General features: G+C 63.8%; 13 protein-coding genes and 1 non-coding gene across 45 annotated transcripts in view; 8 read left to right on the forward strand and 6 right to left on the reverse strand.

Moving 5' to 3' along the window:
- Window positions 1–7699: 7699 nt before the first annotated feature.
- On the forward strand, window positions 7700–14672 carry TALDO1 (transaldolase 1). Of its 2 annotated transcripts, XM_043451802.1 has the most exons (8): window positions 7700–7857; window positions 10691–10814; window positions 11976–12083; window positions 12242–12373; window positions 13533–13708; window positions 13805–14002; window positions 14174–14319; window positions 14468–14672. In XM_043451802.1, the coding sequence occupies exons 1-8, from the start codon at window positions 7761–7763 to the stop codon at window positions 14498–14500; spliced, it is 1014 nt and encodes a 337-aa protein (XP_043307737.1). In that variant the 5' UTR covers window positions 7700–7760; the 3' UTR covers window positions 14501–14672. The 2 variants fall into 2 exon arrangements, with proteins under 2 accessions (XP_043307737.1, XP_043307736.1); XM_043451801.1 differs by having other exon boundaries at window positions 14174–14672.
- Window positions 14673–16108: 1436 nt separating this feature from the next.
- GATD1 (glutamine amidotransferase class 1 domain containing 1) lies at window positions 16109–21350 on the reverse strand. Of its 4 annotated transcripts, none has more exons than XR_006266399.1 (9): window positions 21194–21350; window positions 19766–19842; window positions 19372–19477; window positions 18973–19080; window positions 17934–18028; window positions 17431–17524; window positions 17191–17302; window positions 16966–17112; window positions 16109–16248 (listed from the first exon to the last, which is right to left on the reverse strand). XR_006266399.1 is itself a non-coding variant. In XM_043451803.1 (8 exons), exons 1-8 carry the CDS (start codon window positions 21255–21257, stop codon window positions 17106–17108), a joined length of 663 nt encoding a protein of 220 aa, XP_043307738.1. In that variant the 5' UTR covers window positions 21258–21350; the 3' UTR covers window positions 16109–17105. The 4 variants fall into 4 exon arrangements, 2 of the variants coding, with proteins under 2 accessions (XP_043307738.1, XP_043307739.1); XR_006266398.1 differs by having other exon boundaries at window positions 16109–16550; XM_043451803.1 differs by having other exon boundaries at window positions 16109–17112.
- A 6699-nt stretch (window positions 21351–28049) lies between these two features.
- CEND1 (cell cycle exit and neuronal differentiation 1) lies at window positions 28050–31095 on the reverse strand. Of its 2 annotated transcripts, none has more exons than XM_043452680.1 (2): window positions 30949–31095; window positions 28050–29656 (listed from the first exon to the last, which is right to left on the reverse strand). In XM_043452680.1, the coding sequence occupies exon 2, from the start codon at window positions 29557–29559 to the stop codon at window positions 29119–29121; it is 441 nt and encodes a 146-aa protein (XP_043308615.1). In that variant the 5' UTR covers window positions 29560–29656; window positions 30949–31095; the 3' UTR covers window positions 28050–29118. The 2 variants fall into 2 exon arrangements, with proteins under 2 accessions (XP_043308615.1, XP_043308616.1); XM_043452681.1 differs by having other exon boundaries at window positions 30972–31060.
- Window positions 31096–31416: 321 nt separating this feature from the next.
- On the reverse strand, window positions 31417–38513 carry SLC25A22 (solute carrier family 25 member 22). 7 transcript variants are annotated; one of them, XM_043451849.1, is made up of 10 exons: window positions 38392–38513; window positions 35377–35515; window positions 35159–35284; window positions 34994–35049; window positions 34286–34376; window positions 33668–33786; window positions 33386–33560; window positions 33143–33297; window positions 32986–33061; window positions 31417–32908 (listed from the first exon to the last, which is right to left on the reverse strand). In XM_043451849.1, the coding sequence occupies exons 2-10, from the start codon at window positions 35394–35396 to the stop codon at window positions 32758–32760; spliced, it is 969 nt and encodes a 322-aa protein (XP_043307784.1). In that variant the 5' UTR covers window positions 35397–35515; window positions 38392–38513; the 3' UTR covers window positions 31417–32757. The 7 variants fall into 7 exon arrangements, with proteins under 7 accessions (XP_043307784.1, XP_043307785.1, XP_043307788.1 ...); XM_043451850.1 differs by having other exon boundaries at window positions 35377–35510; window positions 38392–38508; XM_043451853.1 differs by lacking the exon at window positions 38392–38513 and adding an exon at window positions 36922–38071.
- A 253-nt stretch (window positions 38514–38766) lies between these two features.
- Window positions 38767–45066, reverse strand: PIDD1 (p53-induced death domain protein 1). 7 transcript variants are annotated; one of them, XM_043451846.1, is made up of 17 exons: window positions 44607–44823; window positions 44276–44525; window positions 43585–43964; window positions 42726–43139; window positions 42193–42402; window positions 42053–42107; window positions 41682–41883; window positions 41456–41581; window positions 41192–41371; window positions 40966–41113; window positions 40726–40861; window positions 40499–40649; window positions 40284–40407; window positions 40089–40207; window positions 39902–40015; window positions 39599–39798; window positions 38767–39385 (listed from the first exon to the last, which is right to left on the reverse strand). In XM_043451846.1, exons 3-17 carry the CDS (start codon window positions 43886–43888, stop codon window positions 39127–39129), a joined length of 2742 nt encoding a protein of 913 aa, XP_043307781.1. In that variant the 5' UTR covers window positions 43889–43964; window positions 44276–44525; window positions 44607–44823; the 3' UTR covers window positions 38767–39126. The 7 variants fall into 7 exon arrangements, with proteins under 7 accessions (XP_043307781.1, XP_043307780.1, XP_043307782.1 ...); XM_043451845.1 differs by lacking the exon at window positions 44607–44823 and adding an exon at window positions 44955–45066 and having other exon boundaries at window positions 41192–41581; XM_043451847.1 differs by having other exon boundaries at window positions 40966–41029; window positions 41192–41581; window positions 44607–44833.
- Window positions 45067–46827: 1761 nt separating this feature from the next.
- RPLP2 (ribosomal protein lateral stalk subunit P2) lies at window positions 46828–49391 on the forward strand. The gene is made up of 5 exons (XM_043451857.1): window positions 46828–47233; window positions 47419–47542; window positions 48417–48465; window positions 49076–49174; window positions 49278–49391. Exons 2-5 carry the CDS (start codon window positions 47420–47422, stop codon window positions 49352–49354), a joined length of 348 nt encoding a protein of 115 aa, XP_043307792.1. The 5' UTR covers window positions 46828–47233; window position 47419; the 3' UTR covers window positions 49355–49391.
- Window positions 48496–48630, forward strand: LOC122431508. The gene has a single exon (XR_006266532.1). It is a non-coding gene; the product is annotated as a small nucleolar RNA SNORA52 (small nucleolar RNA).
- A 2825-nt stretch (window positions 49392–52216) lies between the features above and the next one.
- On the forward strand, window positions 52217–57617 carry PNPLA2 (patatin like phospholipase domain containing 2). 2 transcript variants are annotated; one of them, XM_043451436.1, is made up of 10 exons: window positions 52217–52277; window positions 52840–53168; window positions 54748–54980; window positions 55063–55128; window positions 55486–55695; window positions 55917–55977; window positions 56079–56255; window positions 56357–56489; window positions 56676–56798; window positions 56889–57617. In XM_043451436.1, exons 2-10 carry the CDS (start codon window positions 52982–52984, stop codon window positions 57157–57159), a joined length of 1461 nt encoding a protein of 486 aa, XP_043307371.1. In that variant the 5' UTR covers window positions 52217–52277; window positions 52840–52981; the 3' UTR covers window positions 57160–57617. The 2 variants fall into 2 exon arrangements, with proteins under 2 accessions (XP_043307371.1, XP_043307369.1); XM_043451434.1 differs by lacking the exon at window positions 52217–52277 and having other exon boundaries at window positions 52820–53168.
- Window positions 57618–59136: 1519 nt separating this feature from the next.
- CRACR2B (calcium release activated channel regulator 2B) lies at window positions 59137–63450 on the forward strand. Its single transcript, XM_043451440.1, has 10 exons — window positions 59137–59269; window positions 60489–60688; window positions 60765–60876; window positions 61246–61405; window positions 61799–61945; window positions 62038–62128; window positions 62240–62332; window positions 62455–62621; window positions 62806–62877; window positions 63030–63450. Exons 2-10 carry the CDS (start codon window positions 60524–60526, stop codon window positions 63205–63207), a joined length of 1185 nt encoding a protein of 394 aa, XP_043307375.1. The 5' UTR covers window positions 59137–59269; window positions 60489–60523; the 3' UTR covers window positions 63208–63450.
- A 784-nt stretch (window positions 63451–64234) lies between these two features.
- On the forward strand, window positions 64235–70332 carry CD151 (CD151 molecule (Raph blood group)). Of its 4 annotated transcripts, none has more exons than XM_043451441.1 (9): window positions 64235–64394; window positions 65333–65396; window positions 66139–66272; window positions 66370–66561; window positions 66941–67015; window positions 67549–67653; window positions 67736–67894; window positions 68004–68138; window positions 68180–68209. In XM_043451441.1, the coding sequence occupies exons 3-9, from the start codon at window positions 66189–66191 to the stop codon at window positions 68192–68194; spliced, it is 765 nt and encodes a 254-aa protein (XP_043307376.1). In that variant the 5' UTR covers window positions 64235–64394; window positions 65333–65396; window positions 66139–66188; the 3' UTR covers window positions 68195–68209. The 4 variants fall into 4 exon arrangements, with proteins under 4 accessions (XP_043307376.1, XP_043307378.1, XP_043307377.1 ...); XM_043451443.1 differs by having other exon boundaries at window positions 66163–66272; XM_043451442.1 differs by lacking the exon at window positions 68180–68209 and adding an exon at window positions 69629–70332 and having other exon boundaries at window positions 64236–64394; window positions 68004–68090.
- A 1138-nt stretch (window positions 70333–71470) lies between these two features.
- Window positions 71471–73159, reverse strand: POLR2L (RNA polymerase II, I and III subunit L). Its single transcript, XM_043451451.1, has 2 exons — window positions 73001–73159; window positions 71471–71727 (listed from the first exon to the last, which is right to left on the reverse strand). Exons 1-2 carry the CDS (start codon window positions 73093–73095, stop codon window positions 71619–71621), a joined length of 204 nt encoding a protein of 67 aa, XP_043307386.1. The 5' UTR covers window positions 73096–73159; the 3' UTR covers window positions 71471–71618.
- Window positions 73160–73355: 196 nt separating this feature from the next.
- On the forward strand, window positions 73356–90205 carry TSPAN4 (tetraspanin 4). Of its 6 annotated transcripts, none has more exons than XM_043451446.1 (9): window positions 73356–73476; window positions 77895–77986; window positions 80353–80432; window positions 87187–87378; window positions 87632–87706; window positions 88511–88633; window positions 88743–88874; window positions 88966–89049; window positions 89791–90205. In XM_043451446.1, the coding sequence occupies exons 3-9, from the start codon at window positions 80370–80372 to the stop codon at window positions 89857–89859; spliced, it is 738 nt and encodes a 245-aa protein (XP_043307381.1). In that variant the 5' UTR covers window positions 73356–73476; window positions 77895–77986; window positions 80353–80369; the 3' UTR covers window positions 89860–90205. The 6 variants fall into 6 exon arrangements, 5 of the variants coding, with proteins under 5 accessions (XP_043307381.1, XP_043307382.1, XP_043307380.1 ...); XM_043451447.1 differs by lacking the exon at window positions 73356–73476 and adding an exon at window positions 73520–73609; XM_043451445.1 differs by lacking the exon at window positions 73356–73476 and adding an exon at window positions 74159–74697.
- Window positions 90206–92213: 2008 nt separating this feature from the next.
- Window positions 92214–111580, reverse strand: CHID1 (chitinase domain containing 1). 3 transcript variants are annotated; one of them, XM_043451439.1, is made up of 13 exons: window positions 111446–111580; window positions 107758–107911; window positions 107101–107250; window positions 106722–106854; window positions 105889–105933; window positions 105069–105175; window positions 104730–104791; window positions 102009–102101; window positions 98701–98802; window positions 97999–98154; window positions 92714–92794; window positions 92506–92548; window positions 92214–92397 (listed from the first exon to the last, which is right to left on the reverse strand). In XM_043451439.1, exons 2-13 carry the CDS (start codon window positions 107866–107868, stop codon window positions 92299–92301), a joined length of 1182 nt encoding a protein of 393 aa, XP_043307374.1. In that variant the 5' UTR covers window positions 107869–107911; window positions 111446–111580; the 3' UTR covers window positions 92214–92298. The 3 variants fall into 3 exon arrangements, with proteins under 3 accessions (XP_043307374.1, XP_043307372.1, XP_043307373.1); XM_043451437.1 differs by lacking the exon at window positions 111446–111580 and adding an exon at window positions 111297–111439; XM_043451438.1 differs by lacking the exons at window positions 105889–105933; window positions 111446–111580 and adding an exon at window positions 111297–111439.
- A 7672-nt stretch (window positions 111581–119252) lies between these two features.
- Window positions 119253–128660, forward strand: part of AP2A2 (adaptor related protein complex 2 subunit alpha 2) — a 73936-nt gene continuing 64528 nt past the window's right edge. For 2 of the 4 annotated variants that reach the window (XM_043451432.1, XM_043451433.1), the window contains exon 1: window positions 119255–119464. In XM_043451432.1, the coding sequence (XP_043307367.1) occupies window positions 119398–119464 (67 nt within the window). In that variant the 5' untranslated portion in view covers window positions 119255–119397. Of the gene's footprint in view, window positions 119465–128660 lie in introns of all 4 variants that reach the window. The other 2 variants (XM_043451430.1, XM_043451431.1) reach the window with 2 other exon arrangements.

A 128660-nucleotide genomic window follows, 5' to 3' on the forward strand; every position in this document is an offset into this window, starting at 1 on the left:
TCTTTACGGTCCAACTCTCACATCCATACATGACTACTAGAAAAACCATAACTTTAACTAGATGGGCCTTTGTTTATAAATAAATTCACTTCTTAACCTATCAATCACTTTGTCTCTCACTGAATTCTTTCTGCAATGACACATCAAGAACCTGAGCTTTATTGGGTCCTGAAACAAGTCTGTGATCTCAGTGGGAAGATGGAGGGTTAGTCTGTAGTAAATGGTCTCAGGACTGGCCTGGAGGTCCAGGGGCTGGGAGCTAGCCTTGCGGCGCAGGGGATGCTGGCTCAGTCCCCGGTCAGGGAACGTCCCCCGTGCCTGACGCTCTGGGAACGCTGAGCCCTGCGCACCACTGGGGGCCTGCGCTGCAGTGAGACAGCCTGCATGGCGCCCCGAGGGTCCTTTGGGCCGCGGCTGAGACGCGTTGCAGCCAGATACATTGAATGAAATAATGAAATATTTTTTAAAAAGTATCCACCTGCCAATTCAGGCATACGGGCCCAATCCCCGGTCCAGGAAGTCTCCGCATGCCACAGGATGACTAAGCCTGTGTGCCACAGCCGAGGAGGACCCAGCCAGACATAAAGAAATAAAAAGATTAAAAGGACCAGACCCTGCACACACCCCAGTCTTGTCAGCAACCCCACCCTTCGGAAACTTTGCAGAAGAAGAATGCAGGACTGTTACTGCCTTGATCCTTATTACCCACTGCTGGCGATACAGCCTCTCCCTACTCACCAGGGAGAGGGGCACAGTTCTTAAGGCGCTGGCCTAATGTGTTTGCCCGTTGCTTGGCAAACAAAGCCACCCTTCCCTTCTCCAAAACTGTCTCCATATTTCTGCTTGGCGCTGGAGCACAGAGAGCCAAGCTTTCGGCAGCACTGGCCCCTCTGGGTCAGTCAGAGCCGGCCAGCCGGCCCCCGGAGAGCCTTCTCCCAGGAGCTCTCCCACCACACCTCACTCCTTCTGCGACCCTGAGGCTTTAGCTGTACCCCAGCCCCCTAAACGTACGCTTCAAATGCTGGCTCCGCACAACACCTGTCTGGGTTTGTGTTAGAGCATCCACGTGGTGACACAGTGCCTGTGGGTTCTCTGGACTCCCCCTTTCTGAGCCACACCGGCCCCTGAGGTCAGAGAGTTGGTGGACGGGGCACCAGCCACCGCCCTGCACCATCGTCACAGCTGGGGCCAAAACCCAGCCTCTCTGCCCAGTGGGACTGAGGCAAGCCTCAGAGACAGACCTTTGGGTGAAGTTGAAAAGGAGAGCGTCATTGCTTTGCCAGGCAAGGAAGACACAGAGGGCTCATGCTCTCAAAATCTCTGTGTCTCCACCCTGGGATGATAGTGACAAAGAGGGCGTGATCAGCTCGTGGACATTCTTCTGATGGATTCATGGTGAGGTAAGCAGGGGTCCACATCGTCACCCTTCGGGTCCAACTGGCCTGGGGTCTCCGTGCTTGTGGGCAGCATGTCATCATTAATCGTTCGTTTCCCCCACCTGGAGGGGGTCTCAGCCTCTGAAGAGCTCAGAGATGCAGCTGTGTGTCCGCTGATGGGGGAACAAGACCTGCCCCCAGGCTGCCCTTGACTGCTTGCTTCTCCCTGGTCTCAGTGAAAAAAAATAATCAATAACCATTCTAAAAATGAAATAGAAAAAAAATGGTTTGAGCCAACCTGACAATTATGACCCTGGAGACAGTCTTGAAGAAGCTGAGGACTGTTCCGCCCAGTCGCGGTCAAGGCACGGTTACGAAAGCTTTTGAGACTAAGGGTTACAGGACATGTGGACCGTTTACACAACTCAGATCTGCAGCACAGAGGGCGACTCTACAAGATTAAGAAAGAATGTTGGCCCCTAAGGAGGTTAATGCAGACCCGCCCCACACCCAGAAGTGGCGGGGGGAGCTCAAACGGGTGGAGAAAAGTTTCATCATTACATTTTTCTTGTCATAAAATGTGAATTATATCTCATCACGAGGTTGGGAGAAACGTCCAGTGTTCCCTGAGTCAGCACAGTGTCAGGGGCCAGGTCCGTGGACACCTCCCTCCTGGCCCGAGTTCTGCAGCTCCTGGAAGTGACCATGGCCCCCGGAGCCCTGGCCCAGCCAGACCCCCTCCTCCTGCCCGGCCCAGCGCCTTGCCTCCGCCGCGTTGTATCAGCTGTTCTCAGCACACAGGGACCTCAACTGTGCTGAAGACCTGACTGAGGCCAGGGGGTGGGTGCCTGCCACAGCACAGCCAGGGTGGGGCCCCCCTCCCCCTCTCCCTCCCCCGGAGCTTCCCTCCTCTCTCCCCTCCTCTCTCCCCTCCCTGGGGCGGGGCCCACATGGGCAGAAGGCAGAGAGACGGACCCAGCGGACTCCACGCCCCACCTCTGTGCGACCTTCCACCCCAGGACGCTCACGTGCATGTGTGCCAAGTTGTGCAGGGTCTGACTCTTTTCAACCGTATGGACTGTACCCCACCTGGCTCCTCTGTGCCTGCTATTCTCCAGGCAAGGACACTGGAGTGGATGTCTTAGCTGCTCAGTCGTGTCCAACTCTTTGTGACCCCATAGACTGTAGCCGCCAGGCGCCTCTGTCCATGGGATTCTCCAGGTCAGAATACTGGTATTCTTCTCCAGGGGATCTTCCCGACACAGGGATCAAACCCGTGTCTCATGTTCTCTGTATCGGCAGGCGGGTTCCTTACCACCAGCACCATCTGGGAAGCCCCCTAGGACACTTATATTGGGAACCAATAGATGCCAAGCAGGTATTGTTTGTGAGGGTTTGTATTTTGTTGTGTTTTGTGAATTGTCTACACTGAATGACCACTACCCCTTAAAAATACCGAGGCAGTATTCTCAGAGCCTGCCCTGACCCACAATCAGCCAGGCTTCCTGAGCAGCCAGAAAACAGACTTCTCAGAAAGTTCCTGGAGGGAGAGACTTCCAGGTGGCCCAGGGGTTGATTCTGCACCTCCAATGCAGAGGCTTCAGGTTCCATTCCTGGTGGGGGAACTAGGGCGAGCACTGCTAGTAGAGAGCCACGCGCTCTGGAGCCCGAACAACCGCAGAGATGCCGTTGCGCCGCGAGGAAGAGCCGTGAGCCCAACCGAGACTGATGCAGCCAAAAATCAGTTAAGCAGAGAAGGCAAGCTCCCCCCGGAACCGATGCTGCTGGTCCTGCCTCACCCTGAAACCTCGGCTGTAAAACGCGCCCATCACCCAGAAAGCCTCCTCGTCCCTTCTGAAACCCAGCAGGACCTGGGGGCCGCCCGGGCACAAAAGCCCCTCTGCGTCCCTTGCTTCCCTTTTGTTGAAAAAGTTTCTAATTTCAGCCCCTTCCTGAGTCCAAAGAGCAGGGACAGGCAGTTACTAAACACAGAAGTGAGGGAGACAAGGTTAAACAAGAGAAGCAAAGACAATAGTTGAGGATAAAACAGCCCCAGCTGCTCCTGCCAGGATTCTCCGAGCTGTCCTTCAGGAACTAAGGCCTCCCCGCCCGGTGGATGGTGAGACTTACAGACACAGGATGGCAGACTCCAGACTGACTGGAGCCAGAGGTTGAGGACTGAGATTCCTGAAACGTTGAAACCTTCGCCTCAGACGGGCTCAAACCCACGTGACCAGGACTCGGACCCAGACTAAACCCATGGTCTCCCAACTAAGACTACACAGCTGGTCTCAGGACTCAATGAAGCTCAGGTTCTCTGTGCCTCAGCACAGTGGGAATGCAGTGAGAAGCAAGGTGTTAGGCAGAAATAGGTTTATTAACATAGGACGTGTGTAAAAGATACAGTTGTGGTGGGGAGGAAGTTCTGCCCAAGGATTAAGTGGGCTACAACTCTGCCCACTTCCTCTGCCCAGGGGAGGGGCAATGACTGCCCTGTGCAGGGAGACAAGAGACTTACGTCTCTAGCTCCTCCTTTGCGTCTGGCAGGAGACTGACCTTATGAGGGTGAAGTAGGGCTGTCATAGTGACGATTCAAGCCCGCAGAAGGGCGGTGACACTGTTCTTTCACCTGATGGCCTGGATCACTGTTGTTCACCCAGTCGTGTCTGACTCATTGTGACCCCATGGACTGCATGCAGCGCACCAGGCTTCCCTGTCCTTCACCATCTCCGAGTTTGCTGAAACTCATGTCCATTCAGTCGGTGATGCCATCCAACCATCTCATCCTCTGTCGCCCTCTTCTCCTGCCTTCAATCTTTCCCAGCATCAGGGTCTTTCCCAATGAGTCAGTTCTTCGCATCAGGTGGCCAAAGTATTGGAGTTTCAGCTTCAGCCTCAGTCCTTCCAATGAATATTCAGGACTGATTTCCTTTAGGACTGACTGCTTTGATCTCCTTGCAGTCCAAGGGACTCTCAAGAGTCTCCTCCAACACCACTGTTTGAAAGCATCAATTCTTTGGCACTCGGCCTTCTTTATGGCCCAACTCTCACATCCATACACGACTACTGGAAAAACCATAGCTTTGACTATATGGACTTTTTTTGGCAAAGTAATGTCTCTGCTTTTTAAGATTCTGTCTAGGTTGGTTATAGCTTTTCTTCCAAGGAGCAAACGTCTTTTAACTCCATAATTACAGTCACTGTCTGCAGTGATTTTAGAGCTCAAGAAAATAAAAGTGTCACTGTTTCCATTTTTTCCCCATCTATTTGCCATGAAGTGATGGAACCTGATGCCATGACCTTGGTTTTTTGAATGTTGAGTTTTAAGCCATCTTTTTCACTCTTCTCTTTCACCTTCACTGAGAGGCTCTTTAGTTCCTCTTTGCTTTCTGCCATTGTTGAGCTACCAACTTCCCTGGTAGCTCAACTGGTAAAGAATCTGCCTGCAGTGCAGAAGACCTGGGTTCGATCTCTGGGTTGGGAAGATCCCCTGGAGAAGAGAACAGCTACCCACTCTAGTATTCTGGCCTGGAGAAATCCATGGACTGTATAATCCATGGGTTTACAAGAAATGGACAAAACTGAATGACTCACTTTGTCCAGTGGCCACAGGACTGGAAAAGGTCAGTTTTCATTCCAATACGAAAGAAGGGCAATGCCAAAGAATGTTTAAATTACCACACAATTGCACTCATCTCACATGCTAGCAAAGTAATGCTAGTAGTAATGCTCAAAATTCTCCAAGCCAGGCTTCAATAGTACATGAACCATGAACTTCCAGATGTTCAAGCTGGATTTAGAAAAGGCAGATGAACCAGAGATCAAGTTGCCAACATCCATTGGATCATAGAAAAAGCAAAAGAATTCCAGAAAAACATCTACTTCTGCTTTATTGATTATGCCAAAGCTTTTGACTGCATAGATCACAACAAACTGGAAAATTCTTAAAGAGATGGGAATATCAGACCACGTTACCTGCCTCCTGAGAAATCTGTGTGCAGGTCAAGAAGCAACAGTTAGGACTGGACATGGAATAACAGACTGGTTCAAAATTGGGAGAGGACTACATTAAGGCTGTATGTTGTAACCCTGCTTATTTAACTTATATGCAGAGTATATCATGCGAAATGCCAGGCTGGATGAAGCACAAGTTGGAATCAAGATTGCCGGGAGAAATACCAATAACCTCAGATATACAGATGACGCCACCCTTATAGCAGAAAGTGAAGAACTAAAGAGCCTATTGATGAAAGTGAAAGAGGAGAGGGAAAAAGCTGACTCAAAACTCAACATTCAGAAAACTAAGATCATGGCATGCAGTCCCATCACTTCATGGCAAGTAGATGGGGAAACAATGGAAACAGTGACACTTTTATTTTCTTGGGCTCCAAAATCACTGCAGATGGTGACTGCAGCCATTATCCGTGTATAATGCAGACACAGGATGAACAGTGCGGGAGAGAAGAAGCCAAAGGGCAGAGAAAATTTTTTATGTTTACATTTTGTTTGTCTTCCCATAAAATGTGAATTTTATTTCATACTTCTAAACTTAGTACTACTTTCCTAGGAGGTATTCCCAGATGTGGTTCCCAGTATCAGTGGCCTATCCTGGGCTCTGGATCCACAAGAAAAAATGAAACCACAAGCCTGATTTCAGCCCCTCCCCAGCCTCCAGGCCCACCCAACCTAGGAGGGCTTGGAGCAGCTGCCAGGCCTGTGCAGGGTACTGTGGGGGTCCTGGACATGACACCTCTGTGTCTCCATTTCTTTTATTACAGGAAACAGCTTTCACTCAGCCTCCATGACCTTCCCTGAGTTTCAATGGCAGATTCAAGTAGTTGTTCTTTAGGGAAGGGAGGGGATGTGAGAACAGGTAGAAAAAACAGTCAAGGGCAGTCTTAGGGCAGGGTCCTGCTTTCCCATCAGCAGACAGACACATCTATATCTTTGAGATCTTCTGCAGGCACTGAAGTTTCTCCAAGTGGAGAAGTTAACTGTTAATGACAGCGTGCTCCCGACAAGCATGGAGACCCCAGACCAGCTGGACCTGAAGTTTGATGGCGTTGACTCCTGCTTACCTTACGAACTTATTAGAAGAATGTCGACAAGCTGATCATACCCTCTTTGGATAATTAATATAAAACTTGTCACTATCTTCCCCAGGTGGTTTTGAAGACAGGGGCCCGCTGTGTACCTCTTTGCTGGCAAAGCAATAAAGCTGTCCATTTCTTCTTGCTCTCGTTGTTTAGTCACTAAATTGTCTCCAACTCTTTGGCACCCCATGAACTGTAACCCACTAGGCTCCTCTGTCCATGGAATTTCCCAAGCAAAAATACTGGAGTAGGTTGCCATTTCCTTCTCCAGGGGAGCTTCTTGACCAAGGAATTGAACCTGTGTCTCTGGCTTGGCAGGTGGATTCTTTATCACTGAGCCCCCTGGGAAGCCCAATCCTTTTCTACTTCACCCAAAACTCTTTCACCGAGATTGGATTCCACACCAGAGTACAGAGAAGGTGAGATTTCGGCCTCAAGGAGAGGACTTGTATCCTGGGTGCCCCTGCCCTCAGGACGGCCGGGGGGCGAGGGGGGGCGAGGGGCGGCGACCCAGACCCAGGCCCGCATGCCCAGGGCCCCTTCTCATTGTCTCTTGAGGCGGCGGCTCAGACGCAGAGTCTCAGGAGTCCGGGTCTCTCTGAGACTCCGCTCGACCGTGGCCTGAAGCCTCAGTCTTAACCGCTTGATGATCGCCGACCCTCACTCCAGTTCCCGCTGCAAACGACAGAGGAGGGAAGTGAGTCGGCGCGCCGTCGGGGACCGCGCCGCCCTAGGTGTGCTTCACTCGCGGGGCGCTCCGCCGCGGGCACGGATCAGTCTGGGGAACTAGTCGCTCCCACGCCCCGGAAGCGCCCCGCTACAGGGGGTGCACGCTCCGGGAATCACGGCCCCCAGGGACCGGGCATGGAGGCGGGCGCGCCTCTCCGGGGATCACCGCTCGGGGGTTCATCGCTCCCTAGAAACCATCCAGGGGCTGCATCACCAGAAGGATGTACGTAGCTCCGGCATAACCGCGTCTGGGAGCATACCGCCCGGGGGACTCATCGCTTCGGGAAGCCGCCCCGGGGCACATCGCCCGGGGTGCGTACAGCTCCTGAGGCGCAGCTCCGGGGACCGGGGGCCGGGGGCCGGGGGCCGGGGGCCGTGTCGGGGGCGGGGCGGCCCTCCGGGGCACCGGGCAGCCCTCCGGGGGGCGGGGCGCCGTGTCGGGGGCGGGGCCCCGCCGGGGCCAGCGCGCAGGTCCTCCCTCCCGTGCCGCGTCCGGATTGGCTGCGGCCGGGGGCGGGGCCCGCGGGGCATTGTGGGCCCCCCGCTCGCTCCGCCGCTCGCCATGTCGGGCTCCCCGGTGAAGCGGCAGAGGATGGAGAACGCGCTGGACCAGCTCAAGCAGTTCACCACAGTGGTGGCCGACACGGGCGACTTCCACGGTGAGGCCGCGCTGGCCCCCGAGCTCAGGGGGCGGGCCGGACAGCAGTGAGGGACTTCGGGCGCGCGGGGCTCCGGCCGGCCTGGCGGTGTGGGGGAGCAGGGGAGGGCCCGGGAGCGCGGGCGCGCGGCTGAGGGGCGCCCTGGAGTCGCAAACCACTTGTGGTTACAGGGGCAGTTTCGTTGCGCGAATGTTGAGCAGGAATATGAGTTAGTTCTGGGCCCAGAGAGACCAGACACTGCGAATGACACCCCCTGCTTGTGAAACCCCGTGTTGCACACACTTTCCACCCCTGCCCAGGGCACAGCTGTGCACGCTGGTGACCATGGCCGGGTGCGGGCCAGTTAGACGTTCGCCGCCTGGGACCAAGGAGCCCCCGGGGGTAAAACCCCAGTCACTGCAGGGAGGCAGGCAAAGCTTGCCCCAGGTTTAGGTTTTCCTGGCTTGACTCACCTTCCTGGGAGGGAACTGGGGGGCTTGGCCTTCCCATCCTCTGCAGCGCAAACCCAGACCGGGTGAGCCTCCATTCAGATCTGCTGGGAACCATGAAGGTTGTCAGAGAAATAGTGAAATGCTCCGTGGCTGGGAGTGCTCCGGGGCACACGGTAGGGAAGGGACTTCCTCGTTTCTGCTTTCTCATGGTGACTTGAGAAACAGGCTTTATTTCCTCTTTGGTAAGAATAAGACTCTTATCTCACAGAGCTGAGGAAAATGAGTAAGCATGTTTGGCTGCTTAAATATAAACGTTGGAGACGGTGATGGGCTTGAGTCCAACCTGTACATTAAACCAGCTGACAGAAGGTTCCCTCCTGGTCAGAGCTGGGGTCCCTGGAAAATTCCAGCTCCCGCTGACCTGCGAGGTCACTGGCCTCTTTCCACCCCTCCCACCCTGGTCCAGGCCCCTGGCAATGACCTCACCAGGATAGAGGGTCTGGGAAAGTGGCTGCACATCTTTCTGCTCCTTTTTGGTTTTTGTTTTTGGCTACACTGGGTCTCTGTTGTCGCAGGGGCTTTTCTCTGGTTGCGGCATGCGGGGGCTGCACTCCAGCTGTAGTGGAGGGCCTCTCACTGTGCGTGGTCTCTCTTGTGGAGCATGGAGTTTCAGGCTCAGGGGCTTGGTACTAATGGCTTGAGGCTCAGTAGTTGAGGTGCACCAGGCTTAGTTGCCCCGGGGCATGTGGGATCTTCCGGGCCCAAGGATCGAACTCATGTCCCCTGCATTGGCAGGCAGATTCTTAACCACTGCATCACCGGGGAAGTTGTTTGCTCCTTCTTAGTGTGAAGTATTTCCCATCTTTGCTGAGTCAATGAAGCCCTGGTCTGTATTGTTTTCCTGTTGGGTTTCACTGGGCAGCAGCTGCAGGCTGGCTGGTCTTAGGGTTAACTCTAACGCTTAAGTTCTGTCAGTGTAGGCCCAGCATGTCTGGAGGAGTCTTGGGGAATGTTTGCTTTATTTTCTCCTCTTTAGAAATATTTAAACTCAAGTGCTGACATTTAAGATTGCTAAGTGAATGTTAACGACTTTGTTTAAAAACACGTTTATTGATGATGTGTACAGTACAGTAGGTGTGTGTTTGTCTCTTTGTGACCCCATGGACTGCAGCCCACCAAGCTCCTTTGTGGAACACTGGAGCAGGTAGCCATTCCCTTCTCCAGGGGATCTTCCCAACCCAGAGATCTAACCTGTGTCTCCTGCATTGTAGACAGATTACTTACCAACTGAGCTACCAGGGAAGCCCATATATATCTAAATCTTACATAGTTGTAAATTCAGTTTTACGGTCGCTTTATGGACTGAAGGGTCTTGCCTTTGGGGTATCACAAGGCTCTTTGAAAATAAGTCAAAGCTGTAGATGCTCTTCTCAGCACCATGCCCCATGCCAGGTTTTGTATTCTGTTTAAGGGTCCCTGGAGCCTGAAGCCCATCTGTTGACCCCAGATTTTGTTTTTAGTTTTGTTAAAAGTCAGCTTTATCTAGGTACTATCTTCAGCGCATTACACTGGGTTTCAACACATCTGTGTAAGCTCCACTCCAGAGCATGCTTTCTTAACTTGTTATTTTGAAATAATTAATAGACTCCAGGAAGTTGCAGAATTAGCCCACAGGGTCCCACGAATCCTTCTGCCGTCACTCCCCCGGGTGTTCTGTGTGGCCGTGGTGTGACAGCAGAACGGGGCACTTGGTACCAGCACGGTGCTGTGAACAGGCTGCAGGCCGGCCCTGTGTTCACTGGTTTCCAGCTGCGCAGAGGAGGGGTCGTCCAGGACAGTTAGGATACAGCTGTTCTCAGCCCCTGAGAGCCATCCCCCTTCCCTGTTTTCCATCTCTGTACTTTTGTCATCAGAAGATACTTTGAAAATGCTAACTTGCCAAATCAACTTACGGAACCGGCTAATCCTGGAAGCTGAGTTTTGATGAACTTGAGCTCAGCACTGCCCTGTGACAGCCGGGGCCTCGAGACTCCTTGGAATTCCCACCTGGTTATCGAGAAGGAACACGTGTGTTAAAAGAGAATAGTTTGAAGACCCGTGTCCAGCCCCTCTGCGGCTGACCTGGGCGCCAGCACCTCCGGACGCTGCCAGTCTCCTCCTGGCCGCCTCCCTCCTTGCTCCTTGGCGCTGGCCAGCTCTCGGCTCTTGGCACAGCTGCTCGCTGGCTTAGCCTCCAGGTTTCCTCGCTGCATGCAGCTGCCTCTTGGCCAGCCTTCCTGCATGAAGTGCGGTCATGCCCTACTTGGCTCTGTTCCTGTGTTTAGGGCTTGCAGGGGTCGTCTCAGGTTTCTGGGTGGAAGCGGGCACTCCACTGACCCCTGCTTCCCACAATTACTTCCCAGCCATCGACGAGTACAAGCCCCAGGATGCCACCACCAACCCGTCCCTGATCCTGGCTGCGGCACAGATGCCCACCTACCAGGAGCTGGTGGAGGAGGCCATTGCTTACGGCAGGAAGCTGGGCGGGTGAGTGCGGGGCCGTGGCTGCCAGCCGGGTCTGCTTGCTTCCCGCCCCTGAGGCGGGTTCTCCAGTGTTTTAGGCTCCGGGAAGGAAAGCTGTCTGCTTTCTTGCGGGCATCACCCATTGTGAGTTTTGGTGGCAGGAGCATGTGGACAGCACCCCAGAAGTCCTTCCCCCGTTTGTAGTCAGTGTCCTCAGCCCTGGCAGCCGTGGAGCTGCTTTCTGGCATTTTGTTACCTTCTAATAGTTTTGTTGGAGTGAGAGTCACTGTCTCAGTGAGCAGTCCAGTTCATTCTGATGCGTTCACATATACAGTGGTGCAGCCACAGTCCAGTCCGAGAATGTTATCGCCTCCTGGAATGTTCTCTAGTGCCTCCGCCTGCGACCAGACTGGCTCGTCTCTCCATATGCTCGCCTTTGCTGGATATCATGTTAAATGTTCATCTGGGTGGTACTGCTCAGCTGAGAGTGGGCTCGCAGGGAACAGTGGCCCCTGGCAGGAGCTGTGCTGGGCTGGCCTGTCCCTCTCTGGCACCCGGCTGCTGAGGCCAGCCGTGTGCAGGGGTGGCAGTCACGCCCTGGGCCTGCCCTGCCCCCCGACCGTGCACCCCGTGCTGGCGGCTCCCCTCACTTCTCGATGCTCCTGGAACTGGTGACCGTGCCCTCAGTGGTCACCAGACTGGCCCTGCTCTCAGGCCAGAGATGCTTCCAGTCCATCCTGGAGCCACGCTGTGCACCTTACTCACCCGCCCAGGCAGCGTCAGAGCGGTTGGGGAGAGTGTTTTGTTCAAGCCCCCAAAGACGACAGGGCTCAGCTTGACGGAAGGAAACACTGGGGATGAAGGTGGGCTTGGTCGCACAGTGGGAACGCGCTCGGTGCCCTCACTGGTCGCGTCAGAGTGGGGAGGAGGGTGGCTGCGCTCAAGTTCCATCCCTGGTCGGGGAACTGAGTTGTCCTGTGAGATGTGTGGTGTTGCCAAAATTTAAAAAAAAAATGGAGAAGATGGTAAGTTTTCTGCTATGTGTGTTTTATCATCACTTTAAAAGTTTTTTAAGAAAAACAGACGGTGGGAAAATAATTTGGGGAGCAAGTAAGAAGTTTTGTAGAATCCTGTGCATTTAAACCTAACAAGCTTCTAACCTAATTTTTTCCCTTGGAATTTCAGGTCACAAGAGGAACAGATTACAAATGCTATTGATAAACTTTTTGTGTTGTTTGGGGCAGAAATACTGAAGAAAATTCCAGGCCGCGTATCCACGGAAGTGGACGCAAGGTAAGGACGCAGGGCTGACGGGTGGGGGGTCAGGAGCAGCAGCCGCTGTTGTTCGCGGCTCCCCACACGGCCACGCGCTGCTCTGGGCACCTGGTCTCCGCCCTGCGTCTGCATCGGCCCCCTCAGCCGCTGCAAGCCGGGCACCCCGTCCCCCGCAGGCTCTCCTTTGACAAGGACGCGATGGTGGCCCGCGCCCGGCGCCTCATCGAGCTGTACAAGGAGGCCGGGATCAGCAAGGAGCGGATCCTGATAAAGCTGTCTTCCACCTGGGAAGGAATTCAGGCTGGAAAGTAAGTGTCCCGTGAGTGGGGAGCTGCTGGGGCCTCTGCCCGTCCCGGGTGGGCCTCTGGGGCAGCGGGCCTGTGCGGTGCTGCCAGCAGAGGACAGAGTGGGAGTCGGCTCCCCCCAAGCACGCTGGGTGCGGAGGAGGCAGGCGGGCGTGGGCAGGACGCTGCCCTGGCGCCCAGGCTTGGCTGTCCTGGGAGCGCCCGTCCACCCCCACGGGTCCCTGTGTTATTACGGCCCCGCAGCCTTCTGCCTCAGTGCTTCCGAGGGACGGGATCGCGCCGCACGTGGCCTTCGTGTGTGGCTTCCCTTGCTTGGCTCGTGTTCCAGGTTCACGTGCGCCACGCCTGTGCTGGAGCTGCGTCCTCCTTAGGGAGGTCTCCGTGTGTGTGTACAGCGCACCTTCCAAGCACATCCTCCTGGGGCACACGCTGCCTTTGTCGGGTGGGGTTGCTGGCTCGGTGCTCGTGGCAGTGGCCACCGAGGCGGCCCTGTGCCCTCGAGGCTGTGCTTCTGGACCGCTGCCCTGCGGCCCGGCAGCAGGGCGCCTCTGAAACCGTCTGCTGGGACAGGAACTCGGCTGGCAGATGGTAGAGCGTGGCCAGGCCCCCTTCTCGTGGCTGGCCCTGACGTGTCATCTGGGGGACAGGCTTTCTGCAGGCTGACCCGGAGGGCAGGTGGGGGCCGTGGGGCCGGTGAGGCTGTGGGATTGAGGCAGGATGGTGCTGTGGTTGGAGCCGACTCCGTGATCTTCAGCCCAGAGATTCCTTTTTTTTTTTTTTGGCTGTGCTGGGTCTTCACGGCTGCCTGGCTTTTCTCCAGGTGGGAGGGTGGGGGCTTCTCATTGTGGCGGCTCCTCTTGTTGCGGAGCACAGGCTCCGGTGCTCCAGGCATGTGGGATCTTCCCGGACAAGGGACTGAACCCATGTCTCCTGCACTGGCCCAGCGCAGAGGTTCTGTGACGAGGGGAGGACTGTGTCTGCAGCTTTCAGGGGACTTCTCGCCTTGGTCCCTGTTCTGAAATGTGGGTTTGATGAGGTTTGGTCGCCACAAGCCACTGGCCTGAGCTCATGCTGGTGAACGTTCCAGAATTACTCACGAGGGTGGAGCGACCCCATCCCTGCCCCTCAGGGACTGACTCACAGGCGCGCCCCGTCCCCACAGGGAGCTGGAGGAGCAGCACGGCATCCGGTGCAACATGACGCTGCTCTTCTCCTTCGCCCAGGCTGTGGCCTGCGCCGAGGCCGGCGTGACGCTCATCTCGCCCTTCGTGGGCCGCATCCTCGACTGGCACGTGGCCAACACGGACAAGAAGTCCTACGAGCCCCAGGAGGACCCCGGTGAGTGGGGCAGGGGGTGCCTCGTCCTGCGCTCTCGGGGGGCCCCAGGACTGAGGGTTGGGCGGCACGGATGGCAGCTCCGGTGCGTGTCCCCAGGAGTGAAGAGCGTCACCAAGATCTACAACTATTACAAGAAGTTCGGCTACAAAACCATCGTCATGGGCGCCTCCTTCCGCAACACGGGAGAAATCAAGGCCCTGGCCGGCTGTGACTTCCTCACCATCTCACCCCAGCTCCTGGGGGAGCTGCTCAAGGACCACAGCAAGCTGACGCCCATGCTCTCAGCCAAAGCAGGTAAGACCGCCGCCTCCCGCCTTCCGCCAGCCTAGGGCCCCACTGGAACCGGTGCCTTGCTCTCTTGAGGCTGTGGAACCTGGAGCCTCGGGGCGGGCTGCCTCTACCCGGCACTGGGCCTTGTTGGGCGAGGGCGGCTCTGAGCCCACAGCCCGGGCATGTGCTCCGCAGCCCAGGCCAGTGACCTGGAGAAGATCCAGCTGGACGAGAAGGCCTTCCGCTGGCTGCACAACGAGGACCGCATGGCTGTGGAGAAGCTCTCTGACGGGATCCGCAGGTTTGCTGCGGACGCGGTGAAGCTGGAGCGTATGTTGAGGGTGAGCGCCGGGGCCACGGTTGGGACGGGCATGTGGGCAGGAGGGGCCTGGGGGCGGGAGGGCCCAGGGTGGCAGGCCTGGCCAAGGGCAGGGTTGGGGGCAGAGGGCAAGCCTGGTGGGCGCACCAGCTCACACCACTCATCTCCAGGAACAGATGTTCAGCACAGAGAATGGAAAATAGCGCCGCACCTGAGGCTGGACCACGGATCTGTGCGTCTCTGAATTGGGGCCTAATTGCACATGCTTTGTGATGAATCTTGGATTTTTTTTTACTAATTGGAGTGGGGACGAATCATAGATTTCTGATTTTATGTAAAATTCTGCTCAGCGCATTAAAGCCCTTTCTTTTCCTTCTTGTCTGTCTCCTTCCTGGGGCCTGATGAAGGTGGGGTTAGGTCAGCAGCCCCATGGGGACCCCCAGTCAATGGTGACAGCCCCTTGCCTGCTGCTGGGCAGTGACCAGAGGGCCTTGACTCTGAAGGCGGGGACCCCCAGCCTTCTAGGCTGTGCCTATGGAGCTGGGCAGGGCGTTGCTGCCCTGCCGGACGGCCTGCTGTGGGGACAGCCGGCGCCCCCCGCCCAACACAACTTCCTTGGGCCCAGGTTCCTTTGGGGGTGGTGGCGCCACCTTGTGGGGACAGCGTGACGTGTACGGGCCTCAGCTTCCACCCCTCAGACCCGAGCAGCGGGTGCAGACGCTTCGCTGCACCATTTGGACTTTGCAACAGGTGTGCTGCGCTGTGAGCGCTTGGCGGGGGGAGGTGATGAGGGGTCCACGAGGGAGCCCCTTCCACTCCAGCCCAAGTTCCTGGAACACTGAAGGGGGTCAGGGGAGGGAACGCAGGGTTGGGGGGATGGCCCAGGAGCAGGAGGGGGTGGTTGGGTGTCCAGGTCTGCACCAGGGGGGCCAGGTGTTGGGGCGGGCCTGCGGGACACACTTCGGGTCTGGATGTGCCCACTCCCCTCCATGGGGGCCCTGCCAGGCCAGGCCTGTTCCCCACAGCTCCCTGCAGGGAAGCGGGGCCCCTGGGAGTGTGGCTCTGGAGCTGCCTCTGGCCGCCCTCCCCAGAAGCAGGAGCAGTGCTGGGTGGGCAGGGCTCAGGGCAGGCGCCACGTGGGCTACGCTGCCTGGGCGGGGCTTCTCCCAGCCCCCCGCGACTGCCTCGCCAGTTTGGGTCAGAGGGCCGCGGCTTCCTGCAAGCCTCCAGCAACCCCAGACTCCCTGCGCTGAGCTGGTCAACAGGCTGTGTCCTAGGAGGAGGTGGAAGTCGCTCACCATGCCGCCTGGCCCGGGGCCTCAGCGCAGACAGCGGATACAGCTGACACGTGAAGGCCACCTGCTCACGGGCCTGACCCCCTGCAGCCAGCGCCGTGGGACACCCTGGTCCCCCGACCTGGCCCCGTGCCCTCCCACTAACGGCCAGTCCACTGTCACTCTCCTGGATATCTCACCTGGTTTTCTTCACTGAGCATGATATGAATACTGTCCATTAACGGAAACACTCCTTTTATGGAAGCTACGACTCATCGAAAAGAACCACCACAGACGTCCACACACCTTTTTCGTGGACTTGGAGCTCAGGGTCTGTTTTCAACACTGAGCATGTGGGAAATACTAGGGGCCTCTTTCTGGGTCCTAGGCCACCTCCCCCCCACCCCAGTGCCCTGGGCCTGGAGACCCGGCCACACGGGGCCAGCGAGGAGGGCTAGGGAGGGCTGGGGAGGGCCCTGCCCCGCAGAGCCTGCCCAGGTCAGGTACGGACACTCAGAAGATGCCCCTAAAAGGTCATCATTTTTCTCTTTTTTATTTGCGTTACCATTTTAATAAATGCTTTTGTCCAGCCAGGTCCATCACCAGCTGGTGCCGCACACGGGATGGCTGGTGAGGGGGCCCAGGCCCAGGGTGCGTAGGCCAACAGGCATCTGGAGCTGCGGGCACAGAGGGGCGCGTGGAGGGCCACGGCCTGGTCTGCGGCGCCTGGCCGCCTCCCTCCTCCTCCCTTCCGAGGGGCTGGCCAGGGCAGAGCTAGGCTAAGAGGTGACACACATGGGGCGGGGTAGCTCCGGGGCTCAGCTGTGAGCCACAGGCCGGGCGGGCACCCTGAGGACGCTGGAGAGTGCCCAGAGGCTGCACTGGAGTCTGCTGGCTGGACAGCCACCTGGCAACCCAGGACCGTCCGCCACCCCAGGATGGCCGGCCACACTCCAAGAGGAGCTCACGCCACGTCCACCTGGAAGCAGGCGTGGCCGTCAGGACCTGGACACCACTCGGCAGGCGGCCGTGTGCTGTACCCACGAGCCTTTCTCCTAACATCAGAAGGGACATGGAAACGCCGCAGCGTCCACCTGAGTCTACCCTGGCCTTACATGGGGTCACCATCGGGTCTGAGACCATGCACCAGGCCAGTGTCCGCCCCCACCAAGGCCCAAAGGGGTGGGGACACCACAGGGAGGCCTGGGAAGACCCTCAGCACAGGAGCGGAACCCCAGGGTCCTGGCCAGCAATCGCCCCAGCTTCCCGGAAGGCTCTGCGTCCCCCCAGGACTGTGCCCCGGGGCCGGCGGGCAGCCCGCTTGCCTCCCCTCCCCACCCCACCCCAGGGAGACCCACCACGGTCAGCGGCACGGCCCATCCCCCAAGGCTGACCCCGTCAGGGAGGATCCTCAGAGCCCCCCAGCAGTTACGCCAGGGGCCAGGCAGGCCGGGTGTCATGACGCAGGGTCTCGGGGGACACCCAGGACATCTGGAGGTGGCGGCATCTGCTCGGGGCCTGGTTCAGGGCCTCGTCACTTCCTGCGGGGTAGACACCAGTTCAGACAAAGAGGCTGGGCACCAGGTGGGGTCCCACCGCCGCCTGCCGCGGCCCCTCACCGGCTGCCGCAGAGGAAGAGCAGGTTCTGCACGGCCGGGACGGTGGAGCTGGCGTTCTGCCCGGTGACCAGGTGGCGGTCCAGCACCACATGCACGGCGTCAGGCTCGCTGGCTGCAGGAGACCCCGAGCGCCGGGACCTCAGGCCGCGTGCAGGGCGGCCCCCGAGACCCCGCCGCCCCCACCCCGCCATCCCAGTTGGGGCTCCCACAGCCCTCTAGACGCTCAGCCCAGCCGCTCACCACTGAAGCAGGCCCCTGCGTCCTTCACGAAGTCCTCCACGACCAGGGGCAGGTGGGCGAAACCTGGTGCCCGGACGAGCTCGTACACAGAGGGCTGTGGCGCAGGGGCAGTGCCCAGGGTCAGTGGGCCGTGCCCCCCCCAGACTGCCCGTGGGGAGGGGTCCACAGCACGGGTGAAGCTTCCCAGGTCCTCCCCGGCATCAGGACACGGGGCCACCACCAAAGTCCAAGCAGGTGAGCTCAGGGTCGAGGGTCGGGCACAGAGCCCGACAAGGGGGGGCCACAGTGCCCCCAGAGGATCCCCCCCAGGACCCGCAAGCAGTCACCCACTCATCGGGCACAGAACAAGGCCCCAAGGGGCCCCCGCTCCAAGCCCCCTGCTCTGAGCTGGGGTCTGAGCCCTGACCAGGCCAACTGCTGCTGCCCCCCAGGGGCCTCGTCCCCCCCCCCCAGGGGCCCCACCCCGCGGCTCCTGCACCGCCACCCCACCCATGCGCACTCACCCCGGTGACGCTGTAGCCTTGGAACACCCAGGACCTGTCCTCGCTGGTGGCGCAGCAGAGGGCGGCCACCCCGTGGCCCACAGCACAGATGGGCTCTGCAAGCAGGGCCAGCACCGGCTTGACGCCGAAGCCACCCTGGCCCCACCGACACCCCCACCTCCCCGGCCCTCCCAGACAAGACTGGGGTTTGTTCAGAGCTTGGATCCCCTCAAGGGGTTCAGGGGCCAAGAGCCAGGCTTGGCGGGAGGAAGGCGGCTGCTGTCCACCCCTCACATGGGCGCACCGTCGCTGCCCATCAGAGGCGCCTGACCCGGCCTCTGGGCAGCGCCTGGAGCCCCCTCCTCCGAATGCAGTGGCGGGGGGGACCCCGGCCCTCTGCTCAACCCCAGGCCCCTGGCTCCAAGCACCCCTCTGAGAGGGCAACCTGGCACAAGTGCGTTCCCACGGCCGAGTGCCCAGACAAGCACTGCCCGTGGAGGCCCCGTTTCCGCCAACAAAGGACGCTTTGTGCAGCCCTGGGTTTGCCCGCTGGTCCCGATGCCAGGCCAGGGCAGTGTGCCACGTCCTCTTGGAGCAGACACGTCTCCTCAGAGCAGTTTTCCCAGCCCCCTGCCCCACCGCCACCCACAGACCCCACCAGGAACCAAGCCAGCATCCTGCCTGCCCACCTTGCAGGGGGCGGGGTTCCCAGCCCACAGCCCCGGAGGGAACCAGGCCGAGGGAGGGGCAGTGGTGGAAGGGATGCCCCACCTTCGTGTGTGTGTGCGCGTCACACACGCGTGTATACACGCGTGTGCATCACACACGCGTGTATACACGCTGAGTAAACCTGTCCACTCACTGGTCAGGACCATGGCGCTCCACACTGACCCCAGGCGGCTCCTGAAATGACTCGGCATTCCCACCAAAAACCTGAACCCCAACGAGGCCCACGAACACCACCTCCCACACCCCCACCAGACACTCCTCCCTGTTAGCGGGGTCCCCTCTCCCATGAATCTCATACCGCCCCCCCAAGCCCGGGCCTGGGGCCACCTACTGCTCTCGGAGTGGAAGTGCTGCAGGATGCGAGCCAGGGACCCGCTGCTGGCCAGGTCCACCAGGGCCCCGGGGCAGCTGGGGATGAGGAGGGCATGGTAGCGGGCACCTGGGGGACCACAGCCCGGTCAGTCACAGATGACGAGGCCAGCAGCTGGCTCCTCTCTGCTGCTGCCGGCCAGCTGCCAGCCCCACCAGCTAAGGCTCCCGAGACCCGCCAACCACCTGCCTGCCCGCCAGCTCCCTCCGCTGCTGGGAGCTCTGGCCAGCGGATGGGACATGGCCCGGATGGTCACGGTGCTCTGTGGCAAGCCCCTGAATGCTCCAGGAACACAGGTGCCTAGTTTGCGGTCAGGACCCAGCGGGAACTGCACCCCCAAGGCCCTCCCAGGCTCCGCACCGTCAATGGACTCCAGCTTGGCGGGGCTGGCGTAGGCTTTGAGGCGGAAGTCCTGCACCCAGCGTGTATTGCTGTCGTTCACGTCGACAAAGTCCATGGTCTTCCCCTGTGGGAGCCCAGAGGCCAAGGGTCAGCACCTCACCCCCTGCTTCTTGCACATGGAGGCTCCAGAAAACTCTGACAAGGGCTGGGACTGCTGGCAGCCACTCGGGACAAAGGCACCGTCAGCCCAGCCCCTCGGCCCCTGCTGGCCGCAGTCCCCGCCTGTAAACTGGAAGCAGGTGTCCCAGGCTCCTCTGGGGGGACTCTCAGGGCAGTGTCCCCGGGGTCCCGGCCCCTTGGGTCCCCCCAGGGATGATGTCACTATCCTGGAGACAAGGGGGACTGGACTCACCCCGGGGGTGGCCACTTGCAGGTTGAAGGCAGCGCTGGCCAGCGTGAAGCAGTGGAGGAAGGACGGGGCTGACACGCCTGCAAGGAGACGCAGCCCGCTGGGTTCGGGGCTTCTCCCAGCCTCGACCACCCTGGGGAGCAGCCCTTCACCCCACCTCACCCAGGGCCCATTCCGCACATGGCTGGGGGCAGCAGTTGTAGCTTCCTGACCCCCTCATCCCCTGAAGGGGGTCTCTCTCTCCCCCAGCCTGACCACTACAGGCGTTTTCCAGAAGGCAAACCCAAGTGTGAGGTTCCCTAACACTCCATCACCAGGGACTGACACCCCCACACACCCACCGATTTCAGCCAGAGGGGGGTAGTGATAGAGGCCTGTGGCTCTGGAGCATGGGCCGTGGCCTCTGTCCGCGGGGAAGGGGGGTGCATGCAGGATGGGGCGGCGGGCCCCTTCCCTCATGGAGCTGCTGGCTCCTGTGCCCCACCCTCTTCTCTGCGACCAGGGAGAAGAAGGCTCCCGGTTGGGGCTGAGACCCCATCACAGACACCTGCTTCTGAAGTCACGGGATCTGCATCCTTCCGCCTTTACTTTAATCAGGGGACTCCACCCCTAAACCTCACCTCGGACCTCATCTCTCTATCAGTACCTGCACACTGTACATAGTCTGCACATCTGGCAAAGGCAGTCTCCCCAATTCTGCCCGGTTCCTCCAGCCCCCTCTACCCCACCGACTTTGGCCCAGGGCCCCCTGAAGGGCCTACTCATCCTGCCCACAGAGCCATGCCCCCAACCCATGTCCTCAACATCCCTCCCGGGGGTCACACCCAGGCCGGCGCGACCCCTCCTCACCATTACCCTGCTCCCAGCAGTCACCCACGACTCCAGGACTGAACCCCACTCTCAGTGGCTCAGCCTTGACCTCTCCACGGGGTCTGGGTGCCCCTCAGTGTCTCCGTTCTGGGGAAAAGCTCAGGGGCCCCGCCTGGGGCTCAGCACACTGCGACTCCGTGACCCGCTGTCCTTGCTTTCTCGCCCACTTGGGCAGCAGCTGAAGTCAGGCCGGAGGCAGGCTCCAGAGCAGGACCTTGGGACCCGCCTGAGCGCCCCGGCTCCCCGCCGAGCGATCTCCTCGCGGAGGCCGAGGCGCCGGGCGCCCCGCCCGCCGGCCCTGAGCACCCGAGGCCTCGGCCGAGAAGCGGCGCTCGTGGCGCGGGGCCCGGCCGCCCGGCTCCCCTCGTACTTTCACCCGGACACAGCCGGGGGGCGCGGCCCGCGAACCGCAGGGCTCCGGAACAGTCCCCCACCGCGTCCCCGGGCGGCGGCCGGGCGCACTGGCCAGCCCGCAGCGAGCGCCACCGCGGGCCGCTCTCCACCGAAGCCCGGCTCGGGCGGGAGCGCTCGCGGTCCCGACCCCGCCCTCGCGGGCCTCACCTTCCGCGGCGCCGCTGGCCACGAGGAGGCAGGCGGGCCGGCTCGAGAGCCGCTCGGACGCCATGGCGGGTCTGCGGGGGGCCAGCAAGACTGCGCGTGCGCGGGGCGGCGGGGCGCGTGCACGGGCGGCGGGGCGCGCGTCCGGGCGCGGTGACGCGCCGCGCGGCCTAGGGGCGGGGCTGAGCGTCTCTGGCCCCGCCTCCCACCTCGAGTCCGGGTCCGATTCCGGGTCAAGTCCGCCGCCCGCCGCGAGCCGTCGGGCGCGTTCCCGGACCGCGTCCGCGGTCGTGGCCGCCGGGGTCCGCAGAGAGGTCTGAGCTGGGCCGCTGGACCGCAGCTGCACGGAGCAGACTCCTAGCCCGACCACCGCTCGCGGTCGGGAACATGGTTCCTGCCCCTTCCGAAACCCAGGTCGGGGCCGCGGGCCAGCCTGCAAGGAATGGGTTCCGCGTGGCATTTGGCAGCTTGCAGGACGTGGCAGCGGTGGTAGCATGCGGCCTCCCCGTCCAGAAGCCTCATTCTGGGTCTGGCAGTGGTGTGCCTGTCAGTGTCGGCCCCTGAGTCCAGTGGGGAGGACACCCACAAGATGACCTGTCAGGGCGATTGAGGTGTCCCCTGGGTGGGCTGGGAGCCTCACCCCTTCCTGAGCGGGTTCTCATACCAGGGAGGGCTCCTACCCTTACGTGGGAGGGGGCAGCGGTGAGGAGGCGCCTGTTACTGAGGCCCGGCCCTGAGGCCAACACCTGGGCCGGGTGGCTCACTGCACCTGGGCATGATGGTGGGCGCTGCAGGAGGAGTGACGGGCAGGTGTCTGCTCCTCTGAGGGCAGGCGCAGGACCAGAAGGGCCAGCAGCCCAGCCCAGGCCAGGTGACTGTCTCCTGGTCCATCCCTCAGTCTAGAAGCGAGAAGAAGGGGCTCCCCCTTCAGAGCCCCCCGCCCCATCCTGTTGAGCCCCCTCCCACAGTCTTTGCCCCGGGTCACACCTGAGGTGTCAGCTCACCTGCCTCCCCCTGGGCAGCACCTACACGCTATGCAAGTTCCTGATCATCGGACAGTGAATGCCCAGTGGAGCAGGAGGCAGGGGAGGCCTGGGGGCCGGGCTCTGCTACTGGGGCGTGGCGCGGTTGAACCTGGGCTCCTGCAGTTATTTGGGCCCCTGAGGCACAGAGTACCTGGGGACCAGAGGTCATTTAAGTTTTCCTGCAGCAGCGTTTCATTCCTGTCCCCAGAACCTGCTTGCCCTGGACACCAAGAACAGGTGACTGGGAGGCCACTTCTGGGGGACTTTCTGCCCAGTGGGGCTGGCCAGTGCCTCAGGTCTCCTCTGCTGTCTCCCCTGGCAACTTCCTCTTTTCAAAGTATATCTGAGCCTTTCCCTGGGAGCCATTTCACTTCCTATTTCTATCTCCTGAATGCTGGAACCCACCTCTCTGCCCATCAAACTCCTAACCATCCCTCAAAGCCCATGGGCACCAAGGCACTGTCTACCCAGTACTCCCTTTCTGAGAACACCCCATGCAAGGACTGCCCTGAGTGCCCCTTTATCTCAGTCGGCCTGCTGGGTGGACCTCCCATCTAGGTACTTGGGATTGAGGCTCTCTCAGGGAGGGTGTGTCATGGGCAGCCCAACTTCCCAGACAGGCAGCAGAGGGGCCCAGGTCCCGGGCCAGGAAGCATCCCTCTCCCCATCAGGGCTCAAGCTTCTTAGCTCTGGGCTCTCTTTTGGCCGAGGTTGGGCTGGGAGGCATCCATAGACTTAGATCCCAAATACCTGTGTGTTGTGCTGCAACGGCCCCTAAACCTAGGCCTGCCGAGGCCATTGCTGCCGGCTGGGCACAGGGTCCCTGCACCTTGAGCAGAAGCATCGGCAGGACTGTTGAGAACGCGCAGACGCTGGTTCCACTGCTGCCCCCAGGCTGACAGTGCCTGGCCAGCAGCTGTCAGGCAGTGGCGTTTTGTGGCCTGGAGTGGGGTGATGCGACAGGGAGGCAGGCCCTGCCCCAGTCTGGCCTATCCCAGGGCCAAGGACATCAGGACAGGGAGCGACAGAGGCCTGGGGGGTCCAGAGGAGCGTCTGAAGGGGATTTCCCGCAAACACACCTCCAGATCCCACAGAGCTGGACGGGGCGCCGGCGTGGGTCCCAGGGGCGTCTCCTGAGCGCTCTCTGCATCACAGCAGGTGTGCGCTGCCCTCCAGCCAGGACAGGGGCTGCTCTCGGGGTGCAGGTGGCGGCATGGGGCTCTTGTCTGCTCAGTGGCCCTCTGATAGCCAGCACGGCTCCATGGGCTGAAGGCCCCAGACAGAAGCACAGGCAGGGCGGTGTCAGTCACTGGGATGCCAGGAGCCTCTGCCTGCCTCGCCCTGTTACCTCCCTGAGGGCAGGGAGCTGTGGCCAGGGCGGGGCTAAAGGCCCTGGAGTCCAGGCCCCACTCGGCATCCATGGGAGGGTCCAGAGCAGCGGGTCACCGGCCAGCTCTGCCCTCCCCAGGCCTCCGCCACTCTGCCCTGGTGGAGGAAAAGAGGTTCTGGAGGCCCCTACCTGGCCTGAAGCACTGGACTGCCCCTCCCCCGGGTGCACCAAGAATGAGGTCCCAGGTGGGTCCCCAGAAGGGAGCTGCACACTCTTGGGGGAGGAGAGGGTGCTAGAGAGGAAAGCAAATTGGACTCCCACACACACCTTCTGCATCCCCGTACAGTGACCCCACGTGTGACCCAGCTTACCCTGGCGGCCCTGCCACGGGGCCTCTGGCCCTAGACATGCTGCTACTGTCTGAGTTCTCCTGGCTTTCAGATGTCCTTGTAAGCCTGCATGGGGTTTACAGTGTGAACTTCTTATATACTGAGTACTTTTTATATCTGGTATTTTGTTTAGACCTCAAAAGTGGTACTGTAGTAAAGGTCATTGAAGTCAGCCAGGGCTTCCCTGGCGACTCAGCTAGTAAAGATCCACCTGCATTGCAGGAGACCTGAGTTCGATCCCTGGATTGGGAAGATCTCCTGGAGAAGGGGAAGGCTACCCGCTTCAGTATTCTGGCCTGGAGATTTCCATGGACTATATAGTCCATGGGGTTGCAAGGAGGACACAACTGAGTGACTTTCATTTTCACTGGGCGTCCCCAAGAGGTTTCATTTTTCATCATTTTGGAAGCATCCCTACCTTCCTAAAGCTTAGGCATGCTATGAACCAGAAACTGAGGGGCTTCCCTGGTGGCCCAGTGGCGAGAATCCACCTCGCGACACAGGGGATGCCGGTTTGGTTTCTGGTCTGGGAAGACCACACGTCACGCGGCAACTAAGCCCGCAAGCCACAGCTACTGAGACCCGCATGGGCTGGGAACTGTGCTCAGATACAAGAGAAGCCGCTGCAACTGGAAGCCCGCTCACCACAGCGAAGAGAGCAGCTCCCACTCACCGCAACTAGAGAAATCCCACGCACAGCAGCAAAGACCCAGCACAGCCATAAACACATAAATAATTGTTTTTAAAAAAGCTGAGCCTCAGAACCCTCATGGCACCCTGGGGACCTCAGCTGCCCCATTCTAACATTCCCTGGAAGGGGCCACCAGTAACTGAGCATGCGTGGAAATTCAGAAGAAATAAGGGAAGAAGAGAAACATAGCATCCCTGAAGCTGAGATGCTGTTTCTTTTAGTGAAAATGAAAATCACTCAGCTGTGTCCTCTTTGTGACCCGATGGACTTCCATGGGATTCTCCAGGCGAAATACTGTGTAGCCTTTCTCTTCTCCATGGGATCCTCCCCAGCCAGGGATTGAACACCAGGTCCCCCGCATTGCAGATGGAAGCCAGAGAAGATTACAAACTAGTATCACAAAAGTACAGTGTGGCCTTGAGGCAGGTGCTGGCAGTGTGCAAAGTGGCAGCAGGAGCCAGTCACCTAGGGGCTGAGGGGGACCCTGCACGGCCTGAGCCTGGCCCGCGCCCTCTCTGGGGGGAGAGGAATACCACGAGCTCCTCGGCTTAGTCCCCACGCAACCTAGGTTCAGATGGCTTAAAGGCCTCGCTGTGAGTAAATGCCAAGAGTGTTAGATTAGAAAAGATTCCAGAAGGTTAGACAGTAAAGGGATCAACGGTTATGCGTGATAACTTGAGATCTGGGAACTTCTAGACACAGGAAACAGATGCAAGCCAGCCACTGAATACAGATAAGTGCCATTTGGCAAAGGCTTGGAATATGAGACACATAAAGAAATGCACGCAGGAGCGCCCTGTGGTCCAGTGGTTAGAGCTCTGCGCTTTCACTGCCTCGGCCAGGGTTCAATCCTTGTCAACCTTTGGTCGGGGAACTAAGATCTCACAGGCCGTGCAGCCCGACCAAAAAAAAAAAAAAAAAAAATCCTCCAAATAAATGAGAAGAAGGCCTCTCATCCGCAGAAAAACAGATAAATGGCACCAACAGAAAAATCAGAAAAGGCACAGCCCAGATAGCCAAGAAGTTAGTAAACAGTAGCAGTTGGCTCTGTGCAGACGGAATGACCCAAGGTGGCCCTGATCAGACGGGCTGTCAACCTCGAGGGCTTTGCCCACTCCCGTGTCACTGGGCAAGTGGCATGCTTTTCATCCGGCCACCCCACCTCTGAGCAGGTCCCCGAGTGAACTGTCTGCTGGGCCCACAGTCGCGGCAGCCGACAAGTGGAGGCAACTCAGCGTTCATCAGCGAATGATAGATACACAAAATGTGGTCCACGCATAGGGTGGGACTTAAAAGGAAGGAAATCCTGACACAGGCTACAGCATGGATGACCCTGGAGGACATGATGCTCAGAGAAATAAGCCAGACACAGAAGGACAAATCCTGTCTGACTCCATTCACCTGAGGTCGCCAGAGGCGTCGCCCATAGAGACAGAATGAGCAGGTGTTTAACTGGGACTGAGGGTCAGTTTGGGAAGAGGAATCGTTTCTGAGGGCCGATGGGGTGACGCTCCCACAATGTGGAGGTGCTCAGTGCCCGGGACCTGTGCACCCACAGGGTCAAGATAAAACGGGGGTCACAGTGGAAACAGTGGCTGACTTTATTTTTAGGGGGCTCCAAAATCACTGCAGATGGTGACTGCAGCCATGAAATTAAAAGATGCTTACTCCTTGGAAGGAAAGTTATGACCAACCTAGAAAGCATATTAAAAAGCAGAGACATTACTTTGCCAATAAAGGCCTGTCTCATCGAGGCTATGGTTTTTCCAGGAGTAATGTATGGATGTGAGAGTTGGACTATAAAGAAAGCTGAAAAAAAAAAAAAAAAAGAAAGCTGAGTGCCTAAGAATTCATGCTTTTGAACTGTGGTGTTGGAGAAGACTCAAGAGTCCCTTGGACTGCAAGGAGATCCAACCAGTCAATCCTAAAGGAAATCAGTCCTGAATATTCATTGGAAAGACTGATGCTGAAGCTGAAACTCCAATACTTTGGCCACCTGATGTGAAGAGCTGACTTATTAGAAAAGACCCCAGATGAAAGATTGAAGCCAGAAGGAGAAGGGGACGACAAAGGAAGAGATGGTTGGATGGCATCACTGACTCAATGGACATGAGTTTGGGTAAACTCTGGGAATTGGTGATGGACAGGGAGGCCTGGTGTGCTGCAGTCCATGGGGTCTCAAAGAGTCGGACATGACTGAGTGACTGAACTGAACTGACTGAAGAATCTGCCTGCCAGCGCAGGGACACATCTTTGGTCCCTGGTGCGGTTACACCTGACTCAGCCTGTGGCCACGCCTGCTGAGCCCGCACTGAAACCAGAAGCCACCGCACCGCAGCTAGGGAGCAGCCCCACTCGCCACACCTAGGGAAGGCCGGTGTGCAGCAGTGAAGGCCAGCGCAAAAATAAAAAAGGAAAACTAATAGAAAACTGAGGCAGCGCCCCGAGAGAGTCATCGTGTCCGGAGGGCCAGACCCTTAGCTCCTGGCTATGGGGACAGAACTCACCTTCACAGCCACCCCCATCCTGCCCCGAGTCTCCACAACGGCAGGAGACTTTTCTTCTTCTTTTTTTGCATTTAAGGTGCAAGCGGAACAGAGGGAGCGGGAGAGGGGACCAGCTGGCTGGAGAGGGATGGCGTGGGCAGCTGCAGGGCCTGTGGACAGGCGGGCTGGAGGCTGCAGCCATGGGCTCCGGTGCCTCCCTCGGTGGCTGGGCCTGGGCCAGGTGGTTCAGGGCGAGGGGCGCGTGCCCCAGGGAAGCGCCCCAGGTTTGTGTGGGCCTGAGGTGTGGGTGCACAGCTGGGGGTGGGTACCCGGAGAGGAAGCCCAGCAGCTTTAGGAGGCCCGTGAGGGGAGTGACCCAGGCTGACAAAGGCAGAGAAACTTCCAGAGCCCGGGGGTGGGGAGCCTTGCTCCCAGGAAGCCCGCACTCCGAAGACCCCCAGTTGGACGTCTGGCCGGGTCGGCTCAGGGGAGGATGGCGGGAGGAGGGACCCCAAGCCATACAGCGGCCTCCTCCCCCACTGCCTGGGGATGGGAGCTTGCTGCAGAGGGGGGCACAGAGGCCCAGCGGGGGGCACGGCCCCCTCCCCCGACACAGCTCCAGGTCAGTCAGCCCCGCGCGCTGGTGCGGTGGCCCAAGGTCCGGGCCAGGGGTGGGTCCTGCAAGCTGGGCCTGGGTCCTTTAGGGCCAGGGCTGACAGGAAGGCCGGGCCGCAGCCATCTGGGTAGGGCCGGGCCTGGGCAGAGCCACAGGTGGAACCCACCCGGGTCAAGGGCACCAGGTGGTGGGAGGGGCTGGGGTGGGGCACCAGGGGGCCCTGGCCCTCCCCGGAAAGCCTGCAGTGTGGATAGGTGACCCCCCACACCCAGACAGGCTGCCCCGCCTCTCCCGACCGCGTGCAGCTGAGGACGCCAGCCCAGTCTTTAGATAACAGTTTATTTCAAACTGACCTCCACTCAGGCCCAGGGTTCCAGTGGCCAGCTGGTCAGGCAAGGGCACATCGGGCTCCCAGTGCCCACTGCCACCAAGACATGCTCCCAGCAGAGCGCGGTCTCCCTGCAGGCTCGACGGGGCTGTGGCCGAGGGTGGTGGTTGCTTGCCCAGCGCTTCTATTCAACCTGTTATTGCATTTATACGCTTCTTAGACCCCCAAGGACCCTGGGTGGGCAGGAGGGGCCGTCTGCAGGCGCTGGGCAGGCACGGCTGCCTCCCCGCCAGGCTCTCACTTGCCCCCAGGACAACCGCTGCAGAATGGGGAGGGGTTCAGGGCGGGAAGCGTAGGGCCCAGCTTCAGGGGCCGCCTGGGTTCCAGCCAGAAGGTAAACTTCAAGAGCGCCTCTGACACCAGCCTGTGAGCTTTCTGTCCACCCAGCCAGGGCTCAAGCGAGCAGGCAGGAGGCAGGGAAACTCAGCTAATGGGACCACCCACCTTGGATCAGTCCACTGAGGCTGCCCACCCAGAGGAACCCCCATCCTGGCTACACGCAAAGAGCGGAAATGGGACAAACAGCCACACCCTTTAATGTCCCCAGGCTGGCTGGACCCAGCTCAGAATCCATCCCAGGCCCCTGCCCAGCCCTGCTACCCTGGAGGTTCATCAGGAGCTGCTGCCAGGAAGATCACAGGACCACTGGGGCCCTTGGCACAGGCTGGCACACTTGGGCAGGCAGGCCACATTCAGAGCCTGCTTCTCTGTCCGTCCGCCAGTGCCCGGGTCCACACAGAGCCCCCACCCCATGTCAGGGACCCACCCGCAGAGCCTGGGCTCCTTCTGCCCTTGGGTTCGGAGGGGTAAGTGCTGGGGACCGCTTGAGGGGGCTGGGTCTCCACTGCTGTCGGGGCCTGTCCACCTCTCTCTCCCTCTGCTTGTATGTGGGGGACACAGTATAGGTATTACATATGTATAGATAGCGGAGTGTGAATTCGGCATGCACTAGACTCCCAAGGTCTGTACAGGATGTGGCTGTGCCCAAGCTGGCCACCGGCCATCATTTTTTTCGGACCAGGAAGGCGACCCCAAGAATCAGGGCTGCAGCAGCCACAGCCACGCCCCCGGCCACCAGCAGTGGGGTCAAGTTCTCGAAAGGGCAGGGCCCTCGGCTGCTGGGGCCCCCACCGGGGGCCTCACCCTCCTCAGCCCCATCCCCAGGGCCCTTGGGCTCGGGGGCCGCGTCAGGGGCGCTGGGGGCCGTGGGGGCTGGCTTCAGGTTGCTGTGGTTGTTGAGAAGGGCCGGGTCTGCCTTGGCCGGGGTCTTCTTGGCAGGTGGCGGCGTGGGGGCTGCCGGCGGCTCCTGCTTCTCCGCCTGGGCCTCCTTCTTCCCTGGCTTAGAGGACGGGGCCTTCCCGTCCATGGCGGCAGGGGCTCGGGCCTCAGCCGCGGCCTTAGTGTCGGCCTTGGGGCTGTTGGTCGGCTTCCCTCTGGACTCCATGCTGGGTGTATGGGCGGGCTGTGCAGGGTACGCGGGGGCAGGCAGGCGTCTGAACCACGGCAGCTCAGGACAGTTCACCCCTGGGCATCCTATGGACCTGGGGGGGAGACCCGATGAGACTGGTGTCCTTGCAGAGACCCGCTCAGCTCTCTGGACCCTCCTCTCCCGAGGCTCAGCCTCCAACTGGCCTCAGCCACCTCCTGATAAGCCTCTCCGAGCACACAGGCAGGTGCTGTGGGCCCCCTTTAGGCTGGGGTGTTGGGATGAGACCTGCTAGAGGCTTTAGTTCCCTCATCTGTGAAATGGTCTTGCCCACGCATGTCCTGTGTCCATCATGTCAGCCCATGGTGGGGAGGTCCTGACCGGGAAGAGAGCACCCACCCAGACCCGAGGAGGGTGTGTGGCTGGGGAGGTGGCTGGCACCCCATGGGTCTGGGCAGAACTGACCGTGTACCCTTCTCGGGGCTGTGTGGGTTCGGGGTGGGAGGGCAGCGTGGGAACCCAGAGTCTGGGCTTTCAGGCACATGGGGTCATAATGGGCCCAAGGTCACCAGGACCCTGATCGGACAAAGCCAGGGTGTCTCCCCAGAGGCTGGAGAAGCCAGTGGGAGGGCAGCGACAGGCCTGGGCTCCCAGCCGGTCATGGACCCCCTCTCAGCGCCCACCCCAGGACCGGCCTTGCCTGCTCCAGCTTCACAGCAGGGATCCCTTTCTGACCCTGAGGTCATGCCTGCCTCTGGGGGAGGAAGAAGTCCTTGGGGTGAGCCTGGGGTGGGCACCCCCAAGGCAGGGCCAGGCAGAGACTGGGCGCTCTGGGCAGTAGGGAAGGCCTGGCCCTGATCCACAGAGTCGGGCATGGGGCAGGGGGCTGGTGGCCTCACCACTCTGGACCCGTCTTCCCTCCCGGGAGCAGACCCCGCTGTCTACAGCTCCTCTGGGAGGCTGAGGAACTCCACCTGCGCCTGCCGGGGGAGGGAGCCTGTGTGGGAGGCATCGGCCCAGGACCCCACCCTGGCAATGCACACTGACACAGTGAAGGTCGCCTGAAGGTCACGCGCGGGAACGGGGGTGTCCTGGGGAGGACTGTCCCACTTCCAGGGAACCCAAGAGCCCCTCACCCCTGTCATTCTGGAGGGGCACCCCGCTGCTGGGCATCAAGTTCCCAAAGGGCAGGTGGTCCAGGCTCCCCCTCCCCCAGACCCTTGGTTATTTGGGGCTCCTATTGACGTCACCGGCTGCCCCTCCCCCTCCAGGTGGCTGCGCCCAGGAGAGCAGGGGGCCCCGGAGCGCCCCCGGTGACCTTCATAGCGGAGAACCGTCGCTCTGTCCAGGGGCCCCGCGCCCCGCTCCCGCCCCAGATCCCGGGCCGCCGAGTCCCCGCCGCCTTACGCTGCTGCTCGCGGCGCTCCCACCTCAGGGCGGCGAGCTCTCTGCGGGACCACGGCCGACCTGACGGACGGCGGCGGGCGGCGGCTGCGGATGCAAGAACTGGGAGTTTCCCACAATGCTCTGCTCCCGGCGCAGGAAGCGGGGCGGGGACCGCATCAGCGCGGGCTCCGCCCACCTGCTCGTGGTCACCACAGCGCCCCGGAGCGGCCGGGACCTCTGGGGCCCCCAAACCCAGCTCCGCTTTTGATCCGAAGGGTGGCTTAGCGTCAAGAAGGTGAGCAGCTGAGGCTGGCTTTCTTGCATCCCCATCAGACCTCGAGGGAGTCAAGAGGTCATTCTAACCAGGCTCCGCTACAGCCAGTGTGCCAAGCATGGCTGGGCAGGCGGACTCAGGACGGCAGGGGGAGGGGAGCCAGTTACCACACGAGGGGGACGCCCTTCACCCCCAAGAGTCTAGGAGAAGAGACATCTACTTAGAATATTTATTTATCTTCTTACAGGACAAGACACAAAAAGTTACAACTTCTTAAAACTCTTCAAAGGAAAAAAATATAATTCTGTAAGCAGCAGCAGCAGCTTCCAAGGTACAGATGTGACGGGAGAGAGCAGCTCCCAGGAACAACCGTGAACTGGGGGGCCCAGGCCTGAGCCCCAGGTAGTGTCACTGGGAAGGGGGCTCCGGGGAGGGGCCCAGGGGTGGGGGACACAGCACCGCCACATCAGATCAATCACCAACACGACCACGTGGCTAGGGGCGGGGCAGGTCAGGACGAGCTGCCTCAGTTCACAACATCGAGGGCCGGGGAGGGCGGAGCTTTACTAAGTGTGGTCAGGGGCCTTAAGCAGAGGCCCGGAGGGCAGGCTAGGCCCGGGGAAGACGGGAGGGGCAGCTCCTGGTGCCCCCCAGAAGAATATGCTCCCGGGCTCCATACTGGTCCTCATGCCTGCCCTCTCCTCTGGCCCACCCGGTCCTTGAGGGGGCGTGGCTTCAGAAGTAGGGGCGGGCGGAGACAGATTCCTGGACGGGGTCACTGGGGAGTCAAGGGCACACACCCACGTGCTCACATACTCCTGCACACACACACACACACTGCCTGGCCACATGGGGACGGCTGGAGCCCCCCACAGCAGAGGGCGGCTGCCACCCGCCCCCAACATTCTCTCTCTCTCTCTCTCACACACACACACACACCTCGCATGAGCTGGGTCCCACAGTGGGGGCGGGGGACCTGTCCTGGGAGTCAGCACTCAGGGCCACCCCCCGTCTAGGATTCCTGGCTCAATATGGGGGGCAGGAGAGCCCGATCCTCCTGCAAGGCTGGCCAAGGCAAGAGAACAGCAGCGGGGGAGGCTGGACGGACAGACGGAGGGGTGGACAGAGCCGCTTGTGCTCGGCAAGTTAATAAATAGGTTTGTGCGGGGTCCCCTCTGTGGACTAGGGGCCAAGCCTCGGGGACAGGAGCTGGTAGACTGGAGGGGAGGGTCCAGCTTGCCCAGCCCAGGCTGGGGGCCCCCAGTCCAGAGACCAGCTCTATCCCTGGGGGTTGTTCAGACTGGGGCAAAGGTGGGCAGGGCTGGCTCCAGGAATGTAATGGTTTCGGCCTTTTCTAAGTAAGTAAGACGTTGATCCCGGGGGTTGTGTAGGCAGGACCCCGCCAGGCACGCGTGTGCACACCTGCACTCCCCCTCTCCCCACCCCCACCCATCCGGGTGGGGAGAGACTCTCGTGCTTTCCCCGGTGGGGGGGCTGCCTGCCTCGGCCCCCTCTCTGGTTCTGCTTGACTGGAGGGCGAGGGGCGGCTGCCGGGCTCAGGGCTGGACGCGTGGCAGCCCCAGCAGGGTCTCAGCGATGCCCAGGAAGTAGACCACTTGAGCGATGCCAAACAGCGGGGCGATGACCAGGGCGCGGCAGTAAGCGCCCTTCAGGAAGGCGGAGGGGCCCTCGTTCCGCAGGATCTTCCTGCAGGGAGATGGGGGGCGGTCAGAGCCACGGCGCTGGGGCTGCCCTGCCCTCCCCGCCCCTCGGGGCTCGCCCACCTGGCACAGTCCAGGAATCCCGAGTAGGTGTCCTCGTTGATGCCACGCTGCAACGACTGGAGCCGGGTCTTCACCACTGCAAGGGGCACGCGGGTCAGCGTGGGCCCTCAGCCTGGACCCACCCCCAGCCCCGCCCTGCCCCAAGCTGGGCACCGACCGTCACAGGGGTTGACGGCCACGGCGGCTGCACTCCCAGCCACGCAGCCGGCCAGGAAGGACACGTAGAAAGGCGACTTCTCCCCGGATGCTGGCCGGCCCAGCTCATTCAGGTTGGCGAAGAGGGGGAAGTAGACGATGGAGAAGGGGACATCCCTGTGGGGGGACCGCGGGGTGACTGGCTGGGATGCGTGGGGCAGACAGGTGGATGGGTGGGCCTCCCCTCGCCCTGCCTGCCCCCCACCTGAGCAGCGTGGCCCCCAGGCCCTTGTAGAGGCCAGCGATGCCGCGGCTCCGCAGCAGGTCCCGGGTCAGCTGCGTGGCTGTGGGGCGGGGGGTGGCTGGAGCCTCCACCGAGGGCTGGCCACTCCCCTGGCCCGAGAGCTGGGCCTGGGCGGACAGGATCTTCCTCTGGGCAGCTGGGGAGAAAGGGGGCGGCCTGCTGGTCTCCCTCCAAGCACAGGGTGGGGGCGGGGATGGGGTCCAGCTGGTGTCCCGCCATGCCCCACCTCCCCCACACCCTCACCGAGGCGGCCCGCGTCCTGGAGCTGGATCTTCAGCATCTCCATGGGGGTGGTCACGATCACCTGGCAGGTGCCTGCCCCGCAGCCCGCCAGCATCTCCTTAAACAGGGTCAACTTCTGCCTGCAGTAAAGAGGGTGGGGCTGCAAGGCAGAGTCAGAGGACCCTGCAGCTGGGGGACGTGAAGGGGTGGGACCAGTGAAGACACAGGCAGCTCCCCCCACCCGCCCTCCAGTAACAGGCACCGAGCCAGAGAGACAGCCGGCTCACAGCGGGGCCAGGGACGGGCTGAGGACTGTTCTCAGCAAACAAAACTGGAGGCGGAGTGGGCGGTTCAAGTGCTCCGTGGGGACTACCGCCCTTTCAGCTGCACCCTCAGGTGATAGGGAAAACTGGCCAGTGCCCCCCAAATCTCAGCCTACAAGGGGCAGCAGGCAATGGCTAGGGGCCAAGGACCCCTGGGGCCTGAGCACCGCGGATTCAGCATCGGAGGAGGAGGTGGAGGAAGAAGCCCTGCAGGTTGGGTGAGGGGCCCCCAGGACGACCTAGCTTTTGTCCTCTGGAGGCACAGCTCCCCCTCCCTTCGTGACTGTGGCCCCCAGCAGTCAACCGAGCCCCTCACCCGTCCTTGGAGAGCTGGTATCGGAAGAAGTCATTGGCTGCCAGCTTGATGGCCTTCTCGGGGGTGACGAGGGTCAGGTTCACGGCAGCTCCTGCATGGCGTGCGGATGGGTCAGTAGCCGGGGCCGGGAGGCTCTCAGCGGGCACTCGCCTCAGTTGGCAGAGCCATCCCCCCGCCCGCTCACCCACATTTGTGCCTGGCAGGGGCGGGGGCCAGCGGGGACGGGGGGGCGGGGGGGGGGGGCGACGGGGTGTAGCGGCTCCTCCTCCAGGCGACCCTCCCGGTCCAGCGGGTGGGCCTTCGTGAGGAACACTCCCCCTGCCGTATAGAGGTGGGGGCCTGGGCGGGGGGAGGGGGGCACATCCAGCTTGGGGTGGGCCAGAGCTGAGGAGGCCCTCTCTGTGTGAGGACTCTGCTGCACAGCGTCTGGGCAAATCCAGGCTTGGTGGTGTCTCCTAAGCAGCTTTGCAGTCAGGCCCCGCCCCCCTCCCCCAGTGTCCTGGCACAGACAGGGTCCTGCCTGTCCCGGGAGGCGGCGAAGCCGCTGCGATGGACACACAGGTCCCGCCATGCTGGGTGCTGGCAGCGGTGGAGGACGGGGCTGAGTGCTGCCCTTCCCCACCCCACACCCCATGCAGGTGCAGCCAGCCCCCACGGGGCACGTCCCCACCATCACACCAGGCCCTCCCGCCCCCTGCCCAGCCTCACCGCGGTACATCCCGAAGTAGCCCTCTGAGCGGATGGTCTTGATGAGGCAGTCGGACCTGCAGCCCCGGGGGGGAGGAGTGAGCCAGGGGGCAGCCAGGGTCCAGCTGATCCAGGCAGGAGCGCCCCCAGGCCTGTCCTCCCCCCCACCCCAGCCCGCCAGCTCACATGCTGGTGTACACGCGCTGGCCATTCTGCTGGTTCTGCAGCCTCGTCTTGGCCAGGTCAATGGGGAACACGCAGGTGACCCCGATCAGGCCGGCGATGCCGCCATTGATGAGCTTGGCTGGCAGGCTGCGTGGGCAGATGGAGGTCAGGCGGCCTCCTCGGCCATAGGTCAGTAGGGAGGGAGGGCAGGGTGGGGTGAGGCTGGGCTGGGTTCTGACCTGATCTGCTTATCGGCCATTTAACTCAGGAGCACCCAGGTAGGAGCCGCGGAGCGGGATGCCAGACAGTGGGGGAGGGAGCGCAGGGCGGAGGCGGGTCCTCTGCTTTCAAGGGTGTTTCCAAACCAGCGCTTCTGTCCTAGGAGAGAGGGGACTGCAATCAGCGGGGGTGGGCAGACAGGAGAGGCACACCAGAGGAACAGGCTTCCCCATCTCCCTCCCAGGTCCCCCACAGGGGCTCCGAGCGGCTCCCCCAGGCCCCCAACCCCACTCGGGTGGGCCACATGTTGTGGGCTCGCAGCGTGCAGTGAGGCCCACCACCTGGCCCCATCCCTGGGCCACCTGGCTTCCTCTCAAGATCCCCCACCAGCGCGTCCTCCCAGCTGGCCTTGCTCACGCTCACGTGCAAGGAGCCCTTTAAAGGGCCAGGCGCCTCCTCCCCTGGGCTGGGCTGTACCAACCCCATTCTCGAGCAGCCTGTTCTGTCAGGATGGGGGTGAGAGAGCCCCAGGGCCCCCGCGGGGCTCAGCTCACAGCTGCCCAGGTAGATGCGGCCAGCGCAGGTGCAGACCCTGCTCCGTGGCAAATCCAGGCTGGAGCCCCAGACCACCGCTCCCCTGGAAGAAGCAACCACAGCCAGCCCTGTGCCCACCCTCCCAGGAACTTCACCCCCTGACTGCCCCCTCCCTCACAAACACACACGCCCAAGGAGGGCGGGGGATGGCGGGGGAGCCCCCCCTCAAGGAGGGCGGGAGATGGCTAACCCTCTGAGGCTCCCTGTGTCTGGTCCACCACCTACTCCGGGGGGGCAGGCCCAGTAGGCCCCTCTCTCTAGGGGCAGGGCTGGGGACCAACAGCCAGCCCCAGGGGCCTCCTGCGGGGGGCGCCCCCCAGCCCGCGCCGAGACCAGCTGTCCCTGCCTCGCACCCGCCGCGCCGCTCCTCGGGTCACACGGCTGGCTCACACCTGCCGTCGCTCGCGGACCGGTGACCTTCACCCCGGCTTCCCCGGGTCGGGAGGCCCCCTGCCCCCTCGGCAGCCCGCCGCCCCCGCCGTGGTCCCGCTCACCCCGGGCGCGCAGGACCGGCTCCTCCACTGCTCCTCCTGGAGACTCCAGCCCGCGGGCGGGCGGGCGGGGGAGGGCCAGCGGCCCGGGGCGGTGCCGGCGGCGGGGATTGGCTGCGGGGCGGGGCGGGGCGGGGCGGGTCTGGCGGGGGGGGGCGACTTTCTCTTTCAGTTTGGGCGGGATGAGGCGCCCTGCCGCCGCGGGAGAAAGGATGAGAAGGGGGTGTGACAGCTTCTGGGAGACTTGGGCTGGCCTCCGAGCCCCCTTCAGCCCGTGAGGCAGCGGGTCTGACGGGCTAACCCAGCCAAGCCACGCAGCCGGTTCGAGGGGCCCCAGCCCGCGGCTACCGTGCACCCAGCTGCTCCTCCGCGGCCAGCAGGCGGGCTCTGGTTAGGGCCCTGGGACCCCAGGAATGGGGCTCTCTCTGTGCCCGGGCACAGGGAATCTGCAGCTGTGGGGTGGAGATGGGCTGTGCCCACCTGTGTCTGTGAACCGTGTGTCTTCTGGGAGGTGCATTTCAGGGAAAACTCATGCAGGAGCGGAGAAGACACGCTTGTCTGCTGCAAAGGCCAGGGGGTGGCTGGATCACAGAAACCCACCGGCTGCCACCCACACTCCCAAAGCTCTCTGCCCCCCAGATGCCTCCCACCCCACTTACCCAGAGCCTCCGTGCCCCAGTCTCAGGGAAGAGCCTGACCTCTGCACTTCAACCTGACTCTCTCTCCCCACCCCCACTCCCCAGGTGCAAACGCCACAGCCGATTGTTGTCCCCGACCCTTGGGGACAAGGTCCATACTCTGCCCTCTTGGACCTGAGCAAGCCCACCAGACCCCACCCCCTGTCCAAGGTAAGGGACACCTGGATGCTGGGGTCCCGGAAGTCGGACAGACTCTCCAAGGTGGGGAGGGGAGCAGCTGTCCCGGGAGTATAGGCAGGCCTGGAGATCCGAGCCTGAAACCGTCAGCCCTGGGTCCCACTCTGCGCGCTGGGATGGGGGAGACGCTTTAGAACCGAGCAGTGTGGGGAGGGGCTCTGCCAGGGGAGAACTGGCAAGGGGTCCTCTGGACCAGGAAGCCTCCTTTTCCTGTCCTCACTCAGTGGTTACTACCACCTGCTCATGAGAGCTCGGAGGGCCCTCCCCTTGCACCCCAGGTTGCCATAGAGACCCGGCAGCCCCAGCCAGGCCTGAGGCCCCGGGCTGTCAGCCCTCCCTGTCCCCACTGGCTCCCGCAGCGTCCTCAACCGGGGTTGCAGGCGAACTCTGAGCTGAGCTGTGACAGCTCAGCTCAGAGGCCACCCGCAGGATCATGCTGCTGCCTCCAGGCCCCCCAGGAAGTAAAATCTGCCACGAAAGAAGCCCCTGGACTCCCTCACCCCCAAGAAATGAAAAGGCTGTGAGGCTCCAAGTCTGCTGCTGGCCCTTCCCTCCCCATTCATCCCCCCCGCCCCTTGCCCCGGGGAGGCACTTTCAGTCCCAACGGCTGGAGGGGCGCCAACTCGGCGACAAAGGAGGCGCGGAGTGGGGGCTCAGAGCTGCGACTGGAAGCCCGGCTCAACTCCCCGTCCAGCTGGAAGAAGTCCCCATGGGGCCCGGATCGCCATGCTGAAGCCCGCCAGGCGATGGCGACTTCAGCCACCCACGTGTCCACGTACATCCCGCAGGGCCCCACGTGAGTGTCCCCCACGGCCCGGCTCGTTCCTTGGGGACTAGCCTCCGTCTCCCGACCGAAGAGGACACGTGTGCGCGGGGAGCGCGCCTGGCACCGCCCGGGGCCCGGCCTCCCACACTCCGGCGGCAGCGGATCCGAGCATCCGCCGGCGCGGGCTCCGCAGAAACCGCCTCGTCCGGGCAGATGTCACTTCCCACAGCCGCCGTGGTGCCCCTGGCCCCCGCGGCCGGGCGGCACTCGGGTGGGCTCAGCGGAAGGAGCCGCCAGGCGGGCACTCACCGCACGCTCTGCCGCCGCCGCCGCCTCTGCCGCCGCGCTGGCCTCCCCGCCTCGCCGCGCGCCCGGCTGCACCTAAGCGCGGGGGCGCGTCCGCTCGGCGCCGCGCGCGCTCCGCCCCCGGCCGGCGGCTGGCTCGCGGACTCCGGCTCCCCCTCCTGGCCGCTACGGCCACTGCGCTCAGCAGGCCTCGGTCCGGCGCCAGCCCGCGCTCTAGGTCTCCAAGGGTTTTCACTGGGCGTTCGACCTCCCCTCGGGTGCATGGGCCAGGGACTACTCCTGTCGGGCCAGCGGATGGAGGGTGCGCTGGGACGAAGTGTCCCTAAGGGAGGAGCCGTGCGAACTCAATTGGCCAAGCAGCAGATCCCCAACCAAAAGGCAGATGTGCAATCCCGCACAGGACAGACTGTATTCATGGGGCAGCAGCTGTTAACTTTGTAGCTGGGACTCCTCTCCCTCCCCGATTGGGACCCAATGCAGGCGCTGGGCGCAGACCAGCAGGAATGAGGGCTGTGCGGAAGGAAGTCTGTACAGAGGCCTGCTTGCAGCAGAGCAGGGCCAGGCCTCAGATCACCTGGTCGCCCCTGGCCTTCCACCGGCCTCTCCACCCAAGAAAGTCAGTGCTGAGACAGCGACCAGGCCAGTGTATGTGTGTTACACGGGTGGGGGGGTCACTTTGTTCACACGCAGGGAAGATTTGAAAGCGGGAGCCTCAGGGTCCAGCCCGAAATCTGGGGTCTAGGTCTGGGCAGGCTCTAGGGAGGGTGATGGCGACCGGTCAGGAGAGGCAAGGTTCCTGGGGGCCAGGCTCGTGTGCTGGAGGCCCTCCTGGTACTTGCGGCGGCCAAGCTCCAGGACAGCCCGCACCTCTTCGGCCACATCCCGCCGGTCACTTTGCTCCAGGGCCTGCACGAGGCGCCCCACGGCCCCCGGCTGCCCAGCCTGGCGCTCCGCCCAGGAGAAGAGCATGTGGCGGATCTGCCCATCCAGGTCATCCCTGGGGGGACAGAGGTGCAGTCAGGGGGGTGCCTGCCAAGACAACCCGCCACGCCCAGGGCCTTGCTTTCCCTCCCAGCACAGGGGCCTTGCTCCGTGGGCCAGGGGTGGCCAAACCTCCCTATCCTGCCCATCTGCCCTGCCCCCCTTCCCTGGACAGAACCTCAGCCAGCCTCTGGGGGGGAGCCAGCAGGACGAGAGGCTCAGAACTCACCGGAACTCGTGCCGGATGCGCTGGAGCTCACGGTAGGGCAAGCCCAGGTGCAGGGCCACGGCCGGCCAGTCGGGGCCCAGGCGCCTGGCCACGTTCAGCAGGTTGCTCTGGGTCAGGAAGCCAGTCTCGGCGTCGCCCAGGTTCAGAGGCGCCAGGGAGAGGCCAGCCCCCCAGGCCGGGCCCTCGCATCCCCGCAATCTCTGCGGGCAAGTCGAGGTGGCAGTGAGCTCCGGCCTCACCCCAGCCCACCCCGGCGGCTCCTCCCCCATCCCCTCCACACGGGGCTCCCCAGCCAGGCCTCACGGGCAGCTTGATGGGCAGAGTGGCCATCCACAGAGCAGCTGTGCCCCTCTTCTGCCGGGCAGCCTCCGCCTCCTCAGGGACCACCTCCGGCACCTCGCCCCGGTAGAAGGACACCTGGGGGGGGAGGGGAGCTTCAGCGCTCTGGCCTTGGCCCGGGCAGCCCGGGGCGCCCACCCCACTGGCCCACCTGGCCCCTCACGGCCCGAGCCCGTCGGTCCAGGGCGGTGGTCACGTACACCTCCTTCAGGTTCTTCAGGTGGGAGTAGAAGACAAAGCACACCCTGCCCTCCACGCAGTCCGGGCGGTCTGTGGGCACAGGGGGTGGTCAGCAGGGACTCGGGGGCAGACCCAGCGTCCCTACTCCAGGTGCCAGGGGCCACACCTGCATCGATGTCAATTCCCCTCTCGAAGGCAGCAAAGAACTTCTCCCCCTCAAACATCTCCACGGTGTCCGAGGGCTCAGGGCCGCGGTATCGCTCCAGCAGCCGCCGCAGGGTGGCGTCCACCTGGGTGGGGGGGACCCACTGGCTGGGTGCCTGATGCCCTGCACCGCCCCCACAACCGCCTCCCCCAGCCCGCGGCCGCTGCTGCCCCCACCTTGTTGCGGGGCAGGCACTGCAGCAGGACCTGCTCGGGGTCCCGGCGTCTCTGCAGTGCGATGAGGTTCACGCGATGCAGCCGCAGCCGCTCCCAGGCCTTCCGTGCCAGGCCCCCCACGCAGGTCTTGGTGGTGTACCAGAGCCAGTACCTGGGAAGGCGAGGGTGAGGGGGGCCCTGCAGGCCAGGGGGTGTGGGGAGGGGGCCGAGGCAGTGGGGGCACTGACCAGGAGAAGCGTGTGACCTGGAAGCGCGCGTACAGGTGCGTGAGCTCCAGGGCCACCTGCGTGGTGATGTCGTCCCAGGTGGCCGCGGGGGCGGCCCGGTGCAGCAGGTGCAGGCAGGACCGGTCCAGACTCAGGCCTGGGTGGGGGAGGCGGGGGCGGGGGTGGCGTGCCGACTGAGGCCTCTGGCCGGGCGCCCCTTCTGAGCAGCACCCTGCCCCGTGCCCGCACGGCTGCCCTCACCTGTGATGCCAGGCGGCAGAGGCAGCTGCACGGTGACTGGCCGAAGGAAGCTGGAGGGGCCGCTCTGCGAGAGGCAGAGCAGGGGGCTGGCGGCCGCCTCGGGCTCCCCCAGCAGGGCCGGCAGCTCTCTGCGGCCCACGTGCACCACCTGGAGCAGATGGGCCGCCCAAGCGGTCACTTCTGTGCCCAGGCGTCCCCACCACCCCAGCGGGCGTCCCGGCCCTACCTGCATGCGGACGTGCCGGGGCTCCTCGGTGGCCCCAGCGGGGAAGGTGACCCTGACCCCAGCGTGTCCCGAGGAGCACAGCAGCGCCCCCTCTGGTGGCACCAGGCAGGCATCGGACACGGGGCGCGAAACCACGAGGAACCAGGAGAAGTGGGGCACCTGGCAGTGCGCCCAGAGCCGCTGGCGCGGGCGCAGAAGCACACGGTCAGGACCGGCGGGCCGGAGCAGAGCCGGCCCTTCCCAGACGGCCCAGGCCGCCCCCACCTGGGGCGCCTCCTCCTCCAGGTGGGTCTCCAGGTCGCTCCAGCCGTCGTCACTCAGTGTCCTGACAACCACCTCGCGGCAACGCCGGGCCCGCGGGGGCACAAAGAGCAGCCACAGGCCCACCTCCTGCCAGGCAAGGGGGGACGTGAGCGCCAGGGTCACGCCGGGCCCTCCTTGCTGGGGCCCTCGCCCACACCCGCCCTGCCCTGCCCTGCCCCAGCCATGCCTGCTGGAAGGCCACCCCGTGGGGCTGCAGCTCCAGGACATCGCTGAGCAGAGCATCGTGGGGACCCAGGGGCACGAGCCGCGGCTCTGGCAGCCACAGGCGGTAGCGGATGGTCACGGGGGCAGCAGTGGCCCCTGCGGGAAACTGCAGGCGGACGCCGCAGGCCAAGGTCACGGAGCAGCCTTGGGGCGTCACGGCAAAGCTGAGGGAAGACAGGTGGGCACAGGGTCAGACAGCAGGGTCCCCTAGGTCTGAATCTGGCGCCCCAGGCACCTGTGGGAGACCCCCGAGGCACGGGCAAGGTGTACAGTGAGGGCAGTGTGGTGGGTGGACAGAGGCTTTTCCAGCCCGGCCCCTCCCTCACGCCATACCTGTCCAGATCTGAGGTCAGCAACAGCCTGGGCATTTCTGGGACCATGGGTGTCCCTGGGGAAGGAAAGATGGGCTGTTAGGCCAGTTATGACACCTGCGCCCTGACTGTGGTCTGCCCCCAGCCCCACCGCGACCCTACCTGGGGGGCTGAGGGGGTCAGGAGGGGGCCTGCCCAAGGGGTTTCCTTGCAGGCGCACAAAGGGGGCATCCAGCAGCTCAGGGGGCACGTCCCGGAGCTGGTTGTCCCGCAGGTCGAGCCGGGTGAGCAGCGGGAGGCGGGCCAGGCTGGCGGGCACCGAAGCCAGGAGGTTGCTGTGCAGAATGCAGAGCCGCAGGGCCCGCAGCCCGGCTGCGGGAGGCGCCAGCTCAGGGCCTGCAGAGGACCGTCGTGGCTACCCGCCCCCAAGCGCCAGTCCAGGCGGCTCGCACCGCAGGCGTCCGGGGAGCCCTTTCAGTCTCCGCCCCTAGCTGGACTAAAGAGCTCGGGGAGGCCTGTGCAGGGGGGAGCCTCGACAGCCAGGGAAGCGGGGGGCACGCGAGGGCTGCCGGGGAGGCGGGCCGGCCCGGGTGTACAGGGCACCGTGGAGGAAAGACGGCCGTGGAGGAGGGCAGGGCAGCCGGCGGCCCACAGGCACTCTCCACTGGGCCAGGGGAACCAGGGCCGCGACTCACCGAAGGAGCCGGGGAGGCTCTGCAGCCGATTGGAGGCCAGATTGAGCTCGGCCAGGCTGCCCAGGCCTCCGATCTCAGGGGGCAGGGCCTCCAGCAAGTTCCCAGAGAGATCAAGGCGCTGCAGGCTGGACAGGGCTCCCAGGGCTGGGGGCAGCGTTCGCAGGCGGTTGTGGGTGACGGCGAGGAAGGTGAGGGATGGGAGGGCCCCCAGGGCCGCGGGCAGCTCTGAGAGGCAGTTACGAGACAGCAGGAGGGCATCCAGGCCACACATCTGGGGGACGCAGGTCGGCAGTGTCTCCAGGCTGTTGAAGCTCAGATCCAGGTGGGCCAAGTGGGCTAGGCCACTCAGGCTGGCGGGCAGCGTGGTGAGGGACCCCCGGAGGCAGGCACCCAGGGCATCCCGACGTTGCCCACCTGATGGGGGAAAGGCAGACAGACGTGGCCTTCAGAGTCAGAGACCCAGGTGAGCTCAGCTCTGCTGGCCAGGGAAACGGGTGCATGGAAACACAGAGCTCCACCCCAACCCCACCACAACAGAGAGAGACGGACAGATGCTGCAGAGCCACCGGCAGGTGAAGCAGGCAGACACAGACGGTGCGGCCTCATCTCAGCTGACAGCCATCACCGGTGACCCACCCCTGGTAAAAGATCTGCCCTGGCGTCTGCTGGAGACACCACTGTGCAGCTGCTGGGTCCGGGAGCCCGGGCCCAGCCAGCTTCCTCTCGGGGGAACACGGCTGGGTAGCGCTGTGCAGGGAACAGGGCTGGGGCTGGGGCCGGGGTCCACCTTTCAGGACCAGGAAGCAGAGGCAGGAGCTAGAAAGAGGCTGGGACAGGGCTGGGACTGGGGGGGGCTCACCTTTGAGGACCAGGGAGCGGAGGTGTGGCAGGCTCCAACGCAGCCGGGCCAGGGCAGCCTCCAGCAGCTGAGGGTCCTCGTGGCCACTCAGCTGCAGGAAGTCCACCTCCAGCAGCTGAGGGGCCTGCTGGGCACACAGGCGCAGCAGCCGGCGGCAGCCTCCAGGGTACAGGTGCAGGCTCAGCCGGTTTCCGGCTGGGAGCAGGGGCGCCTCCAGCCCTGCACCCGCAGCCTCTGGAGCATCTCTCGCAGCATCTTCTGGGGCCGACGTCGCGGGCACCGGCCCCGCCTCCACTGCAGCCATCGCCCACCAGGCGTCCTCGGGGGCCAGACATGTCCCAGCTCGCCAGGCAGGCCTGCTCAGGCAGGGCCCAAAGAGGCTGCAGAGTCGGGGGAGGAGTGGTCTGGGCGTCCTCCCAGCCAGAGCAAGGGGGACTCAGGCTGGAGGGAGCCAGGCCCACTGGTCCAGAGTCCAACGCCTAGGCTGGACAGACTGTCACTGACATGGGCTGGGGAAGAGAACTCCCTGGGGCTGGGAAGGTGGCAGGCAGGAGACCTGTGAGTGCAGAGGGGCTTGGGGACAAGCTGAGGGAGTGGGGGAGGGAGGCCTCACACCCCCAGTCTAGAAACTTGGCAAGGGACTCCTAGTCCAGACCCCCGCAACGCCGCCTGCCGGGCACCAGAGCCCCACCTCCAACCTTCACATTTCTCGGCTCCGACCGGAGGCACTGGTTCTCATCTACCACGTGGGGGCGGTGGCCCAGGCAAGGACACGAGTGATCCTGCCCGCGTCTGTCCGAGCAGCGCGAGGGGGTCCTGAGGACGGGACCTACTTCCTGGCCCCTGGAGGAGGACTCTCCCGCCACTTCCAGCTCGCACCTCAGTCCGCAGGGGAGGTCCGTGCACCGCGCAGTCGCCGCCCCCACCGCTTGGGGCGTGTCCTGGGGGAGAGACAGCACCGTAACCCCCCCCCCACCCCCAATCTCCGCGTCCCCTAGACGCACCCGCGGCCCGCGCGTCACCTGCGCTCCCGGCGGCGCGTTTCCGGGTCCGGCCGCGTGGGAATCTCGCCTCGCGCCGGCAAGGTCCGCCGGCAGGGGTCTCAGGGTCCCGCCCGCCCTGCCCGCCCTTTGCCGGACAGACCGCCCCGCCGCACTCAGCTTCCTGTCGGCCGGCGTGCGTCTGTGCGACCGGCCTTCCCGCGGGAAGGCCCGATTTTCGCGCCACAAAACCAACCTCTCCGAGGTTCTCGGGCTCTGGACCCGCTCAGCTCTGGCTATGCATTCCCGCCCCCGTGTTAAAATGAACTAGTGCGATCTCTGGCAGCAGGGGGTACTGAGGGCTGATCGCAGTTGCCGCCCCACACCCACCTCCTACCGGAGGTCAGCACCGAAGTCCCCAGCCAGCCCCCAAAGGCCTCCTCTCAGGTCCTGCAGAGCTCAGGGCCCACCTTCCATGACCCTATCTTACGGGAGCACTCTGGGCCACCTCCCCGCCCCCTCGCCCCCAGCGGGCTTCCCCATAGGCTGCCTCCTTTCTCAGCGTCTCACAAGAGAGGAAAAGGAGATGGGAGAGATCAGATGTGGCCCAAGGCCACTCGGGGAAGGCCAAAGTCAAGGACCAGATTTGCCTCTCCGGAAAGCCTTCCCAACTGGTCCTTCCACCTCACAGAATAGGTGCCTGTGAACATGCACATCCACCCCAGCCTGTTCTGCCCCAAATGACACCTCTGTACCCTCTTTCCGCCACCCTCCCCAACTACCAACATCCTTCCCACCTGGACGGGCAGTTCCTGCTAGGCCTGTGTTCTCCCCAGCTCGTATTCCCCCTTCAGTTTCCACATAGCTGCTAGAATACACACACACACACACACACACACACACACACACACACACATGCAGGAACATCATTCAGACTTAAAAAGTAATGAGTGATGGCCATCGACTCAATGGACATGAGTTTGAACAAACCCTGGTAGATAGTGAAGGACAGGGAAGTCTGGCATGCTGCAGTCCATGGGGTTGCAGATCGGACAGGACTGAGCCACTGAGCAACAAAAGGTAATGAAATCCTGACACATGTTACAATGTGAATGAACTTTAAAGGGCATTACACTAAATGAAATAAGCCAGACACAAGAGGACAAATACTGTATGATTCCACTTATGTAAGATCCCTAGAGCAGTCAACAAAGAAATAGAAAGTAAATGGGAGCCAGGGGCTGGGAGAGGGATGGGGCTTTATTGTTTAGAATTCAAGAAGAGGAAAAAAGTTCTGGAGATACACTGTGGTGATGGTTGCAGTTGAACGCAGTGTGATGGTCATTGTGAACGTATCTAGTGCCACTAAACTGTATGATTAAAGTGGTTTTACAGTATGTATTATCGTACCATTAAAAAAAACACAACAGGCCACTTTCCCGTGTGACTGCAACAGTCCCATCCTTGCCAAATGGTGTTCCTCACTTTACCCCAGCTGTGTGACCTTCAGCAAAAAAACCTTTCTGTGCCGACACTCATCGATATAATAGGGTTTCCGTGGGGCCTGCGTTATCACATCCGGGCTTGGCCCTATCACGAGCCCGCCTGGGCTGCCTGCTACCTCTGAGCCCATCTCCAGCCACCTTAGCAAGGCCTTTACTCCTGGGGCCTGATGCTAGCCCAGATCTTCGCAGAACAGGCGCTCGCTCACCCTTCAGCCCTCCTCGCTCAGGGTCTACGTCTACCTCAGTTAGGACTGCCTCGTTTAACTACTCTGTGTCCGCGCACTAGAACCTAAGTTCTGAGGAAGCAGAACCGGGCCTGCGCCCCCCAGGACTGACGCCAGCCTGCAGCAAGGTCCCCGACACGGAGTGAACGAGGAACGTGGGTTGTGTCCGCGGGGAAGCTGATGTCACTTCCGAGAGGGCACGGCCCGGGTGGGGGCGGGTCACACGGGCGTGGACGGTTCTGGCTCCGCTCCTCCGAGCAGCGGTGACAGAGCCTCCCAGCTTCACCTGGGGCCCCCGCCGTGGCACTAGGGATGGGGGGAGCAGCGGCTGGTTTCCGCGGAGTGAAAGCTCGGGGCGGCTCGCCCGCCCGTCTGGGCCCGGCCGGACAGCCGGCTCCTGTACGCGTAGCCTGCCGCACCCCCTCAGCAGCGCCGGGCCACGTGCGGCCCGCAGCGGCGCCCCCGTGCTTCCGGTAGCCGTGCGCCATGGGACTTGTAGTTCGCCGGCCGCGTCCGCCGCTCCTTCAGAGAAGCGACCAGCGCACAGAGGCCGCGCTGCATGCTGGGAGCTGTAGGCGCCGCGTGGCATCCTGGGAACCCTGAAGGGAGAAACGCTACATTCCTGGCTCGTGCCTCTCTCAGCCCCACTTCCCCCAGGGATCTCGGGCGGCAGTCGCCCCACTATATACACGAAGACAGCCCTGGAACTGCCTTCCGCCTTTGCGGTGGCGGCTGCGCGACAGACGGGATAATGGCGTCTCCTGCGTCCTCATTGGCTAGGCATCTCGTGACGTCACTAGGAGGCGCCCTCGCGGGGCGCCGAGCGCAAGTCCCGGAGGCTTCTGGGTAGCGAATTACTCCCGCCCCCAGCACCGGCGCTTTCCTTTCCGTCCCTGACGCCGCCGAGGTCGCACGCGCGAGGCTGCTCTGCCACCGCTGAGTGAGTGGGCCGGGAGGGCCGGGCCGTGGGGCCTGGCCGCGGTCGTGAGTGCCGCGGGGGGCGGGCGGGGCAGGGCGTGGGCCAGGCCTCGGCGGCGGATCCGCACCAGCCGCGCGCGGCCCGGCACTAACCTCGCAGGGACCCGAGGCCGCCCGTAATGCCGTTGTCCTTGTCTCATGCGCTAGGATGCGTTACGTTGCCTCCTACTTGTTGGCCGCCCTCGGGGGCAATTCCTCCCCCAGCGCCAAGGACATCAAAAAGATCCTGGACAGCGTGGGCATCGAGGCAGACGACGACCGACTCAACAAGGTAGCCGCCTTGCAGGGGCCCGAAGACCCCGCCGACCCTCTACTCCGCATACGGGGCTCCCTCTCCTACCCAACCCAGGGAAGCAGGTTGCCGCGGGTTTGGTGGGAGGCCTTTGCCAGCCCATGTGGTTTTGGAACTGCCCTAATGTACCGGTACAGCCCAAACGAAGAAAAAATGGAGATGAAGTCAAGTCCGCGTTAGCGTGGCTCAGTGGGAACAAGTCACGTGTAAGCTTTTTTTTTTTTTTTTAAGTGAAAACAAGTCCACCTTGACTTTATTTTTTTGAACTTAATATGGTGGTGGTTTACTTGGTAAGTCGTGTCGGACTGTTGCAATCCTGTGGGCTGTAGACCGTCAGGCTCCTCTGTCCATGGGATTTCCCAGGCGAGAATACTGGAGTGGGTTGCCATTTCCTTCTCCAAGGGATTGCAGGCGGACTCCTGCAATGCTAGCAGATTCTTTACCAACTGAGCTACAAGGGAAGTCAAAAATACGTGCCATGCTGTGCTTAGTCACTCAGTCTTGTCCGACTATGCCACCCCATGAACTGCAGCCCACCAGGTTCCTCTGTCCATGGGGAGTGTCCATCCTGACCTAGGGATGGTGCTCAGCTCTCCCGCATTGCAGGTGGAATCTTTCCTGACTGGGCCCCCAGGGAAGCTCTTGCTCAACCTAGTGAAGGTTATTTTGATATGTATTGAGTGTAAAGTGAGATATTTTGCATTTTTTTCAGCAGTAAGTTTGGGAGTTAGTTTCCACGTGTGGGGTGTCTTATCTTACCTGTCCCGAGTGGGTCATAACTGTGGTGCGGAGCAGGGGGGTGGGGTGGGGTGAGGTGGCGGCCTCTGGTGACCCTGCTTCTCATGTGCTCTAGGTCATCAGTGAGCTCAACGGAAAGAACATTGAGGACGTCATTGCCCAGGGTGAGGTCGTGTTTGAGGCTTTCGTTTTCACGGTCCATTCTAATCCCTGCTGGTCAGCCTGTGACCTGCCAGGCTTCGCTTGTGGACCAGAGCACCCTAGAAGCCTTACCCAGAGGAGTGAGCAGGGTTGCTATGGGCTCTTGCCATGGGCGCTTCTAGACAACCTTCCCGGGCAGGGCAGCAGGGTGCCTGTGCTCTCGGTGGGATTCTGTAAACAAGCCTCACCACTCTTGTGGGGGGCTAGGACTGACCACAGGCCCCTGCCCTTTCCAGCTGGAGCTGGACTTGATTGGAAGTTGAGCTTTTGGGGAGCTGTTTTTGTCCGTGGGTCTATGATAGGGCAAAGGCAGCCTTGTCTGTGAGCTCACTGCTGGGGCTGAGGATCTGGACACTGGGACGGTGGGTTTTACCTGCCTGTTCGTAAGCATGTTTGTTCAGCTTACCTCCCGCTTAGGGCGCTGTGGACCTACAGGTGTGCTGGGGGGTTCCAGTGTCTGCGAAAATGGGAATCTTACATGGACCCTAACGAGCTGGACAGTGTCTCTTCACTTTGAGATGACGTTCAGGTGGAACACCTGCTCTGGGCTCACCTCCCCTTGGGTCTCTGCAGGTATTGGCAAGCTGGCCAGTGTGCCCGCGGGCGGGGCTGTGGCCGTCTCTGCTGCCCCAGGATCCGCAGCACCTGCTGCCGGTTCTGCTCCAGCCGCAGGTAAGTGGAGGTTCAGGAGCTGTTGGTGCCACGTACTGGGGTCTGTCTCTGCCGGGTGTGTGGCCTGCAGTGCGACTGAGCTCGCCACGCTTTCTCCCCACAGCAGAGGAGAAGAAGGAGGAGAAGAAGGAAGAGTCGGAGGAGTCAGATGACGACATGGGCTTTGGCTTGTTTGACTAGAGTCCCGCTTCCCTGCAAATAAAACCCTTTTTATGTATTTCCTGAGTTACCTGTGAGTGCTTTGTTAGTGTGGTCTCTGCATCCTTGTCTCGTTCTGGGATGAACCAGGACCCTTGCTCAGTGGAGTCTGAAGAGTCAGGAGTGGGGAGCCTGGGAGGGGGTACTTCCTGAGGGTCTTGAGTATGGCCAAGCCTTGAGCCTCCTTCTTGGACATTGTCGCGGCTCCTGAGGACTGCCAGGGTCTTGGAGGGAATAAGGCTTTCGGGGGACTCCCCGTCCAGAAAAGCTTCCGAACCTGGGGAGGGTGGCCTCTGCTTTCTGAGGCGGGTGCCTCCAATTGAGGCCGGCAGTTCCCATCAGATGGAGTGGTTTCAGTTACACAAGGGGACGTGGTGCAACCGGATTCCGCTGTAGGAGTCGGACTCCTCTGGCCTTTTTCGAGTCAGCACCCCAGCTCCACCTTAGCTCCTGAGCAACTCGGGTGTCATGCAGCTGCTCTGAGCCTCAGTGTCCCCAGCTGTCTGGTGGCCACTACCTTTGCTGGGCAGATGTGGAAGTGGCTTGCAGACAGCAGTGCTGGCCGTGTGCTCTTCAGGTCCTTTAGTGGCAGGCCTGCCCATGCCCCTTCTGCCAGGTTCTGGCCTAGAATATGGGGCAGAGGGGAAAGGCCCTCTCACTGCCCAGTTCAGTTCAGTTCAGTCGCTCAGTCGTGTCCAACTGCGACCCCATGGACTGCAGCACACCAGGCCTCCCTGTCCATCACCAACTTCTGGAGCCCACTCAAATGCCTGTCCATTGAATTGGTGATGCCATCCAACCATCTCATCCTCTGTCATCCCCTTCTCCTGCCTTAAATCTTTGCCAGCTTCAGGGTCTTTTCCAATGAGTCAGTTCCTTTCATCAAGTGACCAAACTATTGGAGTCTCAGCTTCACCATCAATCCTTCCAATGAATATTCAGGACTGATTTCCTTTAGGATGGACTGGTTGGATCTCCTTGCAGTCCAAGGGATGCTCAAGAGTGTTCAACACCACAGTTGAAAACATCGATTCTTCATTTCACTATCCTGGCCCTGTAGCTGTTGGCAGTCTTCACTGCCAAGGTCTTGGGCCTCTGCCCGCTAATGCCAGGCCATCCAGTAGATCCTCTGCCTTTCTGAAGGCTGTGCTGTGGTGGGTAAGTACTCGGAGCTCACCCTGCATGCAGTAGGCCTTTATGGAGCTGTGGGCTCAGTTTCAGAGGAGAGTGGTGAGTGCAGCATAGGAGATTGTGGAGCAGAGGGGCGGGAACCTCGGGAAGAGGCCCCAGGGCAAGGGGTGCTGCCCTGAGGAGTGGGGGCTTGGACGGGGGTGAGGGCCATGGTAAGGGTAAGAGGTCTGGGTTGTGGAGGCTGGGGAGTTCTGTGTGCCTAGGGACACAGCTGACCCAGGGCTGGGGTCCAAGGCTAAGGTATTGGGGCCCCTCTCAGAGGAGTGGACCCAGCGTCCAGGGGCAGAACTCACAATCCTAGGCTCAACCGCTGAAAAAAAGAGCCCTGTAGGGGCAGAGGACCCCTGCCTGGCGTTCCACAAGCCCCAGGGATTCTCATTTGTTCTGACGGGGGAAGGGGCAGGTCCGCCTCCCGCTCCACAGGCAGGATTCTGGGAAGGGCTCAATGTTCCTGGCTCCAGAACTCCTGGTCCCAGGGGCCTGAAGGGAGGGTTATGTACCCAAAACAAGTCAGCTAGTGTGTGGAAATGGGAGCAGAGGTCTCCCCGCACTGGGGCGGCACAGCCTCATTCCCTCAGAAAAGGCCCGGACACTGGCCTCCCACAGCAGGCTGCGGGGACAGCCTTCCTAGGCCCCTGGTTGAGCTCACCGTGTCCAGCTCCTCCTTGGTGGCCCACCCTGGTGACCCCCTGAGGTCTTCAGGCTGGCCTTGGGGGTCTGTTCCATTTCCACTGTGTCCCCCCTCATCTCCTGCTGTGTCCAGCAGCCTCCCCAAGCGCTCAGGCACCCCAGTCCTGTGCTGTACCTCCATCCAGAGCATTCGGGGTTCTAAGTCAAACACCCTCACCCCCTGCCCTCCCTTTTCCCAGGACCCCACTGCCCTCCCCTCCTCCCACCCAGGGCCCTTGAGGGTCTGCAGGGAGGGTGGCCCTTTGCCTTCCCATGGTTCACCCTTCTCAGTCCTTATTTGACCTTGCAGAAACACGCTCTCCCACTTCAGCCCAACCCCCTCCCCAAGTGGGGCTGGTCTTGCTGACTTTGCTCACTGCTCTACTGGTGCAGGCTCCCATGCCAGGCGCACATGCCAAGCACGGGTGACTTGGAGCTGAGGACTGGTTGGCATGATGCCAGATGGCCCTGTCCTGGGGAAGCCCTGCTCTGGCTTTGCCTGGGGCTTGATTGGGGAGTGGCCCCAGGTTGGGTCCTGAATCAAACTCCTGCCTGGGGAGCAAATGTCAGGGGTGACATGCACCCCTGCCTTCAGCATAGGTAAGCCCCTTGTTTGGGAGGTGGAGTGAGGTGCCGGGTGACCTGGTGGCTCAGCAGTAAAGAATCCCGCCAATGCAGGAGACATGGGTTTGAACCCTGAGTCCGGAAGTTCCCAAAAAGGAAATGGCAACCCACTCCAGTATTCTTGCCTGGGAACTCCCGTGGACAGAGAAGCCTGGTGGGCTACAGTCCATGGAGTCAGAAAAAGAGTCAGATGGGACAGAGCCAGTAAACAAGTGAGGTGCAGGGCTGGTCTCTAGATACAGGTCAGGCTAGCCCTGCCCTGCAATCCAGGAGAAAAATGCGGAAGGGGGTGGGAGGGTGACGTTACCAGCACCTGCTTGGGCAATTAGTGAGGGCGGGTCAGGGCTGGAATCACCCGGAGTAGACCCCACAGCCTGAGGAGCTGGGACAGGAGGCGGGTGGAAACCAACTTAGTGCCCAGGTAGAGCTGGCCGGGCCGGGAGGTCTGCTGTGTGTCTGAGACCCGGTGTTGTCTCTGCAAACTGTGGTTTGCACGAAGCCCTGTGTGTTTACGGGTCATTCTGGTCCCTGGCCCGCAGCGAGCTCCTCGGTGGCCCGGGCGGGCGGAGGCCTACGCCTGACGGAGGCGGGATGCTGCCTGGACAGCAGCGCCCTCCGCTCCCGGGTGTCCAGCTCAGATGCCGACGTCCCGGGCCTGAGCGCGGCCGTACCCACTCCTCTGGGCCCCCGTCCGCCCCTTTCCGCCTTCCACGGTGGGGGGCGGGGGAAGGCAGCGGGAGGTGGGGGACATGTACTTCCGTCCCGGCCCGGCCACTGTCTTTGGCTGGGCCGCGGGTGGTCGCTTCCAGCGGGCTGGACAGCGGGCGGGGTCTCCGGGTCAAGGTGGGCTTCCGGGGAGGGCGTGGCCTCGAGCCGAGGGCGGGGTCTCGGAGCCGGGGGCGCGGCCGTTCCCCGCGCGCCCCGATAGGCCCGCGTGAGCCGGCTCCGCCCCGCCCCCCGCTAAAATCGCAGCCTCCGCGCAGAGTCCCCAGCTCCGCCGGCTGAGACCCCGAGCCACAGCGACCGAGAGGCCAGCGGCCGGTGTAGCCCCGGCTCCAGAGCGAGCGGCCAGCGCGCGGCGCACAGGGCGGCCTGCGGAGCCCGGGAGCCCGGCGGGCTGCCACGATGTTCCCCAAGGAGACTACATGGAACATCTCGTTCGCGGGCTGCGGCTTCCTCGGCGTCTACCATATCGGCGTGGCCTCCTGCCTCCGCGAGCACGCGCCCTTCCTGGTGGCCAACGCCACGCACATCTACGGCGCCTCGGCCGGGGCGCTCACCGCCACGGCGTTGGTCACCGGGGCCTGCCTGGGTAAGGGGGCCGGGGGGGCTGGGCAGATGCCCCTCGCGAGCGTGGAGCGGCCCATTCCGTCACCATGGGGAGGTGGGAGGGGTCTCTACCCGGGACTCGGGCCGTGGGTCCAATTCCGGGCGCCAGCCAGGGGCGGGGCCTGCCTTGTTTTGCTCCAAGGGTGCCGGGGGATTGGGGTAGGGCCCGGTGCGCCTCTGGGCCGAGGCTGCCGCCTAGGGCCCGCCTCTCGGGCGCAAAGGTTGGGGGGCGGGCAGGTGCAGCAGGAATTATTTCATTGGAAAGAGAAAGTAGTTCGTGGGCGGGACCTCGAGAGTCGGGGTGGGGCCTAGGCCGTCCGCCTGCCCCGGGCGTAAGACCGGGTGCCAGCGGTCACTGTGTTCTGGGGCTCCGGCATTCCAGACTGCCGTGGCCCCGGGGCCAGGTATGGAGTTGGCTTCTGAGAGAGCGTCTGGGCACTGTGGCCTGGTGCCTCCCGAGGACTCCTGGAGGAGGACCTGGCAGGTCAGGCCTGGGCCTGGCCAACACAAGCTCTCTCCGGCTCTCTCGCTCCTGGCGCACCGCCCACTGTGGGCCCGGGTCCGTGGCTGCTGCGAGACGTTTTTGCCCCCACCATGGGGCGAGAGGCGCGTGGAGACTGAAGTCCCAGAGTCGGCTTCCTCCACCCACACTCTTACGGCGGCCCTTGCCAGTGATGTTTACGGCACACGGAGGTCTCCGGGAGGCAGCCAAAGTGACAGAGGGATCATTAGCTTCTGGAATGCCCCGCCCAGCAGGAGCCTGTCCAGGGTTCTCTCCTGCCCCCTGCCGGCGACCTTCGCCCGGAGAGGTTGGGCGGGGAGGAGCAGAGTGGCCCCGCCCCTTCCCTTCCAGGCGGCCTCCGCCCGGTGCCCCTCAAACCCCCTGTTGGTCCCAGGACACCCCTAGGTCCGTGGTACCTTGTTGAGGACATAGCTCCCATGGCACCTCCCCCCAACACACACTCCCAAGAAACCTTCCTCACAAGTGCCGGTGGTCTTGGGCAGCTGGAGCCTCCACCCTGTCGCACTCCTGACCCCAGTGGTGATCCTAGCGCCTCCGGGGCCTTCCTGCCCCCTGACTACTCCCGGCCGGCTCCCACTCCAGCTTTGTCCCTGGCCAGTGCCCATGGCCCCCAGAGCCATGTGGAGCGGCTGCAATGGGATGCGAGTTGATTTCATGCCCCCCGGGCGGCACTAGGATCTGTGGATCTGGATCTGGCCAAGTGGGTGAAGGCTGAGGCTGCTCAGAGTTGAGACTGTGGCTTCTACCCTTCCTGGCGGGGCTGGATGCCAGGCAGGCCAGGCTCTGTGATTCATGGATCAGGGAGAGAATTGGGAAATTCCGGGCAGAGGGCAGGCCGTGACCTCAGCTGTGCCCTCCCAGGAGCCCCTCTCTTCCCAGGAACAGGTGTCCCAGTTGTGGGCCAGGCTCCACGGACACAGAGGCTCCTCCGGGGTGGACAGGGCTGCCTTGAGTCTGTGCCGTGGTCCCTGGGCGTGGAGCCCTGGGGAAGGTGCGAAGCCCAGGAGTGCTGGCCCGACTCTTGGCCCTCTTATTCTAGGTGAGGCTGGCGCCAACATCATCGAGGTGTCCAAGGAGGCCCGGAAGCGGTTCTTGGGCCCACTGCACCCTTCCTTCAACCTGGTGAAGACCATCCGGGGCTGCCTGCTGAAGACTCTGCCTGCTGATTGCCACGAGCATGCCAGCGGCCGCCTGGGCATCTCTCTGACCCGTGTCTCTGATGGCGAGAACGTCATCATAACCCACTTCAACTCCAAAGAGGAGCTTATCCAGGTGGGCCCCGCGGGCCACACTGGGGCGCAGTAGGAACCCCGAGGCCCCTGCTCACTGCCCCCTCTCTGTCCCTACCCTCCAGGCCAATGTCTGCAGCACCTTCATCCCCGTGTACTGCGGCCTGATCCCCCCGTCCCTCCAGGGGGTGGTGAGTATCCCCTGGGCGCCCTGCCTGGGTGGCAGGTCAGCTCCTGCGTGGGGGGTGGGATGAATGCCCCCCAGCCCCGCCCGCCTGCTGGCCTGTTGCCTCACTTCCCCAGAGTGTGGGGAGGAGCGGCATCTGTGCCCCCCTGTCGGTGGCCTCACTTCCCCAGTTACTCAAGAGCTGGCCAGCCCCGCGCGGATGCAGGTTTCCGGTGGCTGTTCTCCCCAACCCCACAGTCTGGCCATCTGTTCAGCGGCCAGTGCCCAGTGGGTGAAAGGCCCAGATGAAATGGCCCCAGGGGAAGGGCCGTCAGCGCCCCCTGCCGGGCCCTCCCTGTATGACCCGGTGTCCCCGCCACAGCGCTATGTGGATGGCGGCATCTCAGACAACCTGCCGCTCTATGAGCTCAAGAACACCATCACAGTGTCCCCCTTCTCGGGCGAGAGTGACATCTGCCCGCAGGACAGCTCCACCAACATCCACGAGCTCCGAGTCACCAACACCAGCATCCAGTTCAACCTGCGCAACCTCTACCGCCTCTCCAAGGCCCTGTTCCCGCCCGAGCCCCTGGTGAGGCCCGCCCTCGTCACTGGCATGGGGGACAGCTGCCCGGGGGCCTCTCCTGGCGATAGCCCACAACCCGTTCAGCCTCTGTCCAACCTGGATCTGGCTCTGGATTCAAGTTAGCTTAGGGTGGGGTAGGGGGATGGTGCAGGGACCCCGGGGACCCCAGGGGGCAGAACAGGGTGTGCCTGGCCCCCTGCCCCAGTTTATGCCTCCCCCTGCCTCAGGTGCTTCGAGAGATGTGCAAACAGGGCTACAGGGATGGCCTCCGCTTCCTGCGGCGGAACGGTGCGCGGGCTGCCCGGGGCTGGGTGGGCTCTGCTTGGCCGTCCCCTGTGGGCCAGACGGCCGCAGCCCCGCTGATGGCCTGTCGCGTCCTCCCCACCCAGGCCTCCTGAACCGGCCCAACCCCTTGCTGGCGCTGCCCCCCAGCCAGCCCCCTGCTCCTGAGGATGCAGATGCAGGGGAGGGGGCGGCGGCCATGGAGAGGACTGCTGGGAAGGATCACCTGCCTCCGCCCAGGGAGGATCACATCCTGGAGCACCTGCCCTCGAGGCTCAATGAGGGTGCGCGGGGGAGGGGGGCCTGGGGGGAGGGGGTAGAGGGGTCCTGGGCTCCGCCTTCCCCACCGACCTGCCACCAACTAACCGCCCTCCTGCACCCACAGCCCTTCTGGAGGCCTGCATGGAGCCCACGGACCTGCTGACCACGCTGTCCAACATGCTGCCCGTGCGTCTGGCCACAGCCATGATGGTGCCCTACACTCTGCCCCTGGAGAGTGCGGTGTCCTTCACCATCCGGTGAGGAGCAGGAGGCGGGCCTCCAGGACGGACTTGGGAGTCACCCCTGGGTGGTGGGCACACAAGGAGAGAAAGAGACGGCTGGTTTAAGATGCTGCAGAGATGCCAGGTCGGGCCCCAGAGCCAGGGCACAGACCCGGCCGGCCGGCCGCGGTCCCTGAGCCCATGCCTTGCGCCCTGCCCCAGCTTGCTTGAGTGGCTGCCCGACGTCCCCGAGGACATCCGGTGGATGAAGGAGCAGACGGGCAGCATCTGCCAGTACCTGATGATGCGCGCCAAGAGGAAGCTGGGCAGCCACCTGCCCTCCAGGTGAGCCCCTGCCGCCGTGCCCACCCCGGCCCGCAGCCTCTGGGGCGACCCCCACGCGAGCCCACCGCCCCTCCCTCCTGCCCTCCGCAGTCTGTCAGAGCAGGTGGCGCTGCGCCGCGCCCGCTCGCTGCCGTCCGTGCCGCTGTCCTGCGCCGCCTACAGCGAGGTGCTGCCCAGCTGGATGCGCAACAGCCTGTCGCTGGCGGACGTGCTGGCCAAGTGGGAGGAGTGCCAGCGGCAGCTGCTGCTCGGGCTCTTCTGCACCAACGTGGCCTTCCCGCCGGACGCCCTGCGCATGCGTGCCCCCGCCGGCCCGGCCCCCGCGCCCCCGCAGCACCCGCCGGGCTCGCCCCCTTGCTGAGGGCCCAGGGCCCTGGCCTTCAGGCCGCGGGGCCCCGGTGCTGAGGGCCGGGCCCCCCAGTGTCCCTGCCCCGTGAGGCGGGGCCCCGGGGCCGGCTGAGCTCCCCTCCGCAGCCCCTCTCCATCCCCCTGCAGACTGAGGAGCTGCCCAGGGGGGCTTTGCGGTCCACCAGCGGCTCACTCGCTGCACTGAGGAGGGCGGGGTAGCCCTCCCTGCGTGGCCGCAGGGGCCCCTTGCCTGTGCCTTAACCTCCCCTCGGGGACCCGCCCTGGTTCCGGGCCAGCGTGCTGGGGCCCCCACCCCTGCGCCCCCTGCCCGGCGCCCCCACCTGTGAGCGCAGTATTACTCCTGAGAACTTTGCACCTGCTCCACCGGCCACATTTTTTCATGTTTCTGAAGAATGTGTGTGAAGAATTATTTATTTTTGCCAAAGCAGATGTAATAAATGCCACAGCTCAGCCCTGCCTCCTTCACTTATGTGTGGCGCCCCCCAGCCCTGCCGCCCGCCCCCCTCACATCGTGTCTCTGCAGCTTCAAGCCACGGATTCCCGGGGTCCTGCCTGCCTCTAGCCTGGCATTCAGGGCCTGCCAGCCAGCTCTGGGGCTCCCCCTCAAAGCACTGAGGGTTTCCTACGCTGCCGCCCACTCCTCTGGCTGGGACCCTTGGGCACAGCTTTCCAAGGGTCAATGAAAATATTTGGGATCAAGATCCTTGCAAAATAAAAACAGAACTGTTTAGTTTAGAACTTAATGGTGTCCTGGGGGTGTGGGATGATTAACCGGTTGGATGGCTGTGGAGGCTGAGGTTGCCCAGCTGAGTGTAGGGGAGAGGTGGGCAGCGGGGGGCTGCTCCACGGTGGGCCTTTGGCCCCAGGCTTGTGGGAGGTGTGGGTCTTGCCCCTGTCATCAGGAGCCTCCCCGCCCCCAACAATGTACCCAGCCTCCTGCCCGAATATAGGAGGGAGCAGGTGTGGTGAGGGGGGCTGGGTCTTGTGGGTGAGATATGCTCTCGAGGCCTCCTCTGCCCTGCCTGGGCAGTCTGAGGGGAATGCGGCCAGCCCCCCTTGGTGACCACAAGGGCCCATGGGATGAAGGGGGTGTCTGAGAGGAGCAGGACGCTTGGCTGGCGGTCCAAAGCTGATTCCTGCTGGGGGTTTGCCCGCGCCTGCCCTCCGCGCTTCCCCATGGCCGCAGCCCCCAGCCAACAATAACGGTCGGGCTGGGGCTGCGACCGGGAGAGCCGGCTTGGCAGGTCCCCGTGCGCCTGTGCCAGGGGCCACCCCTTGGTCTCAAGGTCCCGTCCCGTAGGCCCAGCCGGATCTAGTTCAGCAGGATCCCTGGGGGAGCGGAGGCCTCCAGCCCCAAGCGCTGCCAGGAGGGCCCCGTGAGGCCAGCTCCAGGTGGGTGCAGGGCAAGGCCGGGACCTGGGAGGGGGACCCCTGTGAAGAAGCGGGCATATTCTCCCTGCGCAAGGAGGTCACACACAGGCCCCACCCAGCACCTTCTGGCAGCCCTCCCCCAACAGGAGCCGCAGTCGAGGCTGTGCCCCCAAGGAGGGTTTGGGGTGTCTGCTGAGACAGGGCCCTCCTGCCAGCGCCCCCAGTCTCTCCGCTCACACATACAGGCCTCTAAGGCACTGATTTAAATACCATGTTGTAGTATACTACTCGTTTATTGTTTTAAAAAAAATGGGAAAAGAATGTTGGAGAAGCATAGGGAAGAGAGGAAAGTCACGCCACTCCTAGAGATAACCGTTGAAAATATTTTGGTCTATTTCCTGCCTGGTTTTTCCTGCACGCTCTTCGTCGCCTGAAATAGGGATCCTGAGGACTGCCCCCCCACCCCGGCCTTGGCCCTGTGCAGGAAGTGTCCCTGGGGTCGTCTCCACCCCACCACGAGCTCAGGCTCGGACAGGACAGACCCTGGGGGTCAGGGGCTGCATGCAGGGGCGGGCGGCGGGCTGAGTGCCGGGCTACAGGGCAGTGCCGAGAGGCGGGGACTCGGCGGGGACACGGCGACGGCGGCGGCTCCGCCCGGCCGGCCCTGCCGGGGTCTCGGTACTGGCGGGAGGACAGCCCAGTGCGCGCAGGTGTGGCGGTGAAGCTCCCAGGTAGGCAGGCGCCTGGCGGGTCCCCCCACCTGCATTGGCCGCGTACCCCCACACCCGCCCCCCCAGGTCGCCACAGGGTGCACGGATCCCTGCGTATCACGCCCAGGGACTCCGGTGTCCCTGGGGGCGCGCAGTGGCAAGGGCAGGGCAGACTGGGGCCCCAGGGCGTGGGGGCTCAGGAGTCCTCCCCTCTCCGCTCCGCGGTCGGGACACAGCTCAGTTTCCGGCTGGGACGGCCCTCGGGTCCCAGGGAGCCAGGGAGCCGCTGGTGGGGTGGCGTGCCCGCGCTGGGGGGTGGCGATCCCGCGCTGGGGGAGTGGTCTCTGCCCACGTCCCCTTCTCCCGCCCTTCCTCAGACCCGCCCTCTTTATCGGTCGTCCCCCTCTCCCAGGAATTTGGTTGGGGGGGGGGTGGAATCACAGTCCTGGACTGAGGCGTGATGACCCCAGGGTCCCAGGTCGAGGGGTGATCCCACACTGGGGGTTGGTTTCGGGAAATTCAGGGGTCAGGGCTTTGTGGGAACGACAGGTGGTCTGATGAGCGGGCACGGCACCCCCCGGAGAAGGAGGCCAGTGTGGTGGCGGGCATGGTGCCAGCAGGAAAGGCTGCTAGGCTAGACCCTGGGATTCCCGACAAGGGCCTTGGAAGGCCTTGAGGCCCAGGTCGGACCCTGCACCTGCCCTCCTTGGGGCCCCAGGTCGGTGGGAGGGGCTGCGGGCGGGGAGGGCGGAGCCAGCCCGCCCGCCAGCTGGCAGGAGGCGGGGCCCAGGGTCCGCGCTGAGAGCAGCCAGGACGGGCTGGTACTCCCACTGGCCCGGCCTGGTCAGCCCTGTGCCCAGGTCAGCAGGACGTGTTCAAGTCCTCTGCGGCTGACCGTTCCCTCACCCGAGCACTTGCCCCCTCCCGCGAGCCCCCACCTCATTTTCTGTCACAAGATCTAGAGCAGCCCCCAGCCCACCCCCACCAACGCAGCCTCTCCTGCACCTGCGGCTTCGAGGGTGGCCAGGAGCCTGCCTCGCTCCACCCAGGCCCCCGCCCGCCGGCGCCACTGCCTTCAGTTGGGCCACACGCCCCCTGGCGGCCCCTCTGCCAGGCCCTCTCCCCCTTCCCATGGGGGCAGGGAGGCTCCTCTGCGCCCCACCTCTGGGTGCCCACCGCTCCTGCTTAGCCCTCGCACCCGCTCTGCCTGCCCTTCTCCTTTCCCCTCGTTTCTTCTCAGCTCTGCTCAGGCCACCGAAGGCTGAGCCCACCTCCATGGCCAACCCCGGGAAGCCCGGGGCTGGGGAGGCCCAGGAGGAGGAGGGGTGGGAGCAGGGGCGCACCCCGGGGCCCCCGGCCACGATGCTGGAGCAGGCCCAGGAGCTGTTCCTGTTGTGCGACAAGGAGGCCAAGGGCTTCATCACCCGGCACGACCTGCAGGTGAGCCCCCGCCCCCAGAAGCCGCCCGCCCCCGAGGCTGACCTTGGCCACTCAGCCCTGCCGTCTGCCCCGCCAGGGCCTGCAGAGCGACCTGCCCCTCACGCCCGAACAGCTGGAGGCTGTGTTTGAAAGCCTGGACCAGGCGCACACCGGCTTCCTCACCGCTCGGGAGTTCTGCCTCGGCCTGGGTGAGCCCAGCCCCTGAGCCCCGCCCCCAGCCCGCTGGCACGTGTGACTTGGGGCCCACAAGGTCAGCAGCCCACGCCCATCCGTGGCCTCCCGCTGGGGCACACACACAGACTCCACGGGGAGCCTCCAGATGCGGTGGTGTGCTCACCAGCTCCCACTCCTCTCCCAGAGCCTAATCCCAGTAGGGCTGGGAGCCAGGAGTGCCTCATTCTGGCCTGAGCCCAGCTGTCACCTCCCATTCCCAGGACGGGAGTCGGACCAGAGTAAGGAAGAAAAACAGGAAACCAGGCTCAGAGAATGGGCAGGATATGTGAGGGGGCAGTGGGCTGAGCTGTGGGGGGGTGACAGTCTCCCTCCCACGCCTGCAGGCAAGTTCGTGGGGGTGGAGCCCACCCCCTCCCAGGCTCCTGAGGAGACCTTTGAGTCGGGTTGGTCGGATGTGCAAGGCGCCGGGGGCTCCGTGGAGGAGGACGAGGAGCTGCTCTGCTCGACGCTGGAGCAGCTGGGGGTGGCCCGGGTCCTGGGCGAGTAAGTCCATGTTGGCTTGACCGCAGCACCCTCCACTGCTTGGTCCACCTGCGCGCGGCCTGTCCACGTCGCCTGCACACTTGTTTCCAGGCAGGACCCTCGGCCAGACTGGGTCTGGCCCTCTCAGCTGCCACTACTGTGGGCCGGGCGTGATTTCCCACAGAATTTGCATTTCTGGAGTCAGCAGTCACGGCTACACCCAGCACAGGCACATCCCTGGGTACACAAGGACACAACCCCACTTGTACACACCTGGCCAGGCCAGCCCTGCAAGGGTGAGAGCACCCAGAAGAGGACGCCCTGTTTGTCCAAGGCTACAGGGGCCTCTACGGGCTTACCCTTCAGGGTGGGGGAGTCCTCACTTCGGCTTCAGCCCCTACCCGCCCCCTCCAGGCAGCGGGCAATTCGGACGCTCTGGACCCGGCTGCAGCATGAGCGGCCGGAACTGCTGGGCTCCTTCGAGGACGTTCTGATGCGCGCCTCAGCCTGCCTGGAGGAGGCGGCCAGAGAGCGGGACGGCCTGGAGCAGGCTCTGCGGCGGTGAGGGCTGGGAGGCCGGGGGCTGCCGGAGGGGCTCCTGGCTGTGGTGCTGGCAGGCTCTAAGCAGCCGTCTCACCCGCGGTTCCCCGAAGGCGGGAGAGCGAGCACCAGCGGGAAGTGCGGGGTCTGTACGAGGAGATGGAGCAGCAGCTTCGCGAGCAGCGCCAGCGCCTGCGGGATCAGGTGGGCCCAGCCCCGGCTCGCGGGTCTCCCCGGGGATGCCTTCTTGGACGGAACTGGTCCCACCCGCGCCCCTGCCGCCCGCGGGGGCTCAGGTGTCCCCGCGCGTCCTAGGGCCTCCCCCGGGAGGAGCGGAGAGGCCACCTGGAGCTGGAGCTGCAGAGTCGCGAGCAGGAGCTGGAGCGCGCGGGGCTGCTGCAGCGGGAGGTGAGCGGCCGCCGCGCGGAGGGATGCATGGCGGCCCAGCCCGGGCCCAAGCCCCGCTGTCCCCCACGCACTCCCTGGCTACTTGGGGGCCTCTCTCCAGCCTCGAACCCCCGCTTCCCCAGCTGGAACAGCAGCTGCAGGCCCGGACCTCCGAGCAGCTGGAGGCGCAGGCGCAGAACGCGCAGCTGTGGCTGGCCAACGAGGCGCTGCGGACGCAACTGGAGGGCGCGCAGGAGCAGCTCCGCAGACTGGAGGGCGACGCGCAGGGCCGCCGCGAGCAAGCCCAACGGTGCTGGGGGCGGGCCGGGCCCTCGGGGGCGGGCCCCGGGGAGGGGCGCGCCTGGAGCTCCGGGCTGCCGTCGCCCCCGGTCGCAGCCCCGCCTCTGGGGTCTCTGTGGGGCGGGGTCCTCCAGGGGGCCGTGGGGCACCCCGAGTCGCCTTCCTGCACCCGGATTACCACCTCCGTCCTGCAGAGACGTGGTCGCAGTCTCGAGGAACATGCAGAAAGAGAAGCTCAGCCTCCTGCGGCAACTGGAGCTCCTCAGGTGCGTCCGGAAGGGGTCCGCGCCGCTGCCGGCTCCCACCCAGCCCCCATCACCGTCCCCCCACCGCGAGGAAGCCCTTCCGTGCCCGCGTCCCCCACCCAAGCGTGCTTCCTCTTGAGACCCCTCAGAGCCTGTAGACTCCTATTCCCCAGGGAGCTGAACACGCGGCTCCGAGACGAGAGGGACGTCTGTGAGGCCCAGAGGCTGGGAATCGGCCGCAGAAAGGCTCTGAGCTCGGCCCCCCTGCTGGGCGCCCCCTGCTGCTGCTGTTGCAGTAGCTGGGCTCGCCCCCCCAGACGTGGCTCCGGCCACCTGCCCAGTGCCCACTGACCAGCCTGCCTGACTCACTGGGCCTCACCTGGCTACCTGGAGAAGCCACCCCTTGAAGGCGACTCGGCGTGGCTGTGGGCTCTCCCCAGTGAGCTGCCCAGCCTGCCTGACTTGCAGACATGAAGGAACTAACCTGGGGGGTCAGGGACTGATGTCCCTCCCTGCGGTCCTCATCCTATCCCCAGTGCATCAAAACTAGCGGAAAACCCCTTCCTCCGAATAAAGTCCACTGACTTCGTTCTCCTCGGTCTCCCGTGTGTGTGGGAACTGTAGAATTTGGGAGGCACACGCACCAGGCATCCTTTGTCCTTGTGTGTCCACTGGCCATATCTGCAAGCCCTCACCGTCCATCAGAGTTGTACGGACGAAGGGACTGAGGCCAGTTGGCCAGGAAGCGGTGGGCGGGGTGCCCTGACCACCCCCAGCCTCCAGGGCCACCCCCTCCCCATGCCAGTCCTCACACAGCCCTGGGTGGGCTAGTTCAGCCCACTAGAGTTCTGAGGCCCGGGGGGGTGGGCCTGAGCTGTCCCCGGTGCCCCTCAGCCCTGCCAGCCCGAGCCTCAGGCAGGGAGCAGGGGACGAGGGCCGCCCACTGTCTGGGGAGAGCTGTCCCCACCGACAGCGCCGCCTCGAGCTGCGGCCATTCTGCTCTAGCTCGCCAGCGCAGCCGGTCGCAGCCTCTGTCCTCGTTCCCGAGCCTTTCCCCACCACTCCCAGGCGACACCCTCCTGTCTGGACCCTCTCACGCCGTGACCCAGGCCTTCCCTGCAAGCCGTCCTCCGCACGGCGCCCAGAGAGGCCCCTGTCTGCTCCTGACCGCACCTCGAGGTCCTCCCCCGGGCCGGCTCGCGTCTGCCCCGGCGACCCCCGCAGCCCCCGCTCCTCCCGAGGCGGGCGCCCTCGGGCCGCAGTCCGCCTGGCCTCGGCCTCCTCCGGTGGCCCCCAGGCCGCCGCCGGGGCTGCTGCCCCGCCCGCGCGCGCGGAGCGCTGTCCGGACCCGCCTGCGTCGCCGGCCGGGGGCGGGGCCTACGGGCCCGGGGCGGGGCCCGGGGCGGGGCCCGGGGCGGCCCCGCTCGTCTCGGTCGCAGGCCCCGGCCGGCTGCGTCTTCTCTGTGCTCCGAGCCGCCGCCGCCGCCGCCCCCGCCGCCCGCCGCCCCCGCCGCCCGCCGGACTCGGACGCGTGGCCGGTGAGTGCACCGCCGGGCGCCGACGACCAGCAGCTGCGCGCCTGGCAGCCCCGCAGGCTCCTACCGGGGGTAGACGAGTGCCCGGAGGCCCGGCGGGCCGAGGGTCCGCCAGGCGAGGGCAAGGCGCCTCCCGGGTCTCCGGACGGTGCTGGCGGCCCCCGCGGGCCGGGGCCTCCCCCCGAGCACCCCACGCGCTGCGCGAACACCGGTGCCCTCCGGTCCGCCCGGTGCGAGTGGGCGGGCCGTGCGCCCCGCCTGGGCGTGGGGGTGGCGGCGGCGGTGACTTCATCGCGGTGACGCGCGAATTCCTCACCGGCCTGGTGGGAGCAGAGCTGGGAATCCCCCACCTTGGGGCGTGGGTCGCTGACAGGCCGGGCTGGACTTCGGGAGCCGGGGGTGGGGCGGCCGTGTCCAGGGCAGCGGGAACTATTTCTGGCCGGCCCTTCCCTGGGGGCTCACCTCCTCCGGGCACTCCCGGAAAGGCGGCCCGCTCCTCAGCCCTTCGCTCGAGGGCAGGCCGTGCGGGCGGAGCCTGTGCCTGGAACCAGCCTTCCCGGGACCCCGGACCCCCGGGCGGGCCCAGGTCCGCCGGCGCGGGGTGTCTGCGCCTTTCCTTCCCAGGCAGCAGCCACTGCCGCTTCCTGGGGGAAGGGCTAGCTACAGGCCAGGTGCCAAGGCTCAGACTAGGGGGCTTGGAGGAGGCGTGCGGTCCCTCCCAGGATTGGACTGTCCAGAAATGTCTCTGCCCTTCCCCGCCCTAGCCCAGGCCAAAATACCGGGCCTGGCCGCTCCCTTCTCCGCGGGCGGGGGGCGGAGCGGACACTGCCAGCTTTGGAAGGCCGGCTCGCGGCCAATACCTGGGTCAGCTACAAGGAGGGATGGCGGGATCCTGCTGGTCCAGGTTGAGCCTGACCTGCGGCCTGTCCCTGGCCCTCTAGTGGAGCCTCCTCAGGCGGGAACTTCTGTCTACCTGCCCTACAGAGGAGCCATCCCACCAGCCAGGTGAGTGCTGGGCGCGGCAGCTGGAAGTCCAGCTCGGGAGGCACTGTGTCTGTCTGGAAACAGGGCCCCAGGGCTCTTCTGCCCTCTGTGTCCCCACCCAGCTCGTGCAGACACCCCAGAAAGGAGAGGGTGGGGTGGCTCTGGGGAGGAGCACAGCTGGAGCTACACTTTGCCCTGGTCCCTGTGGCTGTCCCCATTCAGGAAGGACCCCCCAGGTCTGGGGGTGGCGCCTGCCAGCTCTGGTTGGAAGTAAGGAAGGCCGGCCCTTTATGAGGCCTGAGGGCCTTCTCCAAGACCACAGGACTAGGCTAGAAAAGCACAGATCAGTCTACCTTTGAGCAGCTTCTGCTGCCTGCCCGTCCCCCCCAGCAACCAGCAGGATCCTGCCAGCCTGTGACGTGGGGCCCGGGGAATGCTTGGGGTGGGGTGGGGTGGGGGGCCTGTCTGGGCTCACCCAAGGTGCCTGCTGGGCTGTTCTACCTGGCTGCCCGTAGGGCTGAGTCAGCCCATGGTGGCTGGGGGTCCTCCATGCCTCCCCCACTGTGCCGAGCGGGGGTCAGGGAAGCCAGGCCCCCCAGGCTTCATCTGGGCTGCGGGCACCGCATCTGCCCTTGCTGCCCCGAGCAGCCCTCCCGGGAAGGGTCCTGGTTCCCACAGACACCCCCAGAACCTTCACCCAGGCAGGCGGTTGGCTTGGCCCCAGCCTGGTCTGGACGTGTGTCCCTTCCTCCTCTCCCCGCTGGCATTTGGCCGTCCTCCCGGGCAGCCCCTCCCCCACCTCCCGGCCCCAGGATGGGTGAGTTTGGGGAGAAGTCGACAACATGTGGCACCGTCTGCCTCAAGTACCTGCTCTTCACCTTCAACTGCTGCTTCTGGGTGAGCAGTGGGCACCACCTTTCCCGACCTCAGAAGGAGCCTGGCCGGGGGTTCAGGCCCGGGGCCAGATGTGGTGACCGGTGTGCACTGCCTGCAGCTGGCTGGTCTGGCCGTCATGGCCGTGGGCATCTGGACGCTGGCCCTCAAGAGCGACTACATCAGCCTGCTGGCCTCGGGCACCTATCTGGCCACAGCCTACATCCTGGTGGTGGCGGGCGTTGTCGTCATGGTGACTGGGGCTCTGGGCTGCTGCGCCACCTTTAAGGAGCGGAGGAACCTGCTACGTCTGGTCAGCGGGGCTGGCCGCACTGAGGGTGGGGGTGGGGCTCCCTGCCAGGCTGCCTGGGGTTGGTTCTGGGTTAGGAGGGGTTAGAAGGGTGATGGATGAGACGCTGCAGGACAGACTGCTCTGCTTACCTGGGAGGGGCTCCCTGCCCACCTGTGGGTCCCCGTATCCCAGCTGGGCCGGCAGAGGGAAGACACCTGAGGAGGAGCACTGGGAGGCCTGGGAGTCCCCCCGCCCTCACCTGCTGCCGGGGGCCCCCACCGTGTGGCCACCTGGTAGCTGAGGGCAGTGGCTCCGCTCTGTCATGCCTGGCACTGGGAGTCCTCACGGAATGAGGGTGTCCGTCTCCCAGCCCACCTGAGTCCCTGCCACCTCCCCCCAGTACTTCATCCTGCTCCTGATCATCTTTCTGCTGGAGATCATTGCAGGGGTCCTGGCCTACGTCTACTACCAGCAGGTGAGGGCTCGGACGTGGACATGCAGGGACACACGGCCGTGAGCTGGACACGAATGTGCAGGAGACGTGTGTTCATAGGGACACAGACACCGACACCCTGGGTCACACACACACAGGCAGGGCGTGCGCGTGAAGACCTGCATGTGCACACGCATGTAGGCTGGGAAGGACATAGACATACAGGCTGCAGTGCTGAGCTGAGCGCGTCAGGCCCTGGGGGTGGGGTCACAGGCGGAGGGTGGACCACAGGGATGGCCAGCTGGCCCTCTGCACCCAAGCTGCCTGCTTGGGGGCCCTGGGGGAGGCAGGGGATCTGGAGTGCCTTCCCTGCTGCCAACCCTGCCCACAGCCATCTGGGTGACTCCCAGCCACCTGGCCCCCACAACCACCCGTCCGAGCCAGCGTCCAATGCCCTTTCCCTGACCCCAGCCCTTCCCAGAGTCCTCCTGCATACCCCTGGTCTACGCCCACTCCCACCCTGCCCCACCTGGGAGTCTTAGACCAGGGCTGCAGCCGTCCCTCCCGCACCCCAGCTGAACGCAGAGCTCAAGGAGAACCTCAAGGACACCATGACCAAGCGGTACCACCAGCCGGGCCACGAGGGCGTGACCAGCGCTGTGGACAAACTGCAGCAGGAGGTGGGCGGCTGCGGGGCGCAGGTCGGGTGAGGCTCGGGGCTCTGCCTGAGCTCTGCTCCGCTGAGCTACAACTCTGTTGTAGTTTCACTGCTGCGGCAGCAACAACTCGCGGGACTGGCAGGACAGTGAGTGGATCCGCTCGGGCGAGGCAGACGGACGAGTGGTCCCTGACAGCTGCTGCAAGACCGTGGTGCCTGGCTGTGGGCGGCGGGACCACGCCTCCAACATTTACAAAGTGGAGGTAGGCCGGTGGGGGCCTGCTGAGCTGCCGGGATGCTGGGGGCTGGGTGGCCCCACCCCTGAGGTGACTGGAGGACTTGCCGCCTTCAGCAGCCCCTCCACCCCTGCAGGGCGGCTGCATCACCAAGCTGGAGACCTTCATCCAGGAGCACCTGAGGATCATCGGGGCCGTGGGCCTGGGCATCGCCTGTGTGCAGGTGTGTGTGTGTGTGTGTCTGGGAGGGCTGGGCATCACCCATGTGCAGGTGCGGTGTGTCTGAGGGGGCTGGGCATCACCCATGTGCAGGTGCGGTGTGTCTGAGGGGGCTGGGCATCCCCCGTGTGCAGATGTGTGTGTGTGTGGAGCTGGGCATCGCCCGTGTGCAGGTGTGTGTGTGTTGGGGGCTGGGCATCGCCCGTGTGCCGGTGTGTGTGTGTGAGGGGCTGGGCATCGCCCGTGCGCAGATGTGTGTGTGTTGCGGGCTGGGCATCGCCCGTGTGCAGGTGTGTGTGTGTGGGGCTGGGCATCGCCCATGTGCAGGTGTGTGTGTGAGGGGCTGGGCACCGCCTGTGTGCAGGTGTGTGTGTGTGGGACTGGGCATTGCCTGGGTAGAGGTGTGTGTGTGTTGGGGGCTGCGCATCACCCGTGTGCAGGTGTGTGTGTGAGGGGCTGGGCATCGCCCGGGTACAGGTGTGTGTGTGTTGGGGGCTGGGCGTCACCCATGTGCAGGTGTGTGTGTGAGGGGCTGGGCATCGCCCCTGTGCAGGTGTGTGTGTGTGAGGGGCTGGGCATCGCCCGTGTGCAGGTGTGTGTGTGGGGCTGGGCATCGCCCATGTGCAGGTGTGTGTGTGTGGGGCTGGGCATCGCCGTGTGCAGTGTGATTGTGTGGGGCTGGGCATCGCCCATGTGCAGGTGTGTGTGTGTGGGGTGGGCATCGCCCATGGCAGGTGCTGTGTGTGTTGGGGCTAGGCATCGCCCGGGTACAGGTGTGTGTGTTGGGGGCTGGGCATCACCCATGTGCAGGTGTGTGTGTGTGAGGGGCTGAGCATCGCCCGTGCGCAGGTGTGTATGTGTGGGGCTGGGCATCGCCCAGGTACAGGTGTGGTGTGGGGGGGGCTGGGCATCACCCGGGTACAGGTGTGGTGTGTGTGGGGCTGGGCATTGCCCGGGTACAGGTGTGTGTGTGTTGGGGGCTGGGCGTCACCCGTGCGCAGGTGTGTGTGAGGGGCTGGGGCCAACGTGCTCACGCTGGCCGTGTTCATAGGTGTGGTGTGTGTGGGGCTGGGCATCGCCCATGTGCAGGTGTGTGTGTGTTGGGGGCTAGGCATCGCCCGGGTACAGGTGTGTGTGTTGGGGGCTGGGCATCACCCATGTGCAGGTGTGTGTGTGTGAGGGGCTGAGCATCGCCCGTGCGCAGGTGTGTATGTGTGGGGCTGGGCATCGCCCAGGTACAGGTGTGGTGTGGGGGGGGCTGGGCATCACCCGGGTACAGGTGTGGTGTGTGTGGGGCTGGGCATTGCCCGGGTACAGGTGTGTGTGTGTTGGGGGCTGCGCATCACCCGTGTGCAGGTGTGTGTGGGGGCTGGGGCCGACGTGCCCACACTGGCCATGTGCGCAGGTGTGTGTGGGGGCTGGGGCCGATGTGCTCACGCTGGCCGTGTGCGTAGGTGTGTGTGTGTTGGGGGCTGGGCGTCGCCCGCGCGCAGGTGTGTGTGGGGGCTGGGGCCGACGTGCTCACGCTGGCCGTGTGCGCAGGTGTTCGGCATGCTCTTCACCTGCTGCCTATACAAGAGCCTGAAGCTGGAACACTACTGAGCACGCCGCGGGCGGCCGCCCTCCGCTGCGCTGCAGCTTCTTGCGACGCATTGACTACTGACACTCCTGAGAGCCAGGGTGCTGTGGTCCAGGAGGCGACTCTGCCCCCTCCCCTGCCGGAGGGGCTGTTCTGCTGCCTGGGCCCCCCACCGTGCCATCATCATGCCCTCTGGGGACTCCCAAGCCCCAGAGGCAGCTTCAAGTGCCTTTAGCTACACACCAAAGTCCCAAGACCTAAGGTCAGCCCCACCTATCTGCTGGGCTGGGGGTTAACAAAGGCCCCCCTCCCACCGCCGTCTTCTTTGGGCTGAGGTCGTGGCCTTGGGATGCTCCCTGAGGCCTGTGCCAGTTGGGCAGAAATGGGCTGGCCTAGGGGAGCCAGGCAGCAGCCAGTGAGTTGGCCCCAGGTGCCTCCCCCAGGCCCCCCGGGTACTGGGCCTCCTCCTCAACTGGGGAGGAGCCCTCTGGGCCGGGCCATGGCCGCTCCCCCCCGCCAATCGCCATCTGCAGCCTTGTACTGCCTAGGTCACCGCCGTCACCCGCCCCCAGAGGCAGGACCCTGCGGGTGATAGTCACTGCTGTACTCCATGCCTAGGACTGCTCCTGCTACTTGATAGGTGCTCAATAAACATCTGTGGAATGGATGGCTGAGATGACTTCGCTGACAGAGGTAGTTCTGGTCTCCAAGAGCTGTCACGTGTGCCCGGCAGAGTGGACAGACCCACCCCCAGGGCTGCACCAGAGGGGGCGGACGCGGGGTGGTGTGAGCTGAGAGCTGACGGGGCTCCAGGGGGTGGAGGCCGGGCCAGCTGCAGACAGGCCTCGCAGCAGCTCAGCTGTTCCTGATGCAGGGCCGGTGATGCGGCAGAGCCACGAGGGACTGGGGCTAAGACCCCAGGAAGTGGGTGACTGGACCGCTTGCCATTTTCAAAGGCCCTTCTGGCCACCGCACAGGGACCAGGGACGGGAGGGGTGTCTCGGGAGCGAGTCAGGTGGGGTCTGACAGGATGTCTGCTGGCAGGGCAGGGCCAGAGAAGGACGCTGGGCCCAGTGGCCTCTGCAGACTGCTCATCAGGCACCTGGGCAGGTGGCCCCAGGCAGGCCGCCTCCCTCTTCGAGCCCTCTGAGCTGCTGGAGGCGCCAAGGCCTGCCTGAGTCCCGCTGAGGCGACAGCTTTGGGTTTTAAGCCTCAGTCTGAGCTGGAGCGGGATGAGCTGCTCCCCACCCCCGCCCCCGCCAGACAGCTCCCTAGCCAGTTTTCAGGGTAACGCACTTAACGCCTGGGTACTGAGACCTCATTCACGACAGATGCCAGCAGAGCCGCCTCAGGGCACCTCCCACCCACTGTGGGGTCTCAGGGCTGGCTATGGAGGCGCGTGCCCTCTGGAGGGGAGCTGCCTGCTGGCCTTGGGTACAGCCTGGAAGCTTCTGGTGGCAGCACCCTCAGGATGTGCAGCTGTGACCACGGGGGCACTCCACTCGGAGCTCAGAGTCTGGTGCTTTAGATACCGGGGGAGGAGGTGGGGTCCTCTGCTCTTAGCTGAAGGGCACCCAGGACAGCGCTGTGGGACGCCACTGCCCCCACCCCGAGCACTCGTGTGCCTCCTGTGGGGCCAAGTGCGCCCACAGAGGAAGGAAGCCTCATGCTGACCGCTGCCATGTGGAAGGCCCACCCTCCTCCTGGGCCACGAGGGCCTCGGGCACCTGCGAGTGGCCTCATGCGCCAGGTAGAACCCAGGAACCGGCAGGGCAGCCCACAAAGCCACACCAACTGTCAGGACCTCCTGGCAGTCCTCAGCAACGTTTACTGGACAGTTATTTCCAGAGAGGAAGACCCACGCCAACAGAGCCGTGGGCAGGCATGGCTTTCGGCGCCCCACACCCCAGGGGAACAAGCCACGGGTGAGACACCGCCTGTGGCATTTCGGGGTCACTTCTCCAGGGGCGCGTAGTTGAGCAGCTTCTCGATCAGGTCCACGTGGGCAAGCAGCATGCGGCGGCAGCAGTAGCGCTTCAGGCCCAGCGCATCCAGGGCGTCCCTGCAGGTGGGCAGAGAGATGGTTGCGGCCTGCCCGTCCTGGCAGATGGAGGGCCTCTCCCGGCGGTAGCAAACCCTGCTCGGCTTGCTGTGGGACCTTCCGTGGCTCTGCTCCCCGTGTGGGAGGGAAGACCCCTCTCATCTCCCAGAGACACAGCCCCGATCACCCTCAAAGCCTCCTGTGTGTGGACACCAACGTGGTGCTCAGGAAAGGGGCGGCCTGTTCGGGTAACCCTGACCTGGGGCATCTTGGGGAGAAGTTTGGGGCAGGCTGCCAGCATTCCCTTTGCACTCTGGTCATTCCAACAGCCTCCTCGGAGCCTGGTGCAAACACTGAGGCCATCCGTTGCTTCCCCATTCACCCAACGCAGCTGAGAACCTCACCTGGCTGGCACACTCCGGGTCCCAGAGATTCAAACTTTGCTAAGGACGGGGCTGTCCACACAAGGACCAAAGGTCAGACTCGTCTAGAGTAGACTCGGACAAGTAAGGTGGTGACTGCAGAGCCAAGGGGCAAACACGGAAGAGAGACCCCACAAAAGCCTGATTATGAGGGCCATGTCATCAGAAGCTTGTCCAGTGTCCTAAAAGAGCCTGTGAGTCTGCAGGACATGGTTTGTTGTTCAGTTGCTCAGTCGTGTCAGTGGCCCCATGGGCTGTAGCACTCTAAGCTCCTCTGTTCTCCACTATTTCCCAGAGTTTGCTTAAATTCCTGTGCATTGAGTTGGTGATGCTTCCTAACCATGTCCTCCTCTGCCGCTCCCTTCTCCTTTTGCCGTCAATCTTTCCCAGCATCAGGGTCTTCTCCAATGAGGACACGGGGATGGGCCTAATAGCAGGGAGAACTTAGGGAGCTGATGGACAGAGGCGGCCAGGGGCCTATTTGCGGTGGAGGCGTGGAGACGACCCAGGATACCCGAGTCCCCAGACACCAGCGCTTGACAACCAGCTCCCCTCCTCTGCCTGAACTGCGCGGTGGGAGATGCTTTCCTGAGAGCAGGTCCGGAGAACAGGGCTGGTAAAGGCTCCGAGAATGAAAGCCTTGCCCGGGTCACCTGGGATCTGATGAACATCCCTTGACCCAGACCTGGAGTCCGGGACCCCTGACTGCCGCCCCAAGACCCCAACCCCTCAAGCCTGGATCCTCGACACTCGCCCGAGACGCCGACGCCGCAGCCTGGGGCCCCCCTGCTCCCGCCCCGGGCCCCGCAGGCCGGGCCCCCCCGCTCCGGCCCCGGGCCCCGCAGGCCGGCGGCCGGGAGCGCGCCCCTCACCCTTCGGTGTACTCGGCCTGCAGCAGCCCCAGGTAGGCCTCCCACTTGTTGCCGACGATCTTGCCGCACGTGAAGCAGCGCACGGGGATGATCATGGCGGCGGCGCGGGAGCCAGAAGCTTCACTGCCCGGCGGCCCGACGCCCGGATCTCCCGGCCCTTCCGCCCGGGCGCACCCATGGCGTGGGGGTGCCGGCCCGGCCCGCCCCCCGCCCCGCGGCCGTCCGGCGTCGCCCGCATCCGCCTCCCACCGCAACGGCGCCTCCTCTGCGCGGGTCCGGGGTCCGGGGTCCGGAGCCCGGAGTCCAGGTCCCGGGTCAGGGGCGGGGGTGTGGGGCCGGTCCGCGGCAGGAGCCCCCCCGCCCGCGCTTTGGTACGTCCCGGCCTACGGCGTCCGCGCGGGGCCGCAAGGGCCCGGCGGCGGCGTTCGCGTTCCTCGCGCCCGGCTGACTGACGCCGCGCGGCGGGCGCTAGGCAGGTACAGCGCCCCCGCCGGGACGCGGGCGGAGTGCTGCAGGGCACGCTGCCCGCTGCCCGCTGCCCGCTGCCCGCGCCCGAGCCGGACCCGCGCGACCTGGGGCCCCGAGCGCAGAGCCGCGTCTCAGCAACAAGTTGCGAGCGGGGTCTGGGGCGCGGAGAGTAGCCAGAGGGGCCAGGCAGGGGCGGCCTCTCCGCCTGGAGCCGCTGCCCGCGGGCACTCGGGGGTCTCTGCGCAGAGTCCGAGGGACCCTGGAGGTCGCCGCCTGGCCGGGTCGCCCGCACTGTAACGGTCCCGGCCCGGTAGCTGCCCGTATCCCTGGCGGCGGGCGGGCGCGGGGCGACCCAGCCAGTGGGGGGCTCTGGCCGGCGCCGTGGTCAGCTTGGCCCCCCGCTTGCCTTCTTCCCGGGGGAGGCGCTGGCGGCCCAGGCCCCAGTCCGCGCTCGGCCGGGGCGGGCGCCGGTGACCCGGGAGCGCCGGCTCTGAGGGTCGGGACGGCGCTCGGGGTGTCTTTTGAGCTGAGACTTGAAGAGGGAGCCGGGCAGATGCCGGCGAAGGGACCCCGGGCTGAGGCCGGAGGCCGTCCCTGCGGGACAGAAGCTGTGGGAGCTGGAGGCGGTGGGGTTTAAAGGGAGCGGGGGTGGGGGGATGGGGGGTGTGTCTCCGGAAGTGGCGAGAGGTGAGCCGCCTGATCCTGTGACTGGGGGCTGGGGGAGGGCCGCGCACTGAGAAGCAAGGAAGGCTCCCTGGAGGAGGCGGGCTTTGGGCTGAGGAGGGTGGCCTGGGCACGGTGGGGCCCGTGACCCAGGCACCTAGGCAGGGTCTCCTCACGTTTGCTGGCCTGGGGCATCAGGGTCTCTGGTTGGGGCGGGTGGGCCCACGTTGGGTCCCAGGCGTCAGCGCAGAGTCCTCCTGGGGTGGGTGGTGGACTCTGGCTGTAGGCAAGGGGCAGGGAGGTGGAGGTCCTGGGGTCCTTGGGAGGCTGGCCAGCGCTTCTGCCAGTCTGGAGTTTGGCCCTGGCCGCCTGCCCCAGTGGCGTTCACTGTCCCGCACCCTGGCACGTGCGGAGCCACGAGCAGAAGCCACTTCCCTGCCCTGCCTGCCCCCCCCCTTCCCAGGCTGACTGGACGCACATCCTGTCCCCGCCTGGGATGGGGCCTTGAGTCACAGCGGCCTGGGGTGGACCCAGGCTCGGCTGCAGAGGCGGCTGCGTCTGCGGAGGTGAGGGGGACAGGCAGGATCTGGGGTGCCAGGCGGGGGGCTCTTCTGGAGCAGGGGTGGATGTGCGTGGGCTTCCTGGGGGAGGGGCCCCTGGTCCACCGCACCCCGCTCTGGCCCAGCGGTTGTTTACTCCCAGAGACTGAGGGGCCAGAGAGCCAAGTTGACATTCCTGGAATTCTGAGAACTGTGTGTGGATTTGGGGGGGGATTCCTCCCTGCAGCTCCCTGGTTTCCCAGGAGGGGCTTGCTGAGCAGCTTGGTGGCACCGGCCACCAGCACACATGTGCTCAGAGGCCCCTTGGGGCACTTGCCCTCTGTGCCCACTCCGCCCTGGCTCAGGCCTGGCCAGGCTGGACCTGAGGACCCTGGGGGGCCTCACCTCAGCCTTCTCCCCCGCTGGGCCTTCTCCGTCCCCTGTGGGTGCTGGGGGAGCAGGCTGGGCGTAGTCCAGCTGTCCTCAGGGTGGGCAGGGGCAGAGAGCGACCCAGAGGCCCGGCGCACTGGTCGGGGCATGGAGGGGTGGGACAGGCCTGTGGCGGGGGCCCTGGGGGTGAGCGCAGATGTGGCCCAGACCCCGGGCTGGCCCGGAGATGGGCAGGGAGAGTGAGGTGCTGGGTTTCCGAGGAGGCGGGGTCCTTCCCCCAGAGGCAGGGGCACAGGGCGGGAGGGCGGTGCTCACATGTGGTCTGGAACCCGTGCTCCCTACTTCCTGCCAGAAGAGGGTCACTTCAGGGCAGGCGGGGGACAAGGGGAAACCCATGATCCAAACTTCAGCTGCTCAGACCCTGTGGCCCGGGTGTTGTCCTGGAAACGCCACCTGGGAGACGGAGCTGCCCGGGAGGCAGCTGACCCTGCGCCCCGTCCCGGACCACAGCCTCGGCCTCCCCTTCTATGAGGTGGGGGTCTGGAGGCCGTCCAGCTGGAGGGGCGGGGGTCCCAGCTCAGCCCTGAGCATCCGAGCTCTGGCTGCTCTGGGTAGGCTGTGTGGTGAGCGGGGTGCGTGGATACCTTGTCGGGGTTTGATGGGGTATTCACCCACCTGCTGCACCCGCAGTGACCCTCTGGGCCCCGGGGACTAGGGTAGCAGGCGGTGTTTGCAGGCCAACTGTGCAACCTAGTGACCGTGGACGGGCCGGCCCTTGAGGATGGCCCGCTCGGCCATGCCTGGGGCTCCCTGTGGGCACTGGTGTGTAGGGGGCGTGCTGGGCTGGGGTGTCAGTGCCCGGGTGGGGCAGGGGGCTGCCAGGCCCCAGGGTGGTGGGAGGGTCCTGAGCTCGGGTTGGCCTCACTGGGCCTGGGGAACTGCTGGAGGCCCCTGGGTGGCCTCTTCCACGGGGACCCCTCCCCTGGAGGCAGTGTCTTCCAGCCCAGGGGGAGGAGAGCCTGTGGGCCTGGGTGCTTGCACGCCCCTCCCCCGGGGCTGGGGGCTGAAGCGGCAGCAGGAAGGCTGGCTCCAGAGGCCTGTTTGTGTTGGCGGGGCCTCCTGGCTCCTCGCAGCTGCCTCGGAGCCGACAACCTGGGGGCCCGGGCTGGGCGGCCGCTCCGCTCTGCACCCTGAGCTGCGGACACGCTCGTGGGCTCCGCTGGGGCCCGTCCACCCCAGGCCTCCGAGGCCGCCGGGCCAGCACTTTCGGTGTTCGGGAAGGTCCTCCTCTGAGTTGGGTCTCGGTCTGGCCAGGTAGATGCCCACCCTTCAGGGCTTCCTCCAGTTCCGGGCCCCAGAGGGTCCCAGAGGCCCAGCCCAGGGCTGGCAGGCTGGGCTAGGGCTGTCTTGGGCTTCTTGTGTCTGCCCCATCCCAATTGCCTGGTCTGCGTGTTATTCTGGGCACCATGGCCTGTGGGGTCCTGCGCACAGAGGAGGCCCAGAGCAAGCCAGGGGGCAGGAGGCTTCCTGGAGGAGGAGGCCGGGCTAGGTGAGGTGCGGGGGCAGCCGGGTCCTGTCCAGTCCTGTCTGGCCCTGCAGCCGCGCCTCCGACTGCAGGCTTGAGTCTGGGCTGCCCGGGATAAGGGTGGGGCCCTGGATTCACGGAGGGGCACGGCGGTCACCTGTGGAGGGTCCCAGGGCTGCCCTGGGTGGGGGTCTAGGGGGGGTCGGCGGCTGGGAGGGGTGCGGGTGGAGCTGCCCCTCAGGGTCTGGCTGGGAGGCCACCCGCTGAGCCCAGGTCTGGGGGGTGCGGCTATGAAGGCGGCCTCAGGCCTGGGAGTGGGGGGCGGGGGGGCATGGGTTTCAGTGTCCGCAGTGTTGCTGTGAGCTCCTGGGAGGGGCTCATCAGAGAACACGGTGGGGGGGTCCCCCTCACGCCCCTGCCCTCCGTACTTCTGGGTCTGAACCCCTCCCTGGACGCGGCCTCCCCGGGCGCAGGGGCACAGGGGTCGCTGAGGTGGGAGTGGGGTCCCGGGCCTGGTCTGGGTGCCTCCTTTCTTGCAGTGGTGGGTGGGAGGGGACGGGTCTCAGGTTGCCAGGCTTCCACCCGCTCAGTGGCTTCGTGTCTGCCGCAGGTGTGGGTTTGAGAGGACACTCAGCAGCGGGTGGCCCGGGAGGGAGTGGATGTGGGGGTGGGCAGGGGCGGGGGGCGCTTGAGTGGACAGGGGGGTGGGGGGCGCATGAGCCTCTGCTGTCTGCTGCCAGCTGCTGGAAAGACCACCAGCTCCCCCGCCCCCGCCGGGCTGCAGGGAGCCCCTGTCCGAGGGGTCAGGCGTGGGGGGGGCAGAGTGTGACTCTGGCCCTCCTCCCCCGCAATCCCTGGCTGGTAATGGTGACAGAGTCCCCTGCTCTGCGTGAGTGCATTAAGGGCAGATTAATGGGCCTCGTGACTCATCGCTGGCTGGCTCCATGGGGAGGCTGGGGGCTCAGGACATCCGTCTCTGGGAAGCGGGAGGGCGCGGGGTGCAGGGCCCTGAGGGACGTGGACCCTCATGTGGGGCTCCGGGCTGCAGGGTTGCCGGGGGCTGGATGGCCTTCAGTCTGCTGACCACGTGTGTTCCCCGTGCCTGTACCCACATGGGCACGCTTGTGCCTCCGGGCACCTCAGAGGGTGGGGAGGCAGCCCCAGGGTCGGGCCATGAGTCTGAGCATGCCACCCCCTGCCCCCACCTGGCCCTCTGTCCCCGCAGGGACCCCACCCCGGGTGCAGAGACCCCGTGGAGGCTGGAATGAGGCACAGCGCGGCCTCCACTCTGCCTGTCTTCCCTCCACAGGCTGCGGCTTTGGCCTTGCTGACTGCTCGCCTGCCGGCTGGCTGGCCCTCAGGGCCATCGGGCACCACCCACCTTCTTCCCCGGCAAGCCAGGTAGGGCAGGGCCCGCGGTGGGGCGGCGGGGCGGCTCCACCATGCCTGGCCCAAGGGCCTCGCTGGCGGAGGCTCTCCTATTCCCGGGACAGACCGGGACTAAGCCAGCCCAGTGTGACCCTGTCGGCATGTGTCACTGGGGTCCCGCTGCTGGGGGAACTGCTGGACGTCGGGGACGGGGTCCCGGGGCTGGCGGCGACCTTGTGCTCACATCTGTGTTCCCGCTGGCCCCGGCATCCTTGGTTGTCTCCTGGGTGAATCTCAGCTCAGGCTCAGCGGCTCACCAGGGTGGGGGGTGGACCGGAGCAGGGTTTTAGAAACTGGACAGGGTTTTCAGGAGTCCTGGGGTGTTGGCATGGTGTTGGCCGAGTGAGGCAGGGGAGAGGGCACCCTGGGTGCTGGGCCCCTTATGGGAGCCAGCCAGCCTTGCAGTGGGCTGAGGGATGGAGGGGAGGCTCCGGCCCCCGTCCTGTCCTCAGAGGCGCTGCCCTTCAGCCTGCCTGCTCTCAGGGCCCTGAGTGGCCGTCCCTGGCTTGGGCGTGTGGGCTGGCAGAGTTGGGGCAAGGGGGAGGTGGCCAGAGGCTGCTGGGGGCCCCCAGGATCTCCAGGGGTCACCGCTGCCACTTGCTGCCTCTGCGGAGCTGCGGCCAGCGGTCTCTGCAGAGCCTGCATGGGCACCCTCCACAGCTCGCGTCGCCACTGGGCCCTGGTCGGCGGCGTGTCCCTTCTCGGGCCCAGCAGGGCTCAGGCTCAGCTTCCTCACTCTCACTTTGTCGCCTACCCCCCCAACTTTTTCTCCCTTCCCCCTTCCCTCCCCCGTGCCTTCCTTCGCTCTGAGTTCTACTGACCTTGGGCAAGTCCTTCCCTCTTTTGACTTCAGCTTCCTAGACCATCTGTCGGGTGGGTGCTGCCCTGGGTGGCCTTGGTGGCCGGGTAGACCCAGTCTAGGACGGGGGGCTTCCCTGCCTGTGGCACCATCCTCCCTGGGGCTGGGCCCCCTGCTGAACCGAGGGGAGGAGGAGGGCTGCAGGCGGGAGGGGAGGGGGCATCTGGGCCTCGGGCGGGGGTCTTCCCTCCACACCCAGGGCGTCCACCAGTGGGGTGGGCTGTGGGGGCGCAGCGGAGGGGCGTCTGTCCCGCCTGCCCGAAGCAGCACAGGCACACAGCACTCTGCCTGTGCAAGGGGCCTCGGAGCTCGAGTGTGCTGCCGCGAGGGGCTGGTGCAACGTGACAGTCAGGGCACCTTGGTCAGAGATTACGGAGACTCTCAAGACAGTGGCAGCAGCGTGTTCCACCCGCGAGGGGTCCTATGTGACTGCACGTTGCACATGCCCGGAAGAGAGGACCAGGGCAGGGGCAGAGGGGTCCCGTGGGCTCGGGACCTGGGGTCTCTGGCCTGCCTTGGGCCCATTGATGACTCCTGCGCCCCTGTGTCTGGCTCCCTCAGTCTGAACACATCGCCCCTGCCTGGCAGGGTGACCACCCTCCCGGTGCCCCGGGGGCCCCAGAGCGCCCTCCCGGCTTCTTCTCCCTGCCCCGGCCCCTCCCAGAGGCTCGTCTTTCCAGTCGCCCCTCTGCCTGCTCTCCCGGGACCGCCCCCGGCTTGGGTCCCCAGGCTGACTCAGGGCCCCGCGCAGCCCTCGCTGGCCCGGGGTGGGCCTCTTGTGCACTCTGGGTGTGTTCGGGCTGCACCCCCTGCGCTGCCTCGATCTGGGCGGAGGACCAGAGTTGCCCCCCGTCGCCCTCAGACAGCAAGTGGGTCACCCCTCATCTGCAAAGCGCTTTGCATTTCGCATGTGGTCGGAGGCCGCCGAACCCGGCCGCCAGCGGGGTCTCGGTGCGCTGCGGCTTCCGGGCACGGCCGGGGCTGGGAGCTGCCGGGCCCCGCGCCCCCAGCCCCCTCCGGCGCTCTGCGGGCGGGCGGGGTGCGGGCGGAGGAGCGGCGGGCGGGGCGCGCCGGGGGCGGGGTCCGCGGGGGGCGGGCCGGGGCTGCGATTGGCCGGCGCCGGGCGGGGCGGCCGGAGCGGCGGGGCGGGGTCCGCGCGGGCAAGGCCGGCCGAGCTGCGGCGCGCGGGCAGGTGTCCGCGGCCCGCCGCGGGTCCGAGTGGAGCGGCGCGCCGGGTGTCCCCGCGGGCCGGGGCGGGGAGCCCGGCGGCCCCGCGCGATGCGCCGCTCGAGCACGGACGAGTCCACGTACCGGCGCAGCCCGTCGCCACCGGGCAAGGAGCCGGGCTTCGCGCGCGGCGGCCCCTTCTTCGGCCTGCACGCCAGCCCCGGCCCCAAGGCGGCCCAGGCGCGCTACACGTCTCCCAAGGGCAACAAGTACGTGGTCTTCTACCTGGACCTGTCCTTCATCTTCCTCCTAGAGCTGAAGCGCTGCAGCATGGCGCGCGGCTGCCTGCAGGGCGTCAAGTACCTCATGTTCGCCTTCAACCTGCTCTTCTGGGTGAGTGGCGGCGGCCCGGGTCGCCGCTCCCAATGGGGGCGGTAGGGGGGAGGGGACACTCGGGACGCTGGCTGGGGGTGTGCCTGGGGTCGCTGGGGCCAGGGCGGCGCGGTTCCTGGGGGTTCCGGTACTGCTGGGGTCCACCGAGTCTGCACCCTGGTCGGCCGCCCTGCGTCCCCACCGCTCTGTCTCTTGCTGAGGCCGGACGTGTCCCGCACCTGCCGCGGGGTGGCGTGGGGCCCTGCGCCTGCCTTCTGCTGGGCCGCTGGCTCCTTCCCCTCCGCCGCGCCCTCGCTCTTCGTGGGCACAGCCTCCCCAGCAGACCGGCCTTCCTGGCTCCAGGGAGCGCACTTGCAGAGGGGCTGGGCGGAGGTGGGTGGCGGCTGGGGATGGGAGGGTGAGCCCTCTGCTGGACCGGCTCCTGGGCAGGACAGGGGCTGGGGGCCAGCGGGAGAACTGTCGGGCCCCTCTGCTGTTAGAGAAGCGGGGCGCTTCTCTAACTTTATCTAAGGTGGCTGGGTTTGCTCAGATGAGGTGCCTGTGTCCAGGGTCAGAGCTGTTGGTGCTCTGGGGGGCCCCCTCCCTTGAAAAGCCCAAACACTGGAGGACAGAGTTGCCGTCCAGACCCAGGTGGGGGGCTGGGCGCGCCTGCAGGGGTGCCACAGTTGCACTGGGAGCAAACCCGGCCGGGCCTGGGGCCCACCATCCGGGCTGCGGGGCCTGCGGAGAGATGATGCCAAGGTCATGGGCGCTCCATCGTTAACTCCCCACGCTGCTCTCCTTCCACGGTGGGAGCGTGGGGGCGTGGCTGTCCCTCCTGCGGGGGCTCTGGACCCCAGAAGGAGGCCGCCGACTGTAACTCGTCCGCCTGAGCTCCACTTACCTCGAAAGGCTCAGAAAGCACCACCTTGCTGCACCTCCCGTCTCTCCTGGGCTCTGGCCTAAGAAGTAGGGGGTTGCTGGGAGGGGCGGGAGGCTCCTGCCCTAGTTGCCCACCTCCCCAGGCGTCACTTGAAGGGTCGTACTCTGCAAGGGGCTCCTGGGAGGGGCCGGACCCAGGCTGGAGCTGAGAAGTCCCCAGAGGCCAGGAGTGAGCAGCAGAGGTGGCTGAGGCTGAGCTCTGCCCAGGCGCATGGGGTGTGACCTTCTCCTCCTTGGGGGACACTGGTCAGGAGCGGGGGACACTGGTCAGGAGCGGGGGACGCTGGTCGTGAGTGGGGACACTGGTCAGGAGTGAGGACACTGGCCAGGAGCGGGGGTCACTGGTCAGGAGTGAGGACACTGGTCAGGAGTGGGGGACGCTGGCCAGGAGGGGGGTACGCTGGTCAGGAGCGGGGGACACTGGCCAGGAGCGGGGGACGCTGGCCAGGAGCGGGGGATGCTGGTCAGGAGCGGGGGATGCTGGTCAGGAGCGGGGGACGCTGGCCAGGAGGGGGGTACGCTGGTCAGGAGTAAGGGGACGCTGGCCAGGAGGGGGGTACGCTGGTCAGGAGTAGGGGACGCTGGCCAGGAGGGGGGTACGCTGGTCAGGAGCAGGGGACGCTGGTCAGGAGCGGGGGACGCTGGTCGTGAGTGGGGACACTGGTCAGGAGCGGGGGACGCTGGCCAGGAGTGGGGGACGCTGGTCAGGAGCGGGGGACGCTGGCCAGGAGCGGGGGATGCTGGTCAGGAGCAGGGGATGCTGGTCAGGAGTGGGGACGCTGGCCAGGAGCGGGGGACGCTGGTGTGTGAGCGGTGAGCCGCTGGCAGGATCCGTCTGCCCCGGGCAGTGTGACGGGAGCGGGCTGCGGGTGGCTGTGTGACTGGTGAGCAGGAAGGGTGGGCGGCGGCAGGGGGAGGTCCTGGAGGGGGGGCGGGGCAGGACCTGCTTCTCCCCCGCTTCCGGCCTCCTTGGAGACAGGGGTATCTGCTTGTTGGGAGCAGGAGAGGGGGCCCTCGAGGGGCCTGTGCCTGGGGGCAGCCCCCTGAATGGCCTGGCAGATCTGTCTCTGCCCTGTGAACCCCGAAGGCGCCTCCACACCAGCTGCAGGGTGGACACGCCCCACTGATGCCTGCCGTGGATGCCGTCTCCTGCCCCGGAAAGAACAAATCAGGAAACCCTGGGGACCCTCTCCAGAGCTAGGAAATCCAATCCTTTTATTATCCAATTACACTTCGCGGCCAAGCGCCCTGGGCCCGGGGGCTGGCTCGGTCCCTCCACACCCCACCTTGGTGTCCGGCGGCCTCGGAGGCCTGGGGTCAGAGGGGGGACCCCCGGGAAACACGCTGAGGCCAGGGGTGGTGAGTGTGACCGGGGGCTGGCTAGACCCCCACCCTGTCGGCCCCTGTGCAGCTGGGCCCTTGTGCTGCTGACGAGGCTGCGGGGGGTGGGCCAGAGCCCCCCTTTCTCGGGACCAGCACCGTTGCTCTCTGGGGGTGCTGAGCCCCCACTGGAGGTATTTTTGCCCCTGCTGTTTCCCACTCGGGAGAAGTCCCACTCCAGAGAAGCTGAGGGGAGGTGGAATGCCGCTTGCAGGTCAATGTGCAGTGACCCCCCCGCCCCGCCCCGTGGCTCCTTCCTGCCCACAGCCCGGCAGGGCATACTTGTCTTTGAGTCGCCCCGGAGCCCCCTTCTCCACTGCAGACCCCGCTGGGCCCACCCCGCACACTGGGCGCTCTCCTCCTGGGCCTAAGCCAGCCTCTCCGGCAGTGCCTTCTGCCCCTCCGTCCGTCCCTGGGGGCTCTGGCTGAGGGTGGGCAGGGGGCTGGCTCTGGAGGTAAGCATGCTGTGCTGGACGGACTTCCCCTGGGGGCTCCTGGATGGGGTCCGGAAGGGCCGGGCTGGGGCCTCCAGCCTCAGGTCCTCGTGTGGATCTGCTGGGTCCCGTGTGGCCTGCGGGTCAAGAGCGCGGCTCAGGAGTTGATGGTATCCCTGGGGCTTGCGAAGGGGCGCCCTGAGACGGAGCCTGGAAGGCCCCGGCGGGCTGCAAGGGGCACCGGGGAGGGGTGAGGCCCAGGTGCCGGCCGACCCCCAGACTCTCCTCCCACCCAGGGCCGCCGGGCCCTCCCGGGGAGGCACAGCCCCTCTGGGGACACCACTGCCTTCCAGGGGCACCGCTGCTTTCCAGGCATGCAGGCGGTGGGCAGCCTAGGGCTGGGGTCCCTGAGTCAGTGCTGTCTCCTGGGGAGGAGGGCTGTGTGCGGGCTCAGGAGGTGGTGGTGGGTCTCAGCAGCTCCTGGGCACTCTCCCTGCCCCTCCCCAGCTCCGGGTGGGTGCTCAGGGCTCCCCGGGACAGTTTCTGCAGCCCTAGGGGTGATCTTGGCAGTGGGGGTGGTCCTGAGTGGAGGCAGGACTGATTCTGAAAGGCGAAGGTGCTCCTGTGACTGGCTGGGCCTCACCCTGCAGCCCGGCCACTCCCGGGTGTGGTCAGCTTCACTGCGGTCCCCCAGCCCCGTCCAGGCAGGAGCGCTCCCTGCCCCGCCTCCCCTGCAGCGTGGGCCGGGCCCGCCTGTGGTGCTGCGGTGGGAGCCGTCCCTGCCCCCGTCGTCTGCTGCCCGGGCTTCTCCACTCTCTGTGGATCCTGCGTCCCCCACCAGCCCGGGGGCGCTTGGTCTTCCCCTTTGACGAGCTGCCTGGCCCAGGTGTCCCGGGCCGCTGGAAGAGGGGCCCAAGGGCCCAAGGGCCCTGCAGACCTGGGACCACCTCCCCCAGCGCCCCTGCCGCCAGGGAAACAGGCAGGCCGAGGGGCCCTGCTGGAGGTCATGGGGCAGGGTGGGGGTCTGTGGACCTCAGACCACGTGACTGCTCTTGGCTCGGGCCTTCTTGGGGGGCTGGGGGCAGCTGTGTGTCCTGGTTCCGCTTTCTTCCTGCAGCGGGGAGGGGGCGGGGCGGTGGGGGTCCTGGTGGGGGTCCTGCTGCCGGCGACCACAAGCCAGGGTGGGTGGGCAGCGAGTGTGGGAAGTCGGGCTCCTTGGCCGTCCCGGTCAGGTCAGGGGTCAGGATGCCACAGGATGGCTGTCCGGCATGAGGCCCGTCCCTGGGACCAGCAGCTGGAAGACAGGCCTCTGGGGCCCAGGGTTGGTCCCCTGTGGGGGCAGCGGTGGCTCTCCCTATCCCAGCCCCACCGGCACGCCAGCCCTGCTGATCAGGGACTGGGTGGCTTCTCACATGATTGGGGGTGGCAGCAGTTAGTCAGGGGCCCCTGGGAACTCTGTTTGGGGCAGAGAGGTGTGGCTTCAGCCCCTAAGGGGGCTGGGGGGCAGTGGAGAGGCCCCAGGGCCTGTGTGGGCGGAAGGGGTGCAGCCCTAGCTCCCTGCTGAAGTCTGGCCTGTCTGCTCCCCAGCTGCCCCAGAAGGGCAGCCCCCTCCTCTCGGACACCAGCCTCAGGAGGGTTGGTGGGCTGGAGCCTGGAGGGACGTGGGGCTTTCTGGAGTCTAAGGAAAACAGTTAGTCAGTTGCACAGATTCTTTGTTTTGGCCGCGTGGCACGTGGGCTCCTAGCTCCCGGACTGGACCAGGGGGTGTGCCCACTCCACTGCAAGTGCAGAGTCTTCCCCGCTGCGCCGCCAGGGCAGCCCCTCCATTGCAGACTTTCCGCTCCCCACCAGGGTGGTGCACGAGCCTTGGCATTCGGGCCCCCAGCCCCCGCCCTGGGCACCTGCAGACCTGATTTCTAGCCCGGGGACAAGTTTTTCCATCTGTGAACTTCACAGGGATGGGCTCTTCCCTTCCCCTGGGGCTGTTCTTGGCTGGGAGGGGGGTGTCACACCCGCCCCCGTGCCCGGCCCCACCCCCGAGATGGTGCCAGCTGCCCGGTGAGGGGCTTCTGACACAGGCTTGGCCCCTGTGGGCACCAGGCCCTCCACCACGTTCCAAGGATTGGGCCAGCTGCCCGGCCATCTGCCACGCCAAGCCACGTGACTGGAGGGCTGGCGCCCCCCGTGGGCCTCACCAAGGGGCCCCACCTGCCTAGCCCTAGGCCAGTCCCCAAAAATATGTACAAGAAGACAGATGGCAGGAGGTGGGGCATGCGTGCCAGGCTGGGCACAGGGGGCAGCGTGTGCGCTCTAAGTGTGAGAGGGAGACAAGGACGCCCTGGGGACTGCGGGGCTGGCATGGGGACCCCGGGGGCGCTGCCATGGGGGGGTCTGCTCCAGGGCCCCAGCGGGGCTGGGGAGGGGCAGGGAGGACATGGGTGGGGTGGGGTGGAGGCCCCTGCCCACTGCTGCCCGCGGCCCTGTCCTGGGAGGGACCCAGGCCCTTCTGCGTTTGCTCCTCTGTCTGGGTCTCCCACGGCCCATTTCCCCCGTACTCAGAGGCTGTAATTTTCCTGCCAAAATGTTTTAAAAGCTGCCTACGCAGAAGCAGCTTCACAATTACAGGTAATTTTCTTACCCATGTGCCCACATCGTGTTCGCGCTGTTATTGGTGACTGGTCTGTGCCTGAGTGTGGAGGGCCGGGTGACGTGTCTGGGTGTCGTCGTGGGCCGGGTCCGCGTCACGGCGTGTGAGGCCACCTGGGTGACGCCCCTCCGGGTGGGCCCAGGCCCTTCAGGACGCTCCCCCCAGATGCCCTCCCATGACCTCCCCCGGGTCCCCGTGGGGCCAGGGGCTTGGAGGCGCTCGTCCTGCGGAATGGAGCCGTCCACACTGACCTCGAGGGTGGGGTCGGCTGGCTGCCTGTTGGGTTTTAGAGGATGGTGCTCCCCTCTGCTCAGAGGCAGCCCCCCACGCCCACCAGCGCCGGCCTGGGGCTGAGCCCCTGGAGTGGGAAAGGGTGCTGCGCAGTCAGCGGGGACGAGCAGGCGTGGGACCAGGGTGCCCGCTTCAGCTTCCTCCGGGGGGGCAGCCCCCACCCCTGACCTGGGTCCCCCCTCTGCTGAGACTCTGGGCAGAGGCCAGGGGAGCCTGTCCGTGTGTGTGGTCCACACGGGCGCCCCAGGTGCCCCAGGAGAGCCCGGGGACCTGGGGTGGCCCTGGGCGCCCGTTTCCTGCCCATTGGCTGGTGGGAGGGCTGTGACCCGCGCCTGTCCCGGCCTCTTCAGGGTCCCCGGATGGTGCCCCCGGGCAGGGGCGGGTGCCCTGCTCCCTCAGGGCGGCCTTGCCTGCGGTCAGCACCGTGGACAGCTCTGTCCCGGTGCCTGGCGGGGGCCAGCCACGCGGGGGTCATCCTGCTCCCACAGGTGGGGCACACAGGCGTGCAGACGTTCCTTATGGGGACACACTCACATGTGCACACGTCTCATTATGGGAATACACACACTCTCATACGTCTCCTTATGGGTACCCACACACTCATGTCTCATAATGGGGACACACACACGTCTCCTTACAGCCAGCAGACCCTGCCCAGCCTGGACACACACACAGACACACACTTCCTTACGGTCAACAGACCCCACCAGCCTTGGGCTCGAGCTCCCGTTTCATCTTGGGGTGTCCCCGAGGGTTCAGAGTCCCAGCCGGGCTGCGGCACCCCCTGTGGCCATGCTGGCCCGCCCCTGCCCCCCGGGGCCAGGCGTCTCCCTGGATTCATCACCGCCTGGCCTCCTCTGCCTCTTCTTCCTGTTTGAATCGATTTTTGTAAGGAGCAATTATGAAGTTCAGTAAAAGCTGCAGTGGTCAGGGGAGCGGGCTGGTGTGGGTTCGGGGGTGGCCCCTCCCGGGGGACGGCTGGGGCCGAGGATGCGTGGGGAGACCCGGCACGGGTGACGGGCCGGGCGGTCAGCAGGCACCTGGTGGGCTCCTCACCGTGTCCCCCTGTGTCCCGGCCCAGCTGGGCGGCTGCGGCATCCTCGGCGTGGGCATCTGGCTAGCGGCCACGCAGGGCAACTTCGCCACCCTGTCCTCCTCCTTCCCATCGCTGTCGGCCGCCAACCTGCTCATCGTCACTGGCACCTTTGTGATGGCCATCGGCTTCGTGGGCTGCATCGGGGCCATCAAGGAGAACAGATGCCTTCTGCTCACCGTGAGTCCAGTGGGGGAGCAGGCCAGGCGGGGGGCAGTCTTGATGGACGCACGTGTACACGCACCCCCACACATGTGCCAGGCAGAGCCCCTCCGACTGGTACTGGGACTGTTTTCTGCGAGACCCCTCCCCCAGGACTCCCTCCCAGCTCCTGTCCCAGCCCTCTCGGCCCCCCAGGACCCTGTGCGGGGCGGCTGGGGCCTCCGTGCGGGCGGGCGGGCCGCGCGGCTGAGGCTGGTGGCCTGGCCCGCAGTTCTTCGTGGCACTGCTGCTGGTGTTCCTGCTCGAGGCCTGCATCACCATCCTCTTCTTCGCCTACACTGACAAGGTACAGCTGCCCTGCAGCGGGCCTGGGGCTGCACCCTCCCACCGGCGAGGGGACAGGAGGGGCTGAGAACTGACCCCAGGGATCCCAGGTCTGCGTGGACAGACGCCGGCCCGGCCTGGCTCTGGTTGCAACCACAGGTCCTGGAGGCCAGGCCTGGGGGAGGCGCCAGGAAGTCTGAGCTCACAGATGGCCCCGTCTTCAGCTGTGTGTCAGCTTGATGGGGACGCCTCCCACCCCCCACCGCCGCTTAATGACACATGTGAGGGTGCATTTACGGGTTTATTCTCTGGTTTTACCCCAACACTGTTATTTTTTGTTCATCTGGTTTAGCTGTGGCGGCTGGAGCTCTTTCTGTGGCTCCCACATCCCTTACCTGCTCCTCTGGCACCTCCCTCTCTGGTGCTAGGAGACACCCCCCAGGTCCATCTTGGGGGGCCCCTGCCCCAGCCCTGGAATCGGCCATTTCTCCAGGGAGCCTGGTTCCTTTATGGAGAACGAATGGTCTTAGGAACCAAGAGCTGGGCCTTGTAGGCCAGCCACGCGGAGCCGTGGGTCCTGGTGGGCGTGTGCAGACGCTGCCCTGGGTGTTCGGTGTGTCTGTCTCCATCTGCAAGTTAACCGCCAGAAGCTCGTGCTGACGCGTCTGCGTCCGACCCCGTGCTCAGCACGAGAGGCGCAGGGAGACCTTGGGGCGCTGGAGCCTGGCGGCGCCTTCTGGGACGGGTGACTGCGGGGAGGGGGAGGGAGGGCACCGGGGGCCGGCGCGGGTGCGGGTTAGGCCGAGGTGGGTGGAGCTGGCCGCAGGGTGGCCCTGCCGTCCTGCAGATCGACAAGTATGCCCAGCGGGACCTGAAGAAGGGCCTGCACCTGTACGGCACTCCGGGCAACGTGGGCCTCACCAACGCCTGGAGCATCATCCAGACTGACGTGAGGCGTGGCGTGGCATGGCGGGGGTGGGACCCGGGCGGGGCCAGGAGGCGTGGCGGGACCGGGCGGGGCCCCGTTCGCGCAGAGTCCCAACCCGCCTCTCCTGCAGTTCCGCTGCTGCGGGGTCTCCAACTACACTGACTGGTTCGAGGTCTACAATGCCACGCGCGTGCCTGACTCCTGCTGCCTGGAGTTCAGCGAGAGCTGCGGGCTGCACGCGCCTGGCACCTGGTGGAAAGCGGTGAGTCTGTGCCCTCCGGCTGGCCGTGGCCCGGGGTCGTGGGGGCGGAGGGCCGACCTCGCGGCCCCCGTGACGCCGACTCTTCCCCCAGCCGTGTTACGAGACCGTGAAGATGTGGCTCCAGGAGAACCTGCTGGCTGTGGGCGTCTTCGGGCTGTGCACGGCCCTGGTGCAGGTAGGAGGGACCCCACCCCAGCCCTGAGCCTAAAGAACAGGGCAGTGGGGAGTCTGGATCCCCGGCAGAGGTGCAGGGGGCCTCCCTGGGGATTGTCAGGGACAGCGTCCACGGGGAGGTGACCTGTGACGCCTCAGGGACAGACTCCTGAGTGGAGGGTCTGGTGTCCTGGATGGAAGCACAGCCCGGACACGTCTGCAGAGGGCTGTGCGCCAGCTGTGTTCCCACACCCCTGCCCCGGGCTGTGTGTGTGTGGGGGTGGTCACAGGGCTGCCTGGTACAGAGCGAAGGTGAGCAGTGCAGACCCTGGTGAGGGGCCGGCCAGCCAGCCCCTGCTCCCCAACCTTCGTGCAAGAGCTGAGTGCCAGCCCCTGGGGGAGCACAAGCAGTATCAGGGCAGCCCATCTCTGGGGTGCAAGCAGGGGTCACAGCCAGACACTCCCAGAGGGGTGATCGCAGTAGGATAGAGGGGTGGAGAGCAGCTGCTGGGGGCCCAGCCTGGAACCTCTGGGCCCTGAGACCAGCCAAGCCCAGGGTGGCCAAACCCACCCCAAGGGGACAGCGGGTCTGGGTCTGGGTCCAGCCCACGGGGTGCCTCTAGGCCTGTGCGGGGCACGCAGTGCTGGAGGCTTCCCAGGGGACGGGAGTTCCAGCCCACCTGGGATGCCGCGGGTGCAGTGATGGCACTGGCCGCTGGCCGTGGTCCTGAGTGGCCCTGCCCAGCCCCTGCTGTCTCTGCAGATCTTGGGCCTGACCTTCGCCATGACCATGTACTGCCAGGTGGTGAAGGCGGACACCTACTGTGCGTAGCTGCCAGCCACGCAGCTTCGCTGCCAAAGGACGCCGCCCACCTGGGGGACGGCCGTGCCCCCGTCTGCCTCTCTTGCTGCAGGACCTCTCACCAGCCTCAGGAGTGCCATGCCCGAGCGGGCGGCCAACGACCAGCCACACATACCCCCGGGGCCGGGGTCTGCAGGGGTTTCTGGCGTTTTCCTCGTCCAAGTGTTCTCCACCAGCCCTGTCTGGGGCAGGGGGTGGGAGGTGAGGGGCGCCCCACTGGCCCTGGTGCTGGAGACGGGCCACAGGCTGCTCCCCACACCCCACAGCGGGGCCGTGGCGGGCTCCGGGCACGTCTAATAAAGTGTGGGCAGCAGCCCCCCACGTGTCTTTCAGTGCCCTGACCCATGGGCCCTGCACCCACTCCCACAGCCTGGTACTTGGAGCGGGGCTCCCAGATGGGCACCCCCACCGCCTGCACGGGTTGGCAAGGAAGCCCAGGAGGTGGGCTCCAAGCTGCAGCAGAGAGGGGCCCCGAGTCTTGCTGACCCACCCATGGCTGGTGCTGTGGGCCCGTCTCTGTGCCCCGCTCCTGACATGGGGGTGCTCCCCCAGCCTCAGGGCTGCCTCCTCCCCCAGGGGTGTCCTTCTGAAAGGCGCTCAGCCCCATCTTTGCCATTCTTTCTATTCACATCTTGTTCCTGGAAGCTTCATCCCTAAGTGTCACTCCTGGGTTTTGTGAATAAAGTCAGGATGGAAGCAGCTGTCACAGGGCCCAGACTGGGGAAACGGCTGAAGTGCCCAGAGGCACTCCCGGGCGTGGAGGCCAGGGGGAACCCCTCCTGGGCACCCAACCCTCCCCCCGGCTGAGGCAGGTTGCTGGCCCCGGCGCCCGCAGGCCCACCCTGCCGGCCACCCCCTCATGTCCCTTCGGTGCAGCATACCTTCCCTGAGGACCCCTGGGCGGCCACTGACCACCGCTCAGCTCAGACCACCAAGGGCGCCTGGCCCCTCCTGGCTCCCGGCTGCCCACCCCCGTCCTATCCCATCCCTGTGTCCCCCCTGTCCTCCGTGGAAGCCCCCAGAACACCAGAGGTGGTCAGAAGTAACCGCAGATACACACCCAGAACATCTCTAGGCGCCACAGGAAACCAGTGGGAGTGAGAACAGTCTGGCCAAACTTCCCCAGCCCCGCCGGCACCCTCTGCTCTGTTCCTGCGGCCCCGCTCGTGCTTCCATCCACCTCTGCCTGAGGCCCCTGCTTGGCGGGCTCTGCCATCCCTGTGTCTCGCGGAGGACTTGCAGGCCTGTTGACTGTTTCCCCTCTGCTCCGCGGGGCACGTGGGGCCCTTGTCTCCAGGGCCCCCTCTCCCCTGTGGATGCCCCCAAGGGTCCGGCCCCAGGACCCCCTTCCCAGCTCCCCGTGCCCTTTGCTGGTTCCCCCATCCTCCAACCCAGACCGAGGAGCCTTCTGCTTGGCATCGGATCACCCTCTGGCTCCATATCGACGTGCTGACCACACGGACCCTGTGGCGAGTCTGCCCCTCCTGGCCCAGCCCTCACCCTCCCAGCCCGAGCCTACAGCTTGCCCTGGGGGCCCTGGCAGGGGGGGACTTCGGACCCACCGTCCCAAGAGCCTGCCTACACCTACTGACCTGAAGCAGCCAGTCTAGAATCTTCTGTGTGACCCACACCGTGAGCTGCTGGGCTCTTCCTCAGGACAGCTTGTGAGGGTCCAGCTGGGCCACGACCCTGAGGATGGGACCCACCCTCTTAGAACCCCCCCAGCCAGGCCCCCCAGAGCTGCGCCTGTGCTCATGGCCAGCAGCGCCATCACAGAGGGAGCCCTCTGCGTGGAGCCGGTGGGCTCGCCAACAGCAGGGCCGGGGCAGCTGTCCTTCGACTCCCAGCAACAGTGACTCCTCCCAACATGCCCTCCTGGTAGAACAGCCGTAGCCGGCGGGCAGCGGCCCACAGTGAGCTGTCAGTGACCACAGCCCATGCCCTGCTCTGGGGGGCCTGCCTCTCTGAGCCCCGGTTTCCGCCACGCCTTTGCCATATGGTGCCCACCAGGCTCCTGGGTGGGAGGCCAGTCCCTTTGCACGGCCCTGGGGTGACGCCTGCCGGAGCGTCCACAAGGAGAGGCACCTGGGGTTGCCCTGGAGCCTCTGAACCCTCAGGGACTGCAGGCCACCGCTGCCTGTGCAGTGGGGACAGTGGGCCCTGCTTTAACAGCCAGCGGAGGGCATGCAGCCAAGGCTGGGCGGGAGGGTCTGCATCCTTAGCTTCCCCCTGGTCCTGTTAGGACCCCCTGCCCCAGGTTACTGCCCTGAGGGGCCTGGGTTCCCAGCCTGCTTGGTCCCCGCAGAGGCCGCAGCACACACAGCTCCCGAAATGGAAAAGAGTCTGTATTTCGCACATCAGTCCCTCTGTCTCTTGGAAAAGGGCATGCTGGCTGCATGCAGGTCCGGCCTACAGCAGGTCGTAGAAGTAGTCCAGGCCCTGGCCGAGCTCCCAGATGGACAACCCCACACCCAGCTCCTGGGCCAGCTCCAGCCGCACCTGCAAGGACTGAGGCGGAGGGAGTATCGGCCCGGCTGCACCAGCCCTGAGGCCCACCTGCCCGCTGCCACCTCGCCAAGGGCCGCCACCCACCCGCAGCCCCAGCCCCACACGCACCTTCAGCGTCGGATAAAAAACGACGTGCCTCCCGCCGCGGCTTCTGCAAGAGAGCAAACCCTTGGTCCGCGGCAGCCTCCGCTCCTCCTGGCCCCGCCCCGCCAGCCCAGGGCGCAGGTCTGTGCCCCTCCTCAGGCCGGTCGGGCCTCAGGGCAGAGGCTTGTCCCACGCCCACGGGACCCCAGCCCAGGCCCTCCCCGACACTCACTTCTTGTACTCGAAGAAGTGCTCTGCAGCCTGGCTGTCCCACACCACCTGGGGCCGGTGGTCCTTCAGCGTCTGGATGTACCTGGGGGAGACGGGCTGTGGGTGCGGAGCCCTACCCCGCCCACCCAGATGGGTGGGGGCGGCCTTTGCCATCACAGCAGGTCAAGGCTAACTGGGGCAGCATGTCGACCCCCAGTGGTCCGTGGAATGCCAGCGACACCAGGCGGGGTGGGAGGGCCACGTGGGGTGGCCTGGGCACGATGAATGCCAGGAAGCAGGACCACAGGATGGGTTCTTGAACACCCAGGCCGGGGCTGTGGTTGGGGGGGAACAAGGGTCCTGACAGGCTGCTGAGATGTGGGGGCCGGGACACTGCCCTGACCCGACAGCACCACGGGCGGAACGAGGCTCTGCAATGTGGGTGCAGCACTGGCCGGGAGGCACAGACGGTGCTCCTGGGCCCCACCCGCTGGGGACACGTGAGCAAGCCCTGGGAGCAGCCTCGGCTCCGCGTGCCCTCGCCCCCTTTCCAGGGAAACACTGGTGTCCGAGCCCTCTGGGGACCCAGGCTGTCCTCCCTGCCTCCCCGCTGTGGACGCAGCTGCCCCAGGCCTGCGGTGGGCCCGCCTCACTGCCAAAAGGCACCGGTTTCAGACCTGCCCCCAACACACACGGCAGACGAGCTGGTTTCCAGGGCGCCGCGTGGCCAGGACAATGGGGCCTGCAGCCCGCACGGCGTCTCCCTGGCCAGCAGCCGGCGCCCAGACAGGCTGGGGGGGGCGGAGTGCGGCCGGCCCGCCCCCGAGCCCAGGGGGGCGCTGTGTGCTTTGGGCTGGACCACTGACGCCAGTGGGGTGCTGGGGGGCAGGGCTGGACAGAGCAGTGGGGAATCCACGGTGGAGGACGTGGGGCTCCCCACAGGGTCTGGGCCAGGACCCACAACCCCCCCCACACCAGCTCCAATTGTCCAAAATGATGGCATCATCCTTAACCACAGTCATGCTCCTGGAATCACAAGGATCACTTGCCGCTTTGGAGCCGTCTGCCCTGAGGCTAAGGTGATCTGGGACGTGGGGTGGGGTGGACGTTTCTGAGCCCCCGAGTCCTGTCCTGGGTCGGGCAGATGCTGCTCAGCAGCTGGCTCCAGGCCCTGGGGTTTCGGGAGCCCTGGCCACGCACTCCTCATGGGGGGCTGCCTGCTGGAGCAGGTGGGCTGTGGGGGCAGCTGAGGCTGCTCTGTTGGGGTCAGTTCCTCATCCCAGAGGCTAAGGCCGGGCAGTGCCAGGGCTGGGTCCACTCAGGACCCCATGCTCACTGGGGTGGGAGGTGGAGGGGCAGGGAGTGACCGCCCTGGGTGGGGACAGCTGAGCAGACCGCTGTGGAGTGAGAGCAGGACCACAGGGGCGGCCCAGGTGGAGGGGCTGCGGTGGGCGGCAGGGGTGAATGAGCGAAAGGCACAGACGGGGCCGCGCGGTCCCTGAGCTAAAACGGAAGGCCTCGGCCATTGGCCGCCTGACCCATCTCTGAGAAACGTCCCGCCCAGGCAAGTCACAGACGGACCCCATCCCAGGTCAGTGGCCTCAGGGGCCGGGGGGGGGGGCCGCCGAGACGTTGTGGAAACAGAGGAGGTGGCCGCACAGCCTGACGAGGTTCTGAACGTTGCTGAGTCAGGCGCTTTGCCACAAGCGGACCTCACAGCGTGTGAATGACACCTCCCCGCTCAAAAAAGTTGTCAGCCTTCGGGAAGAAGGGTTCAGGGAACAGCAAAGAGAATCATAGACGAAGACACAGCAGACAGGTCGGCGGAGGATTCAGGGCCCAGAGACGAGCTGCACGGCTCCCCCACTCTGGGTGAGTGAGCAGAGAGCAGGCGGAACGGGGGCTGTCAGGGCGACGGGGAGACCAGCCCGGGGTGGGCTTCCCGCCCCCCACTGGGGCCTGGGCGCCCTGCGCTCTCTGCCGTGGCCCCTGCAGGACTGAGGGCCCCTGGGCAAGACATGGCTGGTGCTGCAACCCACACAGGACCCGCCCCGGAGGGCGCCGCCTCCGAGCTGCTGAGGACCTGGCTGGGCGTGTGGAAGGCACAGGGTCCTCTGCTGCAGGCCCACATGGGTAGTCCGGTGGGCACCACCACAGGCGATGCGAGGAGGCACCCCTTCCCCCATCTCAGCTCCCAGGACCCACAGGCAGTTTACACGGAAGACCTCACGTCACCCACAGGCAGCAGCACCCCCGTGGGACCCCTGGAGCGTCCCCCAGGGGAGACCCGGCAGGGATGCGATGAGTGGTCAAAGGTGCATAGGGAGGCCCCGGGCACAGAGTGAGGGCAGGAGGCTCAGGAGCCCAGGGGGTCCGCGAGGCCCAGGGGCCGGTGGAGGAGAGGGTCTCAGCGGAGACGGGCCAGACCCAGAGCTGCGGGAGCTGCCAGCCCCGTCCAAGGCGGCGCGAGACCCGGGCAGGAGGGCCGCACGGGCAGCCTCCCCAAGCCCTGTGGCCTCGACCCCGCGCCCCCTGGCCCGTGAGTGGTGGGGGAGTATTGCCGGGCATAGCCCAGCCCTGGGCCCGTCTGGCTGTGTTCTGCCGGGGCTGGCTCTCACAGAGGTCCCGGCGGCCCCTGAGCAGAGGCAAGCCCAGTCTGGATGCTGCAGGGGAGTGTGGGCCCACTTGGCCTGGGGGCCTTCAGGGGGCTGGGCGGGCACCCTGACCACCAGGGCAGTGCGGCAGACTCCCAGAGTGGGGGTCAGCAACCACGGTGACCCCTGAATCAGCACCCAGGCCTGTGGGGGTCGTGAGTCTGCACGTGGGGTGCCCGGCCTCCCGAGGCTGTTTCACGGCCACCGCGACTCTCAAGGTCGGGGAGCAGTGAGGCCGTGGGGCGATGGGGCCTCTGAGTCACCCGGGCTGGAGAGCAGAGGCAGTGGCCAGCGCATCCAGAGTGTAGACCGCCTCCCCGCCGAGGCAGGCGGGAGGCCATGAGACCCCTCCCACTCCCCGGCAGGCAGAGCCGGCCTCCCGCCCCTGCTGGAGGCCCCGGCTGTGTGAGGAGCAGATGGGAAGGCGCTGATCCCCCGCTGTCCCTGGAGGGGCCCGGTGACGCCTGCCACACACGGCCAGGTCAGCGCCGGGGAGGCTGAGCCGGGAGGGTGGGTGGCCCAGGGACAGGCCGGCCTGGGCTGCTATCAGGAGGGCAGCAGGGCGCCATGGCCCCAGGCTCACTGCCCCCACACCTGCTGGTCGCCCGCTCAGGGCTCCTGGGGGTGTCCAGTGAGGGGCACGTCCTGGTGGGCTATGACTCCGGGGCCCTGGGCCTGTGAATACACCCACTCCCTGCAGAGGCAGCCCCCCCACCCCCCAGACAGGCCTCCATCTGGGGCCTCGCTGAACTCTCCCATCTGGCACCCCAGATGCGCCTGAGGGGGGCTACTCCCTGCCCCGCAGAGGCTCTGCCCCTGTCCCCAGAGCCCCCAGGCCTGAGGATGCAGGGGATGGTCTGGAAGGAATCGGCTGTGGGCAGAGGGTGTCAGGGCAACCCGGGCCAGCCCCTGCCCAAGGCTCCCCCAGGGCAGAGGCAGCATACGCCCCAGGGCCCTGGGGAGGAGGTGGCAGCGGGCGTGGTCACCAGGCCGAGGGAGGGGCTCTCGGATGGGCTCTGCTGGGCCTCCAGCAGCCGAGGGGGTTGGAGCAGAGCCCCAGGCCCCGTCTCCCTGGCCGTCCACCCTGCTGAGGCCTTGGGAGGAAGGGCCTTGGCGAGATTTCCCAGCAGCCCCCTGCCCATGGCCCCTCAGAGACCCACATAACCCCTCAGGACAGCAGTCACCCCACCTCAAACTCCTTCAGCCTCTACCCAGTGTAAGCGCCCTGGGCAGGACCCGAGTGGGCGCCTGGAGGTCAAGGGAAGCGGGCGGCACCCTCTGGGGTCCGTGCCCTCTGGGGTGGTCCCTGGCACGCCCCTGGGCCCGGGAACCCTCTGCCCCGCCCCCACAGGCTGCCCTCCCTGTTCTGCCTCCAGGCACGGTGGGGGGCCCCTCAGCTGGGTGACCTCAGCAAGCCCAGGGCAGAGCCTTCCTGTCCAGCTTCCCCCCACGGCGCTCCCGACTCCAGGGACTCGCCCAGGAAACACATGTGGCACCCCGCCGGGTGGGCGGCTGCCGAACAGCCTCCTGGAACTCCCGAGGCCAACCAAGGGCCAACCCAGCGGCCTGTCCCTCCGCAGGGCAGCCCCGAGGGAGCACAGCACGGGCGGGGCGAGGCCAGCGGGCAAGCGGCCGGTGCTCAGGCGCTGGGCGGCGTGCTGTGTCCCCACGGCCAGCGGGCCTGCAGGTGATCCTGCCCACGGGGGGGCAGCAGTGGGCACACACACTCGGATCACTGGCCTCAGGACGGTCCCTGCTCACAGGACAGCTCACAGCGTTCACGGGTCGCGGCAGCTCACAGCGTGAGGACAGGGGGCTGAGAGCGCGCGGCTGGGTGAAACGCACGTGTGGCCCGAGCAGAGGCCCCCGGAGAGCCGCTCGGGGACATGGAGGGGACAGGGCTGGCCTGCCCGGCAGCCTCCACACACACACTTGGCGTCCCAGACAAAACCCCAGACGAGAGCTACCGGGATACACGGGAGGAAGAGACCCCGCGTAGGACATGACCAGGAAACGGTGTGTGGGCTTGAAGACAGCAAGGAAAACTGAGCCAGAGAAAACAGAAACAGAGCCCCCCGAGACAAAGTGAGGGTCGCCGGGCAGGGGCGAAAGAGACCGCCTGACACACAAGTGTCGTGGGCCTGGAAAGGGAGGAGAGAAAGGGAGAGCTGAGAAGCTGGCTACCACCAAACACGATAAAAAGGATAAGCCCCAAGGTTTAAAAAGCGCAGGGAAAACCAGGTGCAAAGAACGTGAACAAATCTCCGTGAAGGCGCGTGGTTGTCGCAGTGCAGTGGGGCTGGGCAGGGACCAGTGTGGAGACCACGTGGGGGTGAGCAGGTCGTGGGATGAAGCGCCCAGGCTGTCTGCGCAGCAGCAGCTTCAGAGCCCAGCACAGACAGCCGACACCGAGCAGGAGCGCGACCGCGCGGCCGGGAACACCAAGGGCTCATCCAGGCCACAGCAGAGGACGCTGGGGTGGCAGGCCACCTGTGCCGTGTCAGGGACACTCCCGCTGACACAGGGCCAGAGGGGGTGCCGGGATGGCACCCCGCGGACAGCCGGCCTGAGATCAGACCCTGCCCGGCCTCCCCACTGCAGCCCCCCACCTCCCGGAACAAGGGTGTCGTGGTAGACGGGGCCGCCGGCTCACCTGGCCCCGATGATGGGCTCGCGGGCGTCCTTGGAGGCCGAGTAGTCCATGCCATAGAAGTTGAGCCCCAGCAGGATCTTGCTCCGCCACTTGGACTTGGGGTCCAGGACCTGGACGCAGGCTCGCACCCAGGGCAGCGGTGCGTTGGGGCCAGCCCTGCAGGGTTGGAGAGGAGTAGGCTTCAGCACCGGGCCGAGGCCTCGGGCGCCCGGGTCGCAGCAGGAGTCCACGCACACCACTGCAAGGACAGCAGCAGACAGACGGCCACGCTGGACCCGGGCTGGGTGTCTACTTCGCCCGGGACCCTCAGGCGGCAGAGCGCTCAGCGGAGGCCCGGGGCAGCAGCGTGACCCCCGACACAGGAGCACCATCTCCTGGGCGTGGAGGTGGGCCCAGTACCCGGCATGGGGCAGCCAGGGCTGGGAGGCATGGATGGACACCCTGGGATGGCATTCCCATGGGGTGGCCAGCTGCCCTAAGTCACCCCAAAACAAGAAGGTTGCCTGACACAAGGCCAACTGTGGGCTTTGGGAGAAGAGACTGGGCCCTTCGTGATTCTGGAGCTGCGAGCTGACCAAGGGACACAGCCTGAGCAGGCTGGTGGGAAGCAGGACCTCGCCCAGGCATCCAGTGTACAGGCCCGCTGAGGGCTGGGCACCTGTGTGCCGAGCCAGAACGCGGGGCCCCGGGCGCCCCACTCACGGCTGTGCTGTGGAGTAGTCGTAGGTCATGAGGCTGAAGCCGTCCAGCACGGGCGCCAGCTGCTCAAACTCTGTGTTCGTGAACATGCCCAGCTTGTTGGTCCTGCAAAGAGATGGTGTGGTTTCCATGCCCACCTTGTGGTCACAGCCTCTCCCCAGCTGACCTGGGCTCAGCGGAGGACGGGGCATGCCGGCCTGGGGCTCCCAGCTCAGGCCCCTTCCGCCCCTGCTCTAGGAAGACACCTCGGTCCCTTTCCCAGAGGTGGGCAGCGCTTGGGTGCATGAGGTGGCCTGCAGCTGGGTCACGGCTCCAGCGGAGATCCCCACCTCCTGCCCAGGCCCCAGAGGCCTCTCTCACGTGGGCAGGGGCAGCCCAGGCCCGCCTGCTTCCATTCAGCCTCAGGCACGGTGCCCTGCCTCTGGGGGCCTCAGGTCTGGGCAGGTGGGACACAGCTGACAGCCAGCCCGCCTGCCGCCTGTCCCTGGGCGGGGCGCAGGGGACTCTGCGTCCCCCACTGTGTGGGCAGAGAAGACAATCCGTCTTCTCGGCCAGTGCCTCCGATCCCTGGGCAGGGGCGGCCCACCATGTGGACCTCGGCCTCAGTCACTAGTTCCACGGAGTCCAGGCGACCCTAAGACATCCCATCACCAGGCTGCCCCAAGCCCGATGAGCAAAGGCCCCTGCCCCCAGCCTCCGGCTTCAGAGGGAGGGGCCTGGAGGCCTGACCCAGGCCTCCCAGAGACACCAGGCTCCTGGGGACTGTGGCCAGCAGCCCCAGAGCCCTGGGGGACACAGGCGAGAACCCCTGACAGGCACTGGCTGTGGCCAGGAGCATGGGACGCAGCTGGGAACCAGACGTGTCCACTGGGCGGTGATGGCCACAGGCTGGGGCCATGCTCCAGACCACCGTGCTCAGCCGGGAGATGCCGGGCAGCGTGGACCCCACAGCGGCCCCCAGTGTTTCAGGCCACGCTCCCTGCTCCATCCCGGCCCCGACAACCACCCGACACCGTGAAGCCGCAACCCCCAGGGCAAAATGCAGCCTACTGGGCTGGACACCCCAGCCCCACCCCGGACCAGTCCTCTCCAGGCCGAGCATCCCCAGGACCAGCGCAGACCACGCACCTCCCTGGCCTTGCCACTGAGGGCAGGTGGGGCGTCCTCCGGCCCACGGACACTGCCCGCAGAGCTGTATCCACGGTGGCCCAGCAGGCAAGATGGTGGGCCTGCTGTCGGCTCCCACCACTGCCCGCTGCGGGCCCACCCCAGGGCCTCCTGCCTGCAGCCGCCCTACGTGGTCAGAGCAGAACCGTGCCTGTAGGTCCGGCCATCCCCACCCGTCAGCAAGGGCCCTCCCCTCCGGCTGGACCTCTGCTGCCTGCACCCACTGTGTGTCCAGGGGTGACCCCTGCCCACGGCCCCGCTGAGCCTCCACAGTCTGGCCCCAGGCCACCCCTGGAGCTCAGGAGACGTTAACAGGGGTCAGCCTGGGCAGGGGTGTCCCCCCTGGGGAAGGACCCCACCCACCCCCTTCCCGTGGTGACCCTAACCCCGGGGGTAGCTGGAGAACAGCTGGGTGCAGCACCCATCAAGGGGGACACCCGCCCATGAGGATGCGAGCTCCCTGCGGGGAAGGTCCTGGGAGGGAAGTCGGTCCACCGTGCCTGAGGTCAGCTCCTTCCCGGGGTCTGGGAGCTCGATTCTCAGAAGAAACAGCCTAAGGGGCTGAGGCGAAAACTGACTCAGGGCCCTCCTAGAGCAAAGATGACGCAAAGCTCTAATTAAACCTGTTGACTGGCGCTGGACCATCAGTCGGGGCCACGCTGTGACATCGGGAGCAGGGCTCAAGGTCAGGATGGTCACCCGTGCCAACAGAACCCAAATGGGGGGGGGGGGACATAGGCCACCGGCAGCAAAAGGCTGCCACGCAGACACGCTCCTGGGCTGCTGTTCCCACGGGCAGCAGTGCCGCCTCTAAGAAGAGACTGACGCGGCAGAAAAACCAAGAAATTTGTTTACAGCTCACTAGTTCCTCCGCTGGGCTGCTGTCCAGAAGTGCGGGTGGAGAAGGACAAAGCCAACGAGACAAAGCCTGGCCACCGGGGCCTCTGCAGGAAGGAAGGCTTGCTCACCAGCACGAGGGTGCAGCTGGACTGTGCCCCTAAGACGTGCCCGGGGCCAGCAGAGGCAGCCATGCCCAGGACCCCGCCGTCAGCCTGGGCCACACAGGCCAGGGCCCCCGCCCCCGGTCTCCCTCTCACTGCCCCCCAAGGGCGCGTCCCCCCCCCCCCCGGTCACTGCCGAGGGAGGGAGCCCAGGAGCTCAGGGGGCAGAGAGCGTGCTGGCTGGAAAGCTGCTCCCCACCCCGTCCCGAGCCCACCGCCCTCGGAGCCCAGGCCTAGGGGTCAGCGCCCCCAGGGGTGTCAGGCCCGCTCACCCTCCCTCACACCCTCCAGCACACGGGGGTCTGCCCTGCACACCTGTCAGCAGGAGGGGCCTGCAAGGGGGCCAGTCCCGCCCGCGACCCGGGCCCTCCCTGGGCTGGAGGAGCTCCACCAATGGCCCCGATGGCCAATCACAAACGTCAACTGGGGCTCCGCCTGTCCCGACCCACCCCAACCGACAGACACCAGAGATCCTGGAAACAGATGCTGCACCTGCAGCTGAGCCCACGGACCACGCGTGCGTCCACTGCCCCAGCCCTCCAGACCAGGGCCCCCACCCCAGGAGGACCACTGGCCCCTCACACAAGTGTGTTCCACGCATGAGCACACACTCAGAAGCGTCGGAGGTGACACCTGGGGCCAAGGCCCTCCCGCGGGCTGGGGGCGTCAGGCACAGGAAGGCAGCCACCCAGAGCTGCTGGGGCGGCCTCTTCTGTGTGAGGCCAGACAGCAGGGTCCAGAGGCCACCCGCCCCATCCCACTCACTGGCCCGAACTCTGCAGTGAGCTGATGACTGGCCCCTCTGGGCCCCTGCCACCCCTTAGCTCAGCCCCTCAGGTCCCCACCCGGGCCTCCTCCGTGCCGGCCGTGGGCTGGATGGTGGTCAGGCCACAGCGCTGACAGCCGGCACCAGGTCCAGCTCCCTGCCACGGGGCTGGGGTGGCAGGAAGCGACCAGGCTGAGCGGCAGGAGGCCTGGCCTGAGGCAGTCTGGGCCCTGAGCTGCGGACCTGCGAGGACGTGCCGAGGACACTGAGGCATCCCACGTGCTGATGGGGTCCCCCCCAACACGGGCAGTGGCCAGCGTGGCCGGGCCAGGTGGGGGCCAGAAAGGACCTCCCGGGCGAGCAGGCACAGCACTTACCCCGGGGCGACGGCTGGCGGGATGACCAGGAAAGCCAGCAGCCGGGCCTGGTGCAGCGCCTCAGCCATGTGGGTGAGCAGGTGAACGAGGCCCCTGCAGAGGAGCGGAGGATGGGTCACCCTCCACCCAACCTGGCCTGCATGGCCCCCGACCCCCGAGCCACAGGGGGCGGAGCAGAGAGGGGCCGTCACCTCTGGACCCTCCTGGATAGCAGCCAGGCAGAGATGAGGAAGGAGCCCGTGACCCTGGGGTGCTGCAGGCAGGGGTGCCCTACACCCAGGGCGCGGGGGCAGCTCTACTGACGGGGCCTTGTGCTGGGGCCCTGACCTCCCGCCCAGGGAGGCTGCCTTGACTGCCCGCCCCCCTCATGCAGTCACCCCCACCCCAAGCAGTCGCCGACACACAGCTCCGCCTTCCTCAGCTCCAGGAGGGCAGTAAGGACAGTCAGCGGCGACTGCTCCACCAGGCGTGCCTGGACCCAAGGAGAAGCATCTCCATGGGCAGCAGGCTGCCAGGTGAGGGACAGAAAGGCAGACAGCCCATGGCTCCTCTGGTCACGAAGGGTGCGGGACGTGGCGGCATCTCAGGTCTGGTGGGCAGCGTCCCCGGGGAACGCCTGTCTGGAGGCACCAGCCCCGGGCTGCTGGCCGTGCGTGGACCGCGGAGCGGCTGGTTCAGCCCCCCAAGGGCCGCCCTGCCGGGAAGGCAGGTCTTGGGCCAACTCCGTGCTGGGTCCACTCTGGCCTGGCCCCACACTGCCTGGGCGGCTGTGGGCCCAGCGACCGACCCAGGTCCTCCCCCACAGCCCCGCAGGGCCACCTCGGTCTGCAGCAGAGGCGGCGAGTGCCCCCGCATAGCGCGGGCAGGTGGGGGGGCCATGCACCCTCAGCCCCTCTCAGCTCGAGCCAGTCTGCACAACGCAAGGCGGCGCGGGGCACAGCTGCGGCCCACCCTGCGGAGGCGGGCACGGGGCGGCCTCTGAGTCTCGTGGGGCCCACCCTCAGCGGGGGGACCCCAGGGCCAAGGAGACGCCACTCCAGCCTCTGAGTCTCGTGGGGCCCACCCTCAGCGGGGGGACCCCAGGGCCAAGGAGACGCCACTCCAGCCTCTGAGTCTCGTGGGGCCCACCCTCAGCTGGGGGACCCCAGGGCCAAGGAGACGCCACTCCAGCCTCTGAGTCTCGTGGGGCCCACCCTCAGCGGGGGGACCCCAGGGCCAAGGAGACGCCACTCCAGCCTCTGAGTCTCGTGGGGCCCACCCTCAGCGGGGGGACCCCAGGGCCAAGGAGACACCACTCCGGCTGTGGCTGTGGGCTCAGGGATGCCCCCGGGGGACACATGGGCTGCAGAACCCAGGTCGGCCCCTCCCTGAGGCCGGGAGCTGGCACACCGCCTGTGCCCTTGGCATCCATCACCATCAGTGCCTGCTCGGCTTTGGGGACCACCCAGGGGGCTGAGTCTCTGAGAAGGGGAGGTGCTCTTGTGGCCCAGGGGCAGCGCCTGCCTGGCGGGCTCTGCTGGAACGAAGTCCCCAGGGCTTCCCGGGGCCGCCAGCCCACTGGCCTGCTGGCATGAACGCAAGAGACAGGCTTCTTGCCACAGCCAGGCAGCTCCCACTCGCTCCTCCACAGGAGGCTGTCCTGGGAGGGGCCTGGGGACCTGCTGCCCAGGGCTGGGACAAGGTGCATCGCCTTCATCACACACCCAGGGAGCCGGGTCCAAAGCCATCTGCTGGGCTGGCTGGCCCGCACCCTGCCCCTGCCCCGCCGGGAGCCCCGGCTCGTCCTGCCGCATGCCTGCTGTGCAAACCCTCCTAGGCCGCCCGGAAGAAGCCATCTACCCCCGCCCCGCTCAGGCGTCCTCGGCAGGACGGACCACGCAGCAGGGACCGAGGCAGAGCCCGGCGGGTGCAGGGATCATCTCTCAACCAAAAGCCACCAGAGGGGCCACCAGAGTGCAGTGGGGGGTCAGCTCCCAACACGGGGCCCTCGTTCTCCACCCGTCCTCCTTCTCAACTCCGGCCTCGGGGCGCCCCCAGGGAACAAGTGCACACGGGGGAGCCTTCCAGAAGCACCCACAGTGGGGGAGTGTGGTCTGAGCAGAGAAGCAGGAACCACAGCCGCGCAGGCATCTGGGCTGCCCCCACCCCCAGGCAGGCAGCGGCGTCTCCCCACCCCCAGGCAGAGCCCAGCAGGCCAGGCTCCAGGAGTGGCTTCCTGGGCCTTGGGTGGGAGTCCCGGAGCCCTGCACGGCCCCTCAAGAAAACCCTCCTGCTGCACTAACAGGCCTGAGGATGCTGCCTCCGGGCAGGCGGAGAGCAGCCCGCAGCTGCTGGAGGGATGGAGGGAGCCCTGCCCGCGGCCCCCAAGCCGGCTGAGGCAGGGCCGAGGATGGATGGCAGGACCTTCTCCCAGAGGAGCCCATGGCCATCTGCCGCAGGCGCCCCGGTCCTGCTGGGCCACCTCCTCGCCAAGTCCCCTGAAGGCCCCATTGGGCCAGCCCCATCGGTGCTCAGCCGGCCACCAGCCCGCAGCCGCTCCCAGGCTTCCTGGAGCTGCTCTGACCTCGGGGTTCCGCTCCGGCCCCGGCACAGGCTGTGGGAAGACGGCCCTCCCCCCAGACGAGGTCCCTCCACGTCCGGCCTCAGCCTCTTCCCGACCCCCACAGCTGGGAAGGACCTGGTGCACGCCCCGCGCCCCGCACGCCACCCAGGCCCACTCACACATGCTTTTGGACCAGCAGCTGGTTCCAGACCTCCACCACCAGGCCGTCGAAGTGCTGGCCCTGGAAGGACAGGGGCAGGCGGGCAGGGCTCCAGGAGGAGGGGCTCCTGCCTGCGGCAGGCAAAGCCAACCCTGGCTTCCCCCTCCCAACTGCAGGCCCGAGCAGAGAAGCTGCAGCTCTTGGTCCCAGCCACTCGCATGCCTCCCCAAATACCCCCTGGGGCCCTGAAGGGCTCTCTCTGCCCTACAGCCTGGCACCGGCCTGGGTGATGCGTCCCCCAGGAGGGCAGCCCCTGCACCCGAGATGCACGTGGTCAGGAGGGAGCCCCGGGCATCACCTTGGCCACCTGGACGACAGTCCTGCTGAGCTCCTCAATCTCATCCTCGCTGTCCAGGACGCTCTGAAAGTCCTCGTACGTCCAGTCCTCGAACCGTAGACGGGGCACTGGGGGCAGACGTGCAGACCGTGACCCTCCTTGCCGGCCTGTGGCCTCCAGAGCAGAACGACCACCACCAGTAGTCGGGTGGGCCCCCCGCTGCCACATGGCCTGGGGAGGGAGGGGCACGGGTGGTGCGGGGGACGCAGTTGCTGGCCCTTTCCTCCCTTCACCCATCAAGTCCCTGAATGCCCAGACCCCAGCTTGTCCGGCTCCTTGTTGCCCGGCTCTCACTGGCCCATCCCCCACCAGCTCCCCGTGAAACGAACTGCAGGTCCTCTCCCAGGCCCGGCCCCCTCCAGGCCCCAGTGTACTTGGCGATGCGTCCCTCCCTCACCGGCCATGGGCTCTAGAATGGGCAGGGCAGGGTGAGTGTCACCCCTGGGCATGGCCCCCAGGAGAGCTCCATGAACCCTCAAGGGTGAATGGAGAGATGGGAGGGAAAGACCACAGGGGAAGGGGCTGGCCTTGCTGGGCTGAGCAAGGTGGGCAGCAGGGCCACTGGGGTCCGGCTGGACCGAGGCCATGAATGCCGGGCTGGGGCGGCCTCGTTTCTGATCCGTCAGAAGAGGGACCAACACGCTAGGCAGCGTGGCCTGGGTGAGCAGGCAGGTGTGAGGACTCTGGGTCCCTCCCCTATCCAGCGCGCTCCAGGACCTCCACCTGCTGGGGTGGGGCCTAATGGCCCACAGCCCTGACCCCCTGGGCCCACTGGACTCACCTATGCGCAGGCCCTTGGCTTGTTTCCTGACTGCCCGCACCCACCCTGTGGGACGTGGAGAGGATGGTCAGCGTGGGGGCACAGCCCCTGCCCCTGCCCCCTGACCTGACCTCCCCCAGGAGGAGGGGCTGTGGGCCCAGCGCAGGAGCACGGAAGGGAGGTGGCTGGGGAGTCTGGGGTCCTGCGCCCGCCCCCCACCCCCCCACAGAGCAGCCAGGGCTGGGGGCAAGTGGCCGCACCAGGGCCACCACCCCAAGGGGCCCGGCCCTTCTCTCAGAGCTGAGGGCACCAGAGAGCAGGAGCTGATGCTGCCCAGCTGTCCTCTGACCCACGGGCCCCCTAGAGTCAGGGAACCCCGCTTCTGGTCAACACATCCTCTCTCTGAAAACAAAGGGGGAAACACCCAAGCAAACTCAGGTGCAAAACATGGCTGTCAGGACAGCCAGACCCTCGCCTCCTCCCGGCCACTGTCCTGGATGCCTCCTCCATAGATCCTCCCCGGGACACCGTGTACAAACCGCTGAGGGAGAATAGGGATGCAGCTGAATGCCAGGCAAGCATGACACTCAAGTACTCTCACATGCAGACTCACTCGTCTTTACACACACACACACACACACACACACACACACACACACACACTCTCTCTCACATTCACTCTCCCAGACTCACTCGTCTTTACACACACACACACACACACACACTCTCACATTCACTCTCCCAGACTCACTCGTCTTTACACACACACACACACACCCCCCCACACACACACTCTCTCACATTCACTCTCCCAGACCCCCAGGATGGGCACAGACAAGCGATGGCATCAGAACCTTGGTCTACGTCGTCCAGGCCTGTGACCTCGAACATCTCGCGGCCATGCCTCCTCAGCTGCAGCCACACGGGGGCGACATGGGTGAACTTGCCCCCGAAGATCTTGGCGACATCGTAGCCGTGTCGGTTCCACTGGCAGAGAGGGGAGAACGAGTGAGCCTGTTGGCAGTGGGGGCCAGAGGGCACGACCACCTCCAGAGGGGGCTCCGCAGGGCCGCCCGCCTCGTGCGCAGCAGGACTCTGTCACGACCCTGGTCCCTCTGCTGGGAGGCATCACTTCTACCGCTCCCTCGGTGAGAGTGCCCGGGGAGGTGAGGATGCAGACCCAAGCAGCCACCCTGCCCTCAGGGTCCGCCATTCACCCCTGGCCCGGCCTACCGGTGTGACGTAGCCCAAGACGTCCCCGGCGAAGTGCTTCTTGTGGGCCTTGGCCGAGCAGTAGCTGCGGTGCTCAAGGACGATGTCCTCAGCCTTGAGGTCCGTCACCACCAGACCCCGCTCCTGGGCGGGCTTGCCCGAAACCTGAGTCTGAGGTGGGAAGGCAGGGAGGACGCGGTCAGGGCGTGTCCCCAGGCTGAGCCCCGGGGCAGCAGCGTCCTCTCAGTCAATAGGGACCCTGTCCCAGGACCAGCGCTGCTGACCGAAGCCTGCAGGGCAAGGCCATCAGGCGGGGTGGACAGTCCCTGAAGACTCACCCTGCCTCCCCGGGCCTTCCCAGAAACCCGCACAAACACAGCCACACTCGGCAGAGCTCAACTGACTCGCCCCGCGAAGCAGGGAGGAGCACAGGGGTCGAGGGAGGGAACCGGGGCCACGGGCAGAGCCACGAGGCCAGTGGGGCAGGCCTGCCCTCGGGCCCCAGCACCAGAAGCTGCTCCCTCCGAGGCCGGCCAGCTGGAGCCCCGAGAGGGACGGTGCTGGCCTCCCGGAGGTGAAGCTCCCCGCTCACAGTTGGCTCCCAGGCCCCGGCGCACAGCCCCCAGTGGGCAAGGAGGTACGATGGTCAGCCCTCTGGCAAGTCCCCAGACCACCAACCTTCTCCTGCAGTGTCTTCGAGGCAGCCTTTTTGGCATCTGACTTCGACAGGGTGGCGTGCACAGAGCTGCAGGCCAGGGCAAGCCAGAGCATGCTGAGGAGTGCCCGCATGCTGAGCGGGTCGCAGCAGGGTCTAACCTCGGGGTCCAGGGGGCTGCAGAGAGACAGAGCCCGTGGAGACCCCGGCAGATGGGTGTTCCCCCTGCCTCCCAGGTCCTGACGGAGCCTGGGGCCTCCCAGCACTAAGCCGGGCAACGAGCCAGCCCCGACAGCCGGAGTCCAGCAGCCAGCATCGCTGGGCCCCGGCTCCCCCAGACGCCTGAAAGGGCATTCCCTGTTGCAGGCCAGGAGCCGTCCCACTGCCTCAGGGCTGCCCTAACCACAGCCGGCCGACTGAGCAAAGCTTGGCCTCCACCCTCCACAAGCACAGAGACATTCTGGCTACCGGCTACTGGCTTGAGTGTAAAACCACAGAGCCGTGCAGAGGACTAGAAGAAAACATGCCTGTGTACGTAAACTTGGGGCGGAAGCTGGACAGAGGGATGCTTTTCCACCTAAATCAGCATCAGTAGAAGCTACTAGCAAAATGTCTACATTATGCTACATAAAAACATGACCCTTTCATTTAGCAGATAAAAAACCGGTTTAAAGAAATAAAACACAAAACAGTAAAATACTTGACAATGAACTTCTACCCCGTTTCTATAGATGACATACAAAGATCTCATACAAATTAAGAAAAAAAACACTCCCAATAAGAAAAAAAAATCACTCTGTAAAATGCAGAAAAGACGTGAAGAAGTGTAACACACAGAAACACCCCATAACACAAACCCCTCACAACACACAGACCCCCTCAAGCCCCAAAAAGAGCATCTCGGCTCTCGGCTTCACCAGCAACCAAAGGAACGGACGCTGAGATGAAACAGCATCACCACCCCCACTACCTCCTCGCCTCCCCGCTGTGAGGATTATCAGGATGACACAACCTCAAGGACCATGGCAGCTTCACCCTCAGAGCTGTTCCTGGGAATCCAAGTTCAGGTGACAACCTGGTCACAAATACTGTGCTTTCCGACCGGTGTTTCCTTTTTTTCTTTTATAAAATTCCACTTTGAGGGACTTATTGTCTACATGGGAAACGTTCGAAGACACTCACTGCAGCTGTTCAAACCCCACACTCCCAGATGCTGGTATCCTGAGGGCACCGCGGTGCTCACAACCCCCCAGTACAAATGTCACAACGTGCACACGCAAAGCATGATCGTGTCTTTATTGAATCTCTCAGACGAGTGCGCCCACAGCAAGGAGGGAAGAGGACGCTAAGTATATGTGCAGGCTGCCTGGTGTCTAGTTGCTCTCTTTCCCTGGGCTTCCCCACTGGACTCTCATCCCACCAGCACCACCACCCCGCCTCCACCTCCTTCTCTCTGGGGACAGCTGGGAAACACGCAGGGCCGGGCCACGTGCACTCCTTGTTGAGGTTTTGAGACAGTCGGCGTCAGAGCCTGTCGGGTCAACAGTGTCTCAGTCCCGGCAGCACGTCCCCTCTCAGCCTGACCAAAGTCCAGCTGGTCCAGAGGAGACCCCACAGGCAACCCAGGCCCTTGCCCATTGGGCGGACACCCCTGGGGACACCAGAGCCCTGGCCAGGCAGGGTGTGCCCTGTTGGGAGACAGCAGAGCCAGGCCCATGGCACGCCCGGGGACTCCACCACCACGACCTCCTGGCCCGGAGCTCACTCCCCTCACCCCTGCAAACCTCCCCCTTAGCCTACAGTCCTGCACAGACAGCACACACCCGGTCTAGGCTGTCACCGCCTGGGACCTTCAGGACAGGGCCTGGGTCGGGGAATCCAGGAGCCTCCCTCATCCCACTGCCCCCAGAGCAGCACCCCCGGCTGATCAAGTGCTCTTGAGGGGGGTGGGGAAGGATATGGAGACTCAGGCCTGATTTGCCACCCTCTGCCCCTTCCCGGCCGTAAGATCCATCCAGGACAGCAGCCTCTGCCACCCAGGTCCAACACTGGCCCCTTGCCACCATGGCCGGGGGCCTGGGCTCCTCCTCGGCCTCAGCCTGGCGGTGGGGGCATGCAGCCCAGAACCATCTGGTGCTCCCTTGGTGGGGCTGAGACTGTGACTGCTGAGCTGTAAGGGGCCAAGCCTGCAGGGCATCTCATCTTCAGCCCTGGCCCCCTCAGGCCTTTCACAACTGTGGGTTCCTCCCTGGCCCCAGGGTGGAGGTCAGGGCCCCCAAAGATGGAGCAGGAAAAGAAATCAAGCAGGACCTGGTCCCCTAGGAACCACTCAGCCGTCACCTGGAGGCACATTCTGTGGCCCTTCCCAGCCTCTGCCCATGGCCAGCTGGTCTGCCTACTGTCCTGCCTGCGTTGAGACCCCTCTGCCCACTATCTGCCTGCCCTGTGACCCGCGCTTTCACACCATGGGAAAGAAGAAAGAGGAAAGGATGGAAGTGGGGCTGATCTGGAGGAAGAAGATGGGCCCTGCTGGCTTTTGCAGCCGGTGCAGGGGCAACAGAAGCAGGCCAGGCGCGAGTGGGCCGGCATGGCCACAGACCCTTGCAACCCTGTGCCCGCTCTGGCGGGCCAGCTCTGGCGTGCGCTCCACAACACTGGGGGAAGCACTGAGATCCCAGCTGCTCACACGTGCAGGGCTGCTCTCCAGTGGCGTGGAACTTTCCAGATGGACTGCCTCACTGGGTAGTGGGGACATGCTGGCTGTGATGTGAGGGGTGTTCGAGCCCAGCAAGGTGAGGTGTCCCTGGGGGCTCTGTCAGTGCGTCTGAGAGCCAACTCTTCCATCACACTCTCCACAGAGCTTAGCACACACATGAGCGTCCCAAGTGTGCATGTGTCTTGAGTGCACAGGCAGAAAACAGCTGATCGGTGCTAACCCTGCTCTGGGATGCAGTCTCACGTTCTCCGTTTCCTTAAGAAACTAGTTTTAATCCAGCCAACTTGTCTCTGCTCAGCGATGTGCAGTTTGAGAGATGCTGACCGCTGCGCACTGAGTGACCAACACCCACACCCGGCGGGACCCAGAGCCGACTGTCCCGTGAACAGAACGGTTTCGTCCCCACATCAAGTAGTGTCCATCAGATTCTCGCCGGTGGGCACAAATTTTGGGGCCAACTGTGTTCCTGCGGGGAGGGCCGAGGGTGCTCTTGGAAATGGATGCAGTGTAAGAGCAGAAGCCCAGCCCTGGCGGAGGGACACTTGCGACTCTGGGGTGCCGGCCACACGGCGGGTAGCAGGTACCGTCGAGTTCCCTCGGCGAAGACAGAGGAAGCCCAAGACAGCCTGCTGGGCGCAGCGGGAGCGGGCGACACTAGCTCGCCGGGGCCCGGGCCCGCCGCCCCGGCCTCTGGCCTCGGATCTCAGCGGCGCCCTCCAGCGCGAAAAGGCCGCCGCGTCCCAGGGCTGCGGCGGAGGCCGAGAGACAGCGGGCGAGTCCCGGTTCGCGCCGCCGCCCCGCGTCCGTCACACCCACTCACACCCCCTCACACACAACCGCTCGCACCTCCTCTCAGCCACTCGCGCCGTCACGCCCATTCTCCCTCACGCCGCGCCTCCGGCTTTCACACGCACAGCCCGCAGGCTCGCTCGGCGGAGGAGAACCGAGGCCACGAGGTCGAGGCGCTGACGCCAGGCCGCCGCGGCGCCGCTCACCTGCATGTCCCGGAGACGCGCCGGCCCCTGGAGTCGGCCGGAAGACCACGCGAACGCCACCGGAAGTCCCGCCTCTGAACGCCTGAGCGCCGCCGCTAGCGCGCCACGCCAGCTTCCGGGCCGCCGCTGCGCAAGGCACGCTGGAGGGGGCGCCGGGCCGAAGAGGGGGCCTGGTGACAGGCCAGGGCGGGACGGGGAGGGGCGGGGGTTGGTGGGGAGAGCCAGGGGTTGGTGGGGAGAGCCAAGGGGAGGAGCCTGGGCTGGCAGGGGCGGGGCATGGGCATAAGGGGCGGAGCGAGGTGGAGGGTCGGGACCGAGGCGGGGCGGAGCCTGGCGGACTGGGTGGGGCTAACTCTCGAGCTAGGGGAAGCCGAGGGGCGGGCCGGGCGGGACAGCGAAGAGGGCGGGGAGGAAGGGCCCGCGCCGAGCCGGCCGGGTGGAGACGCGAGCGCCGGGAGACCCCGAGGGCTGTCGCGCGCGCCGACCGCCTCCTTCCGCGGGCCTCGGGTTCTCCTGGGAACCTAACGCTCGCGCTCGAGAGGTGGCTCAGAGGTCTGGGCTCCGGCGAGCGCACGTCCGGCGGAGGACCGTCTGCGCGGCGACCACGTGGGTGACCGCTAGGGAGCGCCGTGGGTTCCACGACCTCTGCCCGGCCAGGCCGGGGGCCAGGAGGACCGCGCAGGCCCGACCTCCCGGCGTTCTCTCCTGGGTGCGGGAATCGCCTCCCCAGACTTTGCTCCCACCTTCTGGTGGCCGCCCCCCAGCCTGGCCCTCCTCTGTCAGCCCCCACGTCTCTCTGGGTGAGCGCTTCTTACTCAGTCTTTGGTTTTGGTCGTTATCCGGGGGCCCGTGGTGCCCACAGTGCTGTCTGGAGTAGGGACACATGCTCCAGACCCTCTGGATAGCCCCTGGACATCGCAAATCCCAGGAATCCTAGAGTCAGCGCTCTCTCTCTCCCTGCCTCTGGGAAGGGCGGCACTTCTCACATGTGGCTCCTACAAAGCTGGAACCCTCCAGAGGCTAACAGTAACCGCCCCCCCCACCCCTAATCTCAGCTCCCAGCTAGGCGAGTCAGTGCACCTCTGAAACAGACTGAACACACAGTCACAAGCAGTTTTGGTGCTGAAGCATCTGACACCTGATACAAGCTGGCGGACCCCCGCCATCCAGAGTTGTTTACAGCACAGTTTCCTGCAGAAAACCACACAGCCCATCCCTGCTGGGCCAGTCCTGACACCCGCCCCATGGCTGTTTCCCCATTTCTGCTGTTCAAGAGGCTTCTCCCTGAACTGAACTTTGTTCTCTTTCTTCCTACTCAGATTTCCTTCTTTCTCTTCCTCCTATTCCTGCCAGCTGACCCCCACAGTCTTTCCAGGGGATGGGGGCTGGTGAATGTGCCAAAGTATGTCACATACCAACCGTCAAGTGTCAGGTTTAAGAGAATCTCAGCCAAATGTTAGGATTTACAGATTAAGTGAAATCTGAACACATTGGGTCGTTCATGTTTCTGGAAGATTTGCAACAATTTGGGGTTCACCATTTAAAATATTTAACCTATTGAGTATGAGTTCTTGAAGTACCTGATATTTTGTTGTCAATTCAGACAAACTGGAGTACATAAAGGGAAATAAAAGATAAATTAGGTTTGAAATGTTGAAAATGCTTAATTAACTGAGTTTGTAGATGGCAGAGGCCCCTTAAAAATGACTATAAAATCTGTTAGGTTTATAAAGGGGATAACAGGGTTTGTAAAATTGAACTTAGCAAGTTAAAAAAATGGAGCTTTGAAATTAGAACATTAATAAATCGAATCCCAATTATTTAAATTTAATGTAAGTCTGAGTATAACCCTCTTGGCTCAGCCCCTAAACTCTCACCCCCAGCACCCGTCGCTGGCCCCGTTGCCTAAGGAGCAGCCTGCCCTGTCAGGTCCAGGCCCTGAGCGGCGAACCCAGGTCTGGCCCACCTTGCCCCCCGCCTGTTGCAGAGGACACCAGAGGACACACCAGGGCAGATGCAGGCCCCGTGGAGCAAGAGGGCCTTCAGAGGCCAGCCCTCCCCCCATGTTCTGGGACACTGCAGAGCTAGAGCACCCCACCTCGGGGGCACCTGGCCAGCTGAGGAGCCCGAGTCTGAGGTGGCCTCTCCAGGGTGACCTTGAGGGCATCCCTGACTTACTGTGGGAACCCAATGCGTGTAGATACCCCGAGAGCACCCACACATGGTTGCCGGTGGTGCCTGGGGCCCGTGGAGCTCCTGGGGCCGGGCTCGTGTCTCCCCTGGGCGGGCCAGTGCCCCCAGGGGCGGGGGCGAGGGGGGTCCCTCTCCTCGCCGGTAGCCCCGAGGCGCCCTTCACTTGCCGAGTCAGCACAGAGTAAGGCGTTCCTGCCAGGGGCCTCCCGTGACTCGTCCTGTTTTAATGGGGTCACCCCGAGGGCAGGGCACAAGCACTATCACCGATGGTGTCCTGTCACTTCTGGGCCTCAATTCGGTTCTCAGGCCGGAAGGCCAGGAGGGGGGACGCACGTCCGGATTTCCTGCCTCCCAGCCCTCCCCTGCTTGTGGATGGAGACATCCTCCCTGGGTGCCGGGATAAGCAAAGTCCAGAGGGAGAAGGGCGAGGGCGTGTCACGTGGGGCGGAAGCTTCCAGATGCAACTCCAAGGCCGGCACAGCAGGCCTTCCGTCCTTGGGCCCCGCCCCAGCTCACCTGGCTGGGGCATCACATACTGACCGGCACGTAGGTGTCCAGTCGCCCCAGGGTAGGCTTCTGCGACTGGCAGGGGGCCGGGCACGGGGTTGTGTGCTTGTGGTGTCGCTCCTGGGTTTTAATGCTTCTCGCCACCCCACGCCCCACATGAAAATACCTACAGCAAGGGTGAGATGGTACACGAATCCACAAAGCCAAACGGGCAGCCTGTCTTGGGGGCTATAGAGGGGCACCTGGAGTGGTGGACGCTGGCAGGCTGTCCACGTCCCGATCTCCAGCCCCTGTGACACAGGCCTTGTTTGGAAATAGAGTCTTCATGGTTGTGAGTAAGAAGCTCAGGAAGAGGTCATCTTGGATCTAGGGGGAGACCTCAATTCAATGACCGGGATCCTTAGGAGAGGGAGGAAGATCAGAGATAGACATGGGGGAGAAGGCCATGGGCTGAGGGAGGCAGAGATGGGGTCCCACATCCCCCAGCCGAGGCTGCAGGCAGTCCCTTGAAGCTAGAAGATGCAGGAAATGGAGTCCTGCGTACAGCCTCCAGGAGAACCCACGCTGCACGCACCTTGACCATAGACTTCTGGCTGCTAGAACCATGAGAGGGTCCATTTCTGCCGTTCCAAAACCATCAGTTAGTGATGATTTGCTGCAGCACCTGGAGGAAACTCTTATGAGTTAGTCGCTCAGTCACATCCAACTCTGCAACCCTATGGACTGAGGCCCACCAGGCTCCTCTGTCCATGGAATTCTCCAGGCAAGAATACTGGAGTGGGTTGCCATTCCCTTCTCCAGGGGATCTTCCCAATCCAGGGATCGAACCTAGGTCCCCTGCATTACAGGCGGATTCTTTACTGACTGAGCCTATGGTGGTGCTAAAGGTCTGGAGTGATATTTTTAGGTATATTTTCTTTCCCAAAGCTGTTTTTCTCAGGCTAATCTTAAAATTGGCATAGATTCCATCAGCTCACCCTTAGAGGAAGGAGCTGCAATGGGTGAGCATAAGCCTGAGACACCCCAAACGGTCCAAAACAAGAGGCCTGTTCAGTGATAGCTGACTGCCTACTGGCCTGGCTGATCTGTGCTTTAAGGTCAAGGGGTGTATTTTTCAACAGGTACCTTAGGGAGACTGAGAGTCATAGGTTCCTGCTCTGGATTTGAACGGGATGCCTGACCTGGCAGCATCCTGGAGGGGCGCAGGATTTTCATAGCCACCTCTCCCACCCCTCCCCTGGTCAGTGTCATCAGCTGCATTGCTCCTGCAGCCCATGAGTGGCAGTGCTCGTAAGGCCTCTTCAAGCCCAAGGGGAATGGATGTGAAGTGGTCTTTGGGGGCTTTTGGGTGTTTTGGAGAGTTTGTTTTCGTTTCTTTGTTTAAAGAAAGGTAGACTGCTGCAAGCAGCACCTCATTTGTGTGTGTCTGGCATCTTGGAGGGGCTTCCCAGGTGGCACTGGTGGTAAAGAACCTGCCTGCCAATGCAGGAGACATAAGTGATGCAGGTTTGTTCTCTGGGTCGGGAAGATCCCCTGGAGGTGGGCATGGCAACCCACTCCAGTATTCTTGCCTGGAGAATTCCACGGACAGAGGAGCCTGGCGGGCTACAGTCCATGGGGTTACAGAGTCAGACACAACTGAAAGGACTTGGAAGTTTGACTACCCTAAATTTTCCTCCAAACAGACCTTAAGAGCTTGTTTGGAGGTTCCAGCAGGGGAGTACAGCTACTCAAATCTCTTGACCCCAGAACAGTCCCCCACTACTGGGGGAGGTTGTCCTCTTCGCATGAGCATTTAGCTTCGGGAGGGAAGCATATGGAGCCACGGAGGAGGAAGGGGACACCTGCCCAGCCAGCCAGATCAACCTGGTGATCAGTGGGGTGACAGATGTTGCAACCAAATGGCCCTCGAACGTGAAGTGGTCTTGATGACAAGCCACAAGACAAATTGGGGGGCCATCCTGACATGTCCCAGGCCCTAAGAACATGAGAATCCCACTGACACAGCACCCTCGGGCACGGGAACAGGTGTGAACCAGCATCTAGGTTTGGCAGGTGTAACAGAGCCCCCAGTCACAGCAGCACAAACATGGACAGCTTGAGGGCTCATGCAGTGCAGGGGTGGTCTGAAATGGACCTCCAGCCATCAGAACCGTGCTCCAGGTAGGAGAATGGAAAAGGAGGGGCAGGGATTCAAAATCAGGTCTCTAAAAGTGCTCATGTCACCATCTGTCCTGGGTTGAATTATGTCCTATGAAGTTTCACATGCGGAAGTCCTCAGTCCCCGTAGCCCTGATGGGACCGTATCTGGGTCACTGCAGGTGTAATTCATTAAGAGGAGTTCATACTTGGTCCCTGGTCCAGTATGACGAGTGTCTTTGTAAAAAGGGGAAATTTGGACACAGACAACTGTCGAGGGAAGACGGTATGAGAGACACAGACTGAAGACAGCTGTCAACAGGCCAAGGACAGAAGTCTGGACCAGATCCTCAGTCTCAGCCTCGAAGGAACCAGCCCGCTGACAGCGTCCAGCCTCCAGAACTGGGAGAGAGCACATCGCTGAGTTCCTTTCTCTAGATCATATGCAGGAATTTCCAGCATCTCGACCCTATTTTAACATGGGGCTACCGAATCCAGCTTCCAGACCCTCAACTGCCCAGGCAGACTCACGTGACCCAGATCACCGAGTGCCCCTTGGGATTGGTCTGCTCTCTCAGAATCCATCCTGCACACATTCTGCAGAGTTCTGCCGACAGACACTCAGCTTCCTGCAGTTCTCCTGGAGGCCAAGCCTCTGCATCGGGTGTGACTGTGTGTTGGGACCTCACTCTCCCAGGTCTCAGGGGCTGGGGCTGGGCCAGGGGGCTTTGGGGGGAACTGACTTTTCTCCTACAGAATTACCTCTTCAAGGGATGTCATGACTGGGTCTTCAAGTGTGGGGACAACACTGTCTAATGAGGGGAAAAGGGCTGTGGAGGGTGACGGGGCTCCTGGAGAATAGGGCTTGGCATTGCCTGGGCTGCCCCACCCCCCACCCACCTTCTCTGGGCCCCAGCGGGGGAGGCCACAGGTTCACCTTCCGTGTCTCTTTCACAACAACCCGAATCTGCTGTGTGTGACTCTGGGCTGTTTAACTGCTACGAGAGAGGAGACGGCCACCACAGGCAGGTTCCCACCTTCCTGAGATGAGCAGTCAGGGGCTGGAGCTCATCTCTGTCCTCCAGGTGGTCTGGCTTCCTTCAAAGGCCCCACCCACCACAGAGTTCTTGAATTCCTCACGCCCTGCCTGCAGGCCAGGGGATGTGCTCAGTCCCTGGAGCCTGGCTGAGCAATCTTTCCTGGTGAGCACAGGGGGCCACGAGGGCCCAGGACACCACATCTTGTCCCCGAACACGCAGGGCTGCTTGGACCTCCAGCCCTGTCTGGGCCAGGATGCCAACCCCAATTTTCTGGAAGGTTGTTGTCAGCAACCCCCTCCAGACATTATGGGAAGGAAACTGGGTCACTCGTAAAACTGACAGGCCCAGGTACAAGCAGGATCACTCTGGACACCACGGGCCCTGGCTCTGGGCTCCCCCACCTTTGTTTCTCCTTCAGAATGCAAGGGCCTCCCCCTCCCACCGGCCACGGAATGAGGAGGGCCTGGGAACCAGCACTGGCTGGTCCAGTTCACACAATCCAAGAAATGGAGCACTGCATGTTGCTGAAAGGTTAAGTGACCTGAAGGGCAGGTGAAGGCACGGCAGGAAGCAGGAGGCTGGGGTCTTTCTCATGGCCAGTGGCGTGTCTCATCAGTCTCTGGACACTGACCGCCCCCCGCCCCCCGCCCCCGCCTCAACCCCCCCACCCCACCAACATACACACTCATGTGTAGGGATCCCAGGAGGTGCTGGAAGCCCAGGGTCAGCACTGAGAGAGGTGTGATGCCTGTCCATCTCTAAGCCTGTCCTCCAAGAAGCCCCTCTACTGTGGGCTGAGTTTGCCATCTGTCCATGCCCCGCATGAGCCCCTGCAGCCTCTTGGCACTGCCCTGCCCTGTGAATGGCTGCCAGAGGTGGGTCATGTTCTCCTCGCCTGAGTCCCCTGGCCTAGCTGTGGTACGGTTATCTTCTGGCCTGGGGAAGCAGGCCCTAGGGGGTCTCTCCTTCAGGAAGCCCTCTGCGGGCCCGCCCTTTGGAAGTTTTGGAAGGTGGTGAAATTGCTGCCTTATATGGATACGGGTCTCCACAGGTTCTGGCTTCCCCTAGGAGTCCCAAAGGACCAGAGCTTGGGTCCTTGGTCCACGGGAGGGAACCTGCCCCTTGTTCTCCTAGCCAGGGTCCATCAGGGGCCGGCCACTTACTGGGAAGTGAGCTGGGGTGGGTCTGGGCTGTGGCATTGGAACCTCTCTCCAGACAGACACAGGTTACAGGGCCTGGATAACCCCAGACGAGGAAGGATCCTCTTCAAAGCCATCCCACTTCGTGAAGGAGAGCTTGGCAGGGCCACCTGCTCTCCAGACAAACTCCTGGGGGTCTCTGCCTGCTAAGGCCCCTGCAGTGCACGACGGGTGGGCCCTGGTCCTCACCTCCACCTCCTCAGGCTGCGGAGGTGCGTGGCGGCAACAGTGGCAAAAGGTGCGGTTGGTTACCAAGGAACTGAATTCAACAGTGAGCCCTGGTCCCCTGGTGCTGTCAAGGAGTGGGGGGAAGCCGTCTCTTCAGGGCTCAGTCTCCTCTGTAAAGAGATGGGCCGGCTCTGGACGGACGGGTGACGGACAGCTGGCCCCAGAGCTCTGGGTGGGGACAGGTTCCCCGCGGGAGGCCGGCGGCAAGCGCCCCCAGAGCCGGGCGGGGAGGGCGGTGAGAGGGGGCGGAGGCGGGGCGGCGGGATGGGGCGGCTGGCGGTGGGGGTTCCCGGCGGGGGTCGGGCGGTGAGGATTCTGCGCGGTGGAGCCGGGGGGAGCGAGTCGCGCGGCCGCGGAGGCCTGCGCTCTCTCGCCTCCGCCGGGCCCTCCCGCGGCGCAAGTCTCCCGGGGCCGCCGCCCGGCTGTGCGCGCCCGCTGCCGACGTGCTCGCCCCCGCGCCCCGGCCGCCGTCGGTCGCCGCGCGAGCGAGCGTGCGTGCGTGCGCGCGCGCGCGCGGCGGCCCCGACAGCGGTGCTGGAGCCTGAGGCGACTGGGCTGAGGCGGCTCCTCCCGGCTCCCGCTCCTGCGGCCCGCTGCCCTCTCCTTCGCAGGGCCCGCCAGCCCAGGCCGCTCCCCAGGCCCGAAGATGCCGGCCGTGTCGAAGGGGGACGGGATGCGGGGCCTGGCGGTCTTCATCTCGGATATCCGCAACTGTGAGTGGCTGGGCGCCGGACCGGCCTGCGGGGGGCGGGGGCGCAGGCCGGGGTGAAGGGCTGGCCGGCAGTGGCCTTCGGAGGCTGGGGTCCGGGGCGCGGACATGGAGGGCTAGCGTCCTGGGGTTGGGGCTGGGGTCGGGGCGCGGACCTGGCGGGCGGGGGTCCTGGGGTTCGGGGCTGGGGTCGGGGCGCGGACCTGGCGGGCAGGGGTCCTCGGGTTGGGGGTGGAGTCCGGGGCGCGGACTTGGAGGGCAGGGGTCCTGGGGTTGGGGGCTGGGGTCCCCGGCGCGGACTTGGAGGGCGGGGGTCCTGAAGTTGGGGCTAGGGTCCCGGCCGGGGGTCCTGGGATTGGGGCTGGGCTCCCGGGCGCAGACCTGGCGGGCGGGGGTCCTCGGGTTGGGGGTGGAGTCCGGGGCGCGGACTTGGAGGGCGGGGGGCCTGGGGTTGGGGTCCGGGGTGCGGGCAGCGTTCAGCACCCGCTCGAGGGGCCTGGCTCCGCTGAGGGGCTTCTGGCGAAGCCGCCCCTCCCCAGCATGATGTCACCCCGAGCCGTCTTTCTAGTAATGGAGCATTTAACCCAGCGTTTTCCAGAATAGTGTGCATTTTTCACTGGGAGTGGGAGTAGCGAAACCCGCGTCTTGCGGGGAAGCAGCTGCTTGGCCCGGGTCCTGGCGGCCTGTTAGGCCCTGATTAAAGTGACTCGTTCCCAGGGAATCGGCCCCGGGCGGTGGGGTGGGATGGCCTAGGGGAAATGCTGCTCTGCCCGCTGTCTTCGGTCAGGGACCGCGTTCTCAGCGACGTGTGCCCCTCACAGCGTGGAAAAATCCGCACGGAAAGGTGAACACGGCCGGAGGCGGGGGTGCACCGTTCCTCCACCATAACATTTAACTTTGGTGTGCAGAAACTCCTGTTGATTTTCAGGTAATGTTCCCTTCGTTTGGGCTTCCCTGTGGCTCAGATGGTAAAGAGTCTGCCTGTGGTGTGGGAGACCAGGGTTCGATTCCTGGGTCAGGAAGGTCCTCTGGCAAAGGAAATGGCAACCCACTCCACTGTTCTTGCCTGGAAAATCCAATGGGTGGAGGAGGCTGGCAGGTCCATGGGGTGGCAAGGAGTTGGACACAACTGAGCGACTTCACTTTTCCTTTTATTTAATTAAGAAGTAAAACACACAAGACCAGTTTCTTGTCTGGCTTTAATTCTCATTTTTTACCCACCAGACATTTGTGGATTAGAGTGGTTGAGGTTCACTGTATATTTTTAAAAAATGCGTGTAACCACCTGCTGGTTTGTGCTGTTGTCCGGAGCCCTCCCTTGATCGCCTCACTTCCTTACACTGGGATGAAGGACCCAGACTGGGGAAGGTTCGATCTTCTTTTCCTTCCCCTTTTCTGCAAGAAATCCACGTGGAAACACATCCTGAGGTCTGCGCTTTTACAAGTAGGGCAGTATCCTTTTGTCCTCCTTTGCTGTGTAATGTGATTTTCTAGATAATAATATGCATAGTGGTAATGTGTCTTGTAAAGCTAAATGTGGGTGTGTTGCTGCTTCAGGAGACCCTTGGGCCAGGGCTCAGCTGCCTTAAATTAACCTTGACATCTGTCCTTTCTTTGTGGAAGAAAATTGCTTTGGGCGGGTCATTGAGCTTGAAATCCCTTTTCTCAGTTTTGTAGACTAGTTCTCCTAACTAGATGTGTTCTGTGCTGGGTCTGCCACAGCGTGAGATTTTGGTTTGTCGACTGAGTATAGACAGACTTTCTCCACCTCTGCCCTGTGGCATTTGAGACTGATCACTTGTGTGACTCTCTCCTGTGGCCTCTACCTTCTAAATGCTTCAGTTGTGACAACCAGAAATGTTTCCAGCTGTTGCTCTGGGGGGCATCCCCACTCTGGGCCCTGAGCAGCTGGTGTGGAGCAGTGAATTAGACAGTGTCTTCAGTGAAGGAGCTGCTGTAAGAAGTGCCTAATCCTTCGGAGGGCCAGGGGTGGGCTCAGGCCTCTGTTTAACGTGGCCCTCTCCTCAAAACCAGCTTTCCCACCGCACCTTGCTACCCCTCATCAGCCTCGAGGCTGTCCTCTCCTGTCAGGACAGCGTGGGCAGTTCGTGGCTCTCTGTCCCCGCCCTGCCCCGCCCTGGAAGCCCCACAGGGTGGGGGCCACACGCCGTGTCCGTGTGGGACGGTCACCCAGTAGCTGAGTAGGCGAGTGCAGAGCTCTCCCCTGGGAGTGATCCGGGGCCTGTTCTGGCCAGGCCCGGTGAACCATGGGCACAGCAGGGAGGAGGAGGAGGTCCGACCTGAGAGCCTGCCGCCTGGTCAGAGCTGCTCTGAGCTTGAGCCCTCGGTGGCAGGTGAGGGGTCCCCGTTTCCTCTGCTTGTGGCTCTGCTTTCCTGTCATGAGAGTGACCCCTGTGCAGAGAGGGTACCTGGACCCACAGCCGCAGAGCTCCATCTCCCCTGCAGACACGGACAGTGGGTGTGTAGCTGAAGTATCTCTGAAGTGTTTCAGCTCTAAAATTGTGGCTTCCTTTACCTTTCTGCATGATGTGGTCTCTTAAATGTCCCCCTTTAGGATCACAATAAACTGTGGAAAATTCTGAAAGAGATTGGGAATACCAGACCACCTGACCTGCCTCTTGAGAAACCTGTATGCAGGTCAGGAAGCAACAGTTAGAACTGGACATGGAACAACAGACTGGTTCCAAATTGGGAAAGGAGTACATCAAGGCTGTATATTGTCACCCTGCTTATTTAACTTATAGCAGAGTATATCACGAGAAACGCTGGGCTGGAGGAAGCACAAGCTGGAATCAAGATTGCGGGGAGAAATATCAATAATCTCAGATATGCAGATGACACCACCCTTATGGCAGAAAGTGAGGAAGAACTAAAGAGCTTCTTGATGAAAGAGGAGAGTGAAAAAGTTGGCTTAAAGCTCAACGTTCAGGAAACTAAGATCATGGCATCCGGTCCCATCACTTCATGGCAAATAGATAGGGAAACAGTGGACACAGTGGCTGACTTTATTTTTCTGGGTTCCAAAATCACTGCAGATGGTGATTGCAGCCATGAAATTAAAAGACGCTTGCTCCTTGGAAGGAAAGTTATGACCAACCCAGACAGCATAATAAAAAGCAGGGACATTACTTTGCCAACAAAGGTCCGTCTAGTCAAGGCTATGGTTTTTCCAGTGGTCATGTATGGATGTGAGGGTTGGACTATAAGGAAGGCTGAGTGCCGAAGAATTGATGCTTTTGAACTGTGGTGTTGGAGAAGACTCTTGAGAGTCCCTTGGACTGCAAGGAGATCCAACCAGTCCATCCTAAAGGAGATCAGTCCTGGGTGTTCTTTGGAAGGACTGATGTTGAAGCTGAAATTCCAATACTTTGGCCACCTGATGCGAAGAGTTGACTCACTGGAGAAGACCCTGATGCTGGGAAAGATTGAGGGCAGGAGGAGAAGGGGACGACAGAGGATGAGAAGGGTGGATGGCATCACCAACTCGATGGACATGGGTTTGGGTGGACTCCGGGAATTGGTGATGGACAGGGAGGCCTGGCGTGCTGCGGTTCGTGGCGTTGCAGAGCCGGACACGACGGAGCCACTGAACTGAACTAGCGCCAGCTCTGCCTCAGGTGATGCTGCCGGGCCTGAGCGTGCCCGAGTCCTGCTGCTCCGTGTAGCTTTGTGGCCCAGGTAGCAAGCCAGCTCTGTGCCTCATACACTAACTTGGTCCTGTCTTACTGACTTCAGCCAGCTAAATTTGACTCAGTGAATTTGGTGTGTGGGAGTTCATGAACTGTTTCTCTCGATCGTTTTTAAATATGTTGTTAAAAACATTCTATTCCTTTTATTTAGTCCTAGTTGCAAAATAATTTCTTTATTCAGAAATAAATATGGAGTCATAGGAAGTTGCAAAGAAATGGGCAGGGAGGCCCCAGCATTCCTCAGCTGTCTCCCCCCTCTCATGACAGTATAGCTTCAACACCAAGAAACTGACGCTCGGGGTAGTCACATTTCTCAAGTGTTGTATGCAGGATGTATGTGCGTGTGCATGAGGGCGTGTGTGTATGTGTGTGTAGGTCTGTGTACTTTTTTTTGGCTGCACCACAAGGCTTGCGGACTCTTAGTTCCCCCATCAGGGCCCTCCGCAGTGAAAGCGAGGAGTCCTAACCACTGGACTGCCAGAGAAGTCCCAAGGTCTGTGTGCTTTCCTCAGGTACAGCTTCATGTAACCCCACCTCGGAGAAGATACAGAGCTGTTTCACCATCACAAAGCCCTCTTGTGCCACATCGTGTGGTCAGCCTCTGCCCCAGCCACTCCTGTGTTCTCCGTCTCTGCGTCACCTCTCAAGGATGCCGTGCAGTGTGTGACCTGCTGAGTGAGGCTGGCTTTTCTCACTGGCACAGTCCCTGGAGGGCCATCCATTCAGGCACTGAAGTCAAAAGGAAGGATCTGGGCCTTCGTTAGTGGTCCACTGGTTAAGACTCTGCCCTCCCAATGCAGGGGGCACGGGTTCTATCCCTGGTCAGGGACTAAGATCCCACAGGCTGCATGGAGTGGCCAAAACAACAAACAGCAAACAAAAGGAAAGAACTGCTGAAACTGGTAAAATAATGGCTATTTGCTGTTTATTTGGTTGTTTGGGAACTTTTGTTTGCTTTTGCACATATGATAGTATCAGCGGAGGAGCTTTACGGATTGACTTGTTGATTCTAGAACATTGCTCCAGATGTAGAACCTGCTGAAAACGTCAGAACTGACTACAGAGTAACCAGGACCGTGCTGAGGGAGAGGAGCGATGAGACTTCATTCTTGTAGAACCCGCCATGTTGCCAGTGGCCGGGAAAATGCCATTTGCTCCTCCACGCACGCGGTGGTGGAAGCTAGGGCTGCACAGATGAGTGGAGACACTTCAGCGGTGCTTGGAGGCTTTTTATTTAATTCCTCCTGGCACTCACTCAGATGAAGGGATTCAAGTGGACAGATGTAATTAGCCATTTGGCCAAAAACAATTTCCGTGTTCTTGGAGAAAGCATGTGGTTTTCCTGCAGGCGCAGTGATTTAACTGAGGATGACTGGCCGTGCCCGTCCTGTGGTCACCACGGAGCTCGATTCCACGCCCCCCCCCCCCCCCGTTTCTGTTGGTAATAACTTCGCTGAAACTGGGCACTCCTTTGAATTGTAGCATGACTAAAGTTTAAAAAATTTTACTTGTTTGTAAAATTTCATTTGTTATGAGTCATAAATTGGACATGAAAATTTAAATTCAGTGTAAAACTTCAATGTTAAAATGAAACATAGGGTTAGCACTTGATTTTCCTGGGTAGTAGTAAAGATCAGAATCAGGGATGGTCAGTCTGCATTTTAACTTTTTAAAGTTTTTTTAAGTAAGGTTCAGTTTAATCTTGTCTGTACATTTGAAAAATGCTGACTCTTTGAAAAAAGTGCTCTTGTTGCATATTTCCTTTTGCACTCTTATGCATAATTTATATTCCTTAGAAACTGATTTAGCAAGTTTGTGCCAAGGCTTGGGGACGGGACGGACCTCTAGGCTGGAAGAGGAAGGAAGTCTTTGGTCTGACCGCGTTGCGGCTTCCAGGAAGTCCCTGTGTCCCCACTGTGTCCTCCTGGCTCCTCTCTGTTTCCTCTCTGAGATGTCGAGGTGCCCTGGTGAAAAGTGTATTCTCCAGCCAGATACTCAGCATTACCTCTCTTTCCTCTTAAAATGATTTTCACTCCATTCGTTTATTTATTTTTTGGCAGTAACATGTGTCAGGATTTTATAGTTGTGAAGTTATTGGAAAGACCGTCTTTTGGGGATTAAGTGGCATTTCTTGGCTTTAAAAAAGTCAAACAGGGTCAGACCCAAGGGTAAGGTTCAGGAGTGCAGTGGGAAGAGGCACTTGGCCTTACTGTGAGCGGACCTAGGGGCTCTGGTGGGAGCTCTGAGCAGCAGGGCTCTCGTTCCTTGGATGTCACTTGCAGGTCTTGGGTGCGAGGTCAGCCTCCCTTAGTTCGGATTTCAAAGCTTCGGAGGCTCCAAGGAGGGAAAGTCTTTGTGAGTCTGTGGCAAACCTGTCTGGTTGCAGTGCTGCCGTGAAGCTCTAGGTGGTCCCCTCCCGGTGAACAGAACACGTGGGGGCCGTGGCCCCGGTCATGTGCTGGCTTTCTCCAAGAGGCTGAGCGGTTCTGAGTTCTGGACAGCATGGGCCTCAGGTTTCAGTTAAAGGGTAGCGTCTGGGCCTGTTGTGTGAAACACCGCTGGGGTTCTGAGCAGCTGACTATGAAGCTCCCAGCCCCAGAGGTGCTTGCAGACAACACATGGGAGGTGAGCTCCTGTCTACGTCCGCAGAGTTGGGGGACTAGGTAGACAGGGTGGAGGAGGTGGGTCCTTGCTCTGAGGGAGCCCCCAGGTCGGAGAGCGGGGGTCTGGGGAGGGGGCAGAGGGAGTAATAGAGGGTCACAGATGCTTGGCACCCAAAGCAGGGAGTGCGAGTCTGCCTGGGAGCACTGCGTGTTTGCCTGAGGCCCTGTGGAGCATCTTTTTCCCTCGAAGCCTGTCTGGTCCTTGCTCCCTACCCTGCTCTGTGTGAGGAAATGAAGGGAGCGTGTGCAGCAATGCGTCCCTCCCTCTGGTCGGCACTGGGCTTGGTGGACCCCACAGGGGGAGTTAGAGAGCCCGTGGCTTCTGTCAGCTCCCATGGGTGCAGCATGGAGGAAAGGGAAGTCACTTCACCATCAGCTTACCAAACGAATTGAGAGATACTCATTAGAAGAAAAAATGAGCAGTTTTCACTAGGTCACAGGATGTCTGAGGGGTCAGACCATAAAACTGGGCTCACTGATGCTGGCGTTGGCCTTCTTCAGAGTCTTCATGACTTTGGGATGAAAATTGACACCGGTGAGATGTCATGGAAAGCAATGTGAGTCGCTTGCCTAGGAGGAGAATTTCAGGCTGGCTTGCAGTGGGTGTTCGCTCGTGGTGGGGAGCTGGGGCTGTGTGCTGAGGTCAGCCCTTGCCCTCTGTGTGGAGGGAGGGCTGTGAGGGATGCCAGGATGCGTGGAATAGAGAACCTGTCGGGAGGAAGCGCCCGACTTAAAGCAGTGCCTCGGAGGCCGACGTGGGTGTGGGGCCAACGTGCGGTGCCAGAAAGGGAAGAGGCAGGCTCGGCCTCGCCCGCGCAGCATGCCCTTGGGGTGCAGTCCCTGCTGGGCAACCCTGCCGTGCGCTCGAGGGCGGGGGCTCGGGCTGCTGGGGGAGCCGCTGGTGAGACGTGGGAGCGCACGGTGTGGGCTGGGCCAGCGGTCTGCCCTCGGCAGCTGTGTGAGTGGGGTGCTCCAGGTTTAAGGAGGGCAGTGAGGTGCCCGCACTGGCCTGTGCTCCTTTCTGGCCGACGCCTCTTCCCCGGCTCACTCCTGGCCCTGGGCAGGGGGAGTGGCTGGCTGAGGATTGGACCTGCTCATTAAGGCAGGGGCGTCTGGCCAGTGTTTGGAGTCGGATCCTGATTCTGTCCCTTTTTCTTTCTCACTTTTGCAAATTGTGGCCCAAGACAGCTGGGAGTCTTCATTTTTCCTCAAATTTAAACCCAGTGAGGGAATCCCCCAGCAGTACAGTGGATAGAAAGAGCTTGGTGCTGTCACCGCTGATGGCCTGGGTTACATCCCTGGTCCGGGAACTCAGATCCTGCAAGTCATACAGCATAGGCAAAAAAAAAAAAAGGAAAGTAAAACATCTACCCCCTCCCTCACTCTGTGAAACTTGAAGGGGTTTTGTGTTCACCCATCCTTGTATTTGAGGTGTTTCCTTTGTGTGATCCTTTCCACCTGCCCTCATCTGCAGGATTGCTTAAAAGTGTGAAGACCAAATCCAAATTGGGTTGCTTGGCTTCTGTTTTGCACTGCAGTGTCTTTTTTTCCCCTTTAAAGTCCCTTCTGATGGCAGCAGAAGGGTGTTGTGAGGATTAGGTGTTCAGTGTACTTAGAGCACCTTGAGCTCCTTAAGGTGGGGTCAGGCGCTGTGTGGGGATCCTGCTCTGCTTTTCCTAAGGTCGTCCTTCCTGTGGTGGGGTTGGGAGGGCAATTACGTGTTTGTGTTGCAGTTTAAACAGCACTGAAAAAGGGGACTGCATTGATACTGAATAGTCTTTTGAAGCACAGTGGGAAAAATAGAGCAATAAAATGAATATTTTGGAATACTTATGGATTGCATTTATTGCTATTGAAAAACAGCTTTTTCTGGCCGGTTACTGTGAGGGGGGTGTGTCTTGTATGGTGCTACCCGACCAGAACCTTCTTCTGACCCTCGCTGTGCCTGTGAGAGCGGAGCCTCCGGTGATGCGGCGGGTGCTCGGTCGCAGTGCGGCCTGTGGTGGATGGAGGCTCGAATGCATCTGCAGGGCGCCTTCCGCGGGCCCCTGCCCTGGATGCACCCCTCACAGACTCAGGGGCTCTAGCACACGGCTTCCGGTCAGTCAGTTCCCCGTCCAGACTTCGGCTCTCACCGCTCACCTGTGGCCTGAGTCGTCTTCGTCTGGAGCAGCTCCCTGGCCTCCCTGGCTCGGGGGTGGAGCAGGACTGGAGGGCTGGCAGGTCTGTGCTGCTGAGTCCAGTTCCCGAGGCCTGGCCTTTCTGAGGCTGCCTTCCGTGGATGGGTTGTAGGTCCTGTGTCCACAGCCTCCTAGACTGTCTTGGGAAAGCTGGTCACAGAGGGACACGAGGTGCTGTTCTGTTGGGGCTGATGTTTGTCTGATGTGTGCTCTCCGATGCAGCGTTTACTGTAGATCTGACGTAAATCTGCTGTGTAAGTAGCCAAGAAGATACTGTTTTCATATTACATTCTTGTTTTGTAATAGTTTTGATACAACTCCAAGAGTGAAGGGTGTTTTAAAGGTGTGTATTTAAAAATTTATTTCTTTGTTTTTCTGGACTGTATTTTTTGACATAATTGTTCCATTCATTCGTTCATTTGAGAAATCTGTTGGTGCCCATTGCGTGCTGGGCATTATCTTAGGCATCGGGGATTCAGTGCGTAACCGAAGGGACACAGTCCCTGTTCTTTCAGAGACTTAAGTTCTGTGAGAGCAGACAGAACTGACGTCCGCGTTACTCTGTGTATCTGCTCTCACAGGAGTGCGCCTGGTCTCCTGTGCCTGCCCCACGCTTCAGGGAGCTCGGGGATCGGGGCTCTGTTTGG

This window comes from Cervus canadensis, chromosome 29 (assembly GCF_019320065.1).
Source record: "Cervus canadensis isolate Bull #8, Minnesota chromosome 29, ASM1932006v1, whole genome shotgun sequence".
In the NCBI taxonomy this organism is placed as follows: Eukaryota; Metazoa; Chordata; class Mammalia; order Artiodactyla; family Cervidae; genus Cervus; species Cervus canadensis.

What these genes read in the sequence shown, in the direction of transcription:
- CRACR2B (XM_043451440.1), top strand. Translation starts at nt 60,524, where the DNA reads ATGGCCAACCCCGGGAAGCCCGGGGCTGGGGAGGCCCAGGAGGAGGAG. An exon ending in GGAGTTCTGCCTCGGCCTGG is followed by an intron (nt 60,877 to 61,245) that starts GTGAGCCCAGCC and finishes CCACGCCTGCAG; the next exon opens with GCAAGTTCGTGGGGGTGGAG. An exon ending in GCCAGCGCCTGCGGGATCAG is followed by an intron (nt 62,129 to 62,239) that starts GTGGGCCCAGCC and finishes CGCGCGTCCTAG; the next exon opens with GGCCTCCCCCGGGAGGAGCG.
- PIDD1 (XM_043451845.1), bottom strand. Translation starts at nt 43,888, where the DNA reads ATGGCTGCAGTGGAGGCGGGGCCGGTGCCCGCGACGTCGGCCCCAGAA. An exon ending in CTCGGGCCGTGAGGGGCCAG is followed by an intron (nt 40,016 to 40,088) that starts GTGGGCCAGTGG and finishes CTCCCCCCCCAG; the next exon opens with GTGTCCTTCTACCGGGGCGA. An exon ending in CTCTGCCCATCAAGCTGCCC is followed by an intron (nt 39,799 to 39,901) that starts GTGAGGCCTGGC and finishes ACTTGCCCGCAG; the next exon opens with AGATTGCGGGGATGCGAGGG.
- TALDO1 (XM_043451801.1), top strand. Translation starts at nt 7,761, where the DNA reads ATGTCGGGCTCCCCGGTGAAGCGGCAGAGGATGGAGAACGCGCTGGAC. An exon ending in CGACACGGGCGACTTCCACG is followed by an intron (nt 7,858 to 10,690) that starts GTGAGGCCGCGC and finishes ATTACTTCCCAG; the next exon opens with CCATCGACGAGTACAAGCCC. An exon ending in CATGCTCTCAGCCAAAGCAG is followed by an intron (nt 14,003 to 14,173) that starts GTAAGACCGCCG and finishes TGTGCTCCGCAG; the next exon opens with CCCAGGCCAGTGACCTGGAG.
- SLC25A22 (XM_043451849.1), bottom strand. Translation starts at nt 35,396, where the DNA reads ATGGCCGATAAGCAGATCAG. An exon ending in CCAGGACGCGGGCCGCCTCG is followed by an intron (nt 33,561 to 33,667) that starts GTGAGGGTGTGG and finishes CTTTCTCCCCAG; the next exon opens with CTGCCCAGAGGAAGATCCTG. An exon ending in GGCCGTCAACCCCTGTGACG is followed by an intron (nt 33,062 to 33,142) that starts GTCGGTGCCCAG and finishes TGCCCCTTGCAG; the next exon opens with TGGTGAAGACCCGGCTCCAG.
- CEND1 (XM_043452680.1), bottom strand. Translation starts at nt 29,559, where the DNA reads ATGGAGTCCAGAGGGAAGCCGACCAACAGCCCCAAGGCCGACACTAAG.
- CD151 (XM_043451441.1), top strand. Translation starts at nt 66,189, where the DNA reads ATGGGTGAGTTTGGGGAGAAGTCGACAACATGTGGCACCGTCTGCCTC. An exon ending in TGGACAAACTGCAGCAGGAG is followed by an intron (nt 67,654 to 67,735) that starts GTGGGCGGCTGC and finishes ACTCTGTTGTAG; the next exon opens with TTTCACTGCTGCGGCAGCAA. An exon ending in CCAACATTTACAAAGTGGAG is followed by an intron (nt 67,895 to 68,003) that starts GTAGGCCGGTGG and finishes CCACCCCTGCAG; the next exon opens with GGCGGCTGCATCACCAAGCT.
- RPLP2 (XM_043451857.1), top strand. Translation starts at nt 47,420, where the DNA reads ATGCGTTACGTTGCCTCCTACTTGTTGGCCGCCCTCGGGGGCAATTCC. An exon ending in ACGACGACCGACTCAACAAG is followed by an intron (nt 47,543 to 48,416) that starts GTAGCCGCCTTG and finishes CATGTGCTCTAG; the next exon opens with GTCATCAGTGAGCTCAACGG. An exon ending in TGAGGACGTCATTGCCCAGG is followed by an intron (nt 48,466 to 49,075) that starts GTGAGGTCGTGT and finishes GGGTCTCTGCAG; the next exon opens with GTATTGGCAAGCTGGCCAGT.
- TSPAN4 (XM_043451446.1), top strand. Translation starts at nt 80,370, where the DNA reads ATGGCGCGCGGCTGCCTGCAGGGCGTCAAGTACCTCATGTTCGCCTTC. An exon ending in ACAGATGCCTTCTGCTCACC is followed by an intron (nt 87,379 to 87,631) that starts GTGAGTCCAGTG and finishes CCTGGCCCGCAG; the next exon opens with TTCTTCGTGGCACTGCTGCT. An exon ending in CTGGCACCTGGTGGAAAGCG is followed by an intron (nt 88,875 to 88,965) that starts GTGAGTCTGTGC and finishes CTCTTCCCCCAG; the next exon opens with CCGTGTTACGAGACCGTGAA.
- PNPLA2 (XM_043451436.1), top strand. Translation starts at nt 52,982, where the DNA reads ATGTTCCCCAAGGAGACTACATGGAACATCTCGTTCGCGGGCTGCGGC. An exon ending in CCAAAGAGGAGCTTATCCAG is followed by an intron (nt 54,981 to 55,062) that starts GTGGGCCCCGCG and finishes CCTACCCTCCAG; the next exon opens with GCCAATGTCTGCAGCACCTT. An exon ending in CCCCGTCCCTCCAGGGGGTG is followed by an intron (nt 55,129 to 55,485) that starts GTGAGTATCCCC and finishes TCCCCGCCACAG; the next exon opens with CGCTATGTGGATGGCGGCAT.
- GATD1 (XM_043451803.1), bottom strand. Translation starts at nt 21,257, where the DNA reads ATGGCGTCCGAGCGGCTCTCGAGCCGGCCCGCCTGCCTCCTCGTGGCC. An exon ending in CAAGCTGGAGTCCATTGACG is followed by an intron (nt 19,081 to 19,371) that starts GTGCGGAGCCTG and finishes GTGGTCCCCCAG; the next exon opens with GTGCCCGCTACCATGCCCTC. An exon ending in AAGGCTACAGCGTCACCGGG is followed by an intron (nt 17,525 to 17,933) that starts GTGAGTGCGCAT and finishes CCTGCGCCACAG; the next exon opens with CCCTCTGTGTACGAGCTCGT.
- CHID1 (XM_043451437.1), bottom strand. Translation starts at nt 111,328, where the DNA reads ATGGGCGTGACGGCGCGAGTGGCTGAGAGGAG. An exon ending in CGAAGACACTGCAGGAGAAG is followed by an intron (nt 107,251 to 107,757) that starts GTTGGTGGTCTG and finishes TTCCCACCTCAG; the next exon opens with ACTCAGGTTTCGGGCAAGCC. An exon ending in CCTGGACGACGTAGACCAAG is followed by an intron (nt 105,934 to 106,721) that starts GTTCTGATGCCA and finishes CACGTCCCACAG; the next exon opens with GGTGGGTGCGGGCAGTCAGG.
- POLR2L (XM_043451451.1), bottom strand. Translation starts at nt 73,095, where the DNA reads ATGATCATCCCCGTGCGCTGCTTCACGTGCGGCAAGATCGTCGGCAAC. An exon ending in CAGGCCGAGTACACCGAAGG is followed by an intron (nt 71,728 to 73,000) that starts GTGAGGGGCGCG and finishes GCCCACCTGCAG; the next exon opens with GGACGCCCTGGATGCGCTGG.